This window comes from Rattus norvegicus, chromosome 8 (assembly GCF_036323735.1).
Source record: "Rattus norvegicus strain BN/NHsdMcwi chromosome 8, GRCr8, whole genome shotgun sequence".
NCBI classification, from domain to species: Eukaryota; Metazoa; Chordata; class Mammalia; order Rodentia; family Muridae; genus Rattus; species Rattus norvegicus.
In genome coordinates, this window is record NC_086026.1 from 52,977,574 (window position 1) to 53,120,304 (window position 142,731).

The window sequence follows — 142,731 nt, forward strand, 5'->3', positions numbered from 1 at the left end:
AAACCCAGGATGCTCCTTGCCGCTCTACTTCTGCCTTCCTAGGAGGCTAATATGACATTCCCCCAATTCTGGGACAAGCCTCTCTGTTCTGGGGACAACTATGGCATCCCAGCCACTACAACACCAAATGACTGTTCTGCTCCCACCCACTTCATAAGACTGAATTCAAATAATGGCCCTAATAAACAAGGACACTGAGTCACAGCCTTGACATCAGAGTTTGCCTCTAAAACTTTGTGACCTGGTGCAAGCTTTGTCCCAAGCTCCTCCCTCCTCTTCTTCTCCCTCCTCTTCCTCTTCCCCCTCCTCCTCTCCCTTCCTGCTCTTTTTCCTCCCCCTCCTTCTTTTTAAAAGAAGAATAGAACTCTTGTAGGGGATTAAATTATACAATGAGATAAAGAATGTGAAGCCCCTGGCGTTGCACCAGCTACAAAGCAAACACTTCCTTTTCGGCCTCTAACTCACTCTCCCAGGAGTAAATTGGTTAAAACTCCCAGGGGCTTCCCAAGTCACACCACCTGCCTGAAATTGGAGGTGCCCTTAGAAGTCATGCGTTCTAGGCCCCACCTCGCCAAGTTGTAAGTGAAGACTCTCTTGTTCCTGGAGAGGCCTGTGTATTGACACTGGAGCAGAGATCAGCATAGAGATTGCTGCCTCACATTGGCGAGCAGTCTGAGCATTCGGCCTTCAGCCAGAGAAGGGTCAGAGCGGGGAGCTTCCAAGGCTGGCTCCCTTTAGCTTGGAGATGACACTGAACTCTGGAGGTGGGAGTGAGGGGACAAAGATCAGGGGAAAAAAGAACTCTGGCATAGAGCCCTGGCCCTCTCAGGAGCCAGTCAGCTCTGCTCTGGCCCAAGTCACATCCCCTCCATTTCCTGTCCCTACCTCGCTCCCCACCTCAGCTGTGACCCACAGGACCCACACCACAGGACCCACACAGTGCTAAGGATAGCAGGTCTGTGCTGGGACTTGTCCTTCCCTTGAGCAAGAGTCCCTTGAGAAAGAGAAAAGGAATGCAGGGAGGGCAGCAGAGGTCATGTTTCTTCTTGTGTCTGTCACACCCCAAATGGGAGGTTTCTGAGAGAGGAATAGGTCCATGAGCCAGGAGTGATAAGGCTGGCCCTCACTCCACACTGGCCTAGAACTCACCATGTAGCCCAGGCTGGTATCAAACATGCAGCAATCCTCCTGCCTCAGCCTCCCAAGTCCAGGGATTACCGGCATAAACTGTCACACACCGTAGTGTATTATGAAGTTTAATTGGACAGAGACCTATGAAGTGCACAGAATAACAGATGGTGCGTAACAAAGGTGAGGTAAGTACTAACCATGTTCATTATTTATTCAGCTATCAAATGAAAACAGCGTTGGGTTCATCTGCCAGGTGCACAGCCTTAGGAAGAATGTTGGAGAAGAAACCCAGGGCCTCCAGCACACCAAGGAAACACTCTACCACTGACCTCCATCCCAACTCAGTCTTTCAATGATCATGTGAAAACTGCGTATTTAACACATCACCATGCGGAAAAAGAACAGAGCTCGCCGAGGGCCTTTAACAGGAAACCAAATGAGCCTGCAAGGTCAGACCAGGCTCTCTGGAAGGGACGGGCCTCACATGGCTCCACTGAGCATGCACATCTCTGTGCTCATCAGCATCCGCAGGCACACAAGGTGGTCAAAAGCCAGCTATGCCCTGCTGGTCTAGCCAAGGCACATGCAATCGATGGACTGTGACCTTCTCCCCTCAGCTGCTACTACTTCACTTTGGAGTCGCAGGGCAGCAGAGTTGGTGGGTTTCGGGGAGAGGGGGGAGATGTGAGGCAGAACCAAGCTTCCTGCTCCCAGCCTTCCCATTGCCCAGTTGTACGCAGGTCCTCATCCCGTGGACTTCCTGCACCAGCTGACCTCCTTGGGGGTCATAGCTGTTTACTGCCCACTGTCCCAGGCCAATGCCCCCACCAGGAGGGGGAAAAAAGCTCAGTGTGTTCTGCAAGGTGTTACTCTTTCTCCTTCCAGTTACTGTCTCCGCTTAGTCAATGAAAGAAATGGGCTCACAGCAGTGAGATCACTTCACCAAGGTCACAGCTGAGACAAGAAACCTCTAGGTATGCATCAACCCTGCAATCTTCTTCCTTTTCAAAAAATGCTTAAAATCTATTCTTTGACAATTTTGTACATGTCCATAATGTACTTTGATCATAGACTTTCTCGTATCTCCTCCTCTCGACTTTACCACCTTAAGCCAATATAATATGATTTTTTTCTTTTCTTTCTCAATTATAATTTGTGTGCTCGCGCATGTATCACAGCTGGTGTGTGACTATCAGAAGACAACTTTGGGGAGTCCGTTCTCTGCCTCCACTGTGGGTCCCAAGGGTTGAACTCAGGCTGTCAGGCTTGCAGGGCAAACAACCTTTACCCACTGAGCCATCTCCCCGGCCTGGTACCGTGGCCTTTTAAATAGTATGAGTAATGATTATTATTACAGCTAATACTTACATAGCACTTCCCTCTCTACATGTTGTACATTCTTAAATTATTTCATCTCCATCATAACCCGTGCCACCTACCCAAGGTCAACAGTCTTCCTGCTCAAAATCAGACTGGAAGGACTGGGAGGGAGCCTTAGCAACCCTAGACCTCAGGAGGAGGAGAGAGAAGTCTAGGAGTGGGTGGGGCAATGATACCCAAGGCCCATCCTACCCTGCCATAATCTGCCTCCACCAGGTATCTCCAAGAGTCCAGGGTTCTTGCTTTCTCTTGGACTTGGCCCCTTCACTTCCCCTCCAGTTCCCTCAGGTTCATGATGGCTGAGGTACTGCCTTTCTCAGCTCTGTCATCCACCAGATGATAGCTTGGTCAGAATGTCGGGCCTCTTTTCTGGTTGAGCTGACGATCTGCTCAGAGGCCTCTGAAAGATGGTGGCAAACACTGAAGCTCCCTCTTACCAGTCTACTTGGGTTTATCTCCTCAGAAGGTAACCTCAACCCTGAACCCAGAACCCAGCACAGAGATAGCATGGCGCCCTCTGCACAGAAAAGGTAGCCAATACCCAGTTCAATTTTATCCCCCTGGCTCTGCCCAATTTCCATCAATCCTGGCCCTTCAAGGGACGTTTTCAGAGCCAGCCCTCTTCCCCTCATTACATAGACCCAGCTCTGTTCCCCTCAACAGGGAACAGAGAGGGCCTAATGAAAGGCTAGAGCTTAAGAGGACATGGGTGAGTTCTGTAGAGGACTTGGGAACCTGCAGGATTAACTTGGGTTTTGTTTTTTAGCCTCTGGCACTATCTTGCCATAGGTGCACAAAGGCAAAGGGTCTGCACCCCTCCTTTTTTCCTGGGAAAATAAAACTAGACAACTGGTCTGTCTCGGAGTCGTCCCCACAGGGAAGCAAAAAGAGCTCTCTAGCTGGCGTGGGGATAAGCACACAGGGAGGCAGAAGCAGAGATAAGCGGACTGAGCCACAGCCTCGAGGTGATTGACATAGGCTCCCACCTTCCTCCAGGTCCCCAGGCTCAACCTTCAGAGGTCTGTGTGAAGGACAGAGCCAGTGTGGAGAGAAAGAAGCCTGTAGCAAGAGGCTAAGAAGAAGCTCTGTGGAATGAACGCTGACATTAGAGATTCCTCAAGAGAGGCAGTAAGTGGGAACTCTGGCTCCTGCTGAGAGGATATGCACCCCCCGTCTCACACAGAGCATCTGAACGTGGCCTTGTGCTGAGCTGGCATGTTTCTGCCTCCCAGTTGGACCACAAAATGGGACGGAGCATCCGTAAAGCTCCAGAGTTGCCTCTGTGGCCCTAAGCTCCTCCATGGACTGCCGCTTCCCCCCTTTAATTGGCCATAATTTCTATGATTTGCAGGTCCCAAGCTTGCCCAAGACCCGCTCTCTGTCATGATGGATGGCCAGAAACAGTAAACCATCCTAAACTATCCCCATTAGCCCAGAGCTGACCCAGCCTAGCCACTTGGAGCTGATAGAGCAGGGTCCCCTGGGAAACGAGACACCCAGATCTTGCCTCTCTTGATCAGAGCCTAACCTAGACCCTGGAGCCAGAAACAGGTGCCACACTTTGGCTTTTACCCAAGAGAATCTTGTATCAGACTTCTAACCCCGGGCAGGAGTGTGAGATAGGAACCGGGGGTTGCTGTAAGCTCCTGCGTTTGCGCCATGTATTACAGCATCGGTAGGAAACACAGGCTGAGCGCTTTGGGGTTGCCTGGCGCACAGCAAGAGCTCAACAGACATCATCTGGTTGTCACTTCCATTGTCTTGATGGTCGGACCGGATGGAAGCTGCTCGGTGGCTTCCTGGGTGAACTGCGCAGAACCCACATCGCAATCTTCTGGGGACCGGAGACGGAACGTAACACTGCCAGTGGGAGTTACAGTAGGGAGAGCCTCGAAGGGAAATGTCACTTGGCACATGGCACTTGGTGAATATAAGAGAGATGAGCGGCATCCCTGCCGTCCCTTTCATTAAAAGAAGAGGAGTAGTGGGCACCCGGGAGAGAGGGGTGGGCCCAACTAGCGCAGACATAAAGACGTTCCTATCCTTGCCTCTGCAGAGGTGACAGCTGGGAGCTTAATTGTACCCCATCCCGCTCCTTACAATGACACTGCCAGGGAGACAGGGTGGCTGAGGAAGGCTTGGCCCTTGGCATCAAACCTCACACCCACTGTGCAGTGTGCAAAAGAACAAGACGTGCCTCAGGAAGGACTTGGAGTTAGGCAAAAGGAGGACTTCCCTGGTGTCCGGACAATGTAGGACTTACTCTGAAGACTTGAACTAAAGGGGAAGGAGATGAGATGGCCTCCTGAACCTCGATCTGGCCAATCCATTATGGGTTACTCCTCCCACAGAATACATCTCCTCAGTTACTTCTCTCACCAGTGAGAGGGAGGCTTTCCCAGTACCTCAGGCCTGTCCTGCCTTCCCTGCAGAAGCATTCGATCCCAGCTTTCTTTCCCCTCAGTGACCTCACAACCTCCCAGGAAAGGGAAGAGGTGCAGACATCTGCCCGCTGTGGATCTTCTAGTTGGTAGCCTTTCATAGACTGAGCCCAGTGTAGATACCAGAATGTAGCGCTCGCTAGATGTCCCTGGGACAGGGACATGTCTCATCAGATCATAGCACACTGTGATAAGAGCTAGCTGCTGGCAAGGTCCATGGCTGTTTATTTACCACAGGATCCCCAGAGGGACTGAATTTTTTGTTTTGTTTTATTTTGTTTTGTTTGGGATAGAGTCTCACTGTGTGGCTCTGACTGTCCTGGAACTCACTATGTAGACCGAACTAGCCTTGAACTCACAGAGATCCACCTGCCTCTGCCTCCCAGGTACTGGATTTGAAGGCATTCGTCACTGTGCCCAGCTGGGACTGAATTTGAAATAGTCTAGAAGATATATTTCTGGGCATGTCTGTGAGAGTGTTTCCAGAGAGGTTAACTGAGGAGACAAGACTTACCCAGAAAGGATGTGGACAGCACCATCCCATAAGCTGGGTCCTGTACTGAATTTAAAAAGAAAATGGGAAAAGCTAAGCATTCATCTCTCTCTGCTTCCTGACTGGGGATGCAACATGACCAAGCTCCTGAGCTCCTGCTGTCACAGCTGCAATGACAGGGAATCAGAATATACCTCAAGCTCACAGTAGAATACAGCAGCAGCATCCACACAGTGCTGGGTTTGCAGGTGTGCAAAATACAAGGGTTACAAGATGGTGACTGATTTGTGCCAAGGTTCCAGAAAGCTGCTAAGACCATGCACTGTATAGCAGGGTTGATTTCCAGGCAAGGAAGGCCCAACGGGCAACGGCATGAGGCTACAGAGGTGGACCTAAGGTTGCAGTGAGAATCCCAGGTCTGGAGGAATTCCAAGGGTAGGCCATCTGCTGAAGGAAGGTATAGGAACTGAGTGGAACCAAGCTGAGAAAGTAGCTATGTGCAATACACAAAACAGAATTAGAGAGTCGGGGCTCTACATGGGGAGGCCAGACAATGTCACCATAACCCGGGAAGCTGTGTATCTGTAGGCTTTGGTGTTTGCACTGCTGGGTTGCAGCTTTACTTTGGTCCAGTCTCTCCTTGGTATACTTCTGAGTCTCTTTTTTTTTTTTTTTTTTTTTTTTTTTTTGAAACGGGAATGTTGATTCTGTGTCACTGTGTATTGGAAGTATATTAACTTTTTTATTTTATTTTATTTTACAGGAGCTCACAGTTAAGAGATTGCCTTGAATCTCAGAGGATGCTTTGAACAATTTATTATGAGATTCCCATGAAGCTTTGAGGACCAGGGGTGGAATGTTATGATTTTTAAAATGATATATTTGAGCATCAAGTTGACAAGGGGTGGGTTTGCAATGGTTAATCTTCATTGTCAACTTGACTAGGCTTGAAATCACCTAGGAAACATCTGGGAGTATCTGTGCTCCCGGGGCACTTCCAGAGAGGTTTTACTGAGAGTAGAGGACCCACCCTGAATGTAGACAGCAGCATCCAATCAATGTACTGGGTCCCAGACTGAATAAAGAAAGGTAAAGAGAGGAAGTCAGGTGAGCACCAACATTCAATCTCTCTGTCTGCTGACTGTGGACTCAATACGACCAAGTCCTGCCAACACGCCCCTTCCACCATGGTGGGCTGCACCCTTAAAGCGTGAGCCCAAACAAACATGTTCTTCCTTAAATTGCTTTTGTATGGTATGTTTCTATAGGAAGGAGAACAGGAATTAATACAGGCCCCAAATCCAGGGGCTAGAGGAGATGCCCATTGAGGAGGAACCCCAGGAACCCCAGAACTCCTCTAGCAGAGAGCTGGGGGCGGGGAGGGCACTCTTGCTAGAGCAGATCCCTGTGAGAACAGAACAGGAGTGAGCTAGGTTGTGGACTGGGAAACCCCTGCTCCATGAGGCACAGGGCTCCATCAAAAGGCCCCTGCACCAGTCACTGGCAGCCTGAGTGGCTTGGCTGTCCCAAGTTTCCTTACCTCTGAAGCGAAGCTTCAAGCTAACATAGTCCCACTGCCCTTGCTCTGACTCTTGCCCACCCCATTCCCCACATCTCACTTGATAAGCCCTCCCTAGGGGGCTCCAGTTCCACCAGCAGGAGGCCAAGCTGAGAGAGGATTCTGCAAGGTCACTGCTTGCCCATAGAGCCCATCTCCATGAATTAGAAAAGGGATTCCTTCTGCCAAGTGTTTGCAGGCCCACTTAGGCACATGGATTGATGAGCTCCCAGACTAGATTCCGCTCCTGTCTACTCCTTGTCCAGGTGTCTTTGCACACTATACAGCCTGCCTATCTGTACACAGTGATCCCGTCAGATAGACTTCAGGGAGTACACCCACTGAAAGAACCTGTTTAGCCCTTTAGGTTGCAAATGAGGAAGTGAAGATCCAAAGAGAGATCCAGGGTCATGTGGCTGTCTGGTGACAAAACCAAGGCTGAGAAAAAAAATGTATACATCTTGACTATAATTTCATTGTGGGTTCTCTTGCCCCAAGTCTTATTCTAGGGGACAGCTGGGAAAGCCAGGACAGCAGGAGACATCCCGCACCTGGGGAAGCCTTCGTGCTCCAATTAGAGGAGAGGTGATAACCTCATCCCAAACTCTGTCTAGACATAAAATTGGACATAAAGCTCCCTGAACCGTGCACAGCCGAACTTGTGGCTGGCACGGAACATAAATACAGAACCCCTATTTATTTCCTACCTACCAACCACAGTTGTTCCACACCACCTCAGAGGGTAGGCGCATAATGTCTGGGTAGGCCAGTGACTCTTGCTTGACCTGGCAGCTCCCAGGTAGAGTTAGTTACTGGAATTGGGAAAGCCTAGTGCTGAAAAGGTTTTCAATTTGGCTAAGCATGGTGGTACATGCCTACAATCCCGGCAGAGGCAGAAAGATTGCTGTGAGTTTGAAGTCAACGGGCTACATTTTGAGTTCTAGGCTAGCTTATGCTACAGAAACCCCTCTCCCCCCTTTTTTAAGTGGTTTGGTTTGGGTTTTGTTTTTCAAAGGTGAAGCTGACAATGATGGAGGGAGGTGGGGAGGGGTACAGAAAGGGACAAAAAGGAGAGAGGTCTGACTGGGGCATTCAGAGGTAGAACATTGGCCTCCCATGTATGAAGTCCTGGGTTCATCCCTGGACAAGGGTGAAGGAAACAAGAGAAGAAGGAGAAAGGGATGGGGAGGAGGAGAAAACAATTTCTGGTGCCTTAGTTTCTTATCTAGGATTCCCGGGAAGCCACTAAGCTAGGCTTCTTACAAACAGTGTTGAATATAAGCATACATGTGTGGGTGCCTGCCTCCTCTTTCTCTGTACATCCACTCATTCTCTGAACAGGAGAATTCTGTCTGCCCCTCAGTCCATATCACTGATACATATATCCGTACATACATACATACATACTATACATAATACATATACATATATATATACATATGTGTGTGTGTGTTGTGTGTATACACTACTGATTAAACACAGACAGAGACACACTTCCTTCAGGCTTTGACTTTAAGCATAGCTACTTCCTGGCTATTAAACTTCAGGTAAGCATCTTCATTCAGGTAAGCTTCTCTGGGCCCATCAACACTAACTGTGGCTAACAGGCAGACACATTATAAACTATGCCAGCCAGCACACCCCACCCACGCCCCAGTCAACTCCTGTGTACACACCAGTGGCAGGTGGCCAGTAGGAGCTGAGGGAGGGACCAAGGAGCAGGTCCAAGAGCCTGTTTCCTACCACTCCCACAGCTCTTCTTTACCCTTACCAGCTGCCTGTCCCCGCCCCACCCCCACCCCAGAGATGCCCAGCTGGAGGCTGTGGGGGCAGGGACCAAGAGCCAGGCCTGCTCTTTGGGTATGTAGATGGAACTATAGGGAACCAGGTAGTCCTCGGGGGCCCAGAGTGTCCATGATTTGCCATTCCAGCGGGAGTCACCAAATCCTTTGTAGATGGGTCAGAAAGCACCCATACCGGCACAAATCCAGTGCCATCCTTAGACCCTGGCAGTTTTCCAATTAAAGAGACAGACAAGACATCAAGGACGCCTGCCCCAGCTCTCCTCCTTCCTTCCCCTCCCCTCCCCCACCTCCTGTACGCAGCCTTCTGGGCTTCCCAGGGGAGGGCTAGGTGAGCCACAGCCGCCGACGTGCTTTGCAGCAAGTATTTGCCTTTGCAGCAGCGGCATAGCAGTTCCTCTTTCCTAACGGTATGGGCTTTGCCTGTATTAAAAAGGGCCCCTAAGTGCCACTGAAAAGCTTTGCAAGGAGTGGAGAGCCCGCGCGGGAGGGGCGGGATGGGGGTGGCTAGCTGGACAGAATGGAGGTTTAGCGCTGAGGATGCATCCAAAGATGCTTGCAAAAATGGGTCGTGGAGCACCCTCCACGGAACGGGAAACCTGCAATCACGAGGCAGATCTCGTCCTCCACACCAGGTCCCCACTCTGTCCTGTCCTACCGCAGAGTGATGGGGCTGCAAAGAGGCTGTGTGCCTGTGTGTGCGTGTGTGTGCGTGTGTGTGTGTGTGTGTGTGTGTGTGTGCGCACGCGTGTATGGCACGTAAATTTGAGTGCGTGTGTACGCGCACGCGGGCACGTGTGCCTGTTCCCTCGGCCTTCCTACCACAGTCCGGCTACTCTTGCCAATCAATGGCCTCTTTGTGGCACAGAGAGGAGGGGAGCTAGGACATGCAGTGTTGGGGGAGGGGTACAGGCTGCCTCTGGGACAACCGGGCGCGAGACCCGGGCCTACTGCCCTCGAGGTGTCCCTCAACGCAGAAAGAGTTCTCTTCAGTAACGTCTATACACTCTTTGAACGCAAAGAGCAGGAGGCCAATACAAGCAATAGTCAAAGTACCCCCACCCCCCACCCCCGCCATCCCCGCACTGAGCAGTCACTATAGTGGTAGGCAGTCCCGGATCCCACACACCGGAAAAGACCCGGACATACAGTCCCCGTGCCCCCCGTATCCGCTAGATGGCGCTGGCCCCACTGTGCTCAGTCCACTTGGGGCAAGCCCTGCAGCTTGAGGCGTTTGAGGGTCTGGAAATGGTGGCCACAGAAGAATGAGAGGGACATTGGAAACCAGAGTCACCAAGTCATTCGTTCTAGTTCACACAAGTCTACGTTGGATAGAGAGTCAGTTACACTTCTTGAAGATCTAAAGGCCTTTGTCCTCAAGAAGGTCACAACTTCAGAGACTAGAGAGCTACACATAGGAAACAATCACCCAAGGGTGTGTGGGAAAGCTAGAATTCAGTCCCAGAGAGGAATGAGACATTCCTAAACTCCAAAGAGTTAGCCTGTCCTGTCTGCCCTGAGCTTAGCCTTAAGCTCTGTGACCTCCACAGTCTGTGCTCTGGAACTCAAGTGTTCATCTCCAGGGACAATACCCACCATGCTCAACCTAGGTTGCAATGGTTGGAAGGAGGGGAGTCTGTATCAGGAAGAATACCAGCCATGTGCGTCTTAGGTCAAGCCTGGGATGAGAAAGGTTGCCTGGCACCCAGAACACCATCTAGACTGAGATATCTGTCTTCCTCCGTAAGCTGGACAAGAAGTGCAGCTCCTGACTCCATGTGCAAGGCATGTGCAAAGCTACAGTGGGTAGCTTCTCCTTTAGCCTTTCTTCCACTCTGGTGTGGATGTTAAGACCACAACAGAGAAGTCTGAGGCTCAGAAAGGCTTAAGGCATTGGCCCAGAATACCACTAGACAAACCATTGCAGGAGGAGGACCGGGATCTGTGACAGACTGATTCCCAACCCACTTCTGCTGTAGGTGCTGTCTAATTCTGAGGCAAGACTAGATGGCTTGCTCCTGAGGACCGGAACATCAGAGGAGGGGAGAAATCAGGAGATCAGGGCCAGATAGGCTAAGAAGGCTCCAGATGGGGTACTTAGCATCTCCTATAGCTCTTCCAAGTCAGCCCTTTCTCCTCATCTCCTGACCATGCCACCATCCGCTTAACATTCTGCTCAGTTCCCTCTGCTCTGACTCCAAATGTTTATCAACACATGCTGTAATGTAATCAGCTCCTGGGAAAATACACACCAGGTAACGGATGCTGACAAGAGTGTCAAACAGATGTCTCCTCCCTGCCCCTCCTTCCTCCCTCCTTTCCACCCCCACCAGGCCAGGCACACCCAGCAGGCTGGTGATATGCTTCTCACCAGGCCGCCTCCCAGGCCTGTCAGTGGAGGCATTCACCAGGAAGCTGGCAACATGGAGGGCAGGGCCTGACTCGGTGTGGTTCAGCAGTCTTCCAGGTGCTTTTCTGGGCTCTCAATGCTTCATCTCACCTGGCCCTCAAGGCCCCATTTTGCAGAAACTAAGGTCCATGGTGATGACCAAGCATGGTGAAGAGCAGTGGCAGTCACTCTCCACACCCCATCACTAGGCCACCTCCCTACTGCACACCAGCTTTGAAAGGAGCTGACCTTGTGGCCTCTTAATGGGTCTGAGAGACAGACCTCAGAGAACATGGCTAGCAGGTGTTTGAAGGCTTGAGATCTCTTCCTCATTTTAGCCAAAGCAAGTGTAGCATACAAGAGGGCTCTGAGGGAAAGAATGTCCCTTCTTTATCCATTCTTTTCTTTATCCTCTTCCCCTGAGCCAGAGCCTCCAGACTCACAGGAGAGCCTGGAGAGAAGTTGAAAAAGTATGCAGAGCAGGAGAGAGCCAAGAGAGGACGGACACACACACACACACACACACACACACACACACACACACACACACACGCCCTTCCACACACACACGCCCTTCCGGGGCCTCTGGGATCAGCTGTGTGAGGCTGGGCATCCTAAAGGAAATCGGTATTTGCTTTTTCCCTCCAACACATTCAATTGCTCCTTTCATCTGACAGGGATTGTAAATGAGACTTTATGGGATTTCTAATGATGGCGGCTTCCCTTTATCAGCCTCCAATTCCCACTTCTCCCGCTGGCCCGGCTGACTCGGGGAAATGTTTTGACCAGGAATCAAGACTCCAGCAGGCGCTGCCCATGGCCACTGCTTTCCATAATGAGGAATGGAAGTCATCAAACCAGCATCCAAGGACCATGGGAAGCTCACTCCCAAGAAGTTCACCATCTGACTGCTGCTGGCTGCCTCCCCAGATGAGGAACTTCCCCTCCCTTGTTCTGGTTCATCAGCTATAACTGTAGAGCAATGGTGCCTGTTGCTCCCACCTACCCCAAGCACCGCTGTGAGGCCACAGTGAGGATCTGGGCCTGGAGGCCTTGGGAATATAGAAAGCAGTCACCTAACCTGAGTTTGCAATGTCTATCGTTGCTGACAAGATTCTGTGTAGATGCAACAGGGAGAGGAATGATGGCTGCCAGGGCTGAGGGCGAGCTTGTTGGTGTAAATAGAATGTACCTGCCCACCTGTTCTGGGGAAGGGTGGAGTTCTCATCTTGCACCTGCCTCGAAAGGCAATAGGTGAGGCAATCCACATGTGTCTACGAGTATGTGTGCACACACTAACGTGTCTCCACATAATTGTAGATAATGTTATTGTATTAAAACACAATACAAAACACCTACGTGCCAGGCATTGATGTGGATGTTCCTTTTAAACTCTGTGATGTATCTTTAAGGGCATGAGAAGACCCACAGGCCAACATATTACACAAGCATCTACTGAGGCTATATAATGGTGTTTTCCACATAGGTAAGTCTGTGTTGGAAGAGGAATGTCAAAGACGAATCTAATGTAATTTAGAGTCTATTCATCCCGCCCAAAGTCCCAGGGAGGGCCTCTGTGTGCTTGCCTGAGTGTCAGTGCACATGTGAGCATAAACGCCATGCAGACTAAATGTACATGCACATGTGTGTGTGCACTAATGCACACGTATGTGGGCGAACAGCCGCTTGCCCCACTCCTGGGCTGATTAGTATAATTGTTCCTTGTCTATCAGCTGCCTGGTCTGAGTGAGTGCCGGGCAGACTCTGAGCACGATTGCTGTGAGCCACCCAGCCCACACAGACACAATGAGGTGACAGCGGTGTGTGGGAGGAGGGGTAGAACTCAGCATTTTGGAGTCATCAGCTGTGAAGGTGGCAGGACCCCTGCCCGGAGAAGGCATGGATTGACGTACCACATTAGGAGCTACAGCAGTTTGCAGCAGGTGGGTAAGGCTCAGAAGCCTTCAGAACAAGACAGGCAGAGCCAGCACTGCCATGTTCAAAGGACCTGGAGATGACAGGACAAAGCAATGTCTGAGCAGTCGTGGGGTGAGGGGCTGCTGAGTGGACAGGCCTTACCGCAGCTCCTGGCTGCCCTGAGAAACTCACTCTAGACTTTAGGAGGCAGCATGCAAAGTCCCCCCACCCCTTTCCAGTGAGGCATGCATCTCCTCAGCCCCTCCCTCATGCACCCCTCTTGCTCAGCTCCAGGAACCCTGAACTCTCAAGCCCTAACCCCACATACACACCCCACCCCTGCCAGGCACCCAGACTGCAGGTTTCTGCCTTTCCTCAGCCCTCTTTGGCTCCCAGATTCACATGCCTGACTGGACCATCCTCAACCTCAGAGGGTTTGGCACACTTTGTAAGATGCTTCCGAGCCTTTCCTAATCTCCTGGACTAGCAACACATCCCTACACCTATGACACTCCCACGGATTCCAAATTTCCCTAGATTCCCACTTCCTTACCGATCCCCATCTACCCTATTAGACTTTGCTCCAGGAAGGAAAGGAGCGTAGCACTGGGCTGTAACCCTTTCTTTTCTGGATTCTAGGAATTAAACTTCACGCACTAGGCAGGTCTCTACTGCTGAGCTGCCTCCTTGGTTGCCATGAATATAAACTTTCCACACATAGACTGGTGTGGGGTGAATCCAGACAAGCTTTTCAGCTGTGGGGTCTTAAAGCCATGGGGAACTACCCCTCCCCCGCCCCCTTTCCCTTCTCCCGAATCCACCGCCACCCAAGCAGTGACCACCATCCCCCCACAAGTAGGAAGAAACCGAGTTTGCAGCACACTTAACAGAGATCCTCAGAGTCATCCTCACCATCCCAGAGTAAGGATACTGAGTAGCCATTAAGAGTTTGTCCATGGCCTTCCTAGTTTTAATAAAGGGAAGACTCGCATCCTGGGATCCCTTCAATCCTACAGGAACCAGGACAGTCTTCTTGCTGTCCCAGGCTTCACAGTTAATAAATGGCTGATCCAGGACCCTATCCCAGGACTCCATAGCTCACCCTGATCCCTTGGTTAGGCCACCTCCCAGGCAACAGAGCGACACATAATCTCTGTTTCTTTAAAACTCAAGTACCTGCACGGCACTGTCTACCCTTTGGCAATCACCCAAGCCACTTGCCACCTTTCTAAAGCACCTCTTCTCAGAGGCTCAAGGAGTACAGGGCATTGATATTAACCTAGATCAAATATAATTCCATGTTCATTTCTGCAGGAGAAAGCACTTTTCACAATACAGGAAAAAAATTAAATTATTATTAAAGTAACGTCATAATGATATTAAAGTAAAAATTTAAATAAAATTTAAATAAAAAAATCTTCACCCACAAATTATTTTCATTTCTCCCCATTGCCTTCCTAATAGCTGCCTAGTTTTGAGGACTCTAAAATGGTGCATGAACCCTGCTTGGCTGTTCCTTTTTCACACCATAAAAATGTGATATGAATTTTCTTCTTGCCAGAGTCTCTAGGTGACTAACATTAGGTAAGATGACAGGGAGCCTGGACACAGGACAGCCACTCCACAAAGGGCTCCTTCTTTAACAGGACTGTCTTGCCACACAGACACCGTCCTTGCACAGATGTGTGGGCTCCCAGGCAGAGGGGCATAACTTTCTTCCCTCCTTCCTGGGAAAGGTTGTGGCCAACAAGTTTGAAAGGCCTAACTCTCGGGCTAGCATTAGCTCAGTATGTCCAGGACCAGTGTCCACAATGTGCCCTTCTCTGCTGGACAGGCACTGAGCTGAACACTCCTGTACACTTAAGACTTCTGTTGCTTAACTCCATAGGGCTCTCGAAAAGCCTGCCTTCCCCTAACTGAGAAAGGTCCATGCAGCTCCTCACGCAACCCTCATCTCAGCACCACTGCAGAGTTTAAGAACCCCCACCCTAGGCAGGCACGCCACTTCCAGTCACATGCAGAACCCCCTGGGATTTAGAGTGGTGAGTGGCAGGAATATTCAGAGGAGCTCTTGACCAGAAGCAAGGACAGGATTCGGTTTATTCCAGGCTTCTTTCTGGAGAACTGGATGATTCAAGATGGGGCAAGATGCAGCTCAGTTGTCCCAACGCTTGCCTAGCATGCATGAAGCCCTGGGTTCAATCCCCAGCAACAAAGAAGCCAGGCATGGTGGTTCACACCTATAGTCTCAGCATTTGTGGGGTAGAGGCAGGAGGAACAGAAGCTTAAAGTAACCCTTGGCTACAAAGTAAATTTGAGGCCAGTGTTGATGAGCTTGTCTCAAAAACAACAACAAAACAGAACCCTTGGACTTCAGTTCCGCCAGCCATTAAGGTCCCTGGAACATCTCTTGAGGCTTTGCTTCAGTTAAACCATCTTGGTTCGCTTTGGAACATACTTGATCACCAGCGCTGGGGTGGGGTGCCATTGCGTTCATCTGGTTGGTCCCAAGAGCATCGGCAGTCTTGGCAATGGGGAAGCTCTGCAGTGATCTCTCTAGGAATAACAATAATTAAATGCTGCTAAGCACTGTGGGATACAGAAGTACCATAATAATCACCACAGCTACCATGGTGATGATAACAGTAATTAGAGACTGTGGTTTCCAGTTCCCCCCAGGAGCACAGCCTAGGGTGACGCTGGCCAGGTGAGGGAAGGGTGTACCTATAAGCAGGTGGGGCATCTCTGGGATTGGCCAGAGACTTGGACATGCTTTCTCCATAGGATCCCATCGTCTGGCCCTGATTGTGTATCTCATCTTCTTCCTCCACCATTTTCTTTTTTCTCTCCTCACATCTCAGCCTCAACTGACCTAACACTGAGGTCTGGGAACCCTGGAAGGGGTAACCTTTTATTCAGGGTAGCGCTTCCAATGTATCTTCTCCTGCCAACAGGTTTCAGGGTTTGGGGGATTTCATAAGGTTCTTCTCACATCAAAGTAAGCTTTATTAGCTAATTACTGAATGACACAGAGGGGCCTGGGAGATGGCCGGGAGGGGAAGTCATTATTGTGTTGACTTTGGGCCTTTTCCAAGCCCAACAGCTGCCTCTCTGAAAGGGCCTGTGGAAGCTGAGAGTGCCCCGGGGAGGATTTCCTAGGAGGGCTCTTTTCTTCTGGCTACTCTCAGGCATATCCGTAGCCACCTTTTCTACCGTAAGACAGGGCTAGATAAAGACTGGGCTAGATAAGAAAGTAAAGATCAGCTGACGGCTTTTGGAGTGGCCTGACACACTAAGGCACATCAGGTCCCAGAGTCAGAGAGGTGGGTAGGACCCACAAGTTCCCAGGCTAAAAAAGAAACTCCATGAGGAACATTTCTTATGAGCTGACTGCCGCCTCAGTGGGAAGAAGACCTGGAGTTATTTCCCGCACCCCTCAGCTAGAATCTCTTAATGGTCCTCGCCAGATTAAATTGGATCCGACTCTGCTTAAACAGAAGCCCCGGGTCCTGACTCCCCCCGAAAGACACACCCATCACGTGTACTCTTTCCCGTAGTGGTGCTGGGAGACTGCTAATCACACCTCCCTTCCACTCACCACAGCCTTCCGACTTGTGAAATCTGAAGCCGCCTTCCAACCTCCCTCTGCAGGTAACTCCAGCCCTCACCTCCCTGCAGTGACCCTATTACTCATCCTTCCTGTGCTCTGTCCCCAAAAAAAATCTCTTCACCTCTGCCCTCTTCACCTCCTTGGCCTGGCTCAGAATCCTGCGCCTCACCTCTTTCCCACCCTTGGCGTCACCTTGCCCCGCCCCCTTCCAGGGGCCTTTGATTTCCCACCCAAAAGAAGACACTAAACCCCTTGACCTGTCTGGCTAACTCTAAGCTTCTGATTATCTTGCTTACTCCTCGCACCTACTACTTACTACTCTCCCATCGCTCTTCCCTTGACCTCCACCTCCCGCTCCTACCCCACCCTCCGCTTGGATCTGGGTTTTGCTCCTACTTGGAGGTCAACACCATTCTCCCAAAGACACTATCCCCAAGAGCAGTCTGATCCCTGCCGGCACCTGCAGAATAACTCACTATTTAGATGATGGCCTTCCTCCACCCCGGCCCTCTCTCCCCTTCCTCTTCTTCAGCTAAATCCCCTCCTCTTCTTACTGGCTTCCATGACAACCCACCCTCTCTGCTCCCCTCCTCCTTCACTGACCAATCATCATCTTTCAGCCCCCAAAATAAGTATTTTTAAAAGAAATTAGAATCCAGAGCTGGCCACGATGATACACAGCTATAAGGGGTATACACTCAGGAGGTGGAGGCAGGAGAGTAACTGTCAACGTTAGTTCAGGGCTAGCCAAGGCCACAAGGAGACCCTGTCTCAAAAAACAAAACAAAACAAAACAAAACAAAACAAAACAAAACCCACAATGTGGTGGGCCAGACCTTTAATCCCAGTACTCAGGAAGCAGAGGCAGGAGGATCTCTGTGAGTTAAAGGCTTCCTGGTCTACATAGCGGGTTCAAGGACAGGACTACATAAAGACACTTTATCTCCAACACAAAGCAAACAAACTAACAAGAATGGAATCTTTCCGGATTGGAGAGTAAAAGAAATCAAACAAAAACCAACCAACAAAAACCAACACCTCTTAAGTGCGGCATAGTGGCCCAGACCTTTATACTGTGAGTTTAAGGTGAGCTTGGTCTACATAGTGAGTCCCAGGAGAGTCAAGGCATCAGGGGTACATAGAGAGACCCTGTTGAGAGAGGGGAGGAGGGGGAAGGAAGAAGGAGGGAGGGAAGGAGGGGGGAGGGAGGGGAGGAGGGGGGAGGGAGGGGAGGAGGGGGGAGGGAGGGGAGGAGGGAGGGAAGGGGAGGAAGGGGAGGGAGGGAAGGAGGGAGGGAGAGAGAAAGAGAGAGAGAGAGAGAGAGAGAGAGAGAGCTAGAGAGAGAGAGATTGATTTGAATCCAGGCATCCAAACATCAAAGTCCCATGTGTCTGAACCATACATTTTCCTCTTTGTCCTCTGTGTGAGGACCACATGGAAATCCTGAGCACAGGGTCAAGGCAGACAAAAGCACAAGTGAGGTAGTGTCATCATGCACAGGGCATAGACGCAGCAGAGCCATCAGGGTTTCTTTTTGTGTTTGTTTGGTTGGTTTGGGTTTTTCTGTTTGGTTGGTTGGTTGGTTGGTTGGTTGGTTGGTTGGTTGGTTGGTCATTCTTTTTGAGACAGGGCTTTACTCTGTAGCCCTGAATGTCCTAGAACTCTTTCAGTAGACCAGGCTGGCTCAAATTCAGAGATCAGCTCCTGAGTGCTGGGACTAAGGGTCTGCACAACTGCCCAGCAGTACCATCAGGTTTGCTCTCAAGCTGGAACGTGACAGTTGAGCTAGGAAAAAGCAAAAAATGACACTGGGGTCCCTAGTTTAAGAACTGGGACCACAGGATGTTGTCCATGGTGGTACACACCTGTAATCCCAGCACTCAGGAGGCGCAGGCAGGTGTTTTTGAGGCCAGTCTGCCCTATAGAGTGACTTCCAGGACAGCCAGGGCTACACAGAGAGATCATGGGGTGGGAGTGGGGGGGAGGGGAACCACAGCCTGTGCTGTCCTGATGCCTGGTCCTATTTTCCTCCCCATCAGCAAAGGAAATCTTTGTGATCTTTTGCAATCCTGTCCTTCTCTCACATTCCCTCTCACTGGGAAACCAAACCCAAGCACTTGCCTTTCCCAGAACAGCAGAACCCTTCCTTCCCTACATTCTGGTCTAAATAATATCATCTCCCTGGAATTCTCTCTTCTGCCTCTCTGGGTTTAAATCTGGTCGGTCCTCAAGGACAGCGGCCAACTGTTTGTTGCCTCTTCAAGCTGCCTTCCTGCATGTTTATAGTCGACAGCAGTATAGCCTCAGCCACTTGCCTGCATATTCTGCACCCTCAGGCAGCCATGTCCCTCCTGAAGAGACATGCCTTTTTCGGATGCCTTGTTTTTCAGTTTGTTTCCATACACTGTTTTTCTGTGTATCCCTGGTTGTCCCAGAACTCACTTAGTAGTACAGGGTGGCCTGGAACTTGGAGATCTTCCTGCCTCTGCCTCAAAGGTATAAGCTACCATCCCTGGCTTTTCAGGAATACTCAGCAAGTATCGGAGAAGGTAAGAGAGCACAATGTTAGGTCCTAAGACATGTTGGCCACAAGCACAAACAAAAACAAAAACTCATTTTGGCTCGGGCAAGCATAAAAGCACTTGGGAGGTTCCTGGCTGCCAGCCACCAACTTGCTGAATTTGACAGGGCATCCCCTGGATTAAGACCCTCCTGTGGTTATCTGGCATGAGTCTGATTTCAGGCTTGACCCTACCTCAAGCTCAGGCTGGGTTAGGACCAATTATTTATGAGCCTGTTCCCTAATATCTTAGCTGTTGTTCACTTTCATGGTTTTCCCTGCACTGACCCTTACCTTTAATCCAGTTTCTTGAGGCTCTGTCTGTGTCTGATAGACACCTCCAGTGAGCCCCTGCAGCTCTCTTACTACAGCAGAAGCCTTTCAGGTCCCTCCTGGCCCAGGCTAACCTAGATAGATGCATTTGTCGTGAATATGAAAACCCACACCACGGGTGCTGTGGTAGAGGATTCTTCAGAACTTCCGTTTCCCCTCCTCCCCTAGACCCAGCTCATGTGGGGGCAAGGGCCAACTCTGAGACCACACAACGCATTCCCAAGTCAGGCAGTAGTGTGGTAAAAAGTTTGTTCCGAGTTACATGTGTGAAAGGGATTCAGAGAGTGAGCGTTCCTGTGAGTGGAGTGACTTCTTTAGGAGGCTGAGCATGAGCCCAATAGTGGGAAACTGTCACTCTCCTCTATTGTCCTGCCCCTCCCACTCTCCGAAAAAGAAAATTTACGTTTTATCAGAATTTGGCCGCTCCCCTATGCCTCGGTGCCCTTGAGGCTGGGCAAAGGGCAAAGGGCAAAGTGGGTGTAGTCTGCTAAGCCTCTGGGAAGAGAGAGTTCAGTTCTCTTGACTAGGAAACCCTGTCTGTCTGCCTCTCATAGGCCAAGGATGGGGACAGAAGGTCCAGACTTTAGGCTGCTAAGGGCCCCTCGGGCTCAGTCACCTTGGCAAGAAGCCACCCGGATGTGGTGGGTGGCGAACAGGATGGGGCGGAGAGTCCTGGCCGTTCTAGGACACCGACTGGATGGGCCACTTTCGCGGGAATCCCGCAAACCACTCAGAGACTAGGTGTAAGCAATGGGAACCGACTTGGTTTGTCGCTCTTCGGGGAAAGCAGAAGGCTTCAGTTTCGGGACAAGGACCCCCTGAAGGCAATGAAGATTATAAAAGAAGTCCCACTAGAAACCTGACTGCCCTGATCTCACCCACTAATGTCATGCCTCCGCTCTTCACAGCTTTCGCGGTTGGTCCTCGGCAAAGCTGCTTCCGTCTGGTGTCCAGATCTTGGGGAGCAGAAGCTTTGGCAGCTGAGTTCTAGTCTGTGCTCTGCTTCTTTCTGCCTAGGCCCACTCTCCACGCCCTCCTCTGGGCCTTTGTTTCCTCATCTGCGAAATGGTCCCAGGGTTGGACCAGAGAGTTGGAAAAGCCCTCGGAGCTCGGACAATGCCACTTTCAGCGTTCACACGGATCCCCAAGGCAGCCCCCCTCCTCATCATAACTCCACCCCTACCGAGCAGTTTCTCCCCCTTGCCGGCCGCTAGGGGTCACTGCCTCCCTTTGTCAGCGACCGCGGAGGGCAACCCGCCCTCCGGCCCTTTCCACGACCGAAAGACGTCCCAAGGGGCATCTCGCTAGCGAGGGTCCCTGAGCGGAACCCCACGGCCACGCTCGCAGCCACAGCTGCTTAGGACTGGGAGGTGCGGCCGGGCGGGCGGAGGCCGGGCCAGGGTTGGGCCGGGCGCGTGGGAGCCAGGAGGGGGTTAATGCTAACCCCTCCCCCCGGGCTGACATCACGGGAGAGCGGGTGAGAGGCTGGATCGGCGAGTGAGAGAAAGAGAGGGAGAGGAGCGAGCGCGGCTCGCCTCGTCGCCGGGGCAGCTCCACATTGTTGCGGATCGCCCGCACCCAGCGCGGTGGCGGCGGTGGGGACCCGTGGCGCACCCAGCTCGCTCCCCTCGCTCCTCGGAGACCGTGCAGCCCAGAGCCCCGCGGGCAGCTGGCCGCTGTAGCCGCACACCACCGCCTGGGCCCCGAGCCCTCCTCACCGCCCGGCCACCCTCGGAGAACAACCGGCCATGGACGCCTGCAAGTTGGAGCCGAGCGGGAGGGTGTGAGCGCGCCCCAGGGCCGGGAGCCTGCGCCGCGTTAGCCCGGTAGCCGGGCGAGCCGGGGGTGGGTCCCTCTCCCCAGCCCCGCTTTGCGTGGAAGAAGAGGGCGGGGACCGGGGCGAGGAGGAGAGCGGAGGAGGCGAAGGGGGCATGACTCGTGCAACTTACTGCGGGCATCTGCCGAGGCTCTGAGCCGGCGGCAGCCGGGGCCCGGATTGCGGCCGCGCGGATCCCACCCAGCCCACCCCGCCCCGACCGACGGCTGCGGCTGACCTGGATCCTCCGAGTGCCCGCGGACCGCCAGCGATCCGCCCTCGTCTTCCAGGCTGGTTTCTGGAGCGCGAGGAGCGCCCTCCTGGCAGCCCCTTTTGCTGGACCCCCGCCCCCCGATGGCTCGGATGGGGCTTGCGGGCGCCGCTGGACGCTGGTGGGGACTCGCTCTCGGCTTGACCGCCTTCTTCCTCCCAGGTAAGGCGATTGCTTTTGCCTCCCTCCATAACCCCCTACCCAACCAGAACCTCCCTGGGACTTGGAGCTGGATGATGGGCAAGACTACGGGTTGTAAGGAGCGAACGGAGCCAGAAAAGTTGGGTCACGCTTGGATAAGGGGGGGTAGGAGGTGGCACCGTGGAGAAAGGGGTTGAGAAGCCCAACAGCCTGCCCTGCAGGGAAGCAATCGGATGCACGTCTCTATGTAGCAAGAAAGCACTTTCTCCGCTCAGTTCTTCACAAAAATAATAATATGTAATAGGGTTCTATTTATTTAATAACCAGTTCTCAGCTCGAGAAGCAGTTTGGAAACACTGCGTGTTATATAAATGCAAAATAATCACCGTAATCACGGGCTTGGGGTATGAGACAACAGCCCCAGGGGGAGGGCGTCAGTCTCCTAGCTGGTGGGCTTGGAGAGTGGCGGGGGTTTTGGGGGGAGGACTTCATTTCTTTTGGCGGCCTCTTGTCAGATGGTTTCGGGCTCATGGGGGCCCCCTCCTGCCCCACATCGCCCCACAGCGGGCGAACGGAGCCTGCTCCTGCGGCACCGGCAGCTTCTTACTCACCTGCGGTTCCTTTTCTGGAGGGTGAGGTCGGGGCCGCATGGGGTTCGCAAACTCCCGGCCTTGCGCGGGGCTGGGCTCCGTACTGGAACTCCACTTCTAAAGCGGAGGGCTCTCCCAGGAGGAAGCTCCACTGGCTTCATGCCAACCAGGTGGCCGCATGACCCACTTTCCCGAGAGGCCCCGACGGTGTCCCGCGTGTCTTTCCTCGAGGTATGAGCTGCCGGCAGAAGAGGGGTTAACTCCGCTCCGGACCCTGAGGTGGCCCATATTGGCCTATTCTGACGGATGGGGTGGGGGCGGGCGGAGGCTAGGACGGCCCAGGCATATTGTGCTGGGGAATGAACTGGAAAAATGCGTTTAGGAGGCAAATCCTACCGAGTCCCCTCGCCTGGATTTAACCCCTTGTGTCCCTGGGGAAGCAACGAGGCTGCCAGCAGGACACACTGATTTGGGTCAAAGTGAGGAAAGTATCTCTCTAACCAACTGCCCCCTCCCCTGTAAAGCAACCTGAGACGAGCTCTGAGATAAGCTCCAAGGTAATTCGTTTGTTCGTCAACTCGGGGTGGCAAACTAGGGGGCTGGAATACAGACAGAGCCTCTGGGTTAAGAATATTGGGTTCCCAGCCACTGCGACTCTGTAGGCTTGCCGGGCTGCTTGTTAGGGAAGGGCAGGCCTGGCTGTCCAGGTGTAGCTTGGACTGACTTCTGGAAGACAAGAGCCTGGCCTCTCTCCTTCCCTTACTGCTTCCTCCTGCCAGCCATCTCGGCGCTGGGGCACTGCACCTCTCTATCAGTGGTGGATGTCCAGAAAGCAATTTGGGAAAGCTGGTACCTAGGCCAGTGTGGAGTGCTCCCCTCTTGGATGTCCCAAGAAGGGACATCACTTTCCACTTCACAGGGGCATGTTGAACCCGGCACTGGTGTGGTCTGGCTGAGAGTGAGAGCCACTGTTCATCTACTTTCTTGCTGATAGTGTTAAGTGCAGTGCACGCCGAAACTCAGCCTTTGAATTAATTTACGTGGTCAGCATAGGCTGAACTTCAGAAAGCCTTTTAAATCCCTAACTCTTCCTGGAGCCCAGAGTAAGCCACTTGCCCATAGCCCTAAAGAGTCCTAGCACACTAGGGGTTAACCTAATCCGGGGATGGACAAAAGGCCAGAGGGTTTGAAGAAGGATAAGCTCACATTCTATCTGGTGCTCAGTCCCCCAGTTTTGGGTTGGAGCAAGTTAATTCCATTGGGGTGGGGGTGGGGGTAGAGGCCCATTGTGCTCCACCCACACAAGAGGTGACACTCACCTGGCTCAAAGCAGATACTCCCCACCAAAAATCCAACCAAGAGAGGTTAGGATGCCCAGAATGGAATCATAGCTAAGAGATATTTAACAAGTGCTCTGTGCTGACCATGACCCATGGATGGGTGCAGCTGAGGCAGCCAAAGTTCCTGGACTTGCGGAGATCTTAGACAGAACCTGCTTCTGCATACCTGCTGCCTCCTCTGCTTGCTTTCTGAGGTCCACAGTGACCAGAAGCAGGGGGCTATGGCTACACTCAGTCTGGTCCTCGGACTGAGAAAGCTAGGAGGTCCCCATTGGCAATCCATCCCCTCTGTGTTCCCTCCTGCCCCCTTCCTCAGCTTCTTCCTGCTCCTGCCTTTCTCTGGGGTTTTGCCCGTCTGTCTGCTGCTCTCTCTTGTGTTCCCAGGGCTGTGACAGGGGAGCCTTGGGGAAGTGGGGAGACAAGAGTCCCCAGTATGTGTGATGGCTCCTGACTTTATAACACTGCCAACCTGGCTCTCGAAGTACATTTCTATATGACAGACAGTACAGGCAGGGTAGGAAGGGCCAGGGGCTTCGTCTTTGTTTCCTGGGATGACAGAGGCTCCTTCCGGGGTGCTCACTTAGAGGAGAGGGTCAGTGTTACCCACAGAGGGATGGAAGCCAGAAGAGGAAAGGGAGGAGAGGCTGTCTGGGAAGTAAGTGTCCCACCTTTGCCACACCTTGCTAATTGGCTTCCCCACACCTTTGGTCTAGAAAGAAACCCCACACCCTAGGTGTCGAGCTCACCATGCAAAGACCTGTCAGGCCACAGCATTCATTCCTTTTAAGCTGCCTGTGCACAGCACTGATTTCTGGTGCTTTCCTTTGAAGGCCCCAGAGCCAAGCTACATGGGTCTTTTCCTCTTCCCATTGGGCTTACTGGACCAGGCATTGTAGCAGAACCCATTCTTCTGGCCTGGGGCTTGCACTGTAAAAACAGAACCATCTCTAGGCCTAGTAGTCAGGAAGCCTTGCAGAGAGCATCTTCTGAGTCAGATCCAAGGGCTAACTGTCAAGGCCAGAAAGAAAGCCAGACACTACAGAGCTCGGGCCCAGCAGGCCTGGCTGAGCAGCCCAGAGGGTGGCTTCTGGACCTAGACTAGTATGCCTGTGGGATGTATAGTCAGTCGTTCCCTAATGCAAGCTGGGACCATTTGTAGGTTGCCAGTTCCTTCCTCGGCCACTTGGCTCTGCACAATGATTCCTCCTGGGAGATCGCCTGGGCCGCCTGGCCTGTGGATCCAGTTGTAGGCTGGCCAGCATGGCTGTGACCACAGCTGAGCCAGGGGGCCAGGATGGAGGGCCAGAGGGTCGGCTCCCATCGCTGCATCTATGATGCTGCCATTGTTTAGCAGCTGACTAATGTTCATTGTTCAACACAAATAGAAAACACCCAAGGGAGGTGTGACTATAGCTTTCAACTCCTCCGATTGTATCTTTCCTGGTTAACTTGGCAAATCGAACTCCTCCTAACTGAAGAAGGTGTATACGAAGTCACCTGTTGGGCTTTTTTTTTCCCTTTTCTTTCCTTTTTTTTTTTTTTTTTTTTTTTTTTTTCTTCAGCTTTGAACATTAGCCAGCACACCAGGTGAGAATGGGCAGTAGGCAGTTGTGGAACTTAGCCTCTAATACTTCTGACAGGCTTGCCTTTGGTCTGGCGTGGGTGGATTGCGCATGTGCACGGGGCTTTGTGTGATGCTGTTGGTCATCTCCGATTCACTGTTACAAGTACAGATCTGCAGGAACTAGAATTAGGGAGTGTATGTGCTCATATTTGCAGATTACCACGGACCTGGAACCGTGAGTACCAAATGCTTGCTCACACATAACTGATTCTTTACGGCATTCGGAGGGGTTGCACGGGCGGTTTTGAACCATGAGGACCCCTGTGATGATGTCAGTGACTTGAAGGTGATCTGGGGAGGAGACCCAGGATTTGCTTAAGAGCTAGCAAAACCAGCCCACTCCAGCAAAAGCTATCGGGTCCTAGTCCTTTGGGGCATAGGAAACCTTGATTCTGCTTCCTTCTTCTCTGTCCTTGGCTTTCCACTAAATCCTTGCTGGAAAGAACACAGACCTTGACAACACCTGGAAAGGGCTGTCTATCTGTCTGTCTGTCGTCTCCTTGGCCAACACAGCAATGCTGGAGCCTGCTCCCTAGGCTCTCAAGATCCTGCATACCTGCTGCCTCCTTGGTAGGGGCCAAGGGACATAGGTTTTCAGTTCCTCCTCAGGCACCTTTCCTGCGTGGGCACTTAGGAAAAAGGAATTTTGGAAGTCAAGTTAGGCAGCACACTGTCCTTTTTAAAGAGCAGGAGCAAGAGCCCACAAGAAGCCTGCAGAGCCAAGTGTGTGGCCAGGTCAGCAGTATGAATGTACCTGACAGAATCCTAGGCGTGGGCAGCAGGAGGGTGCCACTTGTTAGAAAAGGAGGAGGCAGCGAGGGACCAGGAGTAGGGAAGCTGCAGTCTCAAGAGCTCAGACTCCTCGCCTAAACCCAGCAGGCACATATCCCCCCTGTGCTGCCAACAGCTCCATAGAGAGCAGGCCTGCAGAGCCAACAGCAGATGTGCTGCCTGGAGCAGGAGGTAACTTAAGATCCGAGTGGATCACCTTGCAAGAGGGAATGCCCTGAGCTGGAGATAACACCCCTGCATCCAGTTAACCCTCTAAACCCCGCGTACCTGGTGGAGCTGGACGAAGAGGAAAAGGAAAAAGCACGAAGCTGTCAGACATGTGAGAACGTCGAAGCTTCCCCAAGCAGAGGGGAACCCAGCAGAGCAGAAGAGACCCAAGGCAGACTTAATGATTTGTGATAGCAGAGAACAGGATCTTGAGGGCAGTGAATAGGTAATCTTCATCCTGGGAAGTGCAGAAAAGGAGGTTAGAGATTCTTATTCTTGGGGTAGATAGGGCATGGGAGCTGTGCCTTTCTCAGTCTCTAAATAGGTGGCAGAGAAGCAGGTCACTTAGGTGTCCTTCTCCTGTAACCAGCTGCTCACCTCATCTTGATGGCCCAGCCTAGTAAAACTGGCTAAGCTAGGTTAGAATCCCAGCTCTGCCGATGACTTGTTGAGAAACCTTAGCAGAGTTGTGGCACGAGCCTCAGCTTTCCTGTCTGTGAAATGGAACTCCGTTGACTGCGCTATCCCAGATTTCAAGAGGAGATGGAGAAAGATGACTGAACGGTTCTTAACTCAAGGCTAGCACGTGATAACATGAAGAGAATGAAGGGCCTGGGCTATTACCACATGTCTTTCCTCTGAATGGCCCTTCCCCTGTGTGTCTGCCCATTGGGTAGTACCCCTTATGTTCTTTTGAGAAAGCCACTTAGCTGCTCAGTGCCAGCTTCACTTCCTTTTTCTCCAACCTGGTACTGGGAGAGTAAGTCCCTGCCCCTATTTGGACATGATGCTACAGCCACCTGGGAGCTGCGGGCATGGTGGGAGGACTCGGGTGGCCTGACTAGCTAAAGATACCTGCCCAGGCCAGTCCTATGGAGGCCTGTGGAGTGCCGCACAGGCAGCAGGTGCTGGGCAGTCTTTGTTCTGCAGCTTGTTACTCAGGGCTCTCCAGGCACCCGCTTTGCTGCCTGGATGCAGCCCAGCTGGGGCGCCCGCCATTGCCCATCTGGAGTGCTTGCAGAGGCAGCAACCAGGGGCTGGCAGGGAGAGCCTGGGACTCTCTGCTCCTGCTTTTCTCAAATTTCTACCTACCTCTGAGAGGGGGTTGGGGGTGGCAGCAGCTTCTGTTGAGGTGGTAGAAGCCAGGTAAAGAGTCTTTCCTGGGGTGGCCCACTTCTCTTCCTGGTCTCCTGTTGCCAATTGAACACTTCCACTAAATTGTCATGAAAATAAAGGCAGATGGAACCCAAGGCCAGCACCACTCTCCACTCAGAATTTCAGCCAGATTCACATGAATTGTGTTAGGATTAATATCGTTCCCCTAAAGGGATTTTAGTTTGGTGACTTGTTGCCTATCCCATATGCCCAAAGTAGACCGGGACTTCTGAGAGTAAATCCTTTAGATCAGAAAGAACAAGCCAGGATGGGCACACACACAGAAGGGTTGAGCCAGGCCGTCATTGTGAACGTGATACAGACGTTGACTTTGTCAGCCCCCCACCAGATCCACCCTCCCTGTCTTGCAGCTCCTGGGGGAAGTAAGGGGTGAGTGAAAAATACAGAGTGCTACTGGAGGTGCCCACAGAGCCCAGGCTGGCACAGGAGCAGAAACAGTGGGGCAGTGACGGAGCAGGGGGGAGAATGCTCCCCTGGGAATGTGGGCTGAGACAAGGGCAGGGCCCTGAGGTGTGAGCGTGGAGCCCCAGGGCATGGGCAGGCCAGGACAGGGTGTGGGCTTGGCTCAGGCAGAGAGTGGGAGCCCAGAAAGCATCATGGGGGTGGATGGAGCACCCAAGAGGGGTTCGGAGATACAATTTGGCACCTTGAGTCAGTTCCCTCACCCAGGCAACCTCTGCCACCTTGAGTCTTCACAGACCCCAAATCATTCCTAGTTCATGAGGAGTCTCATTACCCAGCCACACACAATAAAACCCGCCTGACCACTCTGGCCCGAATCTCATTAGAGGACATTAGTTCCGCTGGCTCGTGGCTCCTTTGGGACCCAGCTGCAGGCGTGGTCCAAGAAGCAAAATGGGCCGTTGGCCATGGGCACCAGCCTGTCCCATTGAGACACTGAGGTCAGTCAATGGATTTAAATGGAGGCCATCCCTCCAGAGTTCTGGAATGCATGTACCTTAGTGCTGGAAACCAGTGGGACTCCCAGTTCTGTCCCCCGCCTCCAGGGGAATAGACCCAGCTCTTTTCCAGGTTGTCCTCTGAAAGGAACTGACTGTAGGCTCCAGCCATCATTGCATGGAGGAAAACCCTTAGGGACAGGGATATATAAGGGGAGTTAGAACCAGGAATCCTCAGTGGCCTCGGCCTAAATCTTGGCCTGTCTTCCATCCAAAAAGCAGAGCATAGAGATTTAGAGACCCTGTGGCTGGAGCATTTTCCCCATCTCTTACTGGAGTTTCATCGTGGACTGAAAGAAAGAGCTAGCTGCTACCAAGAACCATCTAGTAGCCTTGGCAGGGCTTCATGTGGCATCTCCTCCCTAGAGTTGGGCACCATGACCATAGTAACTGGTAGGGACCCAGAGTCTGCCTTGGAGTTCTTACCCCCAAAGATGGGGTTGTCTCACAGCAGGCTTTAGCGCCTGTTCCAGCCTTTGTTCTGCCTGTAGCCTCTGCCGCTGTGCTGGACATCTTGCCCGAAACCCAGCATACCAGAACAGCAGCATGGCTCCATGGATGTCACAATGGAAAACAAACAACATGTTTCTTGGTGCCTCAGGCTTATGGGGAAAATGCAGGCCAGACTTAAATAACTAGGGCAAGGACACTCAGGCTCCCTGATCTGCCCTGCACCAGTAAGGGGGTCATGCAGGGGAGCCCACGCTTTGTCAGGTGAGCTTGTATGTCCGCCCAGTGTGAGTCAGTGGAGATAGGAGTTTAAACTGTTTGGGCAAACACAGCCAACTCTGTCCTGAGGACAGTGGGCTTCTGGGGCGTTCCTTGTGAGTCCCTTCAAGTCACTTCTGGTGTATAAATGACACTGGGATAGGGAGGTGGTTCCCTTCTCTGTCTCTGAGCTACACCTCAGGTGTTGCCCCCTCACAATCACCTTCTAAGATAAGAGTGTTAGAGAAGGTGCCTCAGAGCCAAGCCGGCCCTACAGACACTGCTGTGGACTCTGATGACAGTATCTCCTTGGTGAGGCTGCTTCTGTAGTTCCTGGGTTGCATCTGGCCCTGACTCCTGGCTCCAGTGTGCCCACACTCCCAGGATACACCTGAGAAGGACACTCACAAGCCCAGGAGCATACGATTAGCTGCTCACTCCCTACCACCTCTCACTGCCCTCGCCTGCACACTGCACACTCCTCAGTTTGCACCAAGTGTCTTTTCCACTCCAGTGCCTTCGCACATGCTGTTCCTGCACACTGTCCGCTATTTCCTTTGAATACTGATTCTAAACCCTAAATCTGAGCCAACAGCATCATGAAGCCTTCGTAGTCTGCCCTCTGGCTGAAGATAACTTCTCTCATCTGGAAGCCTTCCTGCACCTCATCGGTAGTTCTTTGAGCCTGGGATTTATCTTTTTTTTTTTTCCCCAAGCCTGAGAGTGCCACTCCTGATAGGACTTGGTTTTCCCATGGCCTAGCTCGGAGCCAGTCCCATACATGCTACATGGATGCATAGGTGCATGAAGAGTAACCATGGTGAAAGCAAACTTGCATTCAGAGATCTTGGGTGCCAGACTGTTGGCAGCGCCATTTAATAACTTAATGACCATCGCAGATCACGTGGAACGTTGTGATAGATGTGGTTTGCCTGTTTTTACATATGGAAAGACGAGGCCCAGACAGGTTAGGTGACTTGCCTGTGGACACTTGGGCTGATGTTTAGCAGAGCCAGCAGTGTTCAGGTCTAGGAAGTCAGACCCAATGTTTCCACTTGGCTTCTCTTCAAGGGTGTTGTGGGCAAAGGATGGAGAAGCCTGTTTGCTAAGCCTGGAGTACCCACAAGGCAGTACATTAAGAGTGGTTCAACCCCAATGGATAGCACTGTACTGCTTACATCTGTGTCCATATGAGGGACCCCCACATAGCCTGGTTCTGTGGTTCTATGGCCTGGGAGCATCACATCTTCAAGAGTCTTGGCGCTATTCCTATAACGTCCTTTCACTACATTAGAAGTTTTAGAAGCACAGTTAATGCATTCCTGGACCATCCTGCCTCTGCTTGTGTCCCTACCCCTCCTGGGCCTCAGGAGTGTTCATTGGCTGTGCTGGAATGGAATAGATATGATGTTATCATTCTTCTACACATTACCCACGCCATCGTGGGGGCCTCCTGCCGTGCTCCATGCAGACACAAGAAGCAGGGCAGTGGCTTCTCTGAGAGAACTTGCCAAGAGCTACTCCCAGCAGGTATCAAGGTTCCTGGGTTGGGTACTGATCATGGGGTGGGGCCAGAGCTTATCCCAGACTTCTGGAAGGTTATGATCTCCTAGAGATCCCAAAAGATGGAAAGGGAGGGGCCTCTGCTGGGGAGGATTTAGGGTGTTCACCTGTGTAGGAAGCTTTGATCCCTTGGGATGAAAGGACCAGTGCTTCCTCTGCCCTGGGGAGCTGGAGTGCAGGCAGGGTGCTCCTGGGGCCTGGGATCCTCAGCCACAGCGGGGTGCATGCAGTAGAATGGAGAATGAGCCCAGGAGAGAATCTGAGGCACAGAAAAATCAGACCTTCCCCTGTATTATGGCTAGGGACTAACATGACCTCTGCACAGCATATGAACATATTCCCCTCTCAGGGTCACTCACCCATGACTCTACCGGTCACCCAGTGGACTCTGACCTCCCAGCTCCACTGGCTTAATTAGGAAGTTAGCTGGTCTGAAACAGAGTCATCTGATCAGCTTCGAAGCCAAAGAGAAATTCCTCCCAGACCCTCTGATTGTCCATGCTCCATTAGGTTGAATCACGATGTGGCCCGTGTGGCCCAGACACCAGCCGGAGCCATGCTCTGGATTCCCTAGACTGGGATCTGCTTGAAAGCCCCTAGAAGAAGCAAGCTTGGATCCTCCCCAAACCCAGGGACTGCCCAGTGATCACAAAGGGACCCCTCCTCCCCAGAGCTAGCTAGAGGTTTGCATCTATGGTGGCTGAATTCTGCAGCATCTCTGGGATCTCAGTTGGAGCACAGGCAGGGGCAGGCATTTCCCAAGTGTAAATAAGATACTGACAGAGGAGCCACACCATGCACGAGATGGTTTTATTATTACTGCCCGCCACCCCCACCCTGAAGCATCGCCGTCTCATTGGCCTAGATTGCTGCATCTCTCAGAATGATGGATGGGCCTTCTCTCCCTTCCCAGGCAGGGCAGTAGCCCTGCTACCCAGATACCTCCTACACAGCCCCTTCCTAAAATTTATTCTTTGTGTCTGTGGTGCCCAGAGAGTCATCAGTGTCCTGAACCAGCTGAGCACTGATTATCTCCGATGGCTTGATGGATGGGCCTTTAGGGGAACTTAGGCGACAGGCCCTACCCCCTGCTCCCTCCTCAGTCCCTGCTACAGCACCCTTCCCAGCCCTCCCAGGAGGCAGATAATGGGCCTGAGTCTGTGCTGAAGAGAAGCAGGGGTGATAAAGGAGGGGAAGCAGTGACAATCCTTGGCGCCCACCTCACGGTGCTACTGCCGCAAGGATAGCTGGGAAGTCTCCATACCCACCCCGCCCCAAGCACTGCATGGCCACATCCTTGCAGCAGTGTCTCCTATTACCCTGTTCTCCCCCTATCACTCCATTATCCTGCCCCCCGCCCCCAGCACTGCAGACGCAGTTTGCACAGTGGCAATAATCTGTGTGGTTTATGTGTGTTCTTCACAAGTGTTTTTATGTCCTTCGAGTGTGTACTAGGGAGGTTTATGGCTGTGTTTGTGCACGTGTGCCTGTGTGTCAGTGTCTGTGTGTATGCTTGTGCTTGTGCGTGCGTGCGTGCATACGGTGCTCCTGACTAGATGCTCACCTTCCTCAGGGAGCAAGGGCCTCTCACCCAGCTCCTGCTGCTGGTGCAGAGAGAGCCCCGCTCCTGGAGGCGAGGTGGCCAGAGATGCTGACTCCCAGCCAGGATCTGCTCTACCACCCCCCACCCCCACCCCCCGTGTCACAGACACACAGAGGTCACTTACATAATTGTTTTGTCTATAGGATCACAAACAACTTGTTCCACTGTTTTTCCTCTCGACACTGAACCCGAGGGTTATTTTGGTCTCAAGATTTTATGAGTGACCTGCGTCGACCTGTGGATCGATGCCAGATGATCTCTAGACATGGACTCCCTTAACTGTTAAGGTGGGGATGAGAGTTTGAAAGGGGAAGCAACTGATAGCTGATACCATATCGTGGCCATTCATTATTAGCTCTTTACCTAAGGACCCTCAGTCTGGAGAGGAAGGTTTAGTCTCTGAAGGAAGATCCCCCTCTTAGCAGCAGTAACACACAGTCCTGTCAAGAGGCTCCTCCTCCAAGCTGGGCACAGATGTGTGTCCTTAGAGGTTTGTTCACACCTCAAATGGTCACCTTTAGGTCACTCTTTAGGGGCCATTTGGTCTCCTTAAGAGGTAGTTGGAAGCAAGGGTTAAATGATTCTGACTCCCCCCCCCCACCTACTTCTGACCACCCTTGGACCTTAGTGGTGGGCAGGTTAATCCCTACATTCTGTTGGAAGTGGCAGCCAGGGACACAGCAGCACACGTAATGTCCTGGCCAGTAGTGGATGTCATCAGCTCTCTCCCCTCTCACACAGCATGTGACACCTCGGGGTGCTGGCTCCTTTAAGCAAGAATGTCCACAGCACAGATGCCTGGAAGGCGGTGTAGACAGAGGGTTGCAGCCTGGTGGGTCATGTCCATGCTGACCTCCCTGAATCTTCCCTGTATAGAAAGTTAAGGAGAGCTGGGTTGGGCAAGGTACTGTGTTTTCCTTCACCTTCAAGGAGAGTCCCTGCTACCCCACCAGACCCAGGTCTAGAGAGAACCTCCCAGTAGAACCACAACCTCAGGAGTTTCCCTGCCTTGCAGCACAGGGCCGAGCAAAGTGGTCAAAATCCTGGAGTCTCAGCACTGGAGGCAAAAATTAAACAAAATACTACCACATTCCCATCCTGAACCCTCCTCACCCAAACTCCTGCCAGCTGGTATAGCTTCCAGGCTCAGTGTGAACCCCTCTAGTGATAGGGAGTTAGTTCACCTTCCTTCTTGGAAGCCCCACATTCCCATGCGACTATGCCAAGCTCTGTGTCCCCCGCCCCCCACCCCCAAGTCTGTTTCTGCCCCTTGGAATTGCCTGGGGCACATCTGATGCCCTTGTGATAATCTGCTCAGAGAGCTCTTCCTGGTGTGGTCCAGGGCCACACACCTCACCATTGTTGCTTCTGTCTTGGGGAGTGAACCATCCAGATATCTAGTAGCAGAAGTAACTGCCCCAAACTGAACCCAGTGCACCTGAAGTGGACTGAGCAGCCTGGGGTTTTGGCCACAAAATTCCCGGCCCGACCGACTGTGAGAGATCTAAGAGGAGGCCGAATGGAGCAGGCTTGCTTCACACATCCCGCCACCCTCACCCCTTCTTCTCCCAGCCCTCACCCCTTCCCACCCCTGTTTTCTTTTGGATTAACTATAAATTGCAGTGAAAGATCGGCTTATCTCCAGTAGGAATTAAGGAATTAAGTTAGTGGTGGGAGAAGGTTGGGAGAGGGAGCATATTGCAGAGGAACAGGGGGTTGGGGCAGCCAGAGTGACGGGCAGGACCCTGTCTGCCTGCATCTGTTACTTTGCGGCAGGGTGGGGGTTGGGTGGGGGTGTGTAACTTGGGCTCTGAGCTGCCTGTGTCCTCCTAGGGACCAGACTCCTGACGGCCTTGGAGAGTGTTGTGGCTCCATGGGAAGGGGGTGGCAGGCATATGGGGTACCACAGATGGAATGATCTCCTAGTAGCCCCTTCTGTCCTTTTCTGATGTTTCATGATCCAGTACAGCAGCTCTGGGACTTGTCACAGCACAGGAAGGGCCAGCCCCAGCATGTGGCAGGGTGGGGCACTCCACTCTTTGGCACTAGGATGCTGAAGCAAATTCTGTAGTCGGAAGTTGAGGGGCAGGGATTGGGTTAGACAGAACCAGCCTGCCTTGAAGTGAGTCCAGGTGAGCCTCACTGCCTGTCTCGGGGGTCTTTACCAGACAGTGCCTGGGAGTTACATTGAAACCCACACACCCACCAGCCTCTCAGCTCCCCAGAGTGAAGGTTGAGGTTGAGAATCAGCTTCCCTCTCCTGGCAGAGCCACTCAGAAGTCTTTTTGAATGCCAAGTGAGGGGCGAGGGGTCACACGGGATCTGCTCTACCTGCCTTCACCTTACCCAGCCCCTGCTCCTCAGAGACAGCCCTGTATAGAGGCCATACATTCCCCAGGCTACTCACTGTAGCTTGCCACCCTGCCTGGCATCAGTATGTCTATAGCAGAGATGGCGTTTTATAGTGTGTCCCTCCTCTCCTTCAGACTCCTAGCCTGGGCCAAGCCAGACACAGGAGAGGCTGGAAATGAAGAAGAAGAAAAGACAAGGCTGAGGACCTCCCTGTTTGCTCAGACAAGCTGGGGGACCTGTCCCAAACAACTGTCAATCCTGGGTGTAGGGGTCACTGAAGAGTAGCAGCCATCAGGGCACCAGAAGACAAGATCCAGACCAGAAGTGGCTGGGAGAGAGAGGGGGTGGCATTTAACTCTGATGACAAGGAAGCCAACCCAACCAGCCTAAAGGTCTGGGCATTTGGTGGGTTAATCATTGGTGACTCTGGTTAATAACTCATTGGCAGTTTTGTTCCTAAATTCCAGCCCCTTGCCCCAACCCTAGAGGTCTTTCTGACTGTCCAGGTCCCCAGAGCCCTACCTGCCCTGTCCTGGGACCCCCACCTCCCAGGTGAGAGCCTCTCACCATGTCCCCCACACCCCAGCTGGTCTCTGGCATCCAGAATCAGGCTGCTGTGTAATCTCCAAGAGAGATTAGTGACCTCCTTCTCTGCCCTTCCCCTACAGGCTGTGAAGGCCTTTACATACTTTTTGCTGGGAGGGTAGGCCACCCACAGAGGGTCTCCAGGTGCCCTAGTGAGCAGGGCCTGTTATATGTGGACCCTTTCTGAAGCTCCATGGTGGCTGTGAGAAGAGTGAGCCAATAGATTCTCTTTAGGTAGCTCCGTGTGTGTGCATGTGTGTGTGTGTGTGCATGTGTGCGTGTGTGCGTGTGTGCGTGTGTGCGTGTGTGTGTGTGTGTGTGTGTGTGTGTGTGTGTGTACCCCCCTCTCCCCAGCACAATTGCTTTCAGCAATCTGAAACAAGCTTCGAAACTTATCCAGCTGGTATATGTTGGGGGCACCTGAGACCAGTATCACCAGGCCCTGCATTTAGGATAAAATGAGGCAGGAGTCACATGCTCTGAGGTTTGAGCATTTTCAGCCTGCTGGGGCACTTGCTGGTTGGAGGTTGGCCAAGTTTCCCCACCTCTGACTTATGATCTTGGGCAAATAATCCTGTCCTGGTGGCCATTAAAACAGTTTTCCTAGCTGGTTTTACTAGCCTGTTATTAAGGGACAGAGTGGCAGAAAAAGAAGCAAGAGAAAGGTCAGAGGTGAAACTGGAGCACCAGGGTGGGCTCTTCTAGTCTCCTGCCTCCTTCACATCCCTGGAGCCCAGTACTCAGTGCTGGGTGTCCTCAGCAGGTGGCTGCTGGGAATGGTGTCGCAGCTGCTTGGGTGGTTGAAGAATGCAGAGGTGGGGGTTTTCAGGAGCTGGCCTTTGTGAGGATGGGTCCCAGAGGCTGGAGACATCAGGACCACCCCAAGTGGAAGACCCATGTCTTCAAGGGGTCTGTGAATGGAGGTGGACATGGAGCCTTGGAGAGCCCTAGGGTGGTGGGGAGGAGGCTAAAGAGAAACAAACCTACCACCTACTTCAGTCTGACCTGTGTGCAGTCTGCACCTCAGGATCCTCACTCACACCCCCCTCCTCAAGCCACAGCTCACGCAGAACTCTTCCCATTTGTACCGTTGGAACCCCCTGGTTCTGTTCCGTGCCCTTCATTCTTTCCCTCCTTGCTGCTGTAAAGACCTGCCACTGTCCTTGGAACACCTCTGAGCTTGGAACTGCTCTTCTTCCTCAGGGTCTCTCCCATTCCTGAGCAGCCACTCGTCACTGTAGAGTGAAGAGAAGTTTGAGCTTACCATTGTCCTACTCTGAAGCCCCATGAGCTCCCCACCACTGCCGATCTCAGCTCCATGACCTAGGCCACACCCTTCAGCCTTAGAACTGCTCTCTCAGAGCCAGACGAGCTTCAGACTGTGCCATCCTGCACACCGTAGCATGTTTAGCAATGTTCCTAGCCTCTAATCACTGGAGGCTAGTAGCACCTACTTTTACCGGCGTGTCCTAATGAGACACGGTGGTGATGCCTGCCTGTAATCCCAGAACTCAGGACGTAGAGGCAGGCAGATCACTGTGGGTTAGAGGTCAGGCTGGGCTACAAGGTGAGAAGACATTGTCTCACACAAACAAAAATAAACCAAAGTAACAAACCACAAAAAACATTGTTGCAGCTCCCTTCCCAGCTACCCCCAACCAAGGCTGCACATTGAGCATCACTGGTCTAGCCTGCTACAGCCAGACCTCTTTTGCCAAAGCTACCTCCCATGCTGTTCCCGGAGCATAAAGTCAAACGTTCCAACTTCTGCCCCTGAGCCTTGCCTCCTGCTGATGCTGAGCCCTAGAACATCTGCCTGTGAAACACCCACTTTGCTCTATAGGACTTTCTTCCTCCAGATCCTTGGCTTCTTAGGGAGGGCGGTTCACGGCCCAACTCTGCCTTGTAAGCAGCAGGTGCCTCATGAATGTATGATGACGTGCTGGAAGCCAGCTGGCTCTGGAGCACCCCCACTCTTCGCCGTTCTTGGCACCCTCTCTCACCCCGTAGCCAAGAGAGAACTTCGGATGCTCCGTTTTTCCTGACACCTCTATATCCACCTCGTTTTTTTCACACACAGCAAACAAAAGTCATCTTTTTCCATTTGCTAAGTACAGGGGCGCCGTGGTTGCCCGTGTGAAGCTGTGTGTGGCTGGGTGGCTTTGCAGGCGGGAACCGAGTGGTGGCATGTTTTTCGTGTGTCGGGTACTGGTGCTGGCGTCAGAAATGACGCCATCTGTGCCAGGCCTTGTCTAGGGGTCTTCTTGCCCACTAATTGCGCCATATTCCAATTCCACCCAAATGAGTTTAGTCCCCTGCAAGCTATGCTCTTTCCCAACTTTGTTCTGACCGTCTTCTGTTTGGAGAACCCTGCCCGGGAAGCTCCTACTCACCCTTCAAAGCCCCGTGCAAAGGGTCCGCCCTTTCATCTCCAGTCGCCTTCTCCACATGATCCACCTCTTTCCTCTGTGGCCGCACTATGCAAACAGTCTGACCCAAGCAGTGCTCATATTATTAGGTCATTTGAGAGCAGGGACTATGTCCAATCACAGGTATCTGTTTATATCCCTGTGTTTATATCTCTATTCGAAGCTCTCAATAAGAGTCTTCCGAGATGTTAAATAAATGGGAATAAATTGCTTATTTTGTTTCCAAAGCAAAAATCTTTTTTGTTACGTGTTAAAAGTGTGTCTCTGTAATGACTTTGTTTAACCTTTCCCTGCGTGCCTCTGTCCATGTAGATGTGTTTCAGTACACAAGCGTGCGTGTGCGTGTGCGTGTGCGTGTGCGTGTGCGTGTGCGTGTGCGTGTGCGTGTGTGCGTGTGCGCGCACTTCCATTTTGATGCTCTGAATTTAGAGGTGAATCCCCTGGTGCTGCTCCCCAGGGCTGACATTACCTCCACCTCTTCGCCCCACATCTTTAAGAACTAAAGGCATGAGGACAGGGGTGTCTGGCAGTGAGATTCTCCTCCCAAGCCTTCTGTCTGTTGTAGGGGAGCCCTGGATACGTGTGGGTGGGTTGTGGGGCAGAGCCCTTCATGGCCCCATCAGATCACACCCCCTTCCCTATCTATCTCTGCCCTGTTTAATTGGAATTTGGCTAGTGGAGACCATCTGTTCTATTCCATCCTGTTTCCATGACAACCAAGTGGCTTGAGACTGAGGTTTGTGGTGAGAGAAGTGGCCTGGGGGATGCTGGGAAAAAATAGCTAGGTCCTCCCCCTCAACCTGCTCTGTCTCCTCCTCTTGTCTTTGCCATGCCTTCCCTTCTGAACCGGGAGCGACATAAAAGCCATCCCTGCCCCAGAGCTGGAGTTCCCTGCCACACTCTGTCATCTCCCCAGCCCTTTCCCAGGCGCCTTTTTGGCCTCCCACACACACCATTCCCCTCCCTCCACTTCCATTCATAAGTACTTTCCATGTGTGCACACTGGGGCATGCAGGATCACCCTCATCCTGTGCCCCAGAAGATTGAGAGACTGAATCTTCTGCCACTTTCTTTCTGGTGCCTTTCTGTCTCCCTGCCCCACCACTTCAAAGCATGCAAAGCTTCCCCACAGAGTCCCCCACTCTATCGCTAATGTGAGGGGAACCCCAACTCCCACAGATGAACCAGCTAAGGAGTAGGGCCTTCTATATCCCCTACTGGGAAGTGTCTTCAGAACCTGGAGCCTATGTATGACTCAGTGTGCTATATAGCAAGGGCCACCTTTACAAGATGTCCTGGCTTCTTCTGAATCCTTTTCCCTCCTGCCTCAACATTAGATCCCTGCAGGTACAGTAACAGAGAACACTTTGATTCCAGGGAGACTGTGGCAGTCTGAAGTCAGGTGACCCTTGGTCTCCTAGGAGCTCTGGCAGGTCTGATACACTGGGATGTGAGAGGGTGTGGGGTCCGTCTCATATCCAACAGCTAGTTCTGCTCTCATGATGTTATTTTCTGCCCTAATTTCCTCATCTCTAGCAAAGTCTTTCTGTGCCTGCTCTATTACCAGGGGACCTGCCTGTCTTCAAAAATAAGTGGGGTGGGCTGTCAGGTGACCTGTTTGTTATGCTGGTCCCGGACATCATGTGTGAGGTATGCATGAAACATTTTACTATATAGCAGGGAGCTGTTGATATGCCTGGTGAGGTCCTAGAGCCCTCAAAGTACCCACCCACCCCCAGCAGAATCAGTCCTGGGCTGGGAAGGGAAGAAGGTATTTCAGACCTTTGCAGAGACACCCCCCACAGCTGGCTTTCTTTGCATAGAGTGCCCCACCGTCTAACCTCCATGTACTTTTTATTACAATATAATTGACATACCATAAAATTCCCCCTTCTAAAGTATGCAACCCAGTGGCTTTTTTATGATATTCATCGAGCTAAAAAGCCATCGCCACCCTACCATTCAAAATATCTGTGCCACCCTAGAGAAAACCCCTAGACCTGCCCCCCTCCCCCTCTCCTGCCCGAGTGTCCACTCATCCACTCTGCTTCCTACTTAAACACATCCCATAGGCGAGCCCATAAGTGAGACTCTTCAGTGTTGTCCTCTTTCACCTAGCACTCCACAGCCTCCTCCTCAAGTGACCCTGTCACAGCTCTGCCCAGATGGCACCTGAATGGCTCATAGATAAATAAGGTTTGCAACCTTGTCTAATACAAGGGCTATTTATTTATTTACTTATTTACTTATTTGCTTTCGTTTTGAGACACAGTCTCATGTAGACCAGGCTGGCCTCGAGTACACTATGTAGCAGAGGCTGTCCGTGGACTCCTCGTCTCTGTCTCCACCTCCCAACGTGACAGTTGAGTGAGCAGTGCCATTTGGTGCTGGGTATTGAACCCAGGGATTCAAGTGTACTGGCTACCCAAGACCCTTAAATTCAGCTCTTACCTCCCCTGCCTCCTGGCCACCACTTTCCGCTCTGCCACAGATCCTGACACACACACACACACACACACACACACACACACACACACACACACGAATGCTTTCGAAGACACGATTTCTCTCCTGTCCCCTCTCCTCTTCCTCTCTGAGGGACTCCCACGAGACCTAACTAAAAGCCTCTTCTTGCACCTCCATCACTCTCTGGTAACAATCTCCCTCCTTGGAAACTCCCTGTTTTGGTTCCCACTTCACAAAACAAATAAAAAACAGCGCTCGGCATGCCGTAAATTCTTCGTTTTCGTGTCCAGGGCTCTTGTTAGCCAGAGTGTCTCTACCTTCCTTGGTCTTCCACCTCCACCTATGACAAGCAGGCATAGTGTTTGGCACACAGTGTGTAGTCAGTAGTGTCCCATGAGAAACAGCAGGGGTCAAAAGATGGGTCAGAAGTGTGGTGGCTTCCGTGATGGCCAGATGGTCGGTAGGAGCATGGGAGATAGGTTTGGAAAATTTGGCAGAGGTGGGAGCAGGAGTGGTGGGTGTCGGGGAAGGCACTTTCTTCAGACAGGGAAGCAGAGGCCCAGAGGGAGGAGAGAGCCAAGCCCTACAATATGCTGGCATAGAGCCCAGCACAGGAGAGGAAGAGAACATGTTGAGTTTAGACAGGTAGAGTGATGGGGGTAGCTGCCCTTCACAGGTGCATCTGATGGGAACCACCCTGTGTGACTTCTGTTACCCAGAATTCTGGGCAGATGAGACTCTAGAGAAGAAAGGCTTATTCTGACTCACAGTTTGAGGGGACACAGTACATCATAGATGGGAAGGCAGGCATAACTGCAGAAGTAGAAGGGGGCTGAGAACATTATAGCCACAGCCGCCTTCAGGAAAGAGACAGACAGACGGACAGAGACTGTCTAGAACTCTGCTTGCTTCCCTTTTCTTATTCAATCTTGGGCCCCTGTCCGTAGTTTAAGTGGGTTTTCTCACATCAATTAACCTCATTTAGAAATTCCGCCACAGATGTGCCTAGAGGTTTATCTCCTAGGTGATTTTAAACCCTGTCAGATTGACAATCGATATTACCCATCACACCCTTTATCCTTCAAGGTCATTTAAAGGTGGACCGTTTGATGGAAACTACTAGAATGCAGACGGAGGGTACTCTCCATCCTCACCCTCATAGCCCTGTGTGGAAGCGTTAAGGGTTCGGGCTGGAGAGATGGCCCAGCAGTTAAGCGCACCTGGTGACTTACTGTTCTTGCAAAAGCCCCAAGTTCAGTTCCCAGCACCCACATCAAGTGGTTCATGATTCATAACTGCCTGTAATTCCAGCTCCAGAGGATCCAATGATCTCTTCTGACCTCCTCAGGCGCACATAACCATACACATAATTAAAATAAATCTTAAAAAAAGAATCGAGAGACGGGTAGATCTGGGGGATCCCTGGCATCTGCTAGTCTATGCCCTTGGACTCTATGGCAAACCCCTGGCCTTCGGTTTCTCCTTCTGAAGAACTGATTAGCTGCCCATAGCGATGTATACCTGTCACCCCAGCACTGGGGCAGACATATCAGGAGTTCAAGGTTACCCTGAGCTACATCATGAGATCCTCTCTCTCTCAGCTCCCCCACAAATAAATAAAAACAAGTAACAGTGCCACCAACTAACTCCACGAGTTTTCATGAGGGCTGAAAGAGATGGCAGATACCAGTGAACTGGAAGGGTGTGCCAGTGTTTGCCGCGCTCACGTGTACCGTGGACACTGTTAACCAAATGGATAAAATCCACACCAAAGCCTCTGACGTCCTGTGCGCCATCTCCAAGAGTTTAAAAGAGTGGCAACACTGCTAGACTGTGTATTTGAAAGCAGCCCACACTGTGATTTCTGGGTGTAGAAGGGAATGGGTTTTTTCCACTATCTCTGCTCTGAGGGTATAGACGAACAGAGAGAGGTGCAGCACCCTGGTTTGCAGAATCTTCCTGAGCTGTGCAGAAGCCTAGAGGCAGGAGCCTCAAAGCATAGAGAGACCTGCTTTTCCCAGTTCCTTGAAGCTGAAGTAGGTAGGGGTTTGGCCCAAGGCCCAGGTCACTGCCTTACAGGGGAACTCAGTTCCCAAGAAAGGGATCAAACAGACCTCCTGCCCTTAACAGAAGCCAAGCCACTGAATTGCCTTTTAATCGGGGGATGGTGGCCTGCTAACTTGATGCTGAGTGGAAAGGAGAGCTTCCCTCTGAGTAAAAGTTATTTGATCAGTGAGTGTCTGGGGAAAAGTGTGAGGAGAAAGGAGGAGTGGGGCCAGGCTCCAGACCCTGGGGAGGCCACCCCAGAAGGCCCTATTCTCTGTGTGACAGCTGACCCAAGGCCATTGTTAATGCAGTGTGCCCCCACCCTTACCCTGTTCCTCCTCCCTCAGGCCTGGGTGAGTATAAGACAGCTTGTCTGCAGGGAGAGGGAGTAGGCTGCCAGCTGTCACCTACACAGGTGGGAGAGGTGGGCTATGGAGAGCTGGAGACCTCTCCATGCCTCACTCCGGCATCAGGCTGGGGTGCTACCATGAAGCTCTGTAAGCTGCAGGCGTGTCCCAGTTATTACGGTAGTCTAGCGTGTAGTCTAGCGTAGCTCTCTGCTTCTATTCCCTATAGGTTTAGTCCCAGCAGTTATCAGTGATCTTGTGAAAACAAGCCAGATGGGGCGCATCCTCTCTTGCCTCCCATCTCACTCAGAGGAGCTGTCTAGGCCCTGTGTCATGTGACCGCTGGTCACATGACTGCTGTATTTCTCACATCAGCAACCCAGGCCAGAAATTCCAGACCTCTCGCTCCAGGGCCCTTGCACCTTCTGCTCTCTCTACTGGAATGTTGCTCTTTCCCATCTACTGGGGTTTCCGTCAGTGTTTTGCTCAGAGGTCTTTTCTCAGTCAGCACAGCTCCCGGCCCCTCTGCTCAGATAGCCTCTACACACTTCCTCTCATTTCTTTTCTTTTCTTATTTCTTTTCTTTTCTGTCATTAGTATCCAGACTCTCCGGGAACAGGAGATTTTTGTGTTTTATCTAGTGCTAGATACCTGGACCTGATAGGAACCCTGAGATACCAGTAATATTTCTGAGTGAACGTTCCAGAGGGAAGCCACCACCGGAGCCCTTACACATGCTGACTTTCCTGTGGAGGCTCATGTTGCATGCACAGGCACACATCCCTTGATCACCTGAGCTCGCTCCAGAACACTGCCCCTGGTATCCGTGTGGCCACAGTGAGCTTCTTTGCCTTTTCTGAATCTTCCTTCTGTCCCAGAGTCTCTCGAGGTACTTTGTGGGAGAGGAGTCTCTACTCCAAGACCTCAGTCCTTCACCAAGGAGGAGAGAACTCACTCTGAGCCCTCCTGACACTTAGCCAACCAAGTTACAGATACACACAGGACCTGGAAGGGTCTAAGGATCTCTCTCTATGCACCAAGGATTGCATTCATCCTCCCTCCTGAAGTTCTCTCTGGCTGTTGCTTCTACATCTCAGAGAACACTGGGGATGTCCCAGAAGGCCAGAGGAACAGGAAGATAGCCCCAAATCTCAGGTGAATGTTCAGGAAAATAGCACAGCGTGGTCTTAGTGAGCTATCTACCAGAGGTGGCTCCTTCCAACCTAGAGAACCATATCCCCTGGATGCTTGGGCAGGAGCCTTAAGACAAGTTCCCTGCAAGGAGAACTAACTGGCAGAGAGGGAAGCACAGTACGTGTATGATTTGAGCCTATTTGAAAAGACAGGTCTGATGAAGGTGGGTTGCTTCTTCACAACGTGATGAACCCATTCCACTCAGCCAGCAGAAAGCTGCCTTGCAGGTTCCATGACCAGTTGTCCTTTCCGGGTCTTAGTGTTTGAGGACAAGGGTGCTAAGGACAACCAGGTGATGGGCTTCAGGGTGGGACTCATACAGGAATTAGCTCATTAACTTAGGCTAAGCATGCTTACGTCGGAAGAGCATTGCTTTGGAGCTGAGAAGCCCACTTCAGTCACCAAGCACCACGTGACCCTGGCCGTTCTCTGACCTTGAGGCTTCTAAGAAACCCTTCTTCTGTCCTGTGCTTTGTGCTCAGCAGGTCCATGTTAGCCTATCACACTTGTCAAGTTCAAAGCATTGGAACACTAGGGAGAATGTTACACGAGAGTGTGCCGCTGGGACTTGTGCAGCCTCTGGAGATGCCTTCCACTTCTGTGGAAGACCTTTACTTGGCTGTCCCTCTGGTGTGCTCAGGAGACCTTCTTGACAGCTGGGGCCTTCAGAATGTGGGCTCTAGAGGGTGAGACAAGAGAAACCAGAAGTCAAAGCTCTTCTCCACTGGGACTGGAAAAGCATTAGGATACCCTGGCCTCCTGGTCACGCTGTGGATGTCAGCCCATCACTATTGGCCTCGCATGTGAACATCCTGGCGGGCTCCCAGCACCCACTCTTTGCAAGGCAGGACCATGTATGTTCATGAAACCCATGACTATTATTTACCACTTGCTTTGAGCAGGGGTCAGTTTCTTGGTCTCAGCCTATAGAAAGCTCATTGATTTGGAGCCAGTAAGTTGGCCAATTGTTCTCTGATCTCTGTTTGTGCCACGGCACATACCTATCCAAACAGAAAAATAGACTTAAAATGTTTCTGGATTTTTGTCAGTTGACCTTTCCAACAGCTAATCAATGAATAAGGAAATGACAATCTTCTCTCCTCATCCCCACCTTCCTCCTCCTCTTCCTCTTCTTTTCCTCCTCTTCTTTCCTTTTTCTTCTTCCTCTTCTTTCTCTTTCTCCTCCTCCTCTTCCTCTTCCTTTTCCTTCTCTTCTCCCTACTTCCCCTCCCTTCTCCTTTCTCCTCCGACCTTTTCTCCCTCTTGTGATGCAGAATTTTGCTAGGTAGTACAGGCTAGCTTAAAGGGATGGTCCGACGTCAGCATCTTCAGTAGTGGGATTTTAGGCATGTGCTATCATACTGAAGTTTCTTTTCACTGTCATTAATGGGGACACAGGTGTCAAAAGCGTCAAGTCACACAAGCTAGCAATTTATAGAGGTGGGCTTTGGATTCTGTAACTGGAAAATAGAGGGCTCTCTGCTACACAGTGAGACAGCAGAGTCCCTGGTTTGGTGGAACCAGAAGGCCACATGGGGCAGGGATCTGACTCTACCCAGAACAAAAGGGAATCCCCCACTATGTTAGCACCAGGCATGGCTGGATGGAGTACGGACAGTATCCATCTCCAGCCTTAGCCTGGGTGGTATCTGGCAGTAATAGCTCCATCTACTCCTGGGCTCGGTATCAAAAAGCATAGGGAAACGGACCTTCCCTTCAGCAAAAAGGATGGAGATTAAACAGCAGGTAGAACTTCCCAGCTGTCAGGACCATACGCTTTTAAAACAGGCATCCCGGGAAGGTGGAGGCCCTCGCAGAGAAGGTTAATGCCTTCATTGCTCAGAGCTGCTGGAGGGTGCTGTGAGGGAGGGTCTTCAGCTGACCTCTCCAGGGTCAGACCGAAGATTCTGTCCCACAGGAAAAGGAGACTATTGGCTACCCCTACACTGCTACCACCCTCTCCCTTGGACCCCATCTGCCCCAGCCCTGCCATTGGACTTCATTAAATTGCATTTTCCCAGAGCAGGGCAGGCTGGTGACAGAATGAGTCAACACCAGCTTGCTACAACTGTCGCCCCTGGAGCCTGCGGGCATAGAGGGAGATAATTGGGAGCAGTTTGACAGCTTAATGTCTGAGGTTGGCTTCCTGGAGCAGTGAGGGGTGGGGTGGGGATGGGGCAGGAGCCAGAAGTGGGGTGAGGGTGGGGGGTAGATTGGGTTGTCTTCAGACCACCGTCACCACCACCACTGCTGCCACCTTTCCCCTCCATTTCCCCAGCACCAGCTTGTTGGGCAGGAAAATAAAACACAGAAAAGGAAATTAGATACGGAAAATAAATTAGGGTTTCTTTATTAATTTGTCAGAACTAATTAACATCTCCCTGAGATTTGTCTCCTCTCCAGATACCCTCAGAGCAGGAAGGAGGAAAGTCTGCCAGAGGTCAGGCTTGGGCTTCAGGGTCCAACCACTCCTAACAACGCCTACCCCTAAAGGAGAGGGCAGAAAAGGGGTCACCCAAAGGGGAGCCCCCAGGGTCCAGCTGAAAGAGACCCTAGATCCTCGTCCACTGCTGAGCCCCAGAACACTCCTGTCACCATGCTGATGTTGCTCTCCTGTCTTCATTTACCTCACATTCTTCGATGAAGCAAAGTTGTTGCCTGACTGGTTCAAGAATGTGGGGACAGTGTCTAGTGTCAAGTGCCATACTGGGCACAGTCAGGACTTAGTGTCACTTGTGAGACAGAGATTAGCAGAAATACGGAAACTTCTTCAGAATTCTTTCATCTCAAGCATCATGGTAGTGTTCACCTATAACCCCAGCACTCAGGAGACTGAGACAGGAGGATTGTTGCTAGTTTGATGTTACCTGGGCTATATAAAGAGATCCTGTCTTTAAAAAAAAAAGGGTATATACCCTCAAAGTCTTTAGAGTTTCACATTTGCAGAAGTCTCCAGAATACAGATTAAGTGTCTAAATGTGCCTTAGTGGCTGGACAGAGACAGAGCTCCCAGGAACTCTGGCTGGGCCATCTGAGGCCTATCTGCCCATCTCACCCACCACAGGGCCTGACTTACTTCCAGGAGTCTCCCTAACAGTTGTCTCACTTCCTGGTTGTGAATGCAAGTTCTCCCAGCCAGGAAGCCACACCAGCTGCCACCCCAGCTGGCCCTGGATTTGGGTGAGAGCCTGGTTTTGTTTCCCAGAGTTAGGCCCAGCCCTGCTGTGTCAGAGTGATTCTCTGAGAAACCTCTCCACAGCCACACCTTGTAGTAGACACTGCCTTGGAGGGTTGCAAAATCCAGTCTGTTCTGTGGGTCCCACTGTACTGACAGCATCTGGAGGTGTTCCACTGACACCAGCAAAAAGACTCCAGTAGAGATGAAACCCTCCCTCCTCCCCAAGCCTGTCACCTCCAGAGTTGGCTGAAGGTCACACAGAAATGAGACCCCTCCCCTCCTCCCCCAGCTGTTCAGCTAGAAGAGGCTAAAGGGAGTGAGGGCTAAGTAGCCAGCCTCCTGTCCTCAAATGAGGACCCTGAAGCCTGGAAAAAGAGCCACAGCATGCTGGGTCAAGGTAGCACTTGAGTCTGCTGACTTCCTAGCCTTGCTCTCAAGAAGGTGTCAGGGCTTTTAAAAAAAAAAAAAAAAGACATCAGAAGTACATTAGTTTGTCGCATTAGACACTCTCAGAACCAAGAAAACCCCTGGGGGATGTGGGCATATGCTCATTGGGGTCAGACTACAAAGTTAGTGTCCAGAGGTTAGGTCACGGTTCCACCCTCTCTGGACATATGCTCTTGATGTATGCCCTTTGACATCGGGGACATTTAGGGTCCTGCCGCATCTCTGCATTAGCAGTAAGCAGTTTCTAAATCGACAGACTTGGGTCTGCATCCTGGCTCTCTGCTATGACTGTGACCTTGGCTGTCCTTGGGTGCAGCTGAGCCTCAGTTTTCCAGCTGTCTCAGAATATCTGCTTTGAAATGTAAGGACTCCACGATCCATGGGTGTGATGCCGTTGGGGTAGATCCAGTGCCCAGTGATCTCCCGAGTGCCTTGCAAAGGCTCCTCCCTGCCTCCTGCCACTTTCCCTCCACACTGGGAAGAGATGGAGTAGAGCCCTTTCGGCCATCCTGTGATTCTAACCCTTGGCTGCCCAGCCGCCTTGCTGCACACCTGCCCGGGATAGAGGCTAGAGAGAGGAGCAGAACAGGCAGCTGGGATGGAGGCCTCTGTTCTCCAGGTCTCAGTTAGGCAAGAGAACTTTTCGAGGCCACTGGGGAGGGGCCTGGGGATGGAGCGGGCCTGATAAGGTTGGTGTCTCTGTCTGGGGGCTGAACATGGAAGGGAGTCTCAGAGGCCACTTGGAACTGTCTTGGACTTGGGGAACTTGGAGAAGGAACTGAGAGGCCCTTTAGCCCCGTGAAGCCACACCAAACTTCTTACCACACCCTTGCGCCTTGGCCAGGAAAAACACAGGGTCGCTTGCACTTAATCTCTGCAGGAAGAACACCCTTGAGGGGTTCTCCTGAGTTCCTGTCCCACTGGCCATGGGACCTCAACACCTGGCCCAGCTTCTGTAGTCAAAATGGGGGGTGCTGATTTGATGGAGAGCAGTTGAGCTGCCCAACCGTGGGGTTTCTGAAAGACAGCTTAGCAAATGCATACAGACAAACCTTGACGCCACCTTAGGGAGCTAGAAGAGGCCAAGGCTAGTGTCAGGCTATGGCTCTAGCCTTGATCCACAGTCGCTCTATCAAGCTCCCTGTCCTGAACAATGGCCAGGCAACTGCATATTGCTTTATTTCGGCCATTTTAACCTATGATGTCAAATCCACTTGCCAAGTAAGGAAACTGAGGCTCCTGGGTTTGAGGCAACTTGCCAATGAGTGGAAGACCCCAGCCTGAACTCTGCCTCCCAAGCTCTCTCCTTACACCCGGAGTCTTCTCCTTAGGAGGAAGAGCTTACCAAACCCCAGCCTTGCTGGCAGGTCAAACAAGTCTAACCACAGGGTATGCTTCCACCAAAGCAGGAAGAGTTGAGGATAGACATCTTCAGGAGGGAAAGGATATAGACTAGCTTGCCAGTCTCTCCATGGCAATGGTAAGGTACCAGACTTCGATGGAGACATCGAAAGGAGAAGAAACGTATTTACTGATTGGGTGAGAGGCTGGGAGGTCAGGCTTGTCAGACATGGTGGGTAGCAAATGACAGCCTCCCTCTGAACCTTTACCTTGGGAAGAATCTGAGACCAAGAAAGGCTGGACTTCTGTCTGCTGCCACCTGGCCAAGAGAGTCAGATCTGAATGTCATTTTCCCAAAGACTTTTGTTTCAATCTACTTGGGGACCCTTGCTAACCAAGGCTGGGCATGCAGGGCTCAACTGCCTGTCTGGGTACTAGCTGACCTCCAGCCAAGAACACTGCCCCTCAAGCCCTGCTTGCTTCCCTCCTTCCCTGTCCCTGAAAGGGACCAAAGGAACCCTAAGCTGGGTCTGTCACTGAGGGCTTCAGCCAATGGTGCTCTTGTTCTCTTAGGAAAAAAGACTTTCAGACTTCAGCAAAGACACTGCTAAGCAGGACAGGGTGTAGGGTTCCAGGCTCTGACTCAGGACACGGCTCAGACAGAAGTCTAGGGCTGAGTTCTGGTTCCACTGTCCCAGCTGTGCAGCTTGGTGGATTTCTCAGCCAACCCCAGGCCACAGTTTCCTCCTCTGTAAAACGGGTGTGTCTTGAGCCTTGTTCCAGAACATGGCAGTGAAAGTGGAAGATTCCAGAAGCACTTCTGAGTGCACAGTACGTTAAAAACAAAACAAAACAAAAAAAAAAAAATTCAGAGCAGGGCAGTCAGTTCTCCAATACCGAGGTCCAGAAACACAAACTCTGCCCACCAGCATTCATTTATCTTTAGGGTTCAGAGAGCCCCCAGTGATGCGGTGAGGGTTGGGAGGAAGGGTAAGCTCAATCTGTGTTTCAGAAAGAGAAAGTTGCTGAGAATGGTTGGCTGTTGGGATGGGACCAGAGTTGGAGCAATGATGAGGGTCTTAAGTCAGATGTGTGTCTTTAATTGCTTGAGTTCACATCTCATAAAAGAGAAGGAAATAATAACAACAATAATAATAATAAGGCAGGAGCCAGCCCTGCCACTCCCCACCCCCTTTCTCTGCCTTGAGTCAAGAACCAGTTCCCACCAGTCTTTCTGGGGTTCAAAGCGTCTCCCCGCCCTAATCCTCACTTGGACCTCCCCGCCCCCACCACTACTGTGGGCAAGAGGCTTTTCTCTGAGGGGGGGGTGTGGGTTCTGACACTCCTGCACCACCACGATGGGCAGTGCCTAAGTGCTGGCGAAGAGGGGACACTACGCCAGACTTCCTGTTGATTGAAGCACACCATGAGAGCACCAGCTCAACTCTAGCTTTTATTTAGCCCAGGCCTGATTTCTCCCTGCTCAATGGAGGCACAAAGGTACTGCCTCCTAGCCCTTATCTACCAGAGGCAGCCTTACTAGGGAGGCAGAGGTCTGGGATGTGCTGCCTTCCCACCTGGGGAAGCCACCTTGGCCTGCTGCCTGCCAGCACCTTGATTCTCTAAGGTGGACAGACCTCCAGCCCCCTCTGGTCCCCCCCAATCCCTCTCTACCCCACCTCCAAGCCCTGACTCACTCCCTCTCTTCCCTCTCAAGCTGTGTCTCCAGGACATGTCAGGACAACGTGCTGGGTTCTGGTCCTACAGGCTTGGCTGTGCTGCTGCTCTCACTGGGGGTGGGGCAGTGGGGAGAGTTAGCTCTGACCTGCTTCTTCAGGCCTCCTTCTCCCCTCTTACCCTGGGTGGGGGTGGGGGTGCAGGCAGGACTGAACTCTAGAGCACCTCCCGTTTGCACCCACAAGAGGCTCTGCCTGGTGCAGCTGCAACCTAAGGGTGGTGGCAGGGGGTGGGGGTGGGGGAATGGGACACCACACTTCTTCACCCCAATCCTGCTCTTCTGGGTCCTACGTGCATGTGATGTGCGTGCGATGCCACCCAGTCTCCCAGAGACCCTTACCCAAAAGCCTTCACTCTCAGAAGGCTGTTCGTCAGCCACTGGCTAACGCTGCTTCCCCAGTATTGTGCAGTCAAAGTGGAAAGGGTCTCGGGTTCTCCATGCTTTTTTCTGTTTATTTTATAACTGTAAGTCACTTCCCTCTGCTGAGTAGTCTCAACCCACTTCGAAACGGGCAACACTATCCCCTTGATTGCTTCAGGATTCTGGATGCCCAAAGTCAAAGAGGCTGGAGGAAGGTGTGTTAGGACTGTACCCCACCCCCACCCGTCCCTACACCTTGCTGGTCAGCCTAGCAAGCAGAGGGTGAGAGAGGTGCATCCTTGTGTGTCCCTGAGACCTTTGAGAGTGACTGGTTCCACGCCCCTGTGGCTCTCAGCCCTCCTCTCATAGAGAATCTTCTCTTTGGGGAAGTAGGCATGGCCTTTGCCGGGGACCCAAGTCTTCCTTTGATCTGGTAGCTTCCTAAGAAGTCTTGATTAAAAGCTCTCAGTGACCTGGGAAGTCAGTGGGGACCCCTGTCTGTTTCCTGGGGTTCATTATGGAGATTAGATAGAGTGTGTTCCCAGTACAGGCTTCAGGTGCCAAGCCAGCTGGGGATTCGGATTCTGGCCCAACCAATCATGGAGGGCCCAGGGATTGCTATTTGAGCAAGCCGGAGGTAGAGGCTGTGGGATATGAGAACAGAGCAAGTGGTACTGTGGGACCTGTATGTTGAAGTAGGAGTTTTCCACCCCAAGGAGGTGTGGTGGGTGGGGACCTGGGAGGAGGAGAGGAAGCTGGGAGTTTAAGCAGGGGTAGATTGAAGGTCTGATACTGTTTCAGATCTGCCCCTAGGCAGTGGAGAGGGCAGGAGGCTGTGTATTCAGATCCACCTGTTAGCAGTGTCCATTGAATAAATCCCTGTACCTGCCTGAGCCTCAGTTTCCCAGCACGACAGTGGCATCTGCCTTAACAGAGTGAGACTCGTGGGTGCCTCTCAGGCAAGGTTCGCTGTTGTCAGTGTTATCCAAGATTTTGTAAAGACAGGAAGCTCGAGACCATGTCTAGAAATTCCCAAAGAGGGTTAAACTGCTATACTACCGTGACTAAGGAGCGAGTTTTGCAGATATCGAGGAAGTGGTTGGCAGGCAAAGGTGCTTAGCGGTATTCATTTTTATCTTACGTACATTAGAGTTGGCCAGAAAGAAAGAGAGAGAGAGAGAGAGAGAGAGAGAGAGAGAGAGAGAGAGAGAGAGAGAGATGTGCATGCATCATGGGCGTGATGGTGCCCATGAAGGCCAAATGAGGGCACATTAGATCCTCTGAAACTGGAGTTGCAGACCATTGAGAGCCACCATGAGGGTGCAGGGAGGTGAACTTAGACCCTCTAAGGGCAGCCTGTGCTCACTCTTAACTCTTGAACCATCTCTTCTCCAGCTCCTGTTTGGATTTGCTTGTTTTGTTGCTCTAGCTCTTGAGACAAGGTCTTGCTAAATTGCCCGGGCTGTGCTGGTCTTCAACTCACAGTCCTACTCAGCCTCTCTGGCAGACCCCAGCTACTGCCTGGCTACCCAGCCCTCTGTTAGCTCTCATTCCTTCCCCTCTGCTCCCTTCCAACGTGGTAGAAAGTCCTCACACCATTATAAGGTCCAAGAGCAGATGCTTTGGCCCCCACCCCCATGCCCTCACACCCCCGTTTCTCTTGAGCTCCTGTAACTTCATGCTGCAGCCAGGCAGAGTCAGCCAAGCATGAAAGAAATGAGCAGTCAGGATCCTTCAGAAACACTTGAACCTGGAGAAAGAGGCCAAAAGGGGAGAGATGTATGGCTGGAGGTTGCAGCCTTCTAGCCAAAGCACCCGCTGCTCCTTGGATGCACCTGGCTTCTTAGGTGAGCTGTTTGCTTATCTTATGACCCAGAGGCAAGGCCTCTGTAGCCACAACAAGAGAAACAAGCATACTACCTTTCTAAGGTGGCTGGCTGATAAGTCTTCCCCAGGTGCTCTCATGGCCACTGTCACCCTATTGAGCCATCTCAGGCCAAGTCATAACCCCGCCCCTCCTCTTCAGCCAGATCCTCAGTTCTAAGCCCTACCAACTCCCTTACAACTGTTGAACCAGTTCACTCCCCTGTGATTTTTTTTCTTTCCTTATGGGCAAAATGGGGAGCCAGTAGCAGCTGGTCCCCAACTAAGGAGACCTCTGAAGGATCCGCAGTCTGCTTCTTCTCCACCTTAGATGGTCCTTGGATCCCAGTCTGAGTCCACTGTCCCTTTGACTTTTCTATTTATGTACCAGAACTCACCCACCACATTTCAGTTTCCCAATCAAATCATTAATTACCCCAGTAATTAAATCCAATTAGCAGTTGTAGGGGCCTTTCTGAGTGAGGAACCATTAGCCAGGGTGAAAATGCCTGGGAGAGGAAGAGAGCGAACACCCATCCCTTCCCAGCTTTCTGAGTGACAGCAGGAGCCAGCAGTGCAAGGCCCTGGCCCCCAATTAAAGTTGGGGCCTCACTCATTAAGCTAATTTGGCATGCTATCCCAGCAGCCTCTGGTGGGAAGGCCAGCAATGGAGCCAGTCAACATTTGGTAGTGGTGGAGGTGGGACAAGCCCTGCTCACCTTGAGGACTGCGTGGGAGCTCCAGGCTCACTCAGGGAAAGGTTGGGGTCTCATGAGTCCCACTTGCTTCAGGCTTCCTTGGCTTTGTGGCTGATGAGGGTAGGATGGGCTTGGGGGGAGATGAGATAGGAAATACCAACCTTCTGTTTCCTGTCTTGGGGAGAGACAGCTTGGTAGTCATTTTATCTTTCTAGGTCTAAGGCTGAGGGGAACTCCCATCCTGGGATGGTTGTGAAGAATACATACATACATACATACATACATACATACATACATACATACATACTCACTCTCAACTCTAGCTCCTTGGTGCCTGATAGCCACGCTTACCCTCCACTCCATGATTCCTGCAAATACTCGGTGTTTTATCTCCATTCCACTACAGCTCGCACCCCACACTTCCCAGGTTGAGAAGCTGAGAGCCACAAAGATAAAGATCTAAGCCAGAGTCAGGCTTGGAAGAATGAAGATGAGGTATGTTCAGAGTCCTCGGTCAGGTCTCTCTGTGGCTCAGCTGGCCTCAGCCCTGACTGGAGCAGAGGCAGAGGCCAGGGTGACAGGCTCAGTCCTTTCCCAGAGCCAGGGGTGACAGGCAGAGGGGATGATGCCCTCACTCCTTATGTAAATAGGGACTCCTCACCCATCCTGCATCAGAGAGGTTCCTTGTGTCTGTCATGAATGCATAGACCGCTGCTTAAACTCCAAAAGGGGGCAGGAGCAAGACTTACCACCAGGCTCAGTGACGGAAGGCACAGCCTCTGGAAACAGGCTGTTCTGTCCAACTGGCCTTAGAATTCCTCATTTCTAAGACGAGGATGATAATGACACCTAGCACCCAGGAGTTTTGAGAACTAAATACCCATGAGCCTTCACAGGTACAGGTAACTGACACGCACATGCTAACTGTTCTTGCCATCTTCTGGAGGGACCCAGCAGGAAACATGTCCCTCTTGTGTCCTCTCAGGGACCCACAGGCTTCTGTTGTTCAGGGTGTTGCTCAACCTTTTGGTGGTCAGAGGGGACATGCGATAACTCCTCCAACACTTGAAAGACATGGGATGCTTGGCACACATAGCATACCACTGCCATAGGCTGCCCCTGGGCTCTCAGGCCACTCTGGGCAGGGTCAGAAGGACAGGGGGATGGAAAGGATGAGAAGTCAGGGAAGCAGGTGGCCACAGAGGCTAGCTACATCTTCGCAGCTGGGCGCCATGCCCTGTGCCTACGTGCTGGCTCCCTCTGTGAGGCAGGATGAAGAACAGGCCCTGGCATGCCAGCCCCTACCAGTGACTCCTGAAACCTTGACAAGTCTGAGCTAGAAGCGGGCCTGGGTGAGGCTCCTGATAGACTCATGTTGGGCAGAGGGATGGTCGGTGTGGGAAAGACCCCACACTTGAAACTGACGCAGCAGCAGGAACCAGAAGGAGACTCGAGAGGATGCGGGGTTGTAGCTGGGCTCAGAGCCTTTTCTGACTCTCCGGTCTCCTCATGTCTCCCTGCCAAGCAGGACAGGAAGAGGGCAGGCTACAGAGGCAGCAGGGAGGGGTTCCCTCAGCATTTTGCCAAGTGTAAGGTGATGGTTTTGAGTGTTGTGAAGAGAGAGAGAAGGAGGGAACGGTGACAACAGTGTGCCAGGAACAGAGGAAGCTGCCCAGTCCTGGGGAGGTGACCTCACCCCAGCTGAGTGAGCTGGATATGCCGGGACTCATTGTATAGGCGGAAAGGCTGGGTTTGGGGATGGGCATGAGACTTGGCCATGGACACTGACATTGATAGTCACTGAAGCTGTCCAGGTCAGCTAGGAAGACCTATACCAACTACCACTTTCGGCCTCTTGGGTGCTAGCAGGGAGGGCCACCCAGGGACAGTTGTGCAGAACCTGGACGTGACCACAGGCCTCCTGAAAGTGGAGGCAGGGTGTACCAGTGAGCACCCTCCCTCTCCCTGATCCACCATATCAGGACCCTCTGAAGAGTTCTCCTTCTCCACACCACATGGGGGCAACTAGGCGAAAACAACAAACAAACAAACAAACAAACAAACAAAACCAAAACGAGTCGTTAAGTGTCCTGCTTCCCTGTGACAGTAAGCTTGGCTGAATTTAGACCTGAACTTCCACAAACGTTGAAAGGCAGCCAGCAAGGGGGCACCCACCTGTAGTCCCAGCTCCACTTTTCAGAAGGCTGAGGTAAGAAAATCCCCAAAGTGCTCCATTCCGGGCCCAGCCTGGGAAACCTATATCTAGAAGGGAGAGAGATTGGGGCCGTCACCGCAGGACTGGAATGCTCACCCACCTCACTCCCAACCCCACGCCTTGCGCTGTTCTGTGGCTACAACCCAGAAGAGGTTAGCGCTCAGGTTGGAGTCATGACCCTGGTTTGTTGTGTGAGTCTAGGCTCAAACTGCTGCTGGGAGGGTTTAGTTGGGGGAGGGTGGTTTGGCGGTTACAGTGGGAGTGTATAGGGAGTTGGGCTACGGCCCCTAAAGCTAATATTGAAAGGGTATCCGTGCCGTAGGCAACAGGTTCGGGTCACTGCAGTTCTAGGCTACAAAGCATCACTCAAGTCAGTGCACTTTAGCCTTTGGAATGGATAAGACAGTCTGCTGGAGCAGGAGCAAAGCCTGCCCCATCCCAGCATCCCTCGGTGGCCTTGGCCCTGGTCTGCTCTCAATCCCACCGCCCACTTGGTTCCTAAGAACTCGGCCTCCTGTGCATTTGTGTTTTCCACGTTGTACAGTCCCTGTCCCTCGGCTTGAGGGGCAGGCCCATACACAGAAGTCTGGAACGTTCCTCTGACCCTTAGCATTGCCTATAAGATAGATCCAAAGGTGGGGCAAGGTCAACAGAGAGCTGGCAGCCACGTGCCTGGGGGTATAGACAAAGGACCAGGAGGGACAAATGCCAGTCCTGGGTGGGACAGCCATCAGGGATGGAGCAATGGAGTCTTTCGTGTCGCAGAGTGTGTGCATGCATGCTTGCATGCATGTATGCACGGCTATGTATGTTTGAACAACTCTCTCCTTAGCCCACCAGACTGGGTATCACTAGTCAGGCCTTCCCACATTAAAGCAAAGGCAGGAGAGCCAGGCCCAGGGTGAGGAGAGCAAACAGCAAAACTTAATGACTTTAATATGAAAGAATTTGCCACTAATTAAGCACAAACACTCCACTAATGCAGAGAACACATGTTGTGGATTTCACTTAAGCAGGAACCAAATGAGGTGAAAATCCTTCCAAAATGATAGCAGTTCACCCTCGGAGGAAGATGCTGTTTCTCCTCGGTTCTGTCGAGCATCACCACCCTGAGTATATACTGGCCTTCTACCATCACAGCCTCCTAGCCTCCCTGGCTAGAGGTTCTGGCAATGCTCTCTCGGCCTGTCCACCTGCTGGTATCCCTTTCCCTGACTGTCCTTCCCAGAGTTCTTCCATTCTCTGGAGACACAAACGTCTCTCGGTGGCCTGTGTCTGTCAAAGAGCAGCTCCTGAGCCCAGCGTTCTGACCACATGGCTCAGCTCTGTCCTTCAGACACCAAGGCCCACCTCTCTCTTCTTTCCCAGGACATACAAGGAAGGTTTCCCCATCGGAGTGTCCCACGCTGGCACTTCTCACTCCCAATACTAGCTTGCCATGGCTGGCCCTACACACCCATCATGCATTTCGTCTCCCCTGCCTGAGTTCTTCGGTTCCTCCGCTAGTCCCTTGGTCTTCATTAAGGCAATTTTATTCCTTTGGGGGCATGTAACGGTGTCTGAATATGATTTAATTGTTGTAAGTGATGGTGGTGTTCCTAATATCTAATGTATAGACACCAGGGGTGTTGCTAAATGTCTCACAGGGTACAATACAGACCCCACTAGGCAGGATTGTCTGGCCCAAAATGTCAGCAGTTATCTAGGTGCCCTTGCTTGGGAAACTGGCTCACCTGTATCACGGCAGGTCTTTCCCCATGTGTTACCAATACCTGCACCTAGGTAGCTTCTCCATCATGCTAGGAACACATAGGAACAGGCTAGTTTCACTCTTATATCAGCCCTATTAAACAGCACTATCATGATCCCTGCTTTATATGTGAGGAAAATGATACCCAGAGAGATCCATGCGACTTCAGGTTGACGGACTAATTACTTCATTTACCCCAATGGTCTCTATAGACCTCACTCTCTATTTTCCTCTCAACCCCTTGGGCATCATACCTCCCACCCAAAAACCCTTTCTCTTAGAATGTGCCTTCCTTCTAGGCAGGCAGTGTACCCCTCCCTACAACCTTTCTGCAAGGCAGAGCCTTTTCAGAGCTTGGTGCCAGAGTAGCCCACCTTGCCCTTCCTGATACAAGGTAGACCCGAGAGCCCTGCACTGCCCAAGCAAGTTTTGAGCTTCTCCATAGTTTGGAACCGTGATCACTGAGGAAGGCACATGCGGATCCTGAGCCTTGTAAAGGTTTCCCTGGGGAAGCCTAGGGAATCCTTCCCCTGCCTTCTAGCAGCCCCCAGCCTCTCCCTCTTCAACTGCAGTCTTCCAAAAAGGCTGCTGCCTACACTTCCCCAAACGTGTCAGTGGCAGTGCACGCACGCTCACAAGGAAGCCCCGGCTGTGTCTGCCGTGAGACAGTAGTGTTCACTGCGGCGGCAGCTACCCTCATGTCACCGCACCTTTCTGAATCTTGGCCTTAGAGCCAGAGGCTTCTGTGGCTGCAAGTCAAAAAGGCCAGGTCAGGCAGGAGCAGCCCAGGGCTGTGGAGGGGGGCAGGGGGTGGAGCTGGAGAACACACAGACATAAACAGGCTTAGGTGGAGGGCAGGGAGCAAGGCCTCTCTTGCAGCAGCTCAGTTAGGTGAGAAAACTATTTTTCACCTTATGCTCTGGTGTGAGAAAGGAAGGGAGATGGGCTACTAGGAACTGGGACAGAAGAGAGAATCAAGCCTATCAGCTTGGAAGCAAAGCAGAAGATATGGGATTGAAAAGGTGAGCAAACTGACCCACACCGTGTGGGGATTCCCATTTTCAGGCAAGGAAGAGTCAGTCTTTAAGCTGTGTCCCCTCCATATGGGTGAGGTCTCAGCTTCCATTTCTGCCCCTTGGCTAATGCCCTTCCCAGGAGCTGCCACTGGACCTGGAACAATGGTTAGTTAGCCTTGGCTCAGGACCACAGCTGGCTCAGAGACTTCTCCACCAACCAGTAGGGGTGCCCTGTGAGGTCTGAGTGCCAGGCTTTGGCTGACATGCTATAACAAGTGCATGCCTACGTGTGCACCTTGAATGCACAGTCCCACCTAACCCATGACAAGGGCAAGAAGAGAGGGCTCCAGGAAGCTGCCTCCCCAAGAAGGGACTTGGGAAGGACAGAAGTCAAAGGATATGTTTAACAGAAGGGATAGCAAGACAAACCTCTAGCAGTCTTCCCTACTCTCATTTCCTCGCTGTTGTTCTTAGTCTGGGACTCTCTGTTCAACACCTTCCCTTGGGGCGTGGTGGCTCACACTTTTAGTCTCAGCATATAGGAGGCTGAAGCAGGAAGATCGCCATGAGTTCAAAGCCCACTTAGGTGACCTTGGGCTTGATCTTGAGGAGTTCAGGAAGTTTACTCTATAACACTGGAGCCCCAGCCAGGGCACTCAGCATCATCCTGCAGTGGGCCAATGGCAGGTGGTCTAGGCTACTCAGGGTCAAGGTCTGAGCAGGAAGGAAGAAGGGTTGAGGCATGGGTGTTGGAGTTACAAAGGAAGGGGTTGTGCATGGGGGCCCAGGCCAGGAGTGTTGAGAATATGAAGTGAGAGATCACTGGTGATGAGGGTAGGGGTAGGAGGAGCTTGGGGGGGGGGGGTTAGATTTGAACCAGTGCCGCTCGGTAACAAAGCTGTTTTGAAGCTACTGTGGGCTGGACTGGGCGACTGCTTGGCTATGGAAGAACCTCCTATATACCCCAGCTTTGCTGTGGTACACCGTGGATTTGATCTGGGAGGACTTCCAGGAGAAGTTGGCCAGCATACAAAGTCAGAGAACCGAGTGGTCAGTTCACAGTGACTCCCAAGAGAGGCAAAGTTGTGGCAGAGTGAACTGAACAGGTTAGGGCCACAGAACCCTTCCGGGATCCTCAAGACCACCACTCCCTACTCAAGCCTGGAGACAAGGACCGAGTGGTAGGGACCAGGGCCTACCTGTCCCAGTTTCCTGCGTGTAGCCTTCCCCTCACCACTGCCCAGAGGAAAGGTGGTAAGACTACTAGAGGAAGTAGAGTAGGCTGAGACCTAACACCTTGAAGACTAGAGATGGAGACAAGTAGAGCCAGGAGTGAGGCACTGTGTTCATGGTGCCAAAGTAGAGTCCCTGCTTACCAGAGCCTCGGGGGATGGAGTGACAACAGGAAGTGGGCCTGCAAGAGAGTGGTCCAGAATTCCCAACCTCTTCTGCGTTCCTTGATGAGAGAACCAAAGCCCAGCTCCCTGACTCATCTTGGTCCCCTAACCCACCCTGCCAAGTTTCAGGGAGAGATAGAGCTTGTCAGGGTACCCCCATGGCTGCTGCCACCCTCGGGGCTTCTGTACCGGCAGGGGAGTGGGGCTGGCCCAGTCTGTCTGGAAGATCCTGCGCCCTGGCTCCTTCCAGGTCCTTTCCCAGGCTGCCGCGCCCCCTCTTCTCCCACGCACTGTGTTCCCCCACCCAAGGCAACCGGGCGCCAGCCCCACAGCCCATCATTAACCAACTCCATGTGGGGAGTGGGGGGGGAGCATTCAGCCAAGAGGAAAACATGGGCAGTTTCTGTGACCCCAGAACTGGGGGTGGAGGCGCCTGGGCTCAGACAGTAGCAATTAGCCCCTGACTGTGGGATCATAGGACATTATCACTACTTCGAGTGGCTGGTAGTGAGTGGAAGGGATACAGAGCCCCTGGAGCCATTCCAGAAACTCTGTCCCCAAGAGAATTCCCCAAGGCCTTCTCACCAGCAGAGGTCCCTGAGCTGCAAGAGATAGGAAATGAAGCCGCCACTAACCACTGTGCCTGGCCAGGACATGTTCTATGCCTCCTTGCTGTGTCTCCCTAGAGAGGGCTGGCTGGACACTGGGGCAAGGAGTGGGACAGCCACTGCCTCAGTCTGCTCCTGGTGCCCTCTAAATCGGGGTCACAGTGGCCCCATCCCAGGTGTGAAGGGGAGTTTGGAAGCAGGTGTTGCAGCCTGGGAGCCAAGGAGCTCCTGAATTAATGGGGAATCGTGCCTGGGGCGTAGATACGAGAAAGGACAAGTTCAAAGGGCTTCAGCAAGTGCCTGCCCTTATGGGTTCTTCCTGGCAGAATGATTAGGTCCAGATGACAGGTTGGCACAGTCTTCCAAGAGAGAGGAGTGTGACCCCAGAAAGGGAGTTCCCTCCTGATCCCATTTCTTCCTTGCCAGCCTGAATGCTTCCCGCCTGAACTTCCAGAGAGTTGACATTTGAGAAAGAAGCTGGGCTGAGGGGAGGGTCCGAAAGCCTTAGGTCACCTTGCTGACTCAGCAGGTTTCAGGGACCCTTCCCCCTCCCTACAGTGAGTCATTCTAACTTGCATTTACCTGTTTCTCATCAGCCACCGGAAGGAAGTCCTGTCCTGTCTGCCAGTTCCTGGAGGGGAGGGAGGGAACATGCCTAGAAAGCCCTAGAAGCCAAGGGTATTGGTTTCAACTGGGGTTGTACTTTGTTGGTAGGGCACTTACTTAGCGAGCATGTGCAAAGCCCTGGGTTGGATTTCCAGTGCAGCCCCTGACCTACACACATGGACACACGGACACACGGACATATGGACAAGTTGGGGGGAAACAGGGTTGATTTTCTTCTAGCCAGATGTCACATGTAACTCATGTAGCTCTCACATTGTAATGAATCCCATTAGTCAGGAAGCTTAGTCGAGAGATTAAGGCAGGAGACCTGCTATGAGTTTGACACCGGTCTAGGCTGCAGCAGTCTTGTTCTAGGGCAGCTTAGGCGACGGTGTGCAATGCTTGTCTCACAACAGAGTACAACAAAAGAAAGAAAGGGACGTCGCTTGGACACAGGTTCTCGTCAGAGAGCCCAGCACCCTACACCTTTACACACAGACTTCTCATGCGCGCGCTAACCCTCTGCTCAAGCGACTGCTGGAGATGCCGAGGCAAAGTTTCAGTAAGTGAAGGCCTGGAGATCACCACAGCCAGGCCAGGGCAGAGTGAGCCTCACCAAAGTGCCCCTTTATACACCCACCTTCCGAGCCCAGACCCAGCCAGGACAGGAGTTCTAAAGTCAAAGGGACAGGAGGAGAACCTGCTGGTGTGGCCACACCCGATGCGTGGGAACTCTTGCCATCTCGCTGTAGATTAGCTCTACGGCAAGCAGGGTAGGGCCTTGGGGAGCAGGTTCGTCTGCCACAACTGAAGAGCCTTTGTGTTTTCTTGCTGAGCTTGGGCTTTTGCGGGCCTGTGACGTTGGGGGGAGGGGGCTGGTCTGATGCTTGCCTTGCTGGGTCAGCACTTCTGAGAAGCCAGGTCGCCCCAACTGCCTAGCCTGTGCTCTGTTAAGGAGACCGAGGCACCAGAGCACAAGTCCCAGGGACCAGTGTCTTCGACCTTGACTATACAGGGCGGGCAGGGAAAGACTCATTGCTTGGACCCCCTCCTGCAGACACAGGTCTCATGATCTCTGCACCCTGCCCCCTATCCTGATCCATCCAGTTCTGCACATAGCACACAGTAGGTGCCCAAGCCTGAATTCCCCAGAAAACATGTCTGACCCTCAGTAACTGGACTCCAGCATAAGGTACCCATGAGTACTATGACTGAGTATTATGATTGACATTTGTATCATTTTCAAAGTACTTTGGGGTTTCTGAAGGACACCACCCAGAAAAAAGCCCTAGAGAGAGAGAGAGATTGAGCAAGACACAGGTTTAGGGTGGGAACTGCAATAGACCAGGGGGCTACTCTTCCGTGTCCCTGGGCAGATGACTCAATCCTTCTTGACCTGTCTAGTGGGAGGTTGCCTGGACCATTGAACGCTCATGTGTCACCATGTCACAAAACTCCAGGCCATGATCTGCAGAGGAAGAGGACTTTGCTATTGCTTAGGTAACCAGAGAGTCGGCAGATTCCCACACTTGGGCCTACAATGTCAGGCAAAATGTGGTTGACACAGCTCAAGGACAAGCGTGTCCCTGCTTTTCCCACGGTAGCTAGACAGCTGTTGAGTGACAGGATACAGACTCCACACAAGGGTGGGAAATAGTAATGGGTACAGTTGCCTGTTGTGTGCCAATTGGGGTCCTAGTAGAAGTGCCCACAGAGAGTCAGGAACAAGAACCTCATGGTGTCCCAGAAGAGGGGGGTCTGTACAGTGCCTACTGCCGGGTAGATGATCAGTAAGCATTAGTTGAATGAAGTCCCAGAGAGGGAGACCTACTATTTCACAGATGATGGGGATAGTGAGGAAGATGATGCTGATGCTGGTGGCGATGGTGACAATGCCAATGGTGACAGCAGCAGCCAACACCGACTGGGCATTTACTTTGTGCTAATGCTGCCTTCTGGGTTCACCATGTACTCCTTCATTTCACCCTCACAAGTCTCACGGGGCGAGCATTAACTGTTGGAATCTCCGCTTTGCACATGTGCACCCTCGGTGTAAACTGAGTCACAGAAAGGCTTGAGTCATCGGCCACTGGATGGCACCGACCAAGGCAGAGTGCAGACTCTTCCCAGCCTCGTTGTGTGCACTTCAGTGGATGCCAGAAAGGTCCCACCGAGCTCAGGGGCCACCCTGGCCGTGTCCCACATTAGGAAGCCAGGGCAGAAATAAAGAGAGATGAGCGTATACTGAGGTCCCGACTCCTGCCGTCTGCCCCAGCAGGCACCCATTCATCCTGTTCCTTTTCCCAGGCCTGCTCCTCTTCTACCTGTTCAAGACTGATTCCCACTTCCTTAAAAAAAAATTTTTTTAAGCCATCCAGGCTAAGAGCTGGGTACTTAGACTTGACTTGACACTCTTGGTCCAAGAAGTTTGGGAACCAGGCCCCTCAGGGTGGCATATTGAAGAGGGACCTACTTTTACTAGTCTTTTGTCCCCTCTTTCTGGCACCGTCAATGCTCCAGGAGCCCCACATGCCACCCATGGGCTACCTCCCAGCCCGGTTAACAGAGGCCAAGAGTAAAAGTGAACACACCCGCTACTGAGAAGTCCTCTGTGTCCTGACCCAGCCCATCACAGGGACAGAAAGTGCCAGGAATGCTTTTGTATACAATGAGGGGATGCCAAGAATGTTCCTCTCTGCATCATCATGAAGCTGCTTCTGGAGAAGCCAGTGGAGAGACAAACAGCCTCTACCCAGTATATACTTAGAGAGGACATAGACATGAATGTGTAACCACACATGAGCACACACACACACACACACACACACACACACACACACACACCTGCTTTGGAACAGGAACCTCCTCAACCTCCACGGGCATCATCAGCAACCTCCCCTCTTGGCACTGCCTTATCCTTGAAGGGTGAAGTCACTGCTTGGGAAGTAGCATAGGAATGTCAGCCTGTGTAACAAGCACCCACCCCCCCACCCCACCCCCGCCAGCCACACACCTGCAGAGGGATGCAAGGAGAAGGGATACTGGGGTCAGTGGGCCATGTGCCCCTTCCAGGCCAACCACACCTAGCACCAAGATAGTTCCTAATGCCCATGCACCTTCCCCCAACTCTCACCTGTGTCCCAAGCCCTCCCAACTGGCTTTTCCAGTTCTCAGCTTTATGTGGCGTAAGTTCCCCAATTATGCTCACATTATCACGGCTGCTGGGCAGCCTCTGGCAGGCCTGGGGATCGGAGGCTGGAGGAGCATTTAGGGAGCACCCATTTATCCTGCCAGGGAAGATGGAAGAATTAGTCGCTTGCCAGCTGACCAGTCAGCAAGAGTGCTAGACCATCTGACCCACTGGCCTCCTCTCAGGACTGCTTCTGGGTGGGACAAGGGCTGGGCTGCTGACAGACAGAGCCAGAAGGAAACAGGAGACCCAGGGCACCGAGCCTGCTCCTTTGAAGAGGCAAGGGAATGGCTGCCTGGGTCCCACGGGTAGGCGGAAATTCAAACCCCAACTTGTGATACTTTCCTCCTCCCACCTCCTCCAGCTCCTTACCCCTCTGCTTGGGGTGCCTGATGCTTCCAAGGGCCAGCTGGAGGGATGGGAACACAGCTTGATGTGCTTGGTAAGGCTGTGCCAATGGTGAAAAGGATGGGGATGTGTATGAAATTCTCAGTGTTGAGGGTATGGTTTGGGAGAGCCAAATCGAGACATTAGAAGGAATTCAGTAATCCAGCGCCACCGCCCCTGCTGCCGCCCCTCTCTTTCTCCTTCTCTTCTCCCTCCCTTATCCCCCTCTCTCCCCACACCTCTTCTCCTTTTCTCTATTCTTCCTTATATCCCCTACATCTCAAGTCTTACTGTGTAGTCCAGGCTGGCCTTGAACTTACTATCCATCTGACTCTGACTCTTGAATGCTAATATTACAAGCATGCTCCACCATGCCTGGCTTAGCGTGTGTCTCTTGAGAGCCTACTGTGTACTAAGCTGAGGTCACTGTGGTCTCTAGAGGAGTGGAATGGGGAGCAGTGTGCTAAAGTGATCTTCCCAGGAGTCCCCACCTCTCCACCACACAGAGGAGGCAAGGATCCCAGGCCTCTTGGAGCTATCCTCCTGCCTCTGGGTCGGTGGAGGGCCTGCTATTAATGATGATCAGTAAACTGGAGATGCAGGATAAGAAGTTCACAAATGTGGTCACTTATCAATAACAGGAACAATACAGTCACATGACAAAGATGCTGCCTTAGGGACTTGTCACAGATGGAAGGAAGTGATAGATGGGCAGACCCTGGTCTGGGGTGGTTGCCCCAGACTAGCGCCAAGCTCAGGCTATGGAAAAGACTCTTAGATGAGGAAGCTGGGTAAACTTTTGTCACCCACCTGCCCGCTTCTTCCAAGGAATCTCCATTCTCTTGGCTGCCACTGCAGTTTGCCCAGCGATAAATATTTGCTCCACTAGAGAAAAGGAAACACGGAAGCCTGCTATGTAAGCCAGATGCTGAGCTGGGCTGGGCTTTGGGAATTCAGGAAGGAAAAGAGTTCCCTGTAGGAGTTCATAGTCCAGGGTAGAAGTCTTGGGTATAAACAGCCATAGTCTGAAACAGAGGGCTGCTCTGGGAGGAACCTGGAGGACCAGACTGGGCAGCTTCCTAACGGAAGGGCTTAAGTAAGCCTTACGGGAGCTGAAGGGGAAGGGCCCTCCTTGCTGGGCATCACCAGTCCCTTCTCCAGATTCCTGCCCCCTTCCCCCATGTCCTCCCTTACTATATGCCATCTGGTTCCCCAGCAATGGGTAAGGAAAAGGACACTGGATTATCTGGCTCAGATGAGGACTCTAAGACCCAGGAAAACTAGTTAGGGCTTTTCTTGGAAAGTAGAGCTTTCGACCCTCATACAAAAATGGCGGCATGCTAGGTAGGATGACTGCGCCACCCGCAATCCCAGCATTCTGGAGGCTGAGGCAGGAAGAGGCTTAGTTCAAGATCAGACTTGACTGTGTAGATTACAAGGCATCGTGGGAGGGCATGAGGAGGTAGAGCTGGAGGGTAGCTCAGTGGTAGAAAACTTGACAGGCGTGAGCAAGGTCCTGGACTCCGTCCACAGAACCAGACAAAAGGGAGAAAGTGGGGTGTGTGTGTATGTTCCCTAACAGGGACACTGACCTGTACCACTCACTGAAAAGCAGCATTTGGAACAGTCTCTACACTATGGTTCTGATTAGTTTGGAGGGTTCTCTTTTCTTTCTTTCTCTCTTTCTGTCTCTCTTTCTTTCTTTGTTTTTTGTTGGTTTGGTTTGGTTTTTGTTTCTTTGGGGATTCTGGGTTTTGTTTTTTTGTTTTGTTTGTTTTTTAATTAATGTAGAGAGGTAGGGAGATGGCTCATTGGGCAAAGTGCTTGCCACAAAAGCATGAGAATCACATTTAGGGTCCCCAGCACCCACACAAATGCCAGATGTTCATAGTGGCCTGCCCAGAAGACAAAGCTGGGATCCCTGGAGCGGGCTGGCTAGACAGACTAAGCCTATCTAGGTCCAACAGAGAGACCTTGCCTAAAAATAGAAGACTGAGAAACTCATGCCTTTACCACCAGCACTGAGGAGGCAGAGCTAAGCAGACGTCTGCAGATGTGAAGACAGTCTGCTTCATACAGCAAATTCTAAGCCATCCAGGACTACATAGGAAGACCCCGTGATAAATACATAGGTAAATAAACGAATAAGAAAAAGAAAGAAAATATGTTGGAACCCAATTGAGGAAGAGCTTTAACAACAACCTCAGAGCCCCATGTGGATGCGTAGCACATTCTCATGCAAATGTATAGGGAGAGATCGTAACCAGGCATGGTTGTGGTATGCATGAAGGAGGCCAGCACTCAGGAAGCTGAGAAGGATGAGGAAAATGAGCTCAAGGCCATTCTGAGCTACAAGTGAATGATGTCATTGTCTTCTCAGTACTTTTTCAGAATTATCCGGAGTGGGATTTTTATTATTAAATTCATTTATTTATTTAGTGTGTGTGTGTGTGTGTGTGTGTGTGTGTATGTGTGTGTGCGAGCGCGCGCGCGCGTGCACAAGCCATTGTGGGTGTGCGGAGGACAGAGAACAATTACAGGGTTTTGAGTATCAAATTTAGGTCACCATGCTTGGGAGCCAATGCTTTACCCACTGAGCCATCTTAACAGTCTATAAGTGGTCTTTATATCAAGTAATTTATCTATTTGGGAAGGGGGAGTGGAGTGGATGAAATGAGTTTCACTTGTGTCGCAGGCCGTTGTTCTAGAACTTCCCGTGTAACCCAGGCTCGCCCTAAAGCCCCATAGCAAACTTCCTGTTTGGCCTCCCAAGTGCGTGCGGGGGTTTGAGCCACAAGCCACCAGACCCAGTGATTATTTCCATAAGAAGAATTATACATGTAATGACTGCTGTAAACGCCAAAAAGCAGGGGGCAGAGAGCGAGGAGTGGGGGAGTCGTGCCCGGTGCTGACCACTTTCCCATCATCCCGTCTTCCAGGCACTCACACGCAGGTGGTGCAGGTGAACGACTCCATGTATGGCTTCATCGGCACAGATGTGATTCTGCACTGCAGCTTTGCCAACCCACTGCCCACTGTGAAGATCACCCAGGTCACATGGCAGAAGGCCTCCAATGGCTCCAAGCAGAACATGGCCATCTACAACCCAACGATGGGTGTTTCCGTGCTGCCTCCCTACGAGAAACGAGTGGAGTTCCTGCGGCCCTCCTTCATTGACGGCACCATCCGCCTCTCCCACCTGGAGCTGGAGGACGAGGGCATGTACATCTGTGAATTTGCCACCTTCCCCACGGGCAACCGGGAAAGCCAGCTCAATCTCACTGTGATGGGTAAGCTGCCCTGGGCCTCTTTTTTCTTTTTCTCGATGGCTTGGCCATCTTTAACACGTGCTTCCGTGGCCACAGACACCCCTGTTGGCTTGGCACACACATATAAGTCCAGGCATAGTGCCTCCCACTTGACTAGCCAGACTATCCACAATTCCTCAAGGATTGGGGTGAGGGCTTTGGACAGGGACAGACACTGTGTTTAGGTTGGGACTCCCACCAAGAGAATTACTTGTGTTGGAGCCTAGGAAGCAGCCAGGCGCTTTAGACACCATGGTAAGGTGAACATTCCTTCCTAGCTGAACATGCCAAGGCTCTTAGAAGCCTAAAACCAGGGCTGTTTGTGCAGCAAGGAGGGCTTGCTGGCATGAGGGACTTCCCAGGAGAAATTCTGGGAAGGGTTTTTTGCAAAGCACATCTGAGAGTCAAGAGATAACCGGGGTGGGTCCCTAGCAGATACCCAGGCAATTTCAACTAATGCCATGGTGTTGCCCCCACAGCCAAACCCACCAACTGGATCGAGGGCACTCAGGCTGTGCTTCGAGCCAGGAAGGGACAGGATGACAAGGTCCTGGTGGCCACCTGCACCTCAGCCAACGGGAAGCCTCCCAGCGTGGTGTCCTGGGAAACGAGGCTGAAGGGCGAGGCAGAGTACCAGGAAATTCGGAACCCCAACGGCACAGTGACAGTCATCAGCCGTTACCGCTTGGTGCCCAGCAGGGAAGCCCACCGGCAGTCCCTGGCCTGCATCGTCAACTATCACCTGGACCGCTTCAGGGAGAGCCTGACACTCAACGTGCAGTGTGAGCCACGGCCAGGGGCCCTTCCTCTTCTGTCCCCTAATCTCTTCCCACTACCTTCTCTTCCAAGATGCTGCAGTCTCCCTGTCCCCTTTGTCACTTCTCCCCGTCCTAACCTTTCCCCTTGCAACTTCCGCTGAGGTCCTGTGATACCCACTAGTTCTCCAAGCTACTCCCATATTCTCACCATCCTCCTTCCTTATCTGTCATTCTATCCCTTCCCTGTCTGTCCCACTGACCTCGCCCTCTTCCAACATCCACCCCCCACCTTGCCTCACAGATGAACCTGAGGTGACCATTGAAGGCTTCGATGGCAACTGGTACCTACAGCGGACAGATGTAAAGCTTACGTGCAAAGCAGACGCTAATCCGCCGGCCACTGAGTACCACTGGACCACGTGAGTGCTGCAGGCTGGCTTGTCCCCTGAAAACATCCCACAGAGGCCCAACCACCCACCTCTGGGGAGTAAGGAGGATTAGAATCTAAGCTCAGATTTTTCCACAGGGGTTGGTTTAAGAGACCCCTCCCCACAACATGCACACACATACTTTGTACTCACACCTCAGCACTGGAGTGCTTGGGTTTGGAACTAATAATCCTGCCAGCAGGGGCTTCTCTCATAACCGACTTCCCTTCTCTCCCTAATAAAGAGTTTTGTCATTTTCGTTTGGTGATTCAGCCTGAGTCATCCCACCCCGGTTCCCACTATTTATTTTTATCAAGGTGTCCCCTGGGAAGCGGGTGTTCTGGAACACCCCAGTCTCTCTTTGTCCCTAGTCCTTCAGCAAACCCAGGTTCTCTGGGTGGAGGTGGCAGCGGACCCCCATGTCCCACTGTCCCGTGCCTGGCTTTTACAGTCTGGTTCTTGACCCTCAGAGAGAAACAAACCCAGCCGCTCTGGCCGACTTGAACATCTCAAGCGAGCGTTCCTTCCGCAGAGAGCTAGGGACGCAGACAGGGTGTGGTGGAAGCTAAGAAAGTTGACATGTGTGACCAGAGGGCAGCAGCTTAGAGTGAGTCTAGAGGTTTTTTTTTTTTCTAGGCAGGAGAGAGAGCCCTGACAGGCCCTCCCTGTTAGCTTCCATTTCTTGGCACAAAACTGCTTCTGAAGATGAGGTGGGTGGGACCTGCTGGCCAGTCAGCCCTGTAGCAGGGTGGCTGCTGGCTTACCTGGAGAACAGCGAACAAGAATGAAGGTCTTCTGTACTCGGCAAACCCCAGAGTGGTGCCCACATGGAAACGTCTTAAGACATACCCAGCAATGGCTAGGTTGAGAAGGAGCTCAACCAGGCCTGTTTGTCCATCTGACTAGCTTCTTCAAAGGCACTTGGCCCCAATGGCCCCACTAGAGGAGGGCTATCTAGGGTCAGGACCCCAGTATCTCTGTTGTCAGCCCACTACCCAGGAGGCAAAGGGCCAGCAAGAGGACCCAGGCAGGAGCAGTAGAACTCTCCTGTAGCCTGTAGGCCCAGCTGGCTCTCGCTCTGCTGCTTCCTAGCTGTGTGTCCTTGGCCTTGGATCTCCGGTTTCGTCTGTGATGTGGGAGTGGGACCCACCTGCCTTGAATACATTTCAGCCGTTTGATGATCAACCGTGAACCGCCAGGCATGGTAGCCCAAGTCCTGTAATCACAGCACCACAGGAACCCAGTCAGGGTTACTGCAAGTTCAGAACCACCCTGGGCTACATAACAAAGCCCTGTCTCAAAACAAAAAGAAACAAAAACAAAACAAAAAAAGACATAAATTACTGAATACTACAAGACTGTGAGGTGTGAGGGGGGACTGTTGTCACTCTCTTCCTCTATCCCAAACAGACCCTAATACATACACACAGCTAAAAGAGCTGGCAGATAGCACTTGAGCCAAGTGGATGCCCTAGGAACTTCTTGGGTCTGAAGAGTCATAATCCTTCACTGTGTCTCCCAATATCTATAGGTTGAATGGCTCTCTCCCCAAGGGTGTAGAGGCCCAGAACAGAACCCTCTTCTTCCGGGGACCTATCAACTACAGCCTAGCAGGAACCTACATCTGTGAGGCCACCAACCCTATTGGCACCCGCTCTGGCCAGGTGGAGGTCAATATCACAGGTAGGAATCTTCAGCCTCCCTGCCGCTCCCATCCTCAGGTTCCTCCATGGCTGCACCCGCTCCGCTCATTGCATCGGGATGGGAAGTGTGTGTCTTTTCCTCTCTTGCTTCTCTGGGGTTCAGGCCACGATTCTTTCTTTGCAGTTTTCTCTTTGCTTTACATGGGGCTAAAGAGTGCAGTCAGAATGACCCTCAGCCAGAGAGGACAGGAAATGCTGTTTTCAGCTGTGGAGTTTAGGGGCTACAGCTGAACACTTGCACCAGGGAATCAGGCTGGCTTGGTGGGGCAGGTCTGCTGACAGAGCCCATGACCTCCAAGTTCTACAGGCTGGAGGTGAGAAAACCTGTAGGGCTGCAGGATGAAGCTAGCCTCAAGCAGAACACAAGACAGCGTCATGTGTGGAGGCTGGGGCATGCCCGCTCCCTGAAGGCATTGGATACATATATCTCCAGACTGAATTGCTCTTTTCCCAGATCTTTCTGTCACTATATGAGGGATGCGTGTGTCAGTCTGTCCAGGGAAATGAGCGCTTTGATGTTCTGCAGGGAGACCTCACCTGGGACATGACCTGAGCAGGCCTCATCTGTATAATGGGGGCAGGGTGACCTGCCTTGAAGGAAGGGTTGCTGTCCAGTGACACAGAATGTAGGTCACATAACCTAGCAGGACTCAGTAAGTGGCCAGGGCTCTGTGATTATTGTCCTGACCTCCAGAATTATCCTTGTCATTAGTGGGAGGGAGCATCAAAAGAAATGCACCAAGGAGTAAATTGCCCCAAACTTCACAACAGAGAGTGTCTGTAATATCGAACCTAAGATCCTTTGTAGGCTGAGAAAGTGTCACAAAGAACCTCTGAAAATAGGAAGGGACATCCCGCTGCCACCAAAGGAGACAGGATGTAACATGTGCAGAGTGACCTTGGGCTTCAGGAAGCTAGGTGATGGTCAGAGTTGTAGCTAGACACAGGTCTGGGGGAGCCTGAAGACTTTGCTGGCTCTGGGTCTCTATCTTAAAAGTGAGATCTCAGCTGTGGGTAGGCTCCAAACACATCTGCACAGAGAGCAGCTGGAGCTCTCCTAGGACTGCACTGACCTGTCCTTGGGGCCGTCTTGTTACCTAGGAACAAGAAGGTGTGGTCACTCACTATTTTCTTAACTCCCCACCCCTGACTCTGAGACTGTTTATAGGAGCAGAGGTGCCAGGGCTGGAGACCGGTGTCAGCCGAGGTGACAGGCCAGGATAGGGTTTGGGAATTCCTATAGAGTGGCAGACATGCAGAAGAGGACTGCCACACACTTCTCCCTTCTGGAACAGTTTGGAGCCTCGGGGGCCTGAGCTCTGACCCCCCTAGACTATAGGGTTGGATGAAGAAAAATACAGCCACCTCCTATGAGGGGTCACCTGGGACATGACCTATATGTGTGTGACCAGTATGTCATTTGAAGGCCAGAAATGTGTTCCTATAAGGACTCTTCTTGGCTGTGTGGCCTTAAATAAGTTCTTTGCCTCTCCGAGCCTGAGCTTCCCAATCTGGGAAGATAGTCAAACTTATATTCCGTTCTCCGCCATTCATATCCCCGTATGGCTATAAGGGAGTGCTGGAGTGGTCCCTCCAACAGGATCACCAACATCACCACAGCATCCCACTCTGCCACCCAGGCACTCTGGGAAAACGGTTGACTGGAAATTTGGAGGAAGTAAGGAGTCCCAAAGCATCTTCAAATCAATGCTACTTATCAGCATGAGTAGACTGACCAGAAACCCTGCCAGGGCAAGTGTGCCCAGCCTCAGAGCCACAGATGGCAGGAAAGGGGCATCCTCCCTTTCTGAACGCCCAGGAACAAAGGCAGTGGACACAAGGAAGGGCTGCTCCCAGGGCTCAGGTCCAGGAGCAGAAAGGAGGAAGAGGAAACTAGCCATGAGGAAGAAGTTGCCATGGGTACCCAGTACCGGTCGTGGGACCCGTAGTCGGGGGCATAAGTGGTAGTGTGTGGTCTTCTGCATACAATTCCTGAAGTGTGATCAAGACCAACTGATCTAAAACCGCCCAGAGCTCCAGTTGGAAAAGGGTCGTCCCAGGGCTCTGTTGTTGGCGAATCTAATGCCAGGAGCCAAGAGCCAAAAAAGCAAGGCAGTCCTTGAGCTGCTAGGCTCAGGAGCTGAGCGTCAGCCCTGCAGGGAGCAGCTTCCAGCCTCTCTGAGGGATTCAGCCCCCATGCCCTAAGCTTCTCCAGTGCTGTTCGTTCTCTAAGTGGCAGACAACCACATCGCCCTTCTCCCCACACCAGCAAGTGCCCTCTGAAATCTCTGGGGACCACCCCAAGGGGCACAGCTGGACCCTGCGCTGCCAGCCCCACTGGTCTAAGGGCAATGCATGAGTGAGAAGGGTAAGTGGAAATTTAATATTTCATCCTGACCATCCTTTCGGGTAATAGCTTTGCCCTGGGCACATCTGGAGAGAGGCACAGTGAGCGGCTATGATGGGGTAGGGAGGGAGAACATGTAAGGTAAGGAGCTGGAACAGCGATGGTGGGTATGGAAGAAGGGCCTTGAGAGACTCTGGAAGACTCTTAGTGAAACAGCATAGCAATCCCAGGGGGCGGGGGGGGGGGGTTGACTGTCAGATGGCTGCATGGTGGCACCAGGACACCAGTTAAGTAAGGGCTGTCACAGTGAATGACCCCTAGTGTGAAATAGGCCCATACTGTGGCCATAGGGAGGAGAAAGCTGAGTGGACAACCCAGGGGGACTTGTGGGTGCAGTTAACAGCATCTGGCCACTCAGAGAAGCCCATTTGCAAGACCCTTGTGCTGAGAAGCAGTTTCAGAGTCCTGGGTCAGTGGTACCACAACATAGTAGTCAGAGAGCCCTTCTTCCACAAGGGCTAACAGTCAGGGTGGGGAGGGTTCCAGGATACAGCCTTGACCAAATAGGAGTAGCTTCTGCCCTTAAGGGTGTTAGGAGGAAAGTAGCAGATTGGCCTCTTGCCACTCCCAAGAGCCAGGAGGGAAGCCACTCAAGTTCACTGTGTCTGTCTCAACTCTTACTTCTGGTGATGTCTGGGCTCATCCCTTGGGCATGCCAGTCAGGCCAGTTCTTTGGACCGAGGTTGGTAGGCCTTCACAGGGAGTGTCTCTTCGCGTGTGCGTGCCCAGACATGACTGTGGGTGTGTTCTTCTGTAAGCATGTGTGAGCCAGTGTGAGCAGGCAAGCCACTGTCTGCCTGCTGAGTGTGCAAATGGAAGCCTGGGGCTATGCTGAGGGCAAATGTGCTGTCTCCGAGCCTGCAAATGGCGGTATGTTTGGGAGTCTGAGGATGCAGCTACATCAGTACCTCTGGGAGTTCCTCCTCCAGCTTGCAGGAGCCCTGTCAGACAATGTAGGAACCACACTGCTGCTTCAGCTATTAGAAGAGGACAGCAGGCGCTTCTCAGGGTATGACCCTAAGCCTTCCCACTCTCAGTGGCTGGCCTCACTGCATGCTGGGAAATGTAGTTCTCACAACCTCCTGGCTTGATCTGATGTAGGTCACTTCCTGCCTGTGAAAACATCCGGCATTGGTTGTGGAAGCAAGCCCGGACATTCCCTTTGACCCTAGATCCTAGTTCCAGACTATAAACCCTAACTCTAGTTCACCTCAGGTCCATCCAAAGCCCCTCACACTGGGCCACCCATCTTTGTCTCAGAACTGGGGGCCCAGACTGAGATGTTCCATTGCCCTGTGGTCCTGTCCATTCCAGCCCCCCATAGAGAAGTCTGCAACCCTTCAGAAGCAGGGCCAAGTGAGCCACTTTGTAAAAGGACGTGAGAGGAACCAGCTGGGTCCCCAACAGCAAGAGCAAATGACCCCAGTGTGGCTTTTCCTTCTCCACCCAACTGTGGCACTTGTGACTCTGCTTCTGGTAAAAAAAAAAAAAAAAAAAAAAAAAAAAAAAAAGAAGCTGCTGGCTGACCATGACAATTGGAGGAGAGCAGGGGAGGGGCATGAGCATGAATTAAGTTCCCACAACTATCCCTTCCTCTGTCTCCCTCATCTGGCATTTTTATTTTGACATCTTAGCCCTCCCTCTGCTCCACACAGACCCGACTTTAAAGTAGTTGAAATATCCTGGGCTCCCCCTTGGTCCCAAAAGATCGCCCCAGGAGCAGTAAACCTCATTAGAGCTTAGGAAAAACGTTAAGTAGAGGACATGGGCAGGGAAGGTCAGAGGTAGAGAACCAAGCATAATCTGCCCCTAAGCCGCTGCCCCTACTACCACAATTCCTATAAATGAGGTCCCCAGTGTGTCCCGGGTTCACTTCATTTGTGGCCCGAATGCTGGCTCTGCTAAGGCAGAGCCATGGTATGAGAGAATGTGTCCTTTTATTCATCAAGGATTAAGAAATCCTCGCCATGTAATCTAGGCATTTGGGATAAATCAGTGAGCAAAGCAGACCGAACTCCATCCTTAGGAAGCTTATGGGGTCCTGAAAGGGACACAGGAAAGGGAACAGTGGGATGGAGGCCACTGTGCTGCCGATGAGGGACTTGTACATTGCAATTTTAAATATGGTAGATGAGGAAAGCGTCCATGAGGAAGTGCTTTTCAACCCAAGTCCTGAGGTGCATGATGACGTGAGGCTCCAGTCATGACAACGAGCCCTCAGCCTTCAGAAAAGCAGGACAAGATGGCGTCAGAGTTTGGGGCAGAGGTCAGGTCGTGGAGACCATTCTAGGCTCTGTGGCTTTGGCTTTCCAGACAGAGTAAAACAGAGTCAATTAGGGGCTCTGGGCAGGGTAGCGATGGGATGTGACTTATACTTGAATTGGATTTTTGCTGGCTGCTTTATCAAATGTAGCCTATCAAAGCAAACTGGAGAATGCGGTTAGGTGTCGATAACCATAAATAATCCAGGTGAGAGATGGCGGTGTCTTGGGTGAGGGTCTAGTGAGAAGCGCCTAGATTCCAGATTTATTTCGAAATATAATTTACAGAGTAGTTTGGGACACCGACCATTCTCATCAGACAGATGATACAGCAAACCCTGTCATCCTCTGATTAGTGGGGTCAGAAAATCCAATCTAGCTGAGTTTAAATGTAAGACCACGGTATTTTTCATGGGCTCTTTGCTCGGAAAGCAGGAAGGTGACGACGGTGGAACTTATGTTCTGCACAGCCACCATGCTGCAGTGAGTCAGCGCCAGAGGACGAGCGGCCGCTTCGCCCAGCTCTTTCCTTATTCTGACTGAAAGGAGAACCAACTGTGTGGTTAATCTTAACAGGCGCTTATTAGCAAAGAACTTGTAATTAATAGACTTGGGTCTGACCTTGTTTAAAATACAGCCTAGGATGCAAGCCATCGGTCCATGTGAAGTCTACAGGGAAAAGTTAAACGTGAGCTACAGAAACGAAGCACGAGGGAGGCATTGCAGCAGGGCATGGGGTGTAAGCAAAGGCTTGTTTGTAGTTAGGGACTCACTTGAGGCTGGTTCTCTATTCCCAGCTACTTGGGAAGCTGGTTCGCAGGTTCAAGGACAACCTGAGAAACTTACCAAGACCATATCTCAAAATATGAAGTAAAAAATGGTTAAGAGTACAGCCTGGTGGAAGAGTACTAGCGTGTCCCAGGCTCTTTGTTAAAACCTTAGTTCCACATACACACCCGCAAACCAGAGCCCACTAGATAGCAAGCATAATGTATTAATCAACTTTCTGGTACCTGTCATAAAATACCTGAGATAATCAATTTAAAAAGAGGAAAGGTTTGCATGCCTTTAATCCCGGCACTCGGGAGCCAGAGGCAGGTAGGCAGATCTCTATGGGTTCAAGGCCAGTGAGTTCCAGGACAGCTAGGGATACATAGTGAAATACTTGTCAGGGGGTGCGGAGAGGCAGGTGGGGGAGGGGAGTTCATTCTAGCTCACAGTTCCAAAAGTTGCAGTCCATGACTGATTGGCCTGTTGCTTTAGGGCCTAGGATGAGACAGTATATCACAGAAAGAATGTGACTGTAGAATGAGTCATTCACCCTGTGGAAGCCAGCAAGCAGACAAGAGACAGGGTCACCATAGCCCTTTCATGGATACACCCCCAGTGACTGAACTTCCTCCCGCTAGACTCCAGCTCTAAAGGTTCCACACCTCCCAGTAGGGCCATAGGCTAGCAACCAACCCTTCAGCACTGGGGCCTTTGGTGGGGACAGCTATCCACATCACAGCAGTCAGCGACGAAGGTGCATGGTAGAGTGTGGCAGGCCAGGTTCTAAGTCCCAGCAGGCAATGGGGACTTACTGCTGGTCTTTGAGATAGAGTGGTCATGTGAGGATTAATCTGCCGACTGAGTAGGGCATCCAAGAGGGTAGAGACACAGTAAAGGTGAGAGGCCCAAGAATGTTGTACCACAGCAAAACCAAGAGAGGAACGATGAGATATTAGAAGAGTCAGAATGGACAAATGGTGGTGGCAGTGGAAGGCCAGGAGAAGCCTGGTGAATGAAGAGAATGAGAAGGGACAGACAGCCATGTTGGAACAGGTGGGAATTTGAGTTGGTGATCCCAGAGGTTTCTTGACTCTATAACCCAACTGTTAGTTCCTCGGGATGGCCCTGTGGGTAGGAAGATGGGGTCAGTCTTCTGGAAACTGGGAAAGTTTCCATCCTGTGTATGTCTGTCATATTCTAGGGTATGGGGGAAGGTGAAGGGCTCTAGTCTGTCATCTAAGCCAATGTTTCCCAAAGTGTCCAGCTGTTTTCGCTGAGCTCTGAGTAATGCCCCAAGGTTCCAGGAGGTGCAGTTTGGAACACTTTCCCAGAGACCTTCAGAGATACAGTTCTGCAGCTGAGTGGGAGCTTTGTACTTGAAGTGACTTGAGAAGCTAGAGGGTCACAGTGAAGTCACGGAATGGAGATGAGCTTTGTCCTTAGCAGAGACAGGGAGGCCCGTAGGTCCAAAGATAAAGCCTCCACAGGGACAACTGGTGCAACAGCGCAGGTGGTTACAGAGCATTGAAAGGAAAAGCCAAGGACCCGGGGCTCCTCATCCCAGAAGGCGAGGGGAGCAGTTCAGAAAGGCAGGCTAGTCCTCCCAACGAGACGCCTCCATTACTACCTTGGCCTCTCTGAGCCCACACCATCATCCTTCAAGGCTGGGCAAAGTCTAGCCTCCAAGAAACCTTTGTGAAGTTCATGCCTCAGTGTTCTCATTCTCCTATACCCCTGAGCACTTCACTGTCCTCTCTCTCCACGTCTGCTTGCTGCAGTGACCCCAGGTATGTCATCTGGCTCCGTAGCAATGCTATGACTAGAGAGAAAAATAGTTGGGGTATACATGCTAACTGAATAAGGAAGTAGACAGGTGAAGATGGGCCAGGAGTGGTGGCTCGGAACCTCAGCGGTCGGGAGGCTAAGATAGGAAGATCTCAAGTTTGAAGCTAAGCTGGGCTAATGAGACCTTGTTTGAAACCAACCAAGCAAAGAAAGACACAGAGGCAGATGTAGAGGACTGTATCTGATACTGGAGTTGGAGAGGCAGGCTGAGAATACAGATAAGCAAGGTACTTCCTTTCTAAGGACAATGAACAGATGGGACCCAGTAAACCATGCTGAGCTCTCAGAGAGGGTTGCAAAATAGGCATTCAAAACAGTTATCAGTAAACACTTATGGACCTGCACTCTGTGACCTGCACAGAGGACACAGTGGTGGCAAGGAGGGACCCAAATCCTCCTTCGGGCTTGTGCTTCTTTCTGCCAGCTCCAGGCTTTTAAGAACTTCTGGGCAGCCACAGCTCAACCATGTGACCTCAGGCAAGTGTCCCCCACCCCATCCCCTTTTGGGGCCCCTGTGTTTTCAGTAGGCCCTTCCAGCAACGAGAAAGCCTCTTCCCCCATCCAGAACCTCCGCCCTGCTCCTGCCTGCTTGCCAATAGCACCCCACACACTCACATGGGGCCCATGGGAGGCATGTGATTCCGATGGAGTGATAATGAATCAGGGAATGAGCTGGCTGCAGCAGGCTCCCAGGAGCAGACACATGGACCCAGACAGACCCGGTACCTTGGTCTTGGCCGTCCTGGGCCAGACTGGGAAGAGGACTGGACAGCAGCCTTCCTGACTTGCCCCTATGTCTACACCCCAGCTCTTTACCGAATCCAGTCATGGTCTGCGGTGCCACCCTGTGGTGGTGCTGGAAACCGTCTCCCTGTGTCCTGCCCTGGGACCTCTTGGCCTCTCTCTGGCCTGGTCTGGCCTCACATTCACTCATCCACCTTCCAGGCCTAGAAGGGGAAGGAAAGAAAGAGACAACAGGGTTAAAAAAAGGTCACCCACTCCTTCCTTCCATCTTCTGGTCTTTTTGTCTTTTTCTGCTTTTATTGCCTTTTAATTTCCACTCTGCCTTTTCCATTTCTGACTTTTTTTTCCCCTTTTTTTCTTTTCGTCTTTTTTTTTTCTTTTGAGACAGTCTTGATCTATAGCCCAAACCACTCTTGAATTTATAGCAACACCCCCACCCCCTGCCTTAGTCTCTCAAATCCTGAAGTTACAAGTAGGAGCCATTAGGCCTGGCTCAGACTGTCCCTGTTCTGGGCATGTCCTTCCTCACACATTTGTTGTGCCCGGTAAAGCCTGCGGGCCATCAGGTGTGCTCTCGCATACGTATGCTCCTGATCTGTGATACACATGTAGTCCCCTGTTATCCCCTTTCTGCCCGTCCCTGCTCCGTGCCTACAACCTGTCACTTTGGGTGTTTCAACCCTGTAGCCCAAGCTGGCAATCCAAACGTGTCTCCACCTTGTCCTGCAGAGCCAGATCACAGCCAAAAAGTCACAGCATTCATTTGCAGCACATTGGCACTCACAGGGCCTCAACTGAGCCAAAACTTGGGAACCCGTTTTCCATTTGTCTTGAAGGCAAAATAAATTAGTCTGGAATACCTACTAGGCTCCTGGTGTTGGGACAGTCAGTTACTTCTACATGTGTTTATATGAAAAAAAAAAAAAAACATGATTTCTAATTGGTTGAGTGGCCTTGGGTAAGTTAACCTCCCTAGTCTAGTCTTCCCCTGCACTGAATAGAAATGAACAGCAAAACAACCTTGGAGGATGGTGACAGTGAGGGACTCACAGTTGGGTACATGCAGATGTGCCTCTGTGCCATGATGGGATAGAACAGGACTGATGCCACCTCCAGGGAGGTCAGGATGGAAGCTGGGTACTCTGGGTACATTAGCTGCCTCTCATCCTCTTGCCTGCCTTGCTTCCAATGCTGCAGCTGACCTCAGGAAGATGGGGTGCTAAGGGGTCTTTGGAATCAGAACTGCTCAAACTTGGGGTGTGGAATCCTGTCCTGGGCTTTTCCCTCCCCTGCCTCCCTACATTCCTGCTGACTTCTGAAGAACAGACACTGACACTATCCCCTCCATCTCTTTTCCTCACCCAGAATTCCCCTACACCCCGACTCCTGAACATGGGCGGCGCGCGGGGCAGATGCCCACAGCCATCATTGGGGGCGTGGCAGGGAGTGTCCTGCTGGTGCTGATTGTGGTTGGAGGGATCATAGTGGCCCTGCGCCGGCGCCGGCACACCTTCAAGGGTGACTACAGCACCAAGAAACACGTATACGGCAACGGCTACAGCAAGGCAGGAATCCCCCAGCATCACCCGCCCATGGCACAGAACCTGCAGTACCCGGATGACTCGGATGATGAAAAGAAGGCCGGCCCATTGGGCGGGAGCAGCTATGAGGAGGAAGAAGAGGAGGAGGGCGGTGGAGGAGGCGAACGCAAAGTGGGCGGCCCCCACCCCAAATATGACGAGGACGCCAAACGGCCCTACTTCACTGTGGATGAGGCTGAGGCCCGTCAGGACGGCTATGGGGACCGGACTCTGGGCTACCAATACGACCCTGAACAGCTGGACTTGGCTGAGAACATGGTTTCTCAGAACGACGGGTCTTTCATTTCCAAGAAAGAGTGGTATGTGTAGCCCCGCCTTCTGGAGCCTCTGTCTGTGCCCACTTCTTCCTGGCCCCTACCCGCACGCCCCCTGACCACCCCCACAGCCCACTGCCCCAGGAGCTCCACAGAGACTTGACCAGCTGCCCTAAACCAGCCCCAAACTCCTGGGGAGCCAGGGGAGCTCAGGGCAGACCCCACTTGGCTTCCTTTTTTTTTTTATTTCCTCCCTCACCCACCCTTTCCCCATGGTGTTGTGTTCGACCGTGGCTTTGGTGTTGCTGTATCTTTCCTTTAAGGACCCCTTCCACTGCCCTATGTGTAGGGAGCCCTGTTCTTGTCTTGTGTGCTTGGGCATCCCTCCAGGGTTTGGGGAGCCAGTCCTCTCCCACCCCCCAACACTGGAATTTGTTTGTGTTCTCTTCGTTGGGAATGGAGGGCAAAGGGAGCTTCAAGATGAAGCGCACCCTCACCCCCATCCCATATGCTGCTCCTCTTCCCAGAGAGAAGTAACCCAATGTCCCCCACTAAGCTGATGCAGCCAGTGCACCTAAGAGGTTTTAGAGGAGTTCTCGGTGGTACCCAGGGGAGTCTTGTATGTGAAATAATGGAGCCAAGGGAGGGTCCTGGGCAGTGTGTTTTCCTGGTGAGGGTGGTTTTATGTTTTCTTTTTTTTTTCCCTTCTGGCCCCCAAAATGGAGTTGGCCTAGGTCTCATATACCCCTCTCCGTTAACCCCAGTCTGTTCTCTACACAGTGGGTGACCCCAGGTGGACTCTACCCACAGTTCCTACATGCCTCTGCCAACACGTGCACACATATCCATGCACACATCCCTGGGCCTATGCCAATCTCTCATGCCCTGCCCAGGCTGAACACTGCCCGAGGCTCACCCCTCTGCCCCAGCTCTTACTCGTTCCCAGCTCAGGAAGGGATCAGCTCACAGAAGCATCCAGAGACAGCTAGGGTGAACACCCCCCCACACACACACACACACACACACACTTCTGCCACTCTAAGAGTTCAGTGTCGCTCCAACCTTTCCTTACAGTATACAGGTTTCTCAGATGTCTCCTTATCTGTCAAGTGCTAGCAACACTTGACTCTTCTGGAAAGTCAGGGCTGGGGTCCCGGGAAGGAACTTGAGGCACAGAAGTATTGATATGGAGAAGGCTGCTTTGCGGGAGCTCTGCAAACAGTCCGAAGGGACTGCTGGTATCTCATAGGGGAAGGCTGGCCTAGATGCCACAGCCCTCAAAGAAAGTGCAGGGGCCCCCAAGAACTTGCTGCTTATCCATAGTCTGATTCCTGCTCGGTCTCTCCTGGTGCCATGCTGACCAGAGGGGAGTGTGGAAGGGCCTTCCTTTGCATGCAGACTCCCTCTCTGAATGGGATTCTGGCTTCATCAGCCGTTTGGGGCTGGGGCCTTCTCTTGAGTGCATGGAGAAAGGTCCCTCCTAGCCCTCTGTCCCCAAGCTCAAAGTGCCTCAGTTTCTCCATCTGTGCCCCCCCCCCAGATTACCCTCATTCTAAATGGGCATGCCTAGGGCCTGCCTGTCAGAATCTCAGCTAACTCAGCCCAAGGTGACACTCACTGAGGGATAGCAAATGTTGGGGAGAGGGAGGTAGGCCATTCTGTGCCCCACGGGCACTGACCCACCCTGCCATAGGCTTCCTGAGGGAGCCCCAGCCCCTCACCCCACTCTTCCCTGGTGCTGCTATTAAATTCCCAGTCCAAGCGCCATCTCTGACGTCCCACAGCCCACCAGTTGGGGCCCTTCTGCCAGGCCCTCACTGCCCTAGTCCCAGCCCAGGCCGCCCAGTAGCCACGTAGCAGAAGTCTGAAGCCATGCCAGCCCTGGGGCGGCTCTCCCCTCTTGGTATTGGGGACACTGGATGGGGCGAAGTTTGGAGACGATTCTGGGGCCTTTCTAGCCACAGGGCGGAGGAAGATGGAGGAGCTGGGCTGCTTCTCCCAGAAGTATTAATGTCCTTCCCATGTCACAGCTCGTCCTGATCCTCATGCTACTCCATCCCTCTCCTTGGTCCCCTTCTTCCCAAGGCAGGTGGCAGAACCTTGACTACCCCCACAGGGGCATTTCTGTCCCTCTGGGGCCATAAGACTAAAAGACTCACCCTCCGCGTCTCTCACCTTTCACGGTCATCCCCTATCCCTTGTCTTGTGATGAACTGAGGAGGCCCTGGGCCCGGACAAAGCACCTGAGCTCCCTTTACAGACCTGCACGCCTTTCCCCCAAGCAAAGCACAATTTATAGGATCCATGCAGCAGGATCTAGGGTCCCCAGCTGTGGCACCAAGCGCTTCCAGGCAGCTGCCACCTGGGCTAAGAGAGGGCATAAAGCAGGGGTCAGTAGCTGGGCCCAAAGAGGGGGCCTTTCTTTGCCCTGTGTTTGTGGGACAGTGGACACAGCTGGCTGACAGTGTAGCAGAGAGGAGGGCATTCTGCTTCACCTTCCTGCCTCCAACACAGCTGAGCTTCTGCCAGACTGCAGAGAGTGAACCTGGTGTGTTACCTGCCCAGACCCCTCCAGTTGTCATCCCTAGCTGCCCTCCCCCTCCTGTCTCTCCACTGCCCCTGGACCCTGCTTCCCGACAGATTTTGGTATTGTTCTGGTGTGCAACAACCCTCAGAGTCTCTTTTACCAGACGGACCTGAAAAACAGCAACACACGATTAGTGAACACATGCCCAGCACGCCGACACACGCCTTCCACAGGCCAAGCACAGGTGTGTGTGTGCACAAATACACACGAGGAACGAACGGGAAACCCATACTAATGCTCGGGCCCCAAGCCCTGGGAAGGCACACCCTCTGCCGGCCACCCCAGTGTGCCCCAGTCACTGGTGCAATAAACTTCCTGCCGTCCTCGAGATGGGAGAATCAGGACTCATGTCAGGTGGGTGAGGCCACCCCTCTGAGCCCAGTAGACACTGCATTCCCTTTCCTGGGAGGAGGGGGGTGCTCCCAGGCCTCTGGGGGGTCCAGGTAGAGACTTCCCCAAGCCTAACTGCCAACTGAAACCCTCTCCTGGTGAGGGCAGGTGGCTCAAGCTGACCTGGGCCAGAGATAACCAGAGGTGAGGAACCCGCCTCACTGATGCTGCTTTCTGACCCTGGCTGTGAGGAATGGGCTGGGAGTGAGGGGGTGGCTTTTTCTTTCTTTCTTTTCTTTTTTTTTTTAATAAATGGAAACAAAATCCAGGAGGAGCTGTCACCCTCACCTGAGTGTGACTAAGCTTCCTTTGCTTCAGTTTCTATGTCACTCTTTTCCTCTTTGGTCCCGGGGACAGCCCAGCAGATTCTCCTGGTCCTGACCTGGAGGGGGAAGGAGTTGCCCTGCCCCCTTTTACTTGTATTAAAAAAAAAAAAAGATGGGTTGAAAATGTACTGAGAAAAAATGTACTTTTTTATAAATAAAGTGTTTAAAACAAGCCCAATTGCCTCTTGTCACTGCAGGGGGGGGGGGGGGAGCAAGAGAAGGACATAGCCAGACAGCGGGGAAGACAAAGGAGGCACCACAGCAGAGTACCCGATTCTGTAATAGGGACTCATTGAGGGGCCACAGTGGCCGCCTTGCAGGCATTGTTGAGTCCTTGCAGGCTGCAATGGAGGCATCCTTCTATGAGAAGGATGAGCTGTGTGGGGCACAGGGAAGGGATGGCTGGCATCTGCTGGCTAGAGCCAAGGCATGGGGGTGCAGGGTAAGATATAGATGACAGAAGTACACAGCTGAGGAAAGCCTGATCTGGCTAGTGTCACAGGCAGCCCCTGCTCCAGAGCTCTTGTGTCAATCACCACCCCTCCCCAGGTCCCTCTCCTATTGCCCATTTCCTAAGAGTCACCACCCCTCCGCCAGGTCCCCTGTGGCTCTGAGGAGCTCCACAGTGGAGTGCCTGCTGTGTTAGATCCCTGGAGACGGACCCTGGAAGAGGGGGGTTCCAGCCTTGCCTCTTCTATTCTGAGGACACAGCCCCATCATCCCAGCAGCTCTCCCTGGTCCTCGCCCTTCTCTCCCAGGGGGCTGGTTGGGGGTAGCTCAACTCTCTGGATTCTCCAGTCCCCCCTCCTCCTCCTCCTCTTCCTCCTCCTCCTCCTCCTCCTCCTCCTCCTCCTCCTCCTCCTCTTCCTCCTCCTTCTCCTTCTCCTCCTCTTCCTCTTCTTCCTCCTCCTCCTCCTCCTCCTCCTCCTCCTCCTCCCCATGCCAGCACCATCTGCTTCCCATCTCCTGGACTGGAATGCAGGACAAATCGACCCAGAGGGTGGGAGGGCAGGGGCTTCAGGGACTGCTCCTTCCTACCCACCATGATCCACACCGTAGATCCTCGGGCTCCTGGGGGAGGGGATGGGGTTAGGGACAAGGACCACAGAAGCCAAGTGGATTGCTTAGCAGAAAGATCTCAGGTCCACGTGGGAACAAGGCCACCTCCTCCACACCTAAGACTTGAGCAGTACAGAAAGGCAGAATCCAGCATAGAAGAGGCGGAGCCCACAGCTGTTGGCAGCTGGCTGAGTCCCTCACCAGGGCTGAGCTGTGTTTAGGGTGTTGATATTCGAATGGGATGCAAATTGGTTGTCTGAGCGTTTATTTCCTCAGTTTTTCAGGCTGTCTGTTTAAGTTAATTTTTAATTTGTGGGAGCAATAAATGCTTAATTACATTATTAATATATTGGAAGAGAGCAGTGGACAGAACACCCTAATTGGCATTTAACTAGAGCGTTCCGGCAAATTAGCCAAGACTTTCTCCAGCTTCGAAGAAGGAGGGCAAGCCAATTAGTCTCAGACACAGCCTCTGTGGGTGGAGCTTGGCTCTGGAGAAGCCAGACCACACCTTCCCCAGGCCTGAGGCCTGATGCCTAACTGAGGAGGACAGCATCTACACTCAGCTTCCTAGTTGTATTCTGGCTTAGGAGAAACTTCATACTAGTTAGTTAGACCATAGGACCTCCTGTCTAAACTTAAATCTTTGACCAATGCCCCAGACAGATAGAGCAGGGACCCCAAGGTTAGGACCTGAGGCAGCCCCTGCCTGCATAAGGCAAAGTGTGCTTCCTGCAGGCCACTATCGCCCATGTCCAGCTGGCAGACCATTCTCTGAGCAAATCTTCTGAGTCTGCTGTAGATGACTAAGGAAATAAACTTGACCTTTAGGATTCCCATATTTGATCATGTAGTCTTTCACATTTTGGGTCACTAGAAGCCAAGTCACTATGCTAGTCTGATTATCCCCATTCCAAGAATTCAGAGCACCAAGGAACCTAGGTTCCAAATTAGTCATTGGCCTTCGGGCTGAGAGCTATGGCAGCGCAAGGCTGTGGCTGCAGAGGATGAGAATTACCCATTTTGTTTGAGTGGACACAGCATGACCTTTTACCTTGACCTTGAATACATAGGGGTTATGCAGATATTGGTGGGTCTCAAGTACTCTGGGCAGACGTCAGACCTTAGCATCTTACATTATTTGTTCCAATGTGACCATGCTAGTCCAGCCCCCTCACTCTGTATGTGGAGAGCTGAAGTCTAGAGAGGAAACTAGGGATAAACCCAGACATAGCCTGTAAGTGTTTATGAGCTCACTCATGGGGAGGGCCACCTCTGAGAGTGGGGAATGGGAAGTGAGGTGTCAAGAAACTAGAGGAGGGAAAGCAAGTTTCTGTTGACCAAGAAGCAATACAAGCCCTCAGTGGAGCATGAAGTAGGCATGCAAGAGCTACACTGAGCACTGAGTAGAGGTGACAGTCGCAGACTCATCGAGGAAGACTTCCTGGGAAAAATGTCAATGGATGATCTAAAATAATAAGGGGGCCAGACAATGGTGGCACACACCTTTAATCCCAGCACTTGGGCATGCTGATTTCGGAGTTCAAGGCCAGCCTGGTCTACAAATCGAGCTCCAGGATAGCCAGGGACACACAGAGAGAGCCACGCCATAAATAGCATACACACACACACACACACACACACACACACACACACACACACACACACAGTGAGAGAGAGAGAGAGAGAGAGAGAGAGAGAGAGAGAGAGAGAGAGAGAGAGAGGCAGAGACAGAGAAACAGAGACAGAGACATGCACAAACACTCCACATCGCCTACTCCACTCCACCTCTGGCCTCATCATATCCAGTTCACCCTGAACTCCAGGCTAAGACCAGGACAGGAGTTGGTATGTCTGCCTTGAGAACGAACACAATAGCACCTTTTATGTACACCATGAGCTCCAGTGAACACAGATTACTTAATCCAGAATCACCCAATGCATTAATTACTTGCCTTGTTGCTTTGACAGAATAGCTAACCAAAGCAATTTAAGGAAGAGTTTTTTCTGATTCCCTGTCTGACTGTGAGGTTCTTCTCAGTGAAGGAGTCATAGGGTCAGGAGCTCAAGGGCTGATGACATTGTATCCACAGTCAGGAAGCAGAGGGAATAAGTGTTCATGTTCAGTTTTTTTTTTCACTCGGTCTGCGGCCTGAGCCTAGGGAATAGTGCTGCCCACATTTAGGATGGATCCTCCCAACTCAATTAGCCAAATCTAGATAATCTCTCAGAGGTACACCAAGAGATGTGTTCCATAATGATTCTAAATCTTATCATGTTGACAATCAAGATTAGCCCTCACAGTTGACTTTGCCCCAGGCAGATAGAGGCAGAACCTTGGCGCTTGGGAACTTTTAACATGCAATCCCCAAACAGTTTAGGACAGTTTAAAAGACAGCCAGATCCAAAGCCTCCAACATGACGTTGTGAGCATCCTCAGGTGTCAATCATGAAGAAGGGGAGGGTCCTGAGATAGGAGCCTGACTAAGCATGATGATACTTGACTGTAAGTCTGTACTCCTAGAACTCAGGAAGCTAAGTTGGATTGTGAGGTCAGGGCAAGCCTTGGATATAAAGCAATACCCTAGTGTGTGAGTGTGAGTGTGTGTATGTGTGTGAGAGAGAGAGGGGGGGTGCCATTGGCTAATAACATGCGTAGTATCTTGAACAGCAGAGTAGTTGGGTAGTTAGGTAACATGGTAAAATAGGGCTTAGGTACCAAATATGCCATTATTATCATTATTAACCCCCTTCATCATCCTCCTCCAAGACATAATGTCCTGGAGGATGATGTCTGTCACAGAGATCATCACCTGGAGGCAAATAGAGGACCAGGGAATAGCTATAGCTGTAAGCAGGTATTCTGATGTTACCCCACTCCTGGATGTGGGGGCTCTGGGAACTTTCCAGAAGGAGCTTCCATAGGTCCCCTGTGAATGAAGATTCCAGGACTGTGGGGTTGGAAGAAGTGAATGTGCTTCAAGAAGGAAATTGACAGTTCCCTTAGGGCCCAGTTAGGGACACAAGAAAGGACCCTCATGATAGAAAAGGGGAAGGTAGCAATGCTTATACCCTTTCTGCCCTTCTCCCTGCCCAAAGGGCCTGAGAAGGCGTGTATTCCACCATGAATGAAAACATTTGAGAGGATGGCTGATTCCGACATCCGCAGGTCCCCTGACCTCACAGCCAGTTTCCTCTCAACTGAAGGATCTAGCCTCTCTTGGTTAACTTCCTTTCTATTGTTGGGGTAAAATGCCATACCCAAATGCAACTTGGAGAGGAAAGGGTTTATTCATTCATATGTCCACACCACAGTCCTTTAGCTAAGGAAGTCAGGGGAAGAACGCAGGCAGGAACCTGGAGGCAGGAACTGAAGCAGAAGCCGAGGAGTGCTACTTTCTGACTGGTTCCCTAAGTCTTGCTGGGCCTGCTTTCTTAACATCTCAGGACCACCTGCCCATGGGTAAACCACTCACAATAGGCCAGCCCTCCCACGTCAATCACTAATTAAGAAAATGCACCCCAGCATTGCCCACAGGCCAATGTGACCGCATTTTCTTAATTGAGGTTTCTTCTTCCCAAATGACTCTAGCTTGTGTCAAGTGGACATAAAACTAGCCAGCACATGACCTCTTTTGCATTTTACAACATCCTTAGGTCCGTCAGCCTCAGGAGAATCCCACAACCTACAAACCGAGGAGCAACAAGTAATGGAGCCACACAAGTTGCCCTCCTCACTGGACTGTAGACGCAGGAGAGGGAGAGGTCGTCTACCTCATCTCTAGCGCTAAGCAAAGAGGGCCCCACAGTAGGTGCTCAGTAGAATTGAAGGCACATGAATTCGTAAAAGTGACAGTCAAAAGAGACCTTTGGGTCACACAGCCCAACCTCTCCAAAGGCAAGGCAGGGCTATATCCCCAAGCATCCAATGGACACCTCTGTTGATAAATCAGCATAGCTCATGTTATCCTGGGTAACCCTGCCTTACCCAAGGCTGTTCGACTTACAGCAAGATATTCCCTCCCCAAGTCTCACCCACTGATTTGGACACACAGAATAATAACTCAGCCTGTCTCCTAGGATAGCCCTTACGAAACTGTTTACACAACTGCTTATCCCTGACCTGAACAGTAATCATCAGGCCACTGAACCCCACAGCAGTGAGGCACCTGCCCTTGGGAGCCACGCGAGGCTGGGCTTACGTCTTGGTGCAATTGGTCAGCAACTCTGGGAAGGCATGGTCTCCAGGCCAGTACAGAGCCAGCACTCAAGCTGGCATCACCCGGCACCTGTCCCCTCCAGACTGCAGTGACAATGAGGTGTCAGTGTGGGATCATCCACTGTAACACATATACCACTCCACCATGGGACCGCTGAGGGTGGGAGGCTGTTTGTATGTAAGGGCAGGAGTCTCTGAAATCTCTATGTCTTCCACTCGGTCTCACTGTGAACCTGAAATTACTCCAAGAAATGAAGTCAATTCTTGACAATCCCAGTGTTCCTGGGGGAACAAAACACCATCTCCCTCTCATCCTCATGGGCACAGACAAAATATTGTTTGCCTACAACTGTGTGACCAGGACAAGATGACAGTGCAGGGGTGGGAAATTGTGTGCCCTCTCTGATGCTGACCTACCCACTCTTGTTCCACAGGCACAGCCAAAGCAGCTGACTTCATAGCAACGGCATAGGACACAGAAAGGCTCGATCCTGGTGGTTGAGTTTCTGAGTAGATGGAGAGGGGAAAAGGAGGAAGATTGGGAGGAAGGGAAGATTAGGAGGGCAGATGGATGGATATGTGGATGGATAGGTGAGGGTGGATGGGACAGATGGGACAGACAAAGGGATGGACAGAATGGGTGAGTAAATATATGGGTAGGTGTAAAAGTCTAGGCTTTTCTATGCTGAAATAATGACACCGAGACCTGGTATATTTATTAGTGAGCCTCTTGCACTGTGGCTAGGCAGGGTTCTCACCTACCTTAACCTGACCATGCTGCCTGCTACCCACCCACGTGCCCCATTACCTGCCTCTTAGTCTTACCCTGGCTGCCTCTGCTCCATCTGTCCTCTTACAGTGACTCTCCCTGGGGGCCTCATGGGGAATTGTCTCTTTCCCTGGCACCCACCGAGAGACCCTCTCAGTGGAATTGAAAGTCCTCCCTCCTCTCCTGCCCAGTTGTTGGCTGATCAGCTCTTGGTTAACCAATCACAAGTGATGGGAAACTAATTTTACATAACACCGAGACAGGAGATGCTTGACAGTGCCAATGTTGGACCAAAACAAGATCTCTGGGCACAATAATCAGCATTTGAATACACAGCGTGTGAACCCCTCCCCCAACAGGTAGGGAGGAAAGAAGAACAATGGATGGGTAAATGGATGGATTACATAAGTAGACAGGGAGAAAAACGATGATGGATGGATGGGTGGATAAATGGTTGGACAGATGGATGAATTTTCATGTGTGCTTGCTCCAACATGGTCTCCCCTTGCCCTATACTAGGACCGTCTATCCCCATCACCTGTGGTGGTTTTCATGTGGCTCTGCTACATTTTATCTCAATGATCAGGGTCAGCACTTCAGCCTGCTGCCATTTTTTGGAAGGTGATTGGATCATCGGTTCTGATGGCAACACATGCTTCACTGTGAGCGTGTGCGAAAAGCAGGGAAAAGAAGCAGACAGAATTCAATCCCTTGGTGCACCAAGTGTCAGCGGCATGGACCTGTGCACATCGCTAGCTGTCCTTGAGCTTTGTCTCAATCTGTGTCAACAAGCTGCTGCGGGGACTAAAGATGGTTCATAGAGCTACTGTTTGGAGAGACGATAAGAGTGGTACCCAGCACAGGCAGTGGCTGTGCAGATCAAATGAAAACAATCTCCGTTTCAGGCATTCAACATATATCCCTGGACAGAGAGGGTGTTCAGTCAGGCTTAGCCAAGGTAATATCATTTCTTACCATAACTTTTAGCTCTATTTGTCTCCCTAATTAGGACGTCAACTATTAGGACACTCATCAAATCATGGGTGATGATTTGTTCTGCACTCTGCACAGTACAAGCTCTGGTGGCCACCACCCTCTTGGTATTTTCATCCGAGCTTCCAGTTTGGGGTGGTAGCTGGCATAAGTAGCCTTGGTTAGGACCTCCACACTGTTCCACCTTCCTTAGCAGGGGACTGGGACTACTTACAGAAACAAAAGACTATATCTACTTCCGCGAAAAGACTTCTGGGTCTTTCCAGAAGTTCCATCTGTAGAAATGGGGGCTTGGGGCTGTAGCTCGTGATGGAGCCCTTGTCTAGCATGCAGAAGGCCTTGGGTTTGATCCCCAGCACTGCAAAATAATTAATTAAAAAAGAAAAAGGAATTCAGAATACTCCAGGAGAGCAAGAGGATAGGCCTCCACCTCCTTATCAGAACTCTTTTATGAGAGTTAGTTGTAATTTTTTTAAAGATTTTATTTATTTATTATATATATATAAGTACATTGTAGCTGTCTTCGGACACACCAGAAGAGGGCATCGGATCCCACTACAGATGGTTGTGAGCCACCATGTGGTTGCTGGGAATTGAACTCAGGACCTCTGGAAGAGCAGTCAATGCCCTTAACCGCTGAGCCATCTCTCCAGCCCTAGTTGTAATTTTTTTAACTTCCGCATTTGCCAAGGGTAAAGTGCTCAGACTGTCGGGTCCAGCTCTATGTGCGCACACGTACATCAAGACAAAGGCTCATACACCACTCCTCCAGAGAAGACCCTCCTCTGGAGCCATGAGCCTACCTTTTCTTAATGTTTTCAAAGATTTATTTTATTATGTGTGTGTGTGTGTGTGTGTGTGTGTGTGTGTGTGTGTGTGTGTATGTGTAGACGCACATATGTACATGTACTGTGGCATGTGTGAAGGGGCCAGAGGACAGTTTGCAGGAGTCTTCTGATGTTTGTTTCCTAGTTATGTATTATGACATTGTATGTGTGTGCAGGCTACAGTGTATTTATTCTGTGGACAGGGCACCTGTCTGAGATGACCACACACCCAGTTGCTATATACATTGTATCTACTGTGGAGCCTGTCACAATGATGTCTGCTGGAACCGACCTGAGAGTGAGCTGGAGACAGATGCAGCTGGATTTGTCTAAGGGGAAGTCCTGGCAGCATGATGTGTGTACGTTCCAGTGGCTCTACTACTCTGCACATTTGCTGTCGTCTCTTCACTTTTAGTCATCTCAACAAGGACCTAATGCTATCTTATTATGGCTTTAATTTGCATTTTTCTGATGACTAGTGACGTTTTGAGTGGTTTTTTTTTTCTGACTATTAATGATCTGGGCTTTCAAAGGGGTTCTATAACAAGAAAATAAAAAAAAAAAAAAAAAAAAAAAAAAGGTCTGGCGCCCACCTGTAATTCCAGTGCTGTGGAAAGAGACAGCATCCTTGGGGATTGTTGCCCAGGCTAGCCAAATCACTGAGAGACCCTGTCTCCCAACATAAGGTAGAGAGTAAGAGGAAGGTACCCAGCATCCACATCCAGCCTCCAAACACATGTGTACACACGCTTGCACACATACATGAGCACACATGCACAAAGAGTTTGGAGGCGGTTGGCACATGCTCCCCAGAGCTCAGAACAAGAGGTTGGTACCTGTATACTGGAGTCTTCTTAGGGACCTAGGAAGTACTGGGAGCCAGAGGAGGATGGAGAGAGCAAGAAAGGGGGGGATGAGGGAATGACTAGTACCCTGGGGGGTGGGGCTGTCCCAAAGAGGTGAGGAAGCACCAACATTAAAGAACCTGAGAGCTGGAGTCACTGGCTAGCTTACGGTGTCAATGGTGCCACCTTAACCACAAAATGTGAAATTTACTCAGAAACCATCTTTTGTCCCTCTCCCCCATGGTGGGCTCCTAAATAGTTCAGTTCCTGGGTGGGGGTGGTAGCAAAAGGCAGGCAGGGGACAGGGCATACCTCATGTTTATTCTCCAAATGACTATCGTGACTTACAGGGGAAGAGCATTGGTTAGAACTGGACCCCAGAGAGCAGGAAAGGAAAGCACTGGAGAGGGCTGAGTCCCAGGGCTGGGCTCTCCTACCTTACTCTGCCAGATCTCATCAAGTGAGCTCTGATTCCGTGACAGAAATGAACAGGGAGGGCACGGTCCCTCTCCGCATGTGGAACAAAGAGCTGCAGACATGGGAGCATGGTGGCTTCCCCTGAGGTGCTTCTGGAAACAAAATTGCAGGGGCAGGACAGCCAAGTTCCCTACTCCTCAAAACTTCACAGTGATGAATCACCACACCCCACTCCAGGCCCTCTGCATCCACTGCAGTGGATGCTGGGACCAGGTGCCTGGGGTGATAGTGACAGAGGCTTGCAGAGGATTCTGCTGGTCAGCAGCTGCAGAGGGGGAAGGGACAGCCCAGTCATAGGGCTTGACCCACCTCACTAGTGACAGACCAACCCCCCCATCCTTCCCTGCAGAGAAGTGAAGCATCTTCTCTGGTAACAAAAATTATCCATGCCCCCTCCATGACAAGATGAACAGAGAAGCCCTTCCTACAGGGAAAACTACAGCAGGAGCGGCTTCGTATGCCATAGTGGAGGCAGAGACAAACCCCCATGAAGATTGTGACTTTACTCTATCCCCAGAGGTTTCCTCTCTGTTTACTTGAGGAAAAGGCCAGGTTTAAGTAATGAAAAGTGGGTGCCCTTACATGAAATTCTTCTGGGAGACATCCTCAAACCTTTTGGTATTAAAAGCACTCAGCTGATTGGTAGTGGCTGTTCTTGGAGGCTCTGGAAGAAGGACGGCACCAGGGCCCAACTAACTAGTAAGGCTCTCCCCAGCCCTTCTTGGAGATCAGAAGCTAGTCTCAAAGCCTAAGCTGCCAGTGTTCTGCCATGTGCCCTATTCCTTTGTCCTCGAAGCCCAACACATGAAAATCCCCAGCAAAATATCTCTCCTCTAGTTTTAGAAGACAGCCATCCTTTGATCCCATTAGAGGGTTAAATCCAGGGCTTCCATATACCAAAGTCCACAGATGTCCCAGTCCCTTATATAAAACAGTGCAGCGTTCGTTCACACAGAACCCACACAATCCTCCTGTGTGCCTCCAGCCATCTTTAGATTACTTGCAACACTGGTTATGGTTAGGTGACAGTTTAAGAGTTGTCATGGTGCATTGTCTCAGGAATAATGACAAGGAACAGTCCGCATGTGTTCAGCACAGAGGCGGTCTTAGTTTTCCACCTCTGTGTCGAAAGCCCTGAGAGAAACGTGATGCAAGGAAGGTTCTGTGGCCCTCGCTTTCAGATTTTTCACCTGCTCGGTCTCTAGGCCCCTGTGAGAGACTAAATTCCACATGCCATAGTGGAGGAAGGCTGCTGCTGCTGCTTCCTTACAGTCAGGAAGCGGGACGGTCACAGTGTACCTTTCCCATGGCATAGCCCAGTGGCCCACTTCCCTTAGCCAAGCCACAGCTCCTGACAGCCCACCAGCCGTGAACTTCTCAAAAGATCAATCCTTTGTGAGGTTAGTGTACACTGGTCTCTCGGTAGCTCCATGGACCAGATCTCTGACCCAAGTCCACGGAGGGCACATCAGAGCCAAACCATAGCCAATCCTTGTTTTCTGTTTTGAGGCAGAGTCTCACCACAAAGCCCAGACTTCATGACCCTGCCCTTTACCCACCAGGGAATCCCCCCGACTTAGAGTCTCGAGTGTTGAATTTACAGCCGCAAACAATTGCACTCTGCTACAATTATTTCTGAACATCTTCATTTATTTACATCACATCTCTATCGGTGAGGTAGGCAAGCATCTGTGTGAAGGTCAGAGGACAGCGTGCAAGACTCAGCTGTCTCCTTCCACCATGTGAGGTCCACACAGCAGACTCAGGTCACTGGGTTATGTGCACCATTGAGCCATCTTGCCAGCCTCCTGAATATCCCCAGAGATTGGCCATCACAGATACAGTATCTGGTACAGATACAGGTACAGTATCTGCTCGTGATAGAATGCATTAAAGCAGGTGGGAACTCAGCAATCATTTCCCCCCAAGCCCAGATGAGGAAACTGAGGTGCAGTAAGGACGCCTTACATGCGTATACTGTCTGGAATCACAAAGTGACCAGATACTTCAATGACGGCTTGCCTTACTGCATCACCAAGGACCCGACCCTGCTCAGAACACTTTACCGGATCAGCCCTGCACCCTAGCCCTGGGAGACATTAGTGTTACAACCATCACCCAGAGAGACTGGAAAATGAAGAACAGACAGAGACGTCCAAAGTCACAACACCAGCTGGTTAGACACTGGTCTTCTAACGCCAGCCAGGCTGCCTCGAAGGCCATGCACTCCTCTAACCGCTTGGCAGTCCTACCCTTTGCTAGCCACTACCACCATAAAAACCAAAGGCTTTTAAAGGGGTTCTCGTGCACAAAACAGTTAGCAGAGTGCTTGCCTAGCCACGAAGTTGGGGGTTCAATCCCCACCACAGCATAAATCAGCCATGATGGTGCACAACTAAACCCAAAATTCTATGCTCAGGAAGTGGAGGCAGAAAAATCAGAAGTTCAAGGCCATCCTCAGCTCAGCTTCACCATATATTTGAGGAAAGCCTTGGCTACATGAGACATAAATGTGGAAAGGGGCTTGCAGAGAGGAGGAGAGGCTAACAGGATGAAAGGTGAGGAGTTACCATAGTCAGAATGTAGTTTCTATGGAGGTGAAATTGTCAAAGAACAAAGTCAATGTAAGTGGGGAGAAAGGCAGAGAATAAAGGAAAGGTATATGAGTGACATGTCTATAAGCTGAGGCAGGAGGATTGCCATGAGTTCAAGGCCAGCCTGGGCTATATAATATGTTCAAAGCCAGACTGCTACCTAGGGAGACTCTGGTGTGTGTGTGTGTGTGTGTGTGTGTGTGTGCGCGCGCGCGCGCGCGGGCATGCATGTCTGTGTGTGTATACACTAAGGATAGACATGGGGAATTATGTACTGTACTCTTGGAATGGCAATGTGGGTCTCATACATGTTTCACTGACAGAATGATAAGTGCCCCAGGGCAGGCAGGTACAGTCTGAGCTTGTGGGAAACCATGTTGAATATCAACTTGAGCTATGAGAAGCAGACAGGAATGAAGAAGAAAGATTTCTTGGAAAAGACGGTGATGTCGTAAAACAGAAGTGACCTGGGAAAATGGCAGAGCTCACAGAGCTAGGGCAGAGCAAAGCCTACAAGAACGTGTCAGCAGCAGGCAGGGACTCAAATGACAAGGTGCTCTGGACTTCTGAAGTGGGACCTTATGTCCCATAATCTTCATTGTCCCCTGGACAGGTAAGCAAGAGGCAGATTTGCCCAGCATGATTAACTGAGGATTGTCCCCAGGGTGGGGATGTCTGACATCCTCCCCAAAGTTACACAGTGATGAGCAGCAGACAGAACTGGGACCCAGGCCTGCTGAGTCCAAGCCAAGTGCTCCCTGAGCTGCACCCACTGAGCACACAAGAAAGAACTGGCGTTCTAAAGAGCTAGGGGATTTCATGGATAAACACACGAGGCAGGGTCTTGATCCAACTCTGTTCATTTGTTCATTCACTCATTCTGTCCATAAATTATCACACTCCCTCCTTCCTTCTTCCTTAGAAACACTCAATAAATATTTGAGATAATCCAAGTATAATGGCTTATGCCTGTCACCCAACACTCAGGCTGAAACAGGGGGATTGTTCTAAGTGCAAGGCCAAGCTGAGTTTCAAAAAAAAAGAAGGAGGAGGAGGAGAGGAAGAGGAGGGGAGGAGGAGAAGGAGAGGAGGAGGAGGAGGAAGAGGAAGAAGAAAGACAAGAAGAGAAAGAAAGAAAGAAAAAAAGGAAAAGAAACTATGTGGGCTAAAACTATGGCCCACAGGTTTCCATCGACTCAAAATTAGAGAGCCCCTGTCTGAGGTGGCAGCCAAGAATCTCAACGCACAGCCTAGACACATAGGCACAGAGGTGGGGCCAGGTCTAGACTCACTCAGAGTCATCAAGACTGCCCGGAGACTTGGAGCCAAGAGAGTAAAGAAAAGACACTGATGTCCACTTCCAGGGTTCCTGTGAGGTCACCTGAGACATGGAATAAGTGTCCTGGTGCCCAGAATGTCATCTTCACATGGTATTCCATCCCCAGATCCCACATGGTGGAAGGAAGTATCAACTCCCCCAAATTTGTCCTCTGACCTCCGCTGACCATACACTGTAATGGGCCAACACTCAATGACCTTTTGAAATCCTTCCCCACCAAGGATACCTCAACATCTAATTAAGGTACCTCACTGGCAGGAAGCCCACAGAACTGGCTGAGAGGAACCCAGGGCTTCTTACATGCTAAGCAAGCACTCTAAGTGAGCAGCATCACAGCCAATCAGCGCTGACAATTTTAGTGATGTCATCACTCAACATTCTTAGTGTCCCGTGTGCCCCCCCCCCCATCAGTCTCAGGAAAGTAAGCCAGGGGAATGTGGGCCCTTATCAGGGTAGATAAAAGAGGAGCTCCCCTGGGGTTTCTACCCTGTATACAGCAAGGGTTTCCTGAGGCATGTGGAGTGCCTGCTCAGGACCACAGCTGAGGTGGGAAGATGGTTGGGGATCCCAGGCAAAGATCCCTGACTCAAGCCCAAAGCTCCTGGACCTGACTCCAGTGGTCTTAGCCAGGCCTGGGATGGGCCTTGAACCTGCTGTTTACATTGCTCCCAGGCGACCCCCAACCGCAAGCTGGTGAGGTTTAGTTTCTATGGGCTCAGCCCAGCCCTGGGACCTTTGCTCCACCCAGCTTTCCTGCCAGGCTCGGGATGGTGACTCCAGAAGCCAGGATCCCCTCCCTGCCGTTAGTTCTTTGTGAGTTTCACATCATGCACCCCAGCCCCACTCATCTTCATCTCCCCTCATATCTGCTGATCACCCTTGCAACCTCCCCCCTCCCAAAAAATATATATACCAAAGCATAGAAAACATCTCATCGTGGAATCTGTAGTGTGTCCCAGTGTACATCCCTCTGTCCACACATCTTCACTTGCAAATGGTCATTACTTTGAGTCATTGATCGAGTTCAATATCTCTGGCTTCTGTGACACCATCAATACATGATCCTCATCGGGACTCCTCCCAGTTACCCTGTTGGTGCCCTGTGTCATGGAGGTCTGCAGCTTTGATCAGCAGGTCTGGCCCTTTCACTCTCCCAGCCATTAACAGATGATACAGGTTTTGGGTTGGGCCAACTCAGAGCCCTGGATCTGGGCCTCAGTGGTAGCAGAGCTGGTCAGCCCCCTGGCTCTCCCTTATCCACACCACCAGGGTGTGCTCTCCAGCAGTGCTCTGGCTAGGCCACCCAATGACTCCATCAGCAGGAGGCAGGGGCAGCTCTCCTACTCTCATGCCCTTGGGGCTGGCTCACCTGCACCCACGCCTCCTGACCCAGCACCACTGAGCTGCCCAGTCAAGAGGCCTGCACACATCTCCCAAGTGCTGCAATTTATGAGGAGCTAGGCCAGCCCACCCTCCCTCAAACCCTCAGGGCTTGCTCATCTCCCTCCCACCTCCCACCCCCACTTCCACTCCCGCCCCCCTACCTTTGCCATCAGGGCCAACTCCACTGTGTTACCCAGGTGAGGGGCAGGGCTACAGCCAGTGAGGCCCTGCCCACCACTCTTACCCAGCAAATGTGAGAACTAGGATTTGGCCGTATTAATCAGTCCCTGTTCCCTTTCCAGATTACAGCAGCCTTCATGCCACACATCTGTTCTTCCAGAGAGGCACAAACAGGCCGTCTCAAACCAGTGAAGGCCATACTGCTAAAGATGGAGGAGACTTGGGCCCCTCCAATTCCTCTCACTGTTCTGCTTTTCCAGCCTGAGTCCTTGTTCCTAGGTCTAGCTGCTCTCTGAGAACAGCAGGGGAGAAACAGGAGTTGACAAAGGAGGGGGGACCAGGGTCCCCAGTAGGATAAGGGATGGCCACATGACACAAATGGCTTCCCTTGGTCTCCTCACTTGGCTAGGGCATACCCTGCCCTCCAAGAGGCTGAGGGTCAGGTTCCTGCAGAGCAAGGTCCCCACCAGGAAGACAGCTCCTCCTCTCCCAAGAATGTGCATGAAATCCCAGTAACTCTCTCCAGCTGGGCCCGACAGAAGGGGCTCAGCTTAAGTTGCTTCTTCTCTCCTAATGACAACTCAAAGTGCAAAGGTGGGTAGGAGGGGCTAGAAGCTTGAGGAGACCCTTCTAGATTGCTGGAACATCATAGGCACCGTGACTGTCCTCAACACACACACACACACACACACACACACACACACACAGAGAGAGAGAGAGAGAGAGAGAGAGAGAGAGAGAGAGAGAGAGAGAGAGAGAGAGAGAGAGGCATGCCAGCCCTTTGTCCTGGGCTGACCAAGGCACTCATAATAGTGTCTTTATGAGTGGACCCTAATGGTACAAAGACTAAGAAAAGCCAAGGGCAGGAGAAAGAGTAGCAGGAATATTTCCTAAGGAGCCCTACAGGGAAAAAGAAATGCTTGTTAACTAGTGTGCCCCGGCACTTGTGCGAATGCTTCAAACACATATTATGTGACTAACACCTGAAATGTATGTGCCACTGTTCCCATCTTCCAGAGGAGATGCTGGCACTCGGAGGTTTTCAGTGACTTGCTAAGAAAGTGGGTAACTTATGGCTGAGCTGCCAGTCTCCCTTGCAGAGAAACCGGGAGGCAGAGGCATTTCCAAAGGGGAACTCAGGCAGGATCCTCCTTCATGCTACCCGGAGCACGGTACTGAGAATCAGAACGAACTCTGAGGCTCCTCTTTCATCGCCAGCAGCAGTGTGACCTTGGCCATGTCACGAATTTTCTCTGAGCCTCGGTTACTGATCTCTCTGCAGAGGTTAACCGGTAGACATGCCAAATAAGATCACTTAAGTAAAAAGTCGTGTAAGATACAACAGTTGTGATGCTCTCGGTGGCAAGTACGATTTAGCCGAGGGTGTCACTTCTATCAAACTGTGTTTCCAAGCCAGGCATTGTGGTACAACCCGAGAAATCAGCGTTTTAGAGCTAGAGAGAGGATGAGCAGGGCCTCAAGGATATTGTGAGTTCAAGACCAGCTTGGGTTTCATAATACCCTGTCTCAGGACATCAGACAAGGAGGAGAAAGAAGGAGGAGGGAGGGAGAAAGGAGAGGAGGAGCTATCTCACCTAGCTTCCAAGGAGGAGAAAATGGTACCAATATGTCCATTATCATCACCGGCATCACAGCTAGTAACAGCCCGAGCCTCATCCCAACCATCAGCAACTTCAGCACCACCAGCACCATCAATTTCTACTTATTGAATGGCTAATAGCAAAAATAGTAACCATTTATTACATATCGACTATGTGCCAAGCACTGGGCTAAGCACTTTACATCATTTATGCCTGCCCCAGGCAAGCAAGACAGAAACCAAGGGCAAGAGGGCAGAGCGGTGGGAACTGCAGAAGGTGACTTCAAAGTGACCTCCAGCCAAGTCCCAAGCCAAAGCAACATCTACGGCCAGAGACAAAAGCTCTTTTCACTGGAGGGTTCCCAGGAGTGGGGCTCTAGAATAAGATGGTCAGAGGCCCTTAGCTGCCCCGGCCTAGGACCACATTAGTGATAGAACAGAGGGCAAACCAAAGAGAAGGAACAGGTAGAGCTTGGCTGCGTCTTAGAGTCATCTAGCCATCCACTGCTTAGAACAAGGAAAGAAGGCCATGGCTGCTCCTCCACACGCCTCTAGGAAGATTGTACATCAGCCTGGGTCAAAAGGAAGTCCCTGAGTTGGCTCCTATAGGCAGAGGTGAAATGCATTCCCCTGGGCAGAAGAGGGGAGCTTCCTACAACCTCCAAGTACACTGACATAGAAGCCAGCTACACTTGGGGGCCTGGGAAGACAGAATTGAAGTGGAACAGAGAGTTGGGGAGCTGGAACAAGCAGCAAACTGCAGGGCTGTGTGGGACATGACTGGGCTCGGACTAGGAAGTCAGCCCCATGGTCTTAGGTATCTGAGGCGCTCAGTCTAGATGCCAAGGCCACGGGCCTGAAGGGCAGGGGCTGACTGCTCATTCCTGCTGGGACGATGATCCCCACCCAACCTCCTGATGCCTTGGGGTGTTACCTTGCCCCAGCTTCACATCTGCTCTGACCTGTACCACAAGAAGCTTCCTGTCCCCATGGAACAGGTCACGCAGCCCAGGCTCCCATACAGCAACGACATTAAAATGAATCATGAGCCAGGTGTGCCTGATACAGTCGGGAGGCCAAGGCGGGAGACTGCAGGAGTTAGTTCAAATCCAGCCTGGGCTGCATAGCAGAACCCTGTCTCAAAAGACCAAGAGAAAATAAATAATCATGAAATGTCTGCTCCACCTAGACCTGGAGATAGCCAGGTAAACCAGAAGAATGCTGGATTTTGCCCTCAGATCTTCTGGAGTTGACCCCAAGCACCCTCCCTCTAACCAGCAAGCAGAGTCCACCTTTTACATCTGGGCTGGGGAGATGGCCATGTAAACCACTATACGGGGCCTGAGCCAAGAACTCAACCAGCCCTTCCTCCGTCCCACCCTCCCCCATGCCCAAAAGCCAGCCTACCAAAAATGAGAGTCCCATCTTCCTTTCCTGCCAGGACAGCCATTTGCCTGTAGAACCCATAGACTGCCCCCAGACATACCCGTTTGGCCTGACCAACAGGAGGTAACCCACCCAGGACAGCCCTGAGTCTTTACTTGAGGAGGCTACACTGGGAGAACCTGGTCAGTCCAGCTGCTCAGAAAGACAGGGTTTCTCTCCCCAGGCAGGGACAGCATGAGAGAGGCTGTAGCCATTTAAACCTCTAACCATGCTCTACCCTGTCCCCACTACCAGCCTCCTGCCCTCCATACCTAACTAGAGCCTGTTTCCTAGCCATATTCAACAATTAGGCTTCTTCTCATATAGCACAATCATCTGCTATCCCGCTATCCCTTTCTACTTCTGGGAACTCTAATAAGGCTCTCAAAACCCTACAGTGAGGCCTGTGCTCTGCAAAACCTGAGCACCCAAGGTTAACCTCTCTCTTCTCTATACTCATCCCAGGCTTTGTGAAGACACCCAAGGCAACCATCTTAAAGTGAGATACTTTCTGTGTCTGCGTCTGACCTCAGCTTACCCAGGGAACAGCCCCTGCCTCAGAGCCCAGCATCTAGAGCTGAAGGCATGCTTGTGAAAGAGAGGCAGCAGGAGCAGGCAAGCAAGCTGGGAAGCAGGTTATAGCCTCGAGTCACTGGGACAGGCACGCAGGGAGGACAATATCCTCAGCTCTCAGGGAGCCCCCCAGGCTGGTGCATGAAGAAGCTTAGAGCCCTGTCTGTCTCTGTCCACAGCCTCCGGGCCTGAGCCAGAGCCTCTTTTGTAACTCACGGGATTTCATGTGCTCAGTCTGCAGGAGAGATAAAGCAGCTTGTTGACAGGAGGATAGGGAGTTTAAGGCCAGCCTAGGCTACAAAGAAAGCCCAAGGACATCCCCTGTTAAATGAGACCAGAAAAGGGGCAAAAGAAATGAGAGGAAAGAAGAGAAAAAAAGAAAAGAAAAGAAAGAAAAGTCATGCTGGGTCAAAGTGGTGCTCCTGACTGTGGAACTCTGGAGTGTTGACTTAACCTTTCTGGGAATTCTCAGTAGAGCAAGGGACTCACAACCAACCTCACGAGACCAGCAAAGACTGGGCTTCGAACACCATAGGTTCTTTGCGGAAGCCCTTGCTTCTTTTCCATGGGCTTTTCCAGCTCCCTCTGGCCCCTTAGTGGTTCTTCTTTCCAGCCGTGTCCGGCTGCCTGCAGGTGACAGAGTCTGCTCTAAGCCCTGTGGAGCTGAGACTGGGGAACACATTTGTCACGGTGTAACCAGAGAGTGTCTGGGGGCTTGATGCCAGTGCTCCAGCTGGGGCCAGCGCCAGGCCCCCTCCTCACAGCTGTCAAGAGGAAGCTCAGAGACAAAGCAACCAGGGGCCCTCACTGGGGGTAAAGGGGGGAACGGACAGGGGCTAGGTGGGGCCCTGTCTGCAAAGGGACAAGAAAGCCACAGCAGGTCCATGCTGCATGAGAAAACCAGCATCTCTAAGAAACCCCTATAGCCTAGGCCAGGGAAACCCCCCCCCCGCCCCGTGCTGCCCCCCCATACCAGGTCCCAGTCCACTCCTGACCACCTGGAGAACTTTGAACAAATTACTTCACCTCCCTAATCTGGACTTTGTTCATCAAGAATAACATTATCTAATTCTGCAAGCTTAGAGATCAAACAAACCAGAAATCAGCCAAGGCACTGGGCACAGTGCCTGGCAAGCCACAGACATAAGCCAGCCTCTTCTCTTGGCCTTCTTCCTTGATCTCCTTTCTCCCCTTCTACTTGTACCTATTCCACTAATTGGGGGCAAGGGGAGGATCCTCCAGGTCAATGGGATGGGGCCAAGGACAATGAAGGTAACACTGAAGGGACACTTTGAGAGGGTAAACCTAGAAGAAACCTAGTCAGAGGCCTTCACCCAGGCCCTGGCACATGTGAGGCCTTGTTCAGAGCCTGCCACCCTCTTTGAGCCTTGTTTCTCCCAATACTCCCAACCCTTGATGCATTTACAAACCCTTCCTGGGTATTTTTGTTTTGCTGTGTATTACACAGTTTGATATCAGGCCCCTTATTGAAACAGCTGCCACCTTCCTTGCTAAAGTGGTCCCAGAGGGTGATGGCTTAAGGCTCAGGAAACAGGGCCTTAACTGATAAACAAAGAGTACAAGTGGGGCTGAGACCCTAGTCCTTGGCCCTAATGCTTTCTCTCGTTCCTGCTGTAGTCGGTGCCCCACAGCTAGACTGGTAGAAGGGAAACCTGAACTCTAAGCCAAATAGGGGATGTGTTCATTCTCCTGCCGCTCCACCCACTTAGCACCTCCTAATTTGCCAGCCTTCTTCAGCTGGGCCCAGGGTACCAGATATAGTTTGGGTCCTAGCCAGGAAAAATGAAACAAAGGCGGCTCAGGGCAAGAGCGCCCCCTGGTGGGAGGTGAGATTCTAGTGTTTGGACTCTCCCAGAACCGCCCTCGGGGACTGGCCAATCAAGACCCACTAAGCTAGTGGAGCCTGAGCTAGGAAGCTATGTCAAACTAGTCATTCACAGTGCACAGACAAGACCTCGAAAGAGAGCCAGAAGGATAGTCACTGGGGTGGAGGAAGTAGGAGGGCAGCAGACGCCAGGCTGACCTGACTGAGAGAGGGCTGCACTGGAGAGGCCCCAGCAAAAAGTAGCTCCCACAACATGTGAGCTAGAGAGGAGGCAGGGATTCTGTAATGAGGAGACAGCATGGTCAGGACACAGAGACATCAGCATCACTCCTTGAAGAGCATCCAACTCTTTATCCTGAGACCCTGAGCTGATTGTAATTGGGGAGGGGCCTGATCAGATTTGCAATTTAGGAAGATCATTCGGGATGGAGATGTAGCTTAGGTGCTAGAGCACTCGCCTAGCATACACTAAGCCCTGGATTTGGCCTCCAGCATCGCATAAAGTGACTGTGGCAGTACTCACCTGAAATCCTAGAACCCTGGAGGTAGAGACAGAAGAATCAGGAGTCCCTAGTCATCCTTGGGGGTATATAGTAAGTTAGGGCTAGCCTGAGCTACATGAGATGGTGTCTCAGAAAGGAAGGAAGGCAATATGGAAGGGAAGAAGGAAACATTATAACTTAGGATGGAGAGCGGCGGGCGAACAGCTTCAAGGGGACAAGTCTGGCTAGGCTGTGATAACAGTGGTACCCTACGACATGACGGCAGTGCTAGAGGTCGATAAGACTGGTGGAGCCCAGAGGCTGGACCTCATCCTCTCACAGCCCTCTTGCTAGGACTAAAACAACTGTGGAACAGTCCAGATGCTCCTACCTATAGGTAAGCATCTGCTAACTGCAAGGAGGAAAGAGAGTAGAGAGGTGGGAGAAGTTGGGGGTGAACAGGAAGGCTGAAGATCCAGAAGAGAAGTACTCATGCAAATTTCCAGGGGCTAGAGGAATGGAGATCAACAAGGTTTGCTTATCTGGTTGTAGTATCCCAATCCAAGATGTCTGTGAACAAAGGATACGGTGCTGCAGCAGAGGGTCTGAGGAGAAGCCGGAGGCACGTGAGCCCCTGTGGATAGATGCACACACCATGCACACACACACATGCAACTCAGCCCCAAGAGCCCATAAGTGCAACGCGGGATGCCCCTTCAGCAGACACCACCCTCCCGATGGAGCTATAAGCCAGCAACTGTGTATGGATGGAGAACTGTGTATGGATGGAGGGGCTGCGTGGGGCTGCGTGGGGCTGCATGGGGCTGCGTGGGGCTGCGTGGGGCTGCATGGGGCTGCGTGGGGCTGCGTGGGGCTGCTGTGGAGACACTGTCCTCTGAATACCAGAAGCTAAAACCAAAGAAGGGCCACAGATTCTATGACAGCCAGGCCGTGCTGGGGTACCTGCCAGACAGCCTCACTCCTTCACAGGATTGGGACCGGGGGCGGGGCGGAACGCTCGTCAAATCCACTTTAGGAAAATTGGCTACACGATGTTTATTGCAAACTGCAATTTAGCATCTCTATTCAGGTCCTCTCCATGTTTAATTACATATAATATGGTGGAGGGAAGGAAGCAGAGAAAGGACTCCATGTGACTCCTTCCTTCCAGAGTGTTAAGATCAGAGGTGAGACATGGAGCAGAGGGAGGAACAAGGACGACTTGGCACCTTGGGTGTCTTCCCATGCCAAATCTGCAGAGCCAGAGAGCTGCCTGTACTGATGCAGGATGGGCTGGTGGCTCAGCTCAGACTGGGGCCCAGCTCCCCACGCCCCAGTAAATCCCAGGTCCTTGTCTTTCCAAGGCCCAGAGATACTGCATACCCAACACAAAGCAAGTTAAGGCTCTCCCCATGCCCCAGCTCAGACAGGAGGCATATCCAGCCCCCTCACCTTAGACTACAGGCCCTTGTGATTTTCAGTCCCTCCTGACTGAAGAGACTAGGATTCCTGCAGGAGCCTCCCGGCACCCCTTTCCTATCTACTCTCTTAGCCTTCTTCCCCTCAGGATCCCAGTCCTCTCCTGAGCTGTGAGGGCAGGGCTCCAATTAGCTCATTTGCTTGGCTAATTGGGTGGGGAGGGGTAGGAATTAAACTCCTCATCAGGGATCTCCCCTGCAGGGCCAGAAATGGAACGAGGGGGTGGGGACCCCATCTCTCAGCACCCTCAGTCAACCCTGGATCCCCCAACCCACTTCTATGTCCTAGATATGGATGGAAGCATGGACTGGAGTGACAGTTCTGGGAGAGATTCTGGCCTCCTCATCCATCCAGGCAACTACCCTCCTAGACCAGAGGGCAGTGGAAACAGGGGGCTCCTGCCTCGGGGTCTGACATCTGAGTCTCTCAATTTCTGGATTTTGCTAGCCTTGCTGACTCTTCCAGACTCATGAGGCTCTCTCTCTCTCTCTCTCTCTCTCTCTCTCTCTCTCTCTCTCTCCCTCCCTCCCTCCCCTCTCCTCCCCTCCCTTCCTCCCCTATCCCCTCTCTCTTTCCCTCCTCCCTCCCTCCCTCCCTCCCTCTCTCTCATCTCTTGCTTCCAGAAAAACCCTTCCCCCAGGGGGGCCCAGGAAGTGCAACCAGGCTCCTTGGCGGTGCATTGGCCATGGTCCTCATCCTCGGCATGACGCTGGCAGTCTTCCTTCTGTACCGCTGGCAGCAGAAAAGCCAGTTAGGAATTGACATCAGTGGGTGAGTGTGGACAAGCCTACCTCACCCTATGACTCTTAAACTCCCAGCGAGTACTTGCTCTTGCAGGGGTTTCAGGCCGTCAGGTCCTCCTCAGCAGCCCAATTTGTAGGTGCACAATTTGCAGTGAGGAAAACTGTGGCCCGATGGTGATGGTAATGATCCCCTAGTCCAGTGGGTCCCAACCTTCCTAAATCTGCGACTCTTGAATACAGCTCCTCCCCAACCATAAAATTATTTCATTGCTACTTCATAGCTGTAATGTTGCTACTGTTACTAATTGCAATGCAAATATCTGATATGCAGGATATCTGATAGGCAACCCCCCTCCCCCGGAAAGGGGTCATGACCCACAGGTTGAGAACCACAGGACTTAGCTGCTGACTAACTGGGGGCCAGAGACCATAGAGACATAAAGTTTATGAAAGAGCCCAAAACTCTAGCCATCACCATCAACAGCATTTTAACTCATCTCTCTCATTCATTATTATTAGCAGCATTATTATTTTTATATAATAATAACATTGTGTTTCACAGTGTCGCTCAGGCTAGTCTTTAAGTTCTAGCCCAAATCATTCCCCTGCCTCAATCCTTATGTCAAGCTTGAATTATATATATATATATATATATATATATATATGTATAATTAAAATCAGTGTAAAAAATCTAGGATGAACAAAGTATCCACATTTTAAATAGAGACAGAATTAGAATGACTGATTTCCCCCTTTGCCTCAGGCTCCAATATGGCTCAGCAGGCTATTACTGGTCCTCTCTTTATTTAAAATGTTATTTTGTTCACCATGGATTTCTGGATTAACTTTCATTTGAAAAATATTGCATTAAATATGATTTATTGTGATGGTTGAGATGGCTGGTGCCCCACACTTTGTCCTGTGTTCTCCCTCCCCGTGGCCCTGGGTGTAGCCTCTGGAGTTCTCACTGGGACTCACAGGATTCCTACACTGTCCAAGGTAGGCTGGGATGGACTATAGCAAGGATTCTTGCAAAAGATGGACAGGTCACCCTTAGTCTCTACTCACCGTGCTGAGTAGTCATATCTCAGACTCTGGCCTGGGAGCAGAGCTCAGGGTTCTTGGAACAGTAGTGTTCAGATGTCCTGCCAGGACACAGGTCCCCATTTGAGCCTGTACTAAACTCACCTTCATTCGGTTCCTTCAGGATGGATCTGTCCCCCTCCCAGAAGCTGGAGCCAACTCCGGACAGGGAGAGCCAACTTGCTCCTGAGGACATTCAGGTGGGCCTAAGGCAGCACAGGACAAGATCCCTCATCTAGGGGAAAAACAGAGTTTTTTCAAATACAGGATCTCACTAAGTAGACCTAGCCTTAGTGAGAGCTAACCTTCCCTGGAGTGTGTGGTAATTTCATGAACCAGTCAGTCTTTCCAGGTTAGGTCAAAGCCCTCTCCTGCCCCACTCTGAGAAATGACAAACTTAGGCAGTCCTAGCCAGAGCCCTCAGAGGATCCTCTCTCCCTGCCTCCCAACCATACATGGGGATGTGGCTCAATTGGTAGAGAGTTCCATAGCATGCAGGAAACCCTGGGCTCAATGCCCAGGACCAAATAGACTGAGTAAGGTAGTGTGATCTGGACATGGAGACAGAAGGATCAAGAGTTCAAGACCAAGCAGGGCACGGTGACATACACCTTTAGTCCCAGCATTCAGGAGGCAGAGGCAGCCAGATCTCTGTGAGTCCCAGGTCAACCAGGGCAACTTAGTGAGACCCTGCTTTTGAAAAAAGAAAGAGAATGGGGAAGGGACAAAAAATTAGAGATAGGTAGGGGGAGGGAGGGAGGGAGAGAGAGAGAGAGAGAGAGAGAGAGAGAGAGAGATAACATTCAAGACTAGCCTTGGCTGCATAGCAGTGTAGAGGCTACTCTGCCACATGAGACTGTCTCCATTTCTTGAGCACTTGTGGGATGCCTGATCTGGACTGGCTCTTACCAGGGTACCATTATTACCTCTAAATCAATCACCGTTGGGGTGAATATGGGGATCAATGAACTGGGAGGGGCATCCCCACTAAGACCCAGCACAGAGTCATATGGAGCAGGGTGTGGAAGGGTCTGTACAGCTCCCACTTTCTTTTCCAGGGTCTCCACCTAGAGCTGGGGAGACAGCAGGAAGAAGATCTTCCTCTACAACCCCCCTACTATGACCTGGGGGTCTCCCCCACCTACCAACCCTTGGTAAGTATGGCTAAGCCCTAGGACAGTAGGAGCCAGAGCCTAGCTCCTCCAATGCCTTAAAGGGAAAAGACAGACAAAAGAATGAGCTGAGGGCTGGGGATAGAGCTGAGCTTATAGCTCAGTTCTTACAGTGCCTGCACTGAGTGCTTAGCATTCGAAAGGCCCTAGGCTGGAGGCCCAGCATGGTATTGCACCCCTGTCATTCTAACACTTGGGAGGTGAAGTGGGGCAGGGTCAGAAACTCAAGGTCATTCCTGGCTATCTAGGGAATTTGAAGCAAGCTTGGGATACAAGAGACCCTGTCTCAATAAAAATAATAAATAAATAAATAAATAAATAAATAAATAAATAAATGGCCAATAAAATACCTCGGTAGATAAAGGTACTTAAGGTGGCAAACCTGGTGACCCACATAAGGTGGTAGGAGAGAACAGACTTCAGACTCCGCATCATCCTCTGACCTCTGTGTATGCCATAGCTCATGTGTTTCATGTCATACACATGCATGCACACACATAAACAGAGAGAGAGACTGAGCCTGAGACCCTTAGCCAGGAGGGATGGGAAGAAGGAAGCCCCCATTTCAGTGACCCTGGGCAAGTGACCCTGAATCCTACATGTACTAGAGGGGAGATAGGACTTCCAAGAACACTGAGCCCAGCCTGATGCCCAGTTCTCAGCCCTCCAAGTGCCAGCCCCCAGCTCTGTACTCTGCACCCAAGTCTCCAGACTCTAATGACTACCAGAAAGCTCCTTCATGGCCCCCTCGTCTGGCCCCACTCCCAGCCGCTCACAGGGCCAGCATCACTTGAATAGCTGCTACCTCTGCTCACCGTCAGCTCCTTTCAGAAGGCTTGGGAACTGGAGGTGGTACCCATACGGTGCCAGCCCGGAGACCCAGGCCAGAGCGGCTGGGCCCAAAGATAACACCCTCTCTCCTGGCATGGGTAGCCAAGTCAGGCCTTTGTCTCCTCAGCACAGTTATCCTCCCTCATAGCTGGAAGTGCCAATGAAGGCCCAACTTAGATGCCAAATCCTGGTCCCAGGGCAGGCACAGCCCCTTCTTGGGGAACTGCTCCCAGAAGAACAGCCCAGCCTCCACCTTCCGATACAACGATACAACGCAAGATGCAAAAGACCGCCAGCCAAGAAGCGACATGGAGCTGACTCTTCAGAGAGTAACCCCCATACCACTCTTATCCCCGCTGGAGATTGCACAGCATGGCCCCGCCAACTCCCACAGAAGGAATCATAGTGGCAGTGCACAGTGCTGGCTGGGCCCCAGGCCTCTTGCCAGTTGTTTTACAAACACTATTTCATTTAATCTCACACCAATCTAAACCACAGCGCTGTTGGTATTTACTTGATGGATTAGAAAACTGAGGCCTAGTGAACTCGAGAGCCTTGGCCAAGACCACCCAGTAAGCAATGGAGGACGGTACGGCTCACCCTCCAGGTCACTGGGATCCTGCTTTTGGTGTGTGTACAGCGGCCAGCAGGGCCAGACAGGTAGGGAATGGAAGAAAGACACAGGAACCCAAAGTAGGTCCCACACAGCTTCCGGCTTCCTACAGAAGGACCCAGGTCTATTGTCTATCCCAGCAAGGGAAAGAAAGAGTGGGCAAGGTGGCTGAGAGTGGGTGAGGTAAAACAGTGAAGAGGCCCAGCATCTCCAGAGGAGAAAGCCACACCCCATCCAAGATCTGCAACACTACCCTTCTCCCTCAACCTCCAGACTGAAGTGTGGGGGATAAAGGGGGGAGGGGCCGAGGCTGTGGCGCTGGGAGAAAGGATGATGAAGGTTCGTGATTTGGAAAGTCGTGGATAGACTCCAGCGGGATCCCCTGTAGAGCGGGCCAAGGCACACCATAATAATCGCTGTAATGTAATGAGACAGCTGCGCCTGGCCCTGATCCCCACCATGACTTTCTCCATCCTGTTCTCTGCCAGCTGCCCCTTCTGCCTAGCAGGCATAGGCCTCCCTGGGGACTTCGGAGGAACCAGACTCACCTCACCGCTGCAGCTCCCACTCAACGACAGCGCCCATCCCTCAGGTCCTACTGCGCACTCCTCTCCCCTTCTCCCCGCTAAGCGTGGTGTTGCACACTCGTGGCCATGGCAAGCCTCCTTCCTCCTGAGCACTCTACCCTTCCCCAGCTCTGCTTCGCTTGCACTGACAGACTCCTCTCACACAGTGGTTCTCAACCTTCCTGATGCGGTGACCCTTTAATACAGTTCCTCATGACCTCCAACCGCAAGATTGTCTCATGGCTACTTCACAGCTGTAATTTTGCTACTGTTATGAATCGTAATATAAATATCTGATATGTGACCCTGAAGGGGTCATGACCCATAGGCTGAGAACCACTGCTCTCCATAAGCTTCTCCATTGAAGAGTCTCTGAGGACTGAGCGCAGAGGGAGCCACCTCTGCCCACTAGTCACAGGCAGTAGATGGGACCAGAAGATGCCTCCGTCCTGTGTCCTGAACGAGCCAGAGACAGTGTAACAAGGAAGGACATCTGGGTGACTAGAGGCTGGAGAGAATGGCCCATGCGATGGTGTTTGTGCAGGTCTCCAGGGAAAGGCGAGAGGCACTGCAGGGAGCTCCATTGTTGTTCCCAAGAAAAGTATAATTCCTTTTGCCTTACAGAGCAATTACTGGCCAAGAAAGGATTTATCCCCGGTACTCGGGTTTGTTGTCCGTGCAGCTTGTATACAAGTCACATTATTGATATTGTCATCAATTCTGCTTTCAACAAGTGGTGAGAGGGAGGTGTGGGAACAGTCACTGTTGACAGAGGCAGAGCTCCAGAGAGGCCGGCAAGACTTCAGGGAGCTTGGGGACTAGCAACTTAAGACCCAACCAAGCTCGGTAGCCGTAACCCGAGTGGACCCAAGTTCTCTCTGCACACTCACTCGAGTGCTAGCCCAGCCTGTGACAGCCCCCTGCAGGTCTGCAGAAATGTCTTGGCTGGTGGTAATTTATCCAGAAACCACCGGACAACTGCACAGCTCTGGGTTAGATCTTAGGCAGGACCTCAAGAGATTCATAATGTCCAAGAGAGAAAGGGGAGAGGAGGTAGGGCCCTACCTTTAAGGAGAGAGTCCCATCTCCTCATCCTTGTGAGCAGAGAGTCCTGGCTAGAACATGAAGATGGTACTCAGCAGCCTTGGGGATTCTGAAGCCACCATGTCAACTCTGGTCCTCCAAGAGGCAGATGTCATAGTGAAATCAGACATGCAGGGGTCACTGGGAGGACAACTCTGAAAGATACAGGAACATAGAGAGAGATCTTTTGATCAGAAGACTGCCTTGTTGCCTATGAAAGGAGAGAAGGCCAGAGGAGAACTGCCTGGGAAACCTCCGGATACCAACAGAGTTTGGCCAGGCAATGGAGAACACTCAGCCATGAGTAGATGGGCCAACCTGGACCATGGGTGGCCACAGCACAAACACTGTTGGAGGATCCAGGGGGTGGCAGGTAGGGCTACAGCCAACCACTACAACAGCCCGTGACCACAGAGATGTCCAGGTCACCCAAGTTCAAATTATCTGTGGGCCTCTTCATGAGAGATAGAACCCTGTTGCTGTGGGGACCTTAGGATCATGACTGGTGTCACCTTCTTTTTCTTTATTCTTATCTGTTTGGTTTCATTTTTGTCTGCTTTTGAGAAGTCTCACATTGCCCCAGGTTAGTCTCATACTTGACATGTTGCTAATGAAAACCTTAAACTCCTGATCCTCCTGCCTCTACCTTCCAAGGACTGGGCTAACAGGCATGCGTCACCACCCTTAGTTTCCTTTCTACTTCCTGTGTCCATTAGCTCCCTTCATTCAGCTGACTCCTTGGCAGGTCTTGATGGCTGGCAAATGATCAGAGCTCCTCCATTCCTGAGGGCAGGGTCTTCTTACCCAGAAGATGTGCCAAGGAGTTGAAGCTGAGGTTCTAAACATCCCTTGTCCTCGTCAGAGAACTGCAGCTGGCCTCCTCCCGCTGATCAATCACCCCTACCAACACAAGGCTCCTCACCTTGCTTGCTCGGATTCTAGTAGCCAGGCAGCGGCCCTAGGTTCTGGACTGTGGTACCCTCTGCCTTGCAGAGCCGCAAGTACAGGGACAGAAACACAAAATTCCCCACTGGGTACTAGAGGCCACAGATTTCGCTCCTGCCGGCTTTTGTACTTTGCTCCACAGACTCAAGCATTCTTTCTGTAAAGGGCACAGCACCATTTAGAGGCCTTTCAAAGTACTGCCAAAGGGCTGGAAGGATGGATCTGCAGATAAAGGCACTTGCCTCCAAGCCTGAAGACTCGAGTCTCATCCCTGGGACCCACATGACGAGAGGAAAAAAAAACTCTGACCTCCACACAAGTGCTGTGGCCTGCTGCATGCACCAGTGTGCGCACGCACACACACACACACACACACACACACACACACACACACACACACACAAATAAATCTAATTCAAAGGCTATTTTTAAGTGTATTACTCCCAAGCTGGCTGGTTGGCTGGTCCTTTGGCTGGCATTTGAGAGACTTCAACTACAGCTGAACCGAGACTGAGTTGATTGAACTCAAAGTAAGTAGTTGACTGTCCCAGGCAGTTCAGGCTGCTCAAAACACACCTCATGTGTCTCACGGTTCTGAATCCGGGATGCCACCAATGAAATCAAACAGAATTCGGGGTTCATTAGGCATCGCACGTTTCTAAGATGGTGCATTCTCTTGCTGCCCTTGCATAGTGGAAGGGTGGGTGAGTTCCCACTCATCTCCCAGAGGACCCCCTCCCTCAGCTCCTGCTATCTCACCTCAGGATTCCAACATGAGAACTAGAGGACACCAACATTCAGGTCACATCAGTCACCACCTTATAGAGTCTACTGGTGTCTACAGAAGCTAGACTGATACATTAAGTAGACTTTAGATAGGGAGCACCTGCCTGTACCCTTCAGGTCTTTCAGGCTGACATGACACAACTTGCAATATACCCTCCTGCCTCACAGGTGGAAGTTGCCCTGATTTCCACTTCTCTTTTTTTTCCCCACAGACCAAGAAACCAATGTGGTGTTAGAGTGTCAATCCCAAAACGACACTCCTGTGTGAAAAACAGGTCACAGCCCTGGGAGCGAATTTGCTTATCCTCTGAGGTTCTGTTAGTCACTTTTCATGGCTCGTTACAAAATACCCAACAGAAGCAACTTAAAGGAGGAAGGTTCATCTTGGCTCACAGTTTGGGAGGGTACAGTCCATTATGGTGGGATAAACATGGCAACAGAGGAGCTTCTCTTTATAGACCAACCAGGAAGCAGAAAGAAGAACCCAAACGCAGATATAACCTTCAAAGCCCACCCTCAGTGACACACTCAGAATACAACTTAAAAGAAAAAATCCTAGACAGGTGGTGGTGGCGCATATGTTTAATCCCAGCCCCCAGGAGGCAGAAGCAGGAAGATCTCTACGAGTTCAAAGCCAGCCTGGTCTACAGAGTAAGTTCCAGGACAGCCAGGGGAACAGTGAAACCCTGTCTCAAAACAACAACAACAGCAACACAAATCCTTCAGCTAAAGACCAACTGCTTAAACATATAAGTCTGCAAAGAACACTTCACACTCAAATCATAGTGAAGATCCACAGTGTCAAATCCCAGGTTCTGAGAAAATGTCTCCAAAGCCTGTCTTGCTTATCTGGTTCTTGCTCCGGTCCCCTGGGTCAGAATCCTCAATATCTATCCTAAAGTCAAATGTGGTAGCATACACCAGTAATCCCAGTTACTCACGTGGCTGAGACAGGACAGAAAGTTGGAAGTCAACCTGAGTTACAAAAGAGACTCTGTAAAAAATAAAATCTAAGAGTATTCATCTGGCTTCTAATGTGTCTGCTAGCTAATTCCTCACTTCAGGATGTAATTTCTCTTCCTCAGTTGGGTCCAGCGTGTTCCCAGCTGGGTCATGTGAGGCTCTAACACTAATCTTTACCAGCCTGTCGCCAGAGTTGTTGCTTTGAGAAGCCACTGAGGTAGCCTCCAGCGTGGAGCAATAGTAGCTCTTCAGCTCTGCTTTTTGTTTCTGGGAGATCCAGCTTCTGGAACCTCGTCCAATTCACTCTCAGCTAGGATAGGGTTTTCTGGAGTAAGGGCCTTACCTCCTTACAGCAAGCCCCACTCTCAGCAGAGCCCTTTGAGTCTCTGAATTCTGCTTCCTGGTCCTGCCTCTCAGTTGGTCCTCTGCTATAGAAGAGCCTCTTGGGAATCTACCAAAAGACTGGCTCTCCACTGAGCTCTCCTGGTGCTGGCTTGCAACTTGTATATTAGTGTCTACATGACTTCATAGTAAGCCACCGCCTCTGCTGTTCTCGAAGTCATGTTTCCTTGAATGTTTCAGATACCTCTCTGTGTCTCAGAGGATCCCTCCACCAACACATTCTCCCAGGTCAGCGTTGGTGAAATAGTAACTTGGCTGCTACGTTGTGTTGGGGATTCTGTGTCCTGCTTTGGTTTGACCTTGTTTTTGGAGTTGGTTGATTGTTGAGACAGGGTCCACTTTAGCCTAGGCTGGCCTCAAACTCGAAGCATAGCAAAGACTGGCCTACAGCTTCCACTACTTGACAAGCTACAGGGGAGGAGGGAGTGTCTACTGGCTTGTTTTAAATTTCTTTGTAATGTGATGGTGTATATGTGTGAAGGTAGGAGGACTACATTCAAGGATCAGTTCTCTCCTCTACCATGGTCCCAGGGATCGAAGTCTGGCCACCGGTTTGCAGGACAAAAGCTTTTATCTACTTGGCCATCTTACTGTTCCCTTTGTTTGTGTGGGGAGACTTAATTTGTTTGTTTTGTTTTTGGAAACGTTTCCTTTTGTAGCCCAGACTGGCCGGAAACTCCCTATGTAGACTAGGTTGACCACCTGCCCCTGCTCCCCAAATTCTAGGACTACAAATCGACATTACCACACTTATGCCCTACTTTCTGCTGGGGCTGGAGTCCATCCATACTATCCAGCAGTGAGGAAACCAGACCCAAATCCCTATTCCACCCTCAGTGCCAATTTTCGTGAGTTGCCCCTGGCATTACTCAGCAGGAACCACCAGTCCCAGCTTTCTGTCCGTCTCTGGGAGCATTTTTCTTTTTCTTTTTTTTTTTTTTTTTCGGAGCTGGGGACCGAACCCAGGGCCTTTACCACTGAGCTAAATCCCCAACGCCTGGGAGCATTTTTCTTAAAGCTTTTTTAGATAATGTGTTCAGGAGCTCAGGGCTCACAGGGCAGCCCCCGGTCTTTCACTATAAAACGAACACCCCTTCTCCCTTCCACTTACCTAGACAGGGTGTTCCCAAACTACCTTTACCAGCACCCCATCCTCCATCTCCTGCATCCCTGGAGTCAGAGCCACAGTGGCTCTGTATGATGGCAGTCATGGGGAAGGACCTACAGAGAGGTTACACAAACTCTTGTGGGCTCTCAACAAAAATCTTGGTGGACTCTATGGAGCCTGGGTAGCCCCCACACACACACCCACATCCTTGGCCTGCCATTCACTGGAACCCCAGGCCCAGCCCCCTTGTGGTAAGGGGATGGGAAATGAGGGTGCACTCTATGTGGCTGGTCCTCGCCTCAGCAGGGTAGCTCCACACCATGTCAGTATGCAGTCATCCTCTGCTCAGCAGTGCTCCCTGCACCCTACAATCACTACGTGCACAGTGCCCTGTTTGCCCTGATTTGTCTTCCCTGCACTCAGCCACCCTCCGGGCCCTTGAGCTCATGAGTAGGACCCAGACTGCCTGTCAATTGTCGATTCAGCCCCTTCCCCTGTTCCTGGCCAATTTCCTCCAAGAGTGTCTTCTGGAAAAGATCCCACCTCCACCCCACTCACCCCCAAACTCCAGCCAGGCTCTGGAAGGACAGAAGGCTGCGGAAGAAGGTGCCAGGGTGTGACTTTCACTTGTGACAAATCGGAAGCTAATTGCACTAATTTTAGCTCTGCCATGTCCCTGACCTCAGGCACTGATGGGCTCCACCTGGGCATTTCTAAAGGCCAACCAAAATAAGGACACTGGGCCTCACCTGCTGCTCAGATGACCCAACCAAGAATAGGCACAACCTAGGGCCAATCTAGGAGGGGGTACCCTCCATTGCATGGAAGCCTAATCCTATACCCTGGGCCCTGCCCTCCTTTTGAGATCCGTGGACAGGCCATCTGTCTATCTGCCCAAAGACTGACACTGAGTCTTGGAGGAGTTGGCAGCTGGCAAGAAAGAGACAGAGGTGAGAGCCGGGGAGACCGCAGATGGTCAGGCGGCCCTCACCTGGAAAGGAAACTGAGGCCTGGGAAGAAGGGTTTGGCAGGGCTCCAGTGTTGAATTACCAGCCAAGATGGGGAGGGTGTCTGCCTTTCAGGCGCCTCTGGTGATTTCCACATCAAGCCGAGAGCCCCAGTAAAGCGGTGCTGCAAATAGCCCAAGATAGGAGGGGAGAGAGCCTTGGGCTCTAACTAAAGTGATAATGCCCATAAATTTCCTGTCTCCATGTCACAAATGAAAAACCGAGTTCGGGTGCATTGAACAATCCGCCTGGCAAGTCGCAGCAAGTGGCTTAGCTGAAAGCCGAAGGCAGGTGCTCTACTCTGCTTCTGCACCGTCTTGTTGAGAACTTCCACGACCCCAGGCACATCAGAGCCCCTCTCTTCCCTCTGAGATCTAAATCCCCCAATAGCTCTTCCCACCCACACCCAGGGTCTAAATCAGTGGTTCCCAGCCTTCCTAATGCTGTGCCAGCCTTTGATACAGTTCCTCGTGCTGCGGTGACATCCCCAACCATGAAATTATTTTTACTGCTTCATAACTGTAACTTTGCTACTGTTATGAATCGTGATGTAAATATCTGATACGCAGGATATCTGACACGTGACCCCTGTGAAAGGGTCATTCGACCTCCAGAGGGGTCGTGACCCACAGGTTGAGAACCAGAGGTCTGAGGGGACACAAATTTAGCAGAGCACATAAATGCCTTCTGGTCTGTTCTCATAAAACATCTCTCCACGTCTTAGCTTTCTGTCGTCACTAATGAATTGCTTTTCTGACTCCCCCTACCCCCCCAACTCTTATCTTCAATCCTCCACCCCTCCCTTCACTCCCACCACATACACATACCCTCCCGTCTCACCCTGCAACCTGGGTCTGCCCTCTTCCACCCTCTGCCCGATACCCAGAGTTCTTGCTTAATAGACAGTGATGTCCACTATGCAGAACTGGACACCTCAGCCCTGGAACACATGCCAGGGCCACAGACGACAGTGCTGGGGCCTGGAGAAGCCGTGGAATATGCCACCATTCAGCTGAGCCCATCTTAGCACTGATCCCTTGCCTCTGACGCAGCTCGAGACAACAGGTACAACCTCCCAGCGCACTCTTCTCCTTTCCTGATAGCACAGTGCCCTGCAGCATGGCGGACTGGAGGGGACAGAGCCAGGTCCCCCACAGCTGGGAAGGAGCAGAAGCTGAGTGAAGTAGCAGGCTAAGACTATAGAGGTCTGGAACACAGCCCCATTCCTACTGCCAACCTCCAAGACTTACAGCATGTAGTCTGCCCTCTCCCCAAGCATGTGAAAAGAGGAATGAACCCAGTGATCCAGAGCTCCCTCCTGCCCCAGTGGCCCTCATATCCACAGAAGGTGGCTCGCTCCCAACATTACAGACACAGATGGCCCCTGGACCTTTACCAGACACCCAGATGTTCCAACTTCCTTTCTTACTAAGAGGTCCCCAGCATCAGGGCTGTGTACCCACCTTTCTTGCTGACTCCCATCAGCCCCACTGAACAGTTAAATTCAATGAACTGTCATTGAGCCCTTGTTTATACGAGACATGGTGTTGAGAGTGTCAAGGTTGGGTTGGTCCCCAGCCCAGGAGTAGTACCCATTAAAATAGACATGTCAGGACTTATGAGCCCATAGGCTGAAGGAAGCTGGTGGGCAGGGATAGATGGCCATCAGGGCCTCGATACAGCTGAGCCTTGGAAGATACTACAAGTCACAGGGACGTCAGAGAGCAGAGATACCTTGAAAACTGGCTGGGGGAGATAGAAAGGTCCAAGGAGACTCCCTGAGGGACAAAGGACACCTTCTGACTGCTGATGAATGGGCCTGGCACAGTATCCCTGGGCTTGAACTAGTTTGGACAGGATGAAGGAAGGAGAATGAGCCAGGAGTGACAGGTAGCAAAATGAGAGGTGCTGTAGGCTCGGCAGTGGGTAGGTCCAGTGAGGGCTAGCTGTGGAGATGCTCCCAAAAAGGACTTCAGGGGGTGGGGGGTGGGCCTGCAAGATGTCTTTCACTCCTACCAGCCAGCTGGGTTCAGTCACAAATTGTCCCCCAACCTCTGGGGGACATTACATTAAGTCTCAGCAAGCCAGCACCCCAATACAGGTAGATAGGACTGGGCCTCTAGCCTGATAGGGTAAACAACAAAGGCATGCTAGGCTTCATAAGGGCCCTGTGCAAACCGTTCTTCCATACCTGGGTCCTGCCTGTCACCTGTTCTAGCCCCTCAGCCACCCCACCAGAAAGGGGTGCTGTGGGAAGAGAAAGGTGCCCACCTGCCCTCCTTGACTCCCGGGGGCTGCTGCAGCTTCTTGTGAGGTCTGGCTCTAGGCATGAGGCTCAGGGTAGGGGAGACAGGTTTTGGGGGTGGGGGAAAGATGTGCAGAAAAAGCAGCTAATCCTATAAATCCTAATTTGGATGCCCTCCCAGGCTCTCTGAAGTCCTTGGGGCTAGGACCAAATTAATCCTGGGTGCTCCTGGCAGGAACCCAGGAAAGGGACAGATTTTGCTGCCTCCTCTAGGGGTTTCTCTTGCCAAACATTCCCACGTGTAGGGGGAGGTGACTGTCCCTGGCCCAGAGAGGCCCTTGCCCTGGAGGAGCTGAACTAGGGTCCTCTGGGCAAGGGCAGAGCTGCCCAGCTGATGAGAGCTCAGACAGAATCTAAGGAGTGGGGGTGGGGTGAACATGAAGAATGAGCTGTGGTGTGTCCTGGGAAGGAGGGAGCTGTGCAGCTGGGAATTAGCCCTCTCTGCCTGCGAGCCCCTTCCCGCCAGGTTCTCACATGCGTGCCTTGAGGCAGCCTCGCAGTAAAAACCGGAATGTCAGACAGGAACAGGTGCATGGGCTCATCCTTCCCTTCCCCCCTTGACTGGGCACAGTCCCGGGCCATAGACCCCTAATAGAAGTCTCCTGGTGAGATACTGCCTGCCTGCCTCCCCCTCTCTCCTTGGGACCATTTGGTACCTTCCAGGAGGCCTCAGGCCTGAACTAGTACCATAACCAGCCCAGCCTGAGCCAGCTTGAGAACCTCTGCTTGGGAGGAGAAAGGGACTTATGACTTGGTGGCTGGGGGAGCTCTGTGTTTTTCTCTGAGCTCAGAGGATATAGAAAATAAGGGCCCTACAGCCTCCGTCTTGGTCCCCTCTCTCTTGCCCCTCCCCACCCCTGCCCGCCATTCAGCCTTTTCCTTCTCCCCTTGGCCTTGCTCTGACAGTCCCTGCCAGCCTTCAGCTTGGTTCCTCCACCCAGCCCCTTTCCCACAGCCTCTCTTCTCTCCCAGCTGCCTGACTTCCCTCCTCTTGTTCACACATCTGTTTCATCCTCCTGGCCCTCCCCTAAACCCCTCCCTCTACGCCCTCCCCCCAGCCCACCCTTTCATCTCCCCCCTCCCCACACACTCTCCCCACTCAAGTCACTGGTCCTAGTGCCAGAACTTCAAAAGGAGATCAAAGCCAGGCTCCCCCCCCCATCAAAGATCTGTCAGAGCAGCCCTCCCCATGACTGTAACTCTCCCTGACAGGCCAGAGTCCTACATGCTCCCACCCCGGGAAGCACGGGGTCAGCCAGATTCTTGCTACTACAGCCTGGGCTGAGCATAACTGGAAGATCCCTAGGCTGTGGGTTCAGAAAATGAGCTGTAAAGTTAACACAGCCAGTCCCCTAGTAGGCTCTGTGGTCTTGGAGAAGTCATTGAACCTTTCTGAACTAGGGTAATGACACATTTTAAACTGGGCTAGTGTTAACCTGGGGGTTGGGGTTGGGGGCTATTGAATGGGTTACAAGAGAGAATGCAGGCAGCAAGTGGACTGTGCCTGTCTTACAATAGATGCTCTTAACTTCACTATTTAGGACCTCTGGCATGGCTGTGTTAGAGATGGAAGTTAGAGTGCAGAGGGATAAGCCTGCCGCTGTCCTGAAAAGCCCCCAAATCCCCCTTCTGGCCCCCAAGCCCCTGTGAAGGTTTCACACATTCTCTGAACCTCAGAGAATGTAGTGGCCATGGCAAAGCCCTCCATCACCCCTGCTGGACACTTGGACATATCGCAACGCTGGATCCCCCAAGCCTTTTAGCTTGGCTCCCACATGTGAAACCAGCTCTTCCCTTCCCACAAGCCCATCCCTCATCCCCTAGGGGACGATGGTGCCTGGATGGGTGAAACTGGTGGGGCTGAGTGGCCATTTGTGAAACTGTTCTTGACTTGAAACATCAGGGATCTCCAGGGACGACATGACTTGGGTAAGTCCCTCAGCCTCAGGAAGCTTGTTCCCTCATTTGCAAAATAACAGGTTAGCTGCCTCAAACCCTCCTTAGGAAGGCGCACAGTATAATTTCACAGAACTGCAAGACCTCAGAGGTTGTGCAGCGCAGCCAAATGTGGCGACTCGCTGTTTCCTGTGAGGTGCTATGGCCCTGTTTTACCAAGCAAGTGACCCAGCTTGGGAGGTGAAGGAATGTCCCAAAGTCATGTATGGAGGTATGGAGGGCTGTGAGGCTAGCTTGTGCCCCTCAGGCTGTCTTTGCTGTACCACATGACTCATCTCAGGTGGAAGATCGGATGTGACTTAGCACCAAGCCACACTCTTCTATGCTGCCAGCCTACGCTCTGTCTGGGATCCACCTTCCTCATCCCCGGTGCCCAGCACTGGCCCCAGATGGTCCCCTCCATCCTCTCTGGATTCTGCCTCTCCTCCTCTAATACTGTGCCCTGACGCCCTAGAGCAGAGGCTCCCCACAACAGGATCTCACGTGTATCTCTTCTTTTCTCAGCTTCCTGACTCTACCAATCCCAATTCCAACCCCAGCACCAGGTGTCCAGGGACTAGACCAGTGCTGCCCACAGAAGCACCTGTGAAGGCTGGTGCTCTAGATAGCTGCTTTCCTGTTAGTAGCCTCCAGTCACCTGAGGTGATACAAGGGCAGAAATGGGGCCCAAGCTGGTAACACCTGGGCCTTTGCTCTGCTAATGCCAGTGTCCGTTAATCTCAACAAAGAAGCAGGGCTGGAAGCTGTCATACCAGCCACACAAACATAGCATCCTAATACCACCACCACCACCACTACCACCACCTCACGCGGGCTCTGCCCAGCCCTCTGCCACTCTCACCCTACCTCCGACGTCCTCTTTCTCCCACCCCCTTCTTCCAACCCACAGTTGTGGACAGCTGCTTCCACAGGATCGTGGACTAGCATTGAGAGATCTACCTTGAGAGAGAAAATGAGCAGAAAAATCCCTGCCTCCCGACATCCCCAGCCGGCCCCAACCTCCACTGAGCTTCCAAAGGTGCTGGCCACAGGAGGGCCAGGCACAGGGCAAGTGCTGGCCACAGGAGGGCCAGGCACAGGGCAAGTGCTGGCCACAGGAGGGCCAGGCACAGGGCAAGTGAGCGGGAGGTGGAGGAGAAGCATCGCTGCCTCAAATAGCAGCTCTCCGGATAGGGTTGTGCTGAAACGTTGATGATGGCTTCCTTCCCTTCCTGGAGGGGTCCTTTGCTCCCAGAACCCCTGGGCAGCTGTAAACGAACTAGTTTCTTTCCGGACCTGGAAGGTGAAAGGACCCAGGCTCTCCGATTGAGGACACTTGGAATGGCCTAACTCTTAATTCCTGTCCCCACGGAGGCCAGACGTTGTAAGCCTAGCAGAGGGGGCTGGGGGCCCTTCCCAGAGCCAATCATGGGTCCAAGGCCCTTTCCATTGTTTTTAAAGGCAACGCAGAGGTCTACTATTCCCACTGTGAGGTTTGTGGGACCTTGGAAACAGTAGCTGGAGTCCAGGTGCCAGAGCTCCCCCTACTGGGAAGGCCAGGAAGGGCACCCAGCCTCCACACCCTGAGATCTCAAGATAAGCACCTCAGGGAAGCCACGAAGAGACTTCAGATGAGACTGAGAGACATCCGGAGATGTCCTCTCCAGAACTCAGGGCAGTGAGGAGCCGAATGAAGATCCCTTCAAGGCCACTAAAGTTAACTGCCACTTATGTCTTTCCCTAGGGAAGGTGGCCCTTCTATCTGCTCCCCTGCCAAAGGTGCAGAGGAGAGGTCAGACCAAACCCTACCATTTGCCTATGTGACCTTCCTTGAGCCTGTGGAGAGGGAGAGTGGGGACCACTTCTGGGCTCCTTGAAAAAGCTCTGTGAGCTGAAATGAACTAAAGAATTGCCAGGTGTGGATGGCACCTGCTGTCCCTAACCTCTTCTCTCTCTCCTCTTTGCTCCTTTCTCTAGAGCACTAGCATGGAAACCCAGTACCCCAGAACCGACGCCCAGAAGACTTCTGTATTGGAATCAGCGGCTCACCCGTGCGTAGGGCCATGTCCTCCAGAACATCTGGCAGTCTCTCTCACCAGCCTCCCTGGGCTCTGCTCATCCCCTTAGTATCCACCAGACAGTGCTGTCAACACACACACACATACACACACACACACACACACACACACACACACACACACACCCTTTACCTCCTGCCACAAGTGGGCCAACCCAGAAAGCAGCTTCTCCTATGGTGGAGGATCCCCACACAGACCTGGGGTCCTTTGAGACTTTCTTCCCTCCAGTGACCCACACAGGGTAAGCTTCAAAAAGGATGTAGGCTTGATACCTGCGGGAACTCATACAGTGGGAGAGGATGGGTAGGGAGGGAGAATTCATAGGAATTTACCACCTCCACCACCATATGTGGGCTTCACATTTTCTCACAGGCATTTCCTGGTTCCCCTTCTGACCTCCCAGGCTTAACATCAGCCATGCCGAACCATCACTCGGGAGAGGCGTCAGGGTACATCCTATGTGGCATCTACCTCTGCTTTCCAGAACCCCCAACTTGCCTCCAGATTCGAACCCGAGGCCTTTCTTCCCGCTCACCCCAGCCCCTACCTTAGGTATCATGAGAAGGTCCCCTATGGATTCCAACAACTTGGACCACACAGCCACTTCTGCTGACCCCTCAGAGCCTGGGTATCCTTGTCTAGCCAAGTTTCTATACCCATACGTTAGGACCCACTAACCCATTGTCCTACTAAGGGCCAGTCCAGTTCCCAGTGGCCGTCCCTACAGCACTGGTGGATAGGACACTGGGAGCACACGAGCAGTGCCCCCACCCCTGCCCCACTGCCTCTGCCCCTAATGTCTCACGCCTACCTGTAGCCTGCAGGGGCTGGCCATCACAGTGACTGAAAAATGGACTAGGAGACCTATCAGCCCCTGCCTCAGGGACCACTAAGGGACTTCAGCATGGCAGAAAGGGAGAGACGGGCTCAGGCGAACAGCACTAAGTAGAAAGCAGGAATGTTTCACCTCAGGGAAGCACTGTCAGCTAGAGAAGTAAATCTCTGCTCCCAAATTACTAGTACCTCAAGACCCCAATGAGCAAAGAGTTGCTCAACCCAACCCAAACCAAACAAAAAACAAAACACAAAAAGACACAGGCCCGGCTACAACAGTACACACAGCCCTGGGAACTGCCAGCTCTAGTAGTTTGCCTACTACAACGTCTACCTTCATGAGTGTGTCACAGTCACTGTGTCCTGACCTCAGCAAGGCCTTGCCCAGATGGGAACAGCACAGAGAAATGAGGGCTCCAAGACCTAGAGAGGTGACTCAGAACATCTGTCCCTTGGCACTGAGAACTACCGAGTGTGGTATGGCTGAGCATCAAGCTTTCTCTCTCACCTACGTTTTTCCCAGGCCTGGTGCATCCTGTGTAAATCCTCTCCTGAGCTCTATGCCCACACCTTTCCCCTACACACACACACACACACACATGCACACACACATGCACACACATGCACACACACATGCACACACATGCACACACACATACATACACATGCACACACATACACATGCACACACATGCACACACACATGCACACACACACACACTCACACACACACACACGCACACACACACACTTATTCTTCATTTTGAAATGAGGTGTCTAAGTTTGCCAGACTGGCCTAAGGTTCGCTCTGCAGCCCACCCTGCCCCAGCAGTGGCTTTGACCAGAGTCCTGCATTGCCATGACTCTGTCCTTCCCTGAAAGAGGATGCTGAGCTGAAACTTTATGAATGAAAGAGGAGCAGTCACACTGGCAACCGGCATATGTGTAAAAGGGGGACAATTATGAAGACTAAGAGTACAATGGATAGAGATGAATGGAAAGGCTTTTATTTAAGAACACAGTTGCACACACTCAGGGTTAGAAGTTCCTGGCTTAGTAGCAATTACTGTAAAAAGTTTCCTTAATTACATGTTCAAAAAGAGTTTATTAGCTTTATTTCTGTTGATTAAAGACAGATGAATTACATTCTGTTGCCTTTCTCTCTCTCCCATTCTTTGTGAGTGAGCGTGTGTGTGTGTGTGTGTGTGTGTGTGTGAATTTTGTTTCTGTTTTGCACGTTTTTGCTCTCTCAGACTATCCCTGACCACACTGCCTCTCTGTTAGCTACCCTCATGTCCACATGGTAGCTGCCACAGTTCCAGGCATCACGTCTACACTCAAGTTTCTAATCCAAGAGGCAAGTCCTGCTGCTTTAAAAACATTTGTAGCCAGTCACAGTTTTGTGGCTAACCTGGGCTACATAGAGAGGCCTAGTCTGAAATGCACCATACAGCAGCAGCATCACACAAATTCAGTGTGGCTCACATGCACATGCATTTCCTGAACAAGGAACTGGAGTTCGGGACGACTAATCAGATATGGCACCTATGTTCTAGGTGCACCCCTCAACGTAATAGTGCCCAGCCTCCTCTCTATTACATGGGCCGCAAGACACCCCAAGATTCAGAAGTGAAGACATGAGCGAAGATGGACTGGAGACTTCTGGATGATTCCAGCCAGGTTTCTGCCCAACGATGGGCCACCAAGAGTGGAGCTAGGCATGATGGTGCCTGCCTTTAACCCCAGCTCTGGGAGGCAGAGGCAACACTGCCAACAGCTCACAGTTTGCCTGAACTATAGAACAAGTTCCAGGGCTAGAGCGACGGCTCAGTGGTTCAGAGCTCTGACTGCTCTTCCAGAGGTCCTGAGTTCAAATCCCAGCACCCACATGGTGGCTCACAGCTGTCGATTAACTCCAGTTCCAGAAGATGCCTTCTTCTTATCTCTACATGTGATACACACATACACTCAGGGAAAACACCATACACATAAGATAAATAAATATTTTTAAAAGTCTCAGGCCAACCTGGAGTTCATAGAGAGACTCCATCTGAATAATAAAGGGGAGGAAGAGGAATCAGAATCATGGGGTGTATATCTGAATTCCCAGCACTCGAGAGGTGGGGGCGGGAGGTTCAGGAACTCAGAACCCAATGCCAGCTTGGGCTACGTAGTGAGTTCAGTATCAACTTGAGCTACATGGGATAGTAAAAAAAAATGTTTTCCAAGATTAAAAGATGGTTTTGTAGAGGCCAAAGGAATGTAACTCTTGCTCTCTGGAAGCTCAAACCTTCGCTGAGAAAAGACTCAAGCCTATTCCATGAGGCATCACAGAATGGGGGAGATCAAGCAGGAAGACTTAAGAGTTTGTGCACTCACCCCAAGAAAAGGCAGGCTGGCAATTTAGAGAGAGAGAAGCATTTAGAGGAACTGGGAGAATAAAACTAGCTAGTGGCCTAGGCTAGCATCAAGGCTCTGGATCAAGGTCAACTCTGGTCCTGCCTGTAAGGTCATCCTCTACAGGACCCGGGCTTGGGTGGACAGTAGACTTTAGAGATAGCCCTTTTCTTGGGAGAAGAAGGAAGTGGGAAAGGCTTGGGGATGCTTGGTTGTAAGGTGGCTTTTTTTTCCCTCCCCCATTCAAAGTACTCAGTGTGTCTGAGCTCTGCACTTTGGAGTGCTGCTTTCTGAGCACAACAGAATTAACACTCACAGCGGAGGCCAGCAAACACCTCCTGGAGCCACTGGTGTGTGTAAGACACAAGAAACCAAAGAGAAGCATCCATTTGATTTCCCATTCAAAGCGCCGCGCTGCTAAAGAGAAAGGCAGAGCCCAGGACACAACCAAAGAACAATAATTCTATTTCCGTCACATGCATGTGAAAACCAGCCAGATTTCTTCCATCAAAATAGAAAAACACTAATCCAAGATTGGTACGCAGAGACAGATGAGTGGAGACAGACAGGAGGCATTCTGGGATGTGAGGAGGCAGAGCAAGCTACCAAAAAAAAAACAACAACAAGCCTGCAAGTGTCACATGCCTGGAAGCACAGCGCTTGGGGCTGAAGCAAGAACACACAGAGTTCAAAGACAGCCCCATCTACACACCAAGTTCCAGGCCAGTCTAAGCTACATAGCAGGGCCCTGTGTCAAAACAAAACACCCAACCCAGCAAACATACAATAAAAGAATAGTAATGACTAGGCATGGTGGTACATACCTGTCATCCAGAACTAAGGAGACGGAGGCAGGAGGATTGAGTTAAAAGACAGCTTGGGCTACTGAGCAAGAAATACTTCATCTCTCAAATGTGTATGAATGACTTTTTGTTTTGGTTCAGGCGGGTGTTTGCTTGCTTGATAACATCTTACTACATAGACCAGGCTAGCCTCCGCCGTTTTGAATCTTTTTAAGGCAATCTTTCATTGGGTATGGTGGCACACGCCTGTGATCCCAGGACTTCAGAAGTAGAGGATGAATTCTAGGCCAGCCTCTGCTATTTGGCGAGCACAAGGCCAGCTTGGGCTGTAATAAAGGGACTGTCTCAAAACAAACAAAAGAAAAAGACTGGGTCCGTGTTTCTGGTGGGTGAGTGTTAGGCAGTACTAGCTGGGATACTGGCCACCTCAGGAAGACAGGGAGGCTAACGTTTAGAGGATGTTCAAGTCTGCACATGCAGAGCGTAGACACCCAGGAGGCACCCACGCAGAGGTGCTCTGAGGCTGCTCAGCCTCCTGCACCCAGGCAAGCCTGCACTGGAGAGCTGTCACCACCTCTCCATGGTAATTAAAGCCACAAGGAGGATGAGTTCACATGGAGAATGGAGGGAGAGAGAGGCCTCTGCACGTCGTAGTTGGGGAGCATAGGGGGTGGGGGTGGGGAGGTTCAGGGTGCAGAGAGAGCAACCAGCAAATGAAGACCATTAAAACAGTATATCCCTGCCTCGGGAAATCCAAGAGTATAGCAGCTCAGAGCAGAAGGCCTCATGGGCAAATGCTGCCTAAGTCAGTGTTAAAATAAAAATTATAGGAGGCATTGTTTTGGGCTAAGCTTCTGCATAGGGCCCAGCAGTCTAAAAATCAAAATGGAGTCACTCACGCTAAACCTCCACGTCACCAAGCTGAAACTAAGCTGTTTATCTCCACTTCTGAGAAATCAGGATTAGAGAGATAACAGCCAAATTTCTCAAACAGGCTGGTTTCGACTGGCATGATAATAAAATTCCCTCTGGCTTAATCCTTAGACATACACAGGGAAAGGTAACCTGAAGTAACCCAATGTTAGCCAATTGGTTACACTCCTATTGTTCTGTCTCCCATCTCCCACATACAAGGAGAGGAGCTGAAATTACTGATTTGCTTTCGAATTTTGGTTTGGCTCTCTTTAAGCCCTTCTCTATAAAACCTACTTGCTCTGTTGTCTTTACTTGCTCTGTTTTGTGGAACAAGCTTTGCCTGATTCTAGAGTTGAAAATAAAGCTAAGGTGTTGCCATTCTGCCTTTTGACAGTAGAAAGGCCTTGAGAAAGGATGGGTTTTAAAGGGATGGACTGGTAATGACCCTCAGAAGAAAGCCACTGAGACTCCAATTCTGAATGGCTTGAAAAGTAACCAAGATGAAGAGAAAGCAGGAGAGACAGAGTCTAGAGATTTGCACTGGGGAGAAAGATACGATGTTATCTGAAGAGACAGGTGGGGCCCTAGGAGAGAGGGTTTTGTTTGTTTTGTTTTGTGAGTTGAGCAATTTAAAAGATAGCAGAAAGAAGCCAGCAGGGTGGGATCGGGTAGCTGGCAAGGACTCTCAGGTGGGGAGGGACCAGAGGCTTGAATGGCTCGGGAGTGGGAGGACCCTCTGCTGCCCATAAACCTGAATTTCTTCCAAACCATCAGAATCAGGAGAAATCCACTATGAGGCTCCAGATGACGCGTAACTGCAACCCCAGCATTCAGGAGACAGAGGCAAGACAATCTTGAGTTCCTGGCCAGTCCAGGCTGCACTACCCAACATTACAACATTAAGCAAGACCCTGCTCTCTCTCTCTCTCTCTCTCTCTCTCTCTCTCTCTCTCTCTCTCTCTCTGTGTGTGTGTGTGTGTGAGAGAGAGAGAGAGAGAGAGAGAGAGAGAGAGAGAGAGAGAGAGAGAACGAACAAGGGGTAGAGATCAGCTCAATGATAGAGCATTTGGCCAGCATGCCCAAGTCTTCGGAGTCCATTATTGGCATGGGATAAGAAAGAAAAGAAGGGCAGGGAACTGGAGTAAGGTCCCGGGAAGACCACTGAAGGAATAGAGATAAGGAAGGAGCATCCAGCCCTTGCTATGGGAACTAGGAAGCAGTTTGTTTTCAAGAAATATGCTTGTAGCTACCCCACACCCAGTACAGGAATATAGCAGAACTCTCTCTGCCCACCCTTCTGGGGGCTGTCCATTAGCTTAGACCATGCAGGTGCTACCCTGTGGTTTGCAGTTATGACCCCATTACCCTCTGGGGCTCACCTTTGTGCTTCTAGCTGTGGCTTAGGTGCTAAACATCCTGACGCCAGAGGAAACGTTGTCCCAAGTCTTCATATAGATTGTAAGGACTGGAGAGACGGCACACTGGGCAAAAGCATTTGCTACCCAGCCTGATGATTTGAGTTTGATCCCAAGACTCACAGGGAGGAAAGAGAGAACAGATTCCTGCAAGTCGTCCTCTGACACATACACATACATATACACACAAATAATGTAATAAAAATTTTTGTTTGTTTGTTTGTTTGTTTTGAGACAGGGTTTTCCTGTGTAGTCCTGGCTGTTCTGGACCTCACTCTGTATAGACCAGGCTAGCCTTAAACTCAGAGAGCTGCCTGCCTCTGTTTCCTGAATGCTGGAATTAAAGGCATGTGCTATTTTACTGTACCCCTAGCTGTAATAAAAAAAATTTTTTTAAAGTGAATTATCTTATCAGGCCTTGTTATAGTTTGTATATGGTTGGCCCAGGGAGTGGCACTACTAGATGGTTGGAATAGTATGGCATTGTTGGAGTAGGTGTGTCACTGTGGGTGTGGGCTTCAAGACCCTCAATTTAGCTGCCCAGAAGCCAGTCTTCTGCAAGCAGCCTTCAGATGAAGATGTAGAACTCTCAGCCCCTCCTGCCGCATGCCTGCCTGGATGCTGCCATGTTCCTGCCTTAATGATAATGGACTGAACCTACAAACAAGAAAGCCAGCCCTAATTAAATGTTGTCCTTTCTGAGACTTGCCTTGGTCATGGTGTCTGTTCACAGCAGTAAAACCCTAACTAAGGCTTGTCCTTCCCACAGCCTCTGGAAGATGCCCCCAGACCTGCCAGTGAATCCCCACTTCACTAAGTCCCACAAGCAATTTTGTCCCAGCCCACAGCTCTAATGCATGAGGGCTAAACACAGGCTACGTGCCTGCCTGTGCCTGCCACTGTGTCCCGAGTTTATCTTATTTGATTGACAGGTGGATTGACTTCGAGGCGTGTCTCATGTATCCCACAGTGGCTCAGTAAATAGCTCTAACTTCTGATCATCCTGACTCCATCTCCCGAGTGCTGGGGTTGCAGGCATCCAGGAGCGTGCCCAGTCTATGCAATGCTAAGGACTAAAAGCCAGAACTTCTTGCCTGCTACATAAGTTCTTTACAAACTAAGCTGTCCAATTATCCCCAGTTTTATAAGGGGAAACCAAGGCTCACTGTGGATAAAAGTCACACAGCATGTTATTGGCAGAACTCTGGCCCGGCGACCCCATAAGCTCTGCTCCCATCAACTAGACTGATTCTACTTTTGGCCTCCCCAAGTTCCCTCCTAGAATCGCTGCCCCATTCCCTCCCTGCCTCTGCAGCAGGTGAGCGGTTGGGTCTCATTGGCTCTGCTAAAGAGACCGGGGCTGGGGATTTAGCTCAGTGGTAGAGCACTTACCTAGGAAGCGCAAGGCCCTGGGTTCGGTCCCCAGCTCCGAAAAAAAGAACCAAAAAAAAAAAAAAAAAAAAAAAAAGAGACCAGGTTGCTGTTTTCTCTGTTGGAAGCTCGGGTCCCTCCTCCATGGAATGAGGCCAGCCCTGACTCCTGCCCTCTCAAATAGGCTCTGTGGGGATTAAACGAGGCCAGAGGCGCATGGGTGAGGGGGTATTCCTATTGAAGCCTCTCCATGCAGAAACTCAACATCAGCAGTTACGCGCTGGGGCTGCTGGCTCTGGGTTTCCTGTCCCAGGCTGTTTACACAGGAACCCTTGGCTTGCTGGCTCTAAAATGAAAGGGTTTCCCTCTCTGGAAGGCATTTTAGGTTTCACTGAGCAGGCGTGGGGGCGGGGCGGGGGGGGGGGAGGATGAGGAGCCGTTCTTGCACGTGTGAAACCCTTGCCAGGAAGCATGAGCAGACTAGCATTTACTAAGTGCCGAAGCCTAGCTCTGCACACAGTATCTTGTTTATTTCTCAAGCTTTTAAGGCACGGATTTAAACTTTTTTAAAATAAAAAACTACTAATTTATTTATGATTATAAAGCTGAAGCTGGCCTGGAACTCACTGTGTAGCCTAGGCTGTCCTGGAATTCACTGAGTAGCCTAGGCTGGCTTGGAATTCACTGTGTAGCCCAGGCTGGCTTGGAATTCACTGTATAGCCTAGGCTGGCTTGGAATTCACTGTGTAGCCTAGGCTGGCTTGGAATTCACTGTGTAGCCCAGGCTGGCTTGGAATTCACTGTGTAGCCCAGGCTGGCTTGGAATTCACTTGTAGCCTAGGCTGGCTTAGAATTCACTGTGTAGCCTAGGCTGGCCTGGAACTCACTGTGTAGCCTAGGCTGACTTGGAAGTTGCTATTCCTGTGCTAAACGGCTTCCCCTTGTCTCAGCGTCTCAGAATGCCTGCCAAAGTCATGAAGCTTTGAAGGAGTAAATTTAGGACTTAAGAAACACCTGTGTGAGTCCCAAACTCATGCTGTTCCCAGTTAAAAAAAAAAAAAAAAAAAAAAAGCCAAATCCTGTTCCAACTTCAGCCTTAGTGCAGTCCCTGGCTGACCACTGAGGAGCCTCCCTGCTGCTTCTGTCTTGGACAGAGGGCTTTTGAGGGGATGGACTGGATTCCCTTCATCTTTGTAGTCCCAACATCAACCCTGAGAAAAGTCAAGAAACTTTTGCTAGCTAGAGGTGATGGCCTATAATCCCAACAGGTAGGAGGCAGGCAAGAGGCCTGCTGGGAGTTGGAGATCAGCCTGGGCCACATAGCAAGGCCTTGTCTGTAGAGAGAGAGACAGAAAGACAAGAGAGAGACAGAGAGATAGAGAGATAGAGACAAACAGAGAGACAGAGACAGACAGAGAGACACAGAGAGACAGACAGGCACAGAGAGAGACAGAGAAAGACAGAGAGACAGAGAGAAACAGAGACAGACCAGAGAGAGAGAGAGGATGGAGAGAGGAAAGGAGATGCCCAAAGAAGGAAAGCCCAGGCAGAGGGACCAGGACAGTATGCTAGCCAGGCATTCAACCACCCTGTCTGTCGCAGTGTTGCTGGTTTTGGTTCGGTTGTTTGGTTTTTTCCTATCGTATGAATCCATGAGCAGTTGTTTCAGATGCCACAGGAAATGCCTGCTCCCCAAGCCACCCCCAACTGTATCTCTCTCGGACTGCATTCCTGTACAGGACCTTCCTTAACCACCTTTCCTGAACCAGGCAGTGGGTTGATCCCACAACCAGGTCCATGAAGCACTTCAACTGCCAATCAATGCCTATACCCCCCCATCCCCCCACCCCACCCACACACACACACGTGCACACGCACGCGCATGCGCTCGCACTGGTACTACCATATAAACTCATGTCTGCTGTCACCTGTGGACTCTCTCCTCTATCTAGACTGGAAAAGGAAGACTGAATCACAACACCCCAAATGCAGCAGCTGGCCAGCGGGCTAAGGACACAGGACTCAGTGGTGGATCAGTAGTGGCTAAGCCAAGCACCAATGGACCAGGGAAGAGGGCCCTGCAGAGGGATGTCTGAACTCTCAGCCTCTGCCACTGACATTGGTACCTGGAGGATCTTCCTAGCTCTGGAAAGAAGGACCTTACACAGTCCCCAGGAAGTAATGTCCACAGGCCAGAGGGCTCCTTCCACGTGGGCACTGTGGGATTGTTTCAGATCCAGCCTGGCTGTAGTGAAGGAGCCGAGGCTATAAAAGGAGGAACAGAGGAGAAGACTTTCCCATGGAGGGGATTCCCACAGGAAACACCAGTCAGCAAGACTGGGTGTGTAAAGTTCAGGGGAACCAGGCTCCCCCAGAATCTCCAATGACTTTTTCATTTTTTTTTTTAAAAGGAGGATCATGCTCAACGTACAAAGTGAGGCTTGTGTAGTGGGTCTGTGGCGTTTGTGTCAGGAAAAAGTCAGGAGAAACTAACTGGAAGAGATTACCTAGTATTGCTAGCCTGGGCTAGCCATGAGCTAGCCTCCAGCCACATCCCTGCATCTCTCTTATATGGAGGTCATCTTTAAGGCCTTATAACATTTCCTTGTCTGAAACTTTCTGATGGCTTCCGTGATGCCCAAGAGGCCCCAGAACTGTCCCCAACCCCTGTCTCTATCACTCTCTGGTCACCTTTTGGCTCTACATCATCAGGGCCTGGGAGTTCTCTGTGCACCCCAGAACATTCTTCCAGGCTTGGAACACCTTTCCTTACTCAGCTTCTGCTTCCTGAGAGTTTCCCAACATCTTCCCCTTGTCCATTCTCAGCTCCAACATGTCCCGCATCCATCTCTCCATCACTGCAATTGTAAGTCTGCTCTGCCTTCCCTGGACCCTGGTCTCCAGCAGAGAAGCTCTTGTTTCCTGTACTACTGAGTACTGCCGTCCCACCCCACCTCCCAACCCAAGCCCAGAGTCACCCAGAGGACACCAGTGTGACTGCATCTAGAAGGAGTCTTTGCGTATGTAGTCAAGTTAAAATGTGGTCACTGAATCCAAGTGACCCTGGATCCAATATGACTGTTATTCTTTTAAGAAAGGGACACAAGAAAAAATTGAAATGAAATAAAGAAGAAAGACGTTGGGTCACACAGCAGAGAATGCCAAGGGATGTCAGAGATGGGATGTATGATGTTCACAAGCCAAAACTCTCCAATTTTGTTAAAGGGGGGAGTGAGAGGGAAAGGGAGAGGGAGAACGAAAGGGGGGAAGGAAGGAAGAGAGGAGGGAAGGGAGGGAGAGAGGGAGAGATGGCTCAGTGGTTAGAAGCACCGACTGCTCTTCCAGAGGTCCTGAGTTCAATTCCCAGCAACCACATGGTGGCTCACAACCATCTGTAATGGGATCCGATGCCCTTTTCTGGCACACAGGTGGGCATGTAGATAGAGCACGCGCGCGCACACACACACACACACACACACACACACACACACACACACACATATATATGTATAATTTAATTTAAGGGGGGCAGGTATGTATTTGACATGGTATGCATATGGAAGCCAGAGAATAACCCAAGGGAGTCAGTGCCCCCATCTATCATGTGGGGTCCAGGTATTCCTAGGTCATCAAGCTTGGTACAAGCATTCCTGTCCACCAAGCCGTCCCACAGGCCTAAGAAACGCCAAGACTTTCTGGAAGCCACCAGAAGCCAAGAGCAAGGCACGAAACGGATTCTTTTAAAGGAAAAAGAAAGAAACAAAAAAGGAAAAACTGGGGGTTCCTCTATACATACCAAACGGATCTGGAACTTGAAATGTAGCCCAGGCTAGCCTTGAACTCATGATTCTCCTGCTTCAGCTTCCTAGGTGCTGAGATAAGAGATTATTCCCAGCCCAGATTCTTCTTATCAATGTAAAAACAACAGCACTGCCTCAAGGAAATAAAACTTTTATTGTGAGCCAAGTATGAGTAACCATGCCCTGACTGACATAGTCTGCTGCTGCAGGAGACCTTAAAGGAACTTTCACAGTCACAGGGCAAAAAAAAGTCCAGAGTCAACATTCTCCCAGCTCGTTGATTGGAGCCCAACAAGCTTCAGCAACAGTAGGAAATCTCTTTGACAGGACTCGGATGTTATCTTAGGGGCAGGGAGGGATGTGGTACTTGCTGGGACCTAGCCTGCAGTGCTCAAGGCCCTGGGTTCAATACCTTCACTACAAAACAAAGCAACAAACCCCAGATGCTATCTCCTGGCATCCTTAGCTTCAGGGTTGCTGAAGGCAGGATCTGGGCCAAGTTTAACACCACATTCCAAGAGCGTTATCTCAAAGTCTCGTGCAGGCTTGGTCAGATACTGAGGCTGATAGTAAATGGCTATTAAGATAACTTCATAAACATTGATAAACATTCCATCTCTCTATAATCATGATGCCCAAGTCAGCTGTGCATTGCCAAAGCCAAGTCCAGAGTCTTTAACATAGACGCAGCTTCTTCAGAGAATGCCAGACCAGGTTCTCTAGACTCTCAGGGAAGGAGACTTCTGTCACAGTCATCTTAAATCTCCAGCCTCCACAGTTAGGAGGGAATAAGGAAAGTTCCCTGTTCGTGGTAATTCATTACTAAAGCACTAGGAAGCTAGTAGATCGGTTTATCTGTTTGTGTAAGAGTGTCATATAGTCCAGGCTGGCCCCAAATTTGCTTCCTCCTGTCTTTGCTTCTCTGGTGCTGTAATGAGAGGCGTGGGTCACCATTCCTGGCTTTGAAGGTATTACTAGGTCTCCTCCAGCAAGGCTTGCTTTACCACCAAGCAATTCAGAAATGATAGAAATTGATCGAGGTCCTTACACGCCTCCTCCTCACTCCTACGCCCCGGGCTGCAGCTGGGGAAAGGAAGAGAAAACTCAGGATTAGAGCACTCAGTCAGACCAAGGGAGACAGGCTTAGTCAACTCATATTTATTGGGCACTTACCAGATATAAATGGCTCCTCCAGATGTAGCAAGCCAGACACAGCCTGCGTCCCAACAGAAAGACTGAGCCCCACGGATAATCCTGCCTTTATGCACAGAATGCATTTCCCTTGGGAAGATGTTTAGGAGTGTATGAATCAGCAGGCAGGAGTGGGGAGTGTAGACACTGAGTTTATAGAGAGAATGAGGGGGGCAAATCTGGAGTTGGGGGTGGGGAGGGGACATGTATTCATGTGGGAGGTCAGAGGACAACTTGGAAAAGCTAGATTCTCTCTTCCCACCACTCCCCAAGTAAATAGTTTAATGCAATCATTTTAGAAAAATCAAAAACAATGCCCAAAACAGACCATAGTGTCAACATTTTGAAAACAACAGAAGCCAGTGTATCTCTGTAAGTTCGAGGTCAGCCTTGTCTATAGGGCAATTTCCAGACTAGCCAGGACTCCATAGTGAGAACCCTGTCTCAAACGACTACAGAAATTTGCAGAGGCCAGATCCTGCCCTGTACCTGGACATCCCTCTCTCACACAAGGGACTGATCTGGGCCCTCGTTCAGCAATGGCTGGCCCCAAACTCCTGGCCCAGAGCTCTTATTGCTCTTCTTCCTTCAGCCTCTGAAGGGCTAGGATTACACGTATGAGTACAGGGGTTTGAGACTAGCCTGGGTGATATGTAGGCCTGCCTTTAAAAAAAAAGGGGGGGGGGCTGGAGAGATGGCTCAGCAGTTAAGAGCAATGACTGCTCTTCCAGAGGTCCTGAGTTCAAATCCCAGCAACCACATGGTGGCTCACAACCATCTGTAATGAGATCTGATGCCCTCTTCTGGTGTGTCTGAAGGCAGCTACAGTGCACTCATATATGATAAATAAATATATCTTTTAAAAATATTTAAAAAATAAATAAATAAATAAATAAATAAATAAATAAATAAATATATAAATCAATAAGACCCAGCAAGATGGTTCAGATAAAAGCACCTGCAGCTGTGAGATCTCCACAGAGGAAAGAGATAAGTGCTTCCTTCAGGTTTCCCTCTGGTTTCCACACATGTGTACATGCACATGTGTATACAAAATAAACATGTACTAAAATGTAAAACTAAAATAGTAACACACACCCATCCTACTTTATGTGCAATTCCACCGTAAGTAAGCACTCGCCTAACATATCCAGCTTTGGTTCAGTTCCCAGAACAACAAAAAGAATAGATGCAGTAAGTTTGCTCGTTTATTGAAAGAAAGGCCTTGCTATAATAGAACAAGTTGACCCTTGACCTTTTCTTGCTTGCCTCTACATCCCAAGTGCTGACACTAGAGGTACATGTCACCACACCAGCTAAAACTAAAACAGTATTAACCTTGGCTCTTGGGTTCCCTCTCTGCTAGCCTTGCTCTCATCTGTCTGATTGTGGGTCACTCTGTATTTCCTCCATACTGGTCATCGGCCATGAACCAAGATGGTTGTCATGTGAGCTTGAGGCATATTGCAAGTCCTCTAATGGCTCTCCAGTGTCTGCGCCTGCTGTGACATCCTGGGAGCCCGAGAGAAAAGCAGAGGACAAACAGCCTTGGGCTCCACAGACTCACCTGTGGTCTCTGTGTGAATAGTGAAAGTGGGCCGAGTAAGGTAAGCCATAACTACAATCCCCACTCCCCCACAAGGGACACAATGAGGCAGAAGGGCACAATCAGCCTGGTCTACATAGTGAATTCCAGGCCAGACAGGGCTACAGAGTGAAACTGTGTCGAATTAATTAATTGATTAATTTTAATTAATTAGCAGTGAAATGGAGAAATGAACAAACCCAATAACTCCTTCTGAACTGTGGTTCTTTCTTGGGCTCCCCAAACTTCCTAAGAAGGTGCCCTTCTCAGACAGCAGAGCAGCTCAGTTCTGTTGCAAGCTTCTTCTCATTCAGCCATTCTGCCAGACACTCAGAGTTGTCAGTCCCAGTCATTTGCTAGATCCTACAGAAAACCGTTCTGGATACAAACATAAAAAGAAACACACACACACACTCACACACACACTCACACACACTCTCTCTCACACACACACACACTCACACACACACTCTCTCTCGCTCTCTCTCTCTCACACACACACACACACACACTCACACTCTCTCTCGCTCTCTCTCTCTCACACACACACACACACACACTCGTGACTATCGTGACATTTTATGTGCAGAGTGTAAAGATGTGGGCTGAGTATAGTTCCAACAGTAGAGTGCTTGCCTTGTAAGCACAAATCTTGGGATTCCGTCTCCAGGCATGGTGGTTTATTACCATGCCTCTAATTCTCACACTTGGGAGGTAGGGACAGAAAGATCATGAGTCCAAGTACATCCTCAGCCACATATTGAGTTCAAGGCCAGCCTGGACTAAAGAACCTGTCTCAAAAAAGCACAAAGATGCAAGTCGGTGGTTCAGTTGGTAAAGGTGCCTGCGATGTCACGTCTGCAGATGACCTGGGTTCAGTCCCCGGAACTCACACAGTACAAAGAAAGACTCATTCCCACAGGCTGTTTTCTGGTCACCACATGGCGTGTGTGTACCTCTCCTCTGTCCCAAAAAACAAGCAATAAACTAGGGAGGGAACACAGAGATGAAATGTGTGGGAAAGTAGTTGTGACCAGAAGAAAAGGTAGGCCCTCAGGACCCTGGCGACTGACTGACTTCCCTAAGCAGGCACAGCATCAGCAGAGACAACAGAGAGACAAGATCCTAGATGAAGGAGGGGGCCACAGAAATAGGGATGATGGCATTGATTGAAAGACAAGACAGAGGCCCATTGTTCTTGCTGTGAGGAATTCGGCAAATTTGCATGAGCTCATGGGGGTAATCAGTTTATGAGGCTGGGGTTGTTAAATGAGATGCATCAAACCCCCAGTACCTTACCCAGCACAGGGTAAGCAGCTGTGTATGCAGTGTCCTCAGTCACTGGGTCTTCAGTGTTATTAGAAGCACAGCCAATATTAGCCACACTTCATGAGGGGGCAAGCATGGCTACATGCATGTTGGGTTTTTTTTTTTTTTTTGCACCTTAGAGCTGTGTTAGTTCATACAACCAACGTTGAAGCATCTCTCCCGTGTCCGGACACTTAAAGGTTAACTTTTCAAAATTCCACGATCAGTCCTGAATTTAAACGAAGCCTTTGTGGAATTTAAAAGCTAAAATGATACTCTCTTAAGCTGGGCTCATAGTCTATTGTACCTTTGGCTGTTTCCAGTTTAAAAAGAAAATCCATTCCACAACTCAATCGACTTCTTTGTTTTCCACTGCAGCTGCTCTCCCCAGAGGCGTCCGAGCCACTGCCTCTGTGGGTGCAAAGGCCACTGGGCAGTAGGAGCATATTATTGCTTTAATATTTCAAAGCCATTATGCAGCCTCTTATGAAACAGACAAGATTTAGAGATGGAGCCCAGGTGACAGGCACAAGGATGGGGGGATCCCTAGGTTTGATAATAGAAAGGGCTGTCTTTTTTTTTCTTTTCTTTTCTTTTCTTTTTTTCGGTGCTGGGGACCGAACCCAGGGCCTTGCGCTTGCTAGGCAAACGCTCTACCACTGAGTTAAATCCCCAACCCCAGAAAGGGCTGTCTTGTTGGGAATCTTTCGCGTTCCACCTTGGCAAAAATAATGTATGTGGCTAAACTGCTTCACTCGGCAGGACACGGGGTGTTACGGTTTGACTGAGAACCTGCTACATGCTGGGTTCCATGTAAGATTCCCTCCAGACACTAGGACACTTTTGCTTTTGTGGTTTCTGGTTAGACATTCTGAAGGAATGGGGATAGAACCGTCCCAGCTCTGGGGAAGCTCAGATGGCGGTTGAGCGTGTGAGCTGAGATTCCTTTTTAAAGACGTATTGTATTTTTAGTCATAGGTCTGTATGAGGATATATGTGCCCTCAGATACAGCAGAACTCTGTGAGCTCACTGACATGGGTACTGGGAACCAAACGTGGCTGCAAGAGCAGCCAGTGCTCTTAACCTCTGAGCCATCTCTCCAGCCCCATGATCTGATATTTCTTTACAGGTAGGCCAGGACTTTTAGCATTCTAAGAAGCTAGGTCCCAGGGAAGGGATTGAACTCAGGCAGGGAGGTAAACCACCTTTGGCAGATGAGCCATCCTGGTCTATCTTTTAAAAATTAACTAAATTTGAACATATCTGCCTACCTTGAAACTGTTAGTGGAATTAAAATGCCTAAACTGCCCAGGCATCAGGACGTACATCTTTAATCCCAGCACTGGGGAGGCAGAAGCAGGCTGATCTCTGTAAATTTGAGCCCACCCTGGTCTACATAGCAGTCAGCCTGGGCTCTATACACAGACACACACACACACACACGCGCGCACACACACACACACACAGCTTAAGCTGAAATTAAAAGAGAAAATTGCCTCTACTTCTGGAGGTCAAGTCCCCTGGGGTTGGGGGTTTCCAGGGAGAGGAGTGGGAGCGGGAGGTCTGGGGTGCTGGAGAGAGAGAGCGAGCTCCTTTTGCCCTGATTTCCTATTCTACTTTTTTTTTCCTATTATACCTTCTAAGTGGCGTGTACTTTTTCCTGTCCTGTCCCTGGATGTCCCAAGAGCCTTACCCAGCCACTTGAGCCAGCCTGAGAGCCTCTTCCTCTTCCTTGAAGGTTCCGGGCTCCGGACTAGAGGAATGGCTAAGGGATCCTAAGAATGAGAATCCAGCAAAAGAGAGGCTCCCGGGCCCCCGCCCTTGCTCACAGCCTGCCTCTCACTCTGTTCATCCTACCGCTGGCTGCCATGTGCCAGGCACAGCAGCTACAAACACAAAGGCCAGGGCCCAGGGAGTACTCCCCGAGCTGATGGGGAGGCAGCTGGGTAGATGAACACCAGGCAGGCACTCTAGGGGATGCCAGCAAAGGCCCCCATTCTGGAATTCCCACGTCTACAGCACCAGCTAGGCTCTGTTAAAATTAACTCCACCAATTAAAAGCATGTTAGGAGACAATACTGCCTGTCTTCTGCTTTATTTTTAATTACAGGCCCTGGCCAACCATTTATAATTAGAGCAGAGCTCCTAAGCCAGAGTACCCAGGAATCGAGAAAGGGTGGAAGGGGTGGGGAAGGCACCAGCTCTCCTCCCACGTCCCAGTCCTCGTGGCCAGTCCAGGCCCCATCTACCCGAGGACAGCTGTGACAGGCCACTGCCCCACTAATGGACTGGGTAACTAGGGAAGCTCTCTCCACTCACTGCACCTCCCTCCCTCGCCTCTCCGCACACATTCTGATTATAGTCATTAGGGAGTCACCCTGAGCGACAGGAAGACAGGAGGGTGGAGCCTGATGGCTGCAGGGTGAGGCAAACGCCGCTCAGGCTGGAGAACAGAGCTGGCAGGAGCAGGGGTTGAGCCACTCTGCTGCCCTGTTCCCACACGAGGCTTCCGTCCACCAAAAGCCCACGCCGGCCTGGTGCATAGCAAGCCTTGGGCAGGGTCACCAGGAGGCTGTCACTTGAGTCTCTAGACAGCAGACAAGTGGGTGTGCCTCACAGTCGCGCCCTCCAGTCCCAGGCCCAGCTTTGTTGTCCCCAGCAACCATCCTCAGGTGACTAACAGATTTCCGAATGACACCCCCTACCTCCCATCCTACCCCCACCCCACCCCCACCTTGTCAAGGCCAAAGACCCTCCAACACTGTTATTTGTCTCATAGACATTTAGCAGAATCCTTGGCCAGGTTGCACAAAATGCCAGCTGGCCGAACCTGCCTCGTCTAGTTAGGCTTCTCTCCCTGGGATTTTGACCTACTCTTCGCTCAGGCCAGCCTTAGAACTCAGACAGCCTTGTCCTCCCATAGTGCCCTCCTCCAAGGAAAACCCTGTACCTTCCGGTCCCCTGCTCACAGCCCCCACCCAACACACATTTGATTTTTGTTGTTGTTTTAAGGCTTGGTGGTTTAATAACATTTGGTGATCTGGGTTCAGTCTGGTGGAGACTTTGTTGTTTGCTCTCTGTTTCTTTCCTTCTATTAGCGGTCCAAAGGGAGCCTTATATCTGGACTTCCAACTGTCTTGAAACATCCGATCCTCATTTAAGTCCCAATTCCATTGTCTGACCAGGAGCACAGGTCCTCTCACAGGCAGCGTCCCTCCGTGAGCTCCAAATGGTACCTTGCATGCACACTCAGTTCTGCAGGTTCGGATGAGGTTCAGACTGGGCGGGGCTTCCTTTCTGCCCCCATCAAAGGCTAACTGGTCAGTCACAGAAACCATACTAACTAATTCACACACATTTTTTTTTCCCTCAACCCTTGTGAGCTGTTGTCAACCCCCGGG

The 142,731-nt window shown here is 51.4% G+C and overlaps 1 protein-coding gene and 1 long non-coding RNA gene across 3 annotated transcripts; one reads left to right on the plus strand and one right to left on the minus strand.

Annotated features, from left to right (window-relative positions):
• Window positions 1-21,088: 21,088 nt before the first annotated feature.
• Window positions 21,089-84,172, plus strand: Nectin1 (nectin cell adhesion molecule 1). The gene is made up of 6 exons (NM_001100476.1): window positions 21,089-21,863; window positions 67,557-67,907; window positions 68,405-68,707; window positions 68,985-69,102; window positions 70,643-70,794; window positions 80,208-84,172. The coding sequence occupies exons 1-6, from the start codon at window positions 21,785-21,787 to the stop codon at window positions 80,750-80,752; spliced, it is 1,548 nt and encodes a 515-aa protein (NP_001093946.1). The 5' UTR covers window positions 21,089-21,784; the 3' UTR covers window positions 80,753-84,172.
• On the minus strand, window positions 75,747-80,319 carry LOC134480041 (uncharacterized). 2 transcript variants are annotated; one of them, XR_010054149.1, is made up of 2 exons: window positions 79,893-80,319; window positions 75,747-79,045 (listed from the first exon to the last, which is right to left on the minus strand). It is a non-coding gene; the product is annotated as an uncharacterized LOC134480041 (long non-coding RNA). The 2 variants fall into 2 exon arrangements; XR_010054148.1 differs by having other exon boundaries at window positions 79,560-80,212.
• Window positions 84,173-142,731: the final 58,559 nt, after the last annotated feature.

What these genes read in the sequence shown, in the direction of transcription:
- Nectin1 (NM_001100476.1), top strand. Translation starts at nt 21,785, where the DNA reads ATGGCTCGGATGGGGCTTGCGGGCGCCGCTGGACGCTGGTGGGGACTC. An exon ending in GCTCAATCTCACTGTGATGG is followed by an intron (nt 67,908 to 68,404) that starts GTAAGCTGCCCT and finishes TTGCCCCCACAG; the next exon opens with CCAAACCCACCAACTGGATC. An exon ending in GGTGGAGGTCAATATCACAG is followed by an intron (nt 70,795 to 80,207) that starts GTAGGAATCTTC and finishes TTCCTCACCCAG; the next exon opens with AATTCCCCTACACCCCGACT.